The sequence below is a fragment of the Castor canadensis genome, chromosome 7 (assembly GCF_047511655.1).
Source record: "Castor canadensis chromosome 7, mCasCan1.hap1v2, whole genome shotgun sequence".
NCBI classification, from domain to species: domain Eukaryota; kingdom Metazoa; phylum Chordata; class Mammalia; order Rodentia; family Castoridae; genus Castor; species Castor canadensis.
In genome coordinates, this window is record NC_133392.1 from 25,848,159 (window position 1) to 25,951,227 (window position 103,069).

Here is a 103,069-nt window from a genome sequence, read left to right on the forward strand (position 1 = left end):
TTTTTATGCTTCCTCATAGTATCCAGGACTCTTTCCTTATAATAGTCATCACATTCTTTGTGTGTGTGTGTGTGTGTGTGTGTGTGTGTGTGTGAGAGAGAGAGAGAGAGAGAGAGAGAGAGAGAGAGAGAGAGAGACTGGGGTTTGAACTCAGTGCTTTGCTTGCAAAAGCAGGTGCTCTACCACTTGAGGCATGCCTCCAGTCCTTTTGCACTGGTTATTTTGGAGATGGGGATCTCAAGAACTATTTGCTAAACTGGCCTCAAGCCACTATCCTCCCAATCTCAGCCACCCAAAGTAGCTAGGATTATAGGCATGAGCCATCATTTTAGTCAACAGATTCTTAATTATATAGTTTTATAGACTGAATTATGTCCTCTAAAATTCATATGTGAAACCCTAATCCCCAGTAACTCAGAATCTGACTGTATTTGGAGATAAGGCCTTCAAAGAAGTAATTAAGCTAAATAGGGCAATTAAGGTGGGCCATAATCCAACCCGATCAATGATTTTACAAGAAAAGGAGATTAGGACATACAGACACCAGGGATTCATGTATACAAAGGCCATATGAAGACACAACAAGCAGGTAGCCATCTACAAGTCAAGACAAGGATCCTTGAGAGAAATCAAACCTGATGAAACCTTGGTCTTAGACTTCCAGCTTCCAGGACTGTGAGAAAATAAATTTCTGTTCTTTAAACCACTTGGACCATGGGTTTTGTCATGGCAGCCCAAGGTGGCCAATACATATTTAAGTCCTATCTCCCACCACTAGACTGGGAACTCCATAAGAATGGGGAATGTGCCTATATTTCACCACTGAACTTTCCACGTATAACTGAATATTTGGCTCCAACTAGGATGAAATAACATCTTGTTTAATTCATAAACTCAAGAACACATTAATGAAAGATGTAGGGTTTGTCAGTTTATGCCAAAAGCTCTCTATCGTCTGGGTTCTCCTATGAGAGTGATAGCAGACATGTTGAGTATTTATTGGAGGAAGGCAAGAACATTCCAGAAAGCAAGTGTCAAATCCTACCTTGCCACAAGGGTTCTGAAATGTGTGATGACAATGCAGAACACGAACAGTTTGGGCACAGAGCTCTGCAGGAGGTTCTCAGTAGTCTGCAGCCCTTCCATGGGGTGTGAGTGCCCATGACAGAGTAAAGACACACATCTGTGTGAGAACTCAAGCCTGATGCTGGGTCCCAGGTATACGCGATGCCCACCAATAAAACCATCTAATTTCCAGGTTCAGACTCCCCATATTACCACGCCAAGAGTCTTAGGATAAGTCTTTGGGAGTCCTGGAATGCCAAATGCTATCTACAGAATTATGACTCCAACCTCATGACTGATGCACACTGGCCCTCTGGAGAAGTCTAAAGGCCCTGTGGGATGTACTTGGAATTATGAGCATCTGGGAGCCCACACACATCCTTAGGCATATGGAGACACGAAGGTCCTTACCCCTCCCCAACAATATCTTGCTCCATTATTCAGTGGCTAAATGCCTATCACCAACATGTCACTCTTCTAGGTCAGCATCACATATCTGATTACCTCTTTCAAAAAATAAACCCTTCCCCTACCAATTGCTCAACATTTTCAGTCATGAGTATCTCTTATAGTTAATTCACTCTTTCCTCCAGATGGACTTGACCTGGCTTGCATCAGAGTGTGGGAAAGAGGATAAAGGTATTGGTTATAAATTCTTCATGGTTTTTCTAGGACTCCAAGCCCTCGAACCACAGGCCCTCCACATTTCGTGATTCTTGTACACCAGGACTTGGGTACCCATGGCACTGAGGAAGAGGAATGCCAAGTTGTGGCAATTCTCCAGTTACACAAAGTAAGGAGAAGCCCTACAGGGTGTTTCCTGTGTGCTGGCCCTTTGTTCTCTTTCTCCTATAAATGGTCTGTAAATGGTTAATCTACCTTAGCTGTTCGGAGAAGATTTCTATAAAGTTTGGTTCCTGGAGGCAGATTTTTTTTTTAAATCCAGCAAGTGTCAGATAATTGGAAGGGTGGAGTAAGGCTGTAAACCACGACACACCTTTGTCAGGACTTGCTTGGAAGCAAAGCGCTGAAAGAAACAAGGGGGAGGGAAGAAGTGAACATTTTTCAAAGATCACTCAGCTTTAACACACCTTGGCTGGGTCTGGATAAAAAAAAACTGGGCACTGAAAATTTCTAGAAGAAAGCATCAGGAAAAGAAAGAGAGAGGGGGACTTACTCAAAGTTGTTTCAGATTCCTCCAAAATTGCAAGTCTGGTGAGTAGCAAGATGACCTTTCTCCCTTTCTCTGAGACTTTGATTTAAAGTTTGCAACTTAGAAGTTAAATGTTTATTGGAGAAAATAAGTAAAATGAAGTTCTTCAGTGCCTAGAGTTCTGGTTGAAGCGGTTAGTTGGTCATAAATGATGACTATGGTGTATATGTTCTGTTTAAGGCAGGTCTTTTAAAGGAATAACAAGAAAGATCCATGACAGAGAAAGAGGAAGCCAATTAAAAGATACTCAGCTCCTGGTGGCATGATTTTTCTGTATTATTGTCAGTATTGTAAAGTGACTTGTCTTATTTAGGATATAAGAGCATGCAATTCCTTTTCTCTCTCCACCTCAATTTCCTCTCTCGCTGTCTGGCGCTCCCCCTCCCTCTGTCTCCCTTTCCACTAGACAGTGGAGAATAGCTCAGAAGTGAAGTTCAAAGGCAGGCAAGTGGGGGCCTCCTAAGAGCAGTCCCTGTGCTGCCAGGGCTCCTGTTGCCAGTAGGTTCACATTAAGCTCTAGGGGCTGTTTAGCATATTTAAAATCATGGTGGCCCCTAATCTAAAGTAAAGTGAAATCTTTGAATGGTCTAATTGATCCAGGAATTTCCTAGAGTCAAACTTGGAAGAAGGAAGAAAGAAAGGAAGGAAGGATGGAAAGGAGGGAGGGAAGGAGGGAGGGAGGGAGGAAGGAGAGGAGAGGAAAGAAAGAAAGAAAAAAAGAAGAAAGAAAGAAAGAAAAGAAGGAAAGAAAGAAAGAACATTTTTCTGTGTATATACTCTTACTGGCCAGTTTGGCCTTCCTTCCCCTTCCCCACCCCTCCAAAAAACCACCTTCAATGAGTATTGCCAGTTTAGGTATCTAACTGTACCGCAGTAACTGGGACTAGCAGTTTACCACTTCTGGTTTTCAAGTGGTGGCAAATGTCTGGCACTTCGCTTTTCTTGAGAAGCAGTTAATTCGTAGTCTAAGAATTGGATTTGCTGTGTCCTTAAAGTGTGGTAAGATTCTTACACGGTATTTGTTCAAAAAGCCTTGTCACTTCTGTATGTTCTCTTTTGGAGCTAAGGCACAGATCTGAATCAGAACTAAACTATGACACATGTTCTGCCGCTGGTGGTGCCTTCGGTGGTTGGTGGGGGGAAGGGTCCTGCTTTGCTCTGGGGTCTTGCATCCCCCACACATGGATCTGATCAGAGTACACATGGGTCAGTTACAGCGAACAACCCCACTTCAAACTTGCATAGAAACGCCACTATTTTGGTGAAACTGACCAGACCTGAGAACTAACCACAGGTTTAGATTAGGACTAACTGAAAGAAACCTGTGTTGGCATTGTTTGGCTCATTTGCTGCCATTATCACAGCAGCCCCAACAGTAAACAAGCTGGCATAATTCCAAAGTTGGTTTCCTATCTTACCTGCCCATGGTCATGAAAATCCAGGGTGACCACATGTAGTAAGTGGTGAACTCATCTCTGGGTGTTGTGGAGATGAAGACTGAGCTCTCAACCCCAGGGCACAGGTTTTCCAGGCTGTCAACCTGTTTAGCTCTTACGTGTTTTCAGATCGATAGACAGTGGATGGTTTTCTCAGACTTTGGCAGTTTTATTTTAAAATTTAAAAAATACAGAGATTGAAATAATAGACACTATAAAAATACCCGTGATTCCTTAGCAGAGTATAGGAATACTTGTTCCTAAAATTAAAAGATAGAAGGAAAAACACTTAGCTTTTTTATTCTCTTCTTTGTATCAAGAACAAAGTGCTCCACGTGTCATTAGAACATACGGTAAAGGTGACAGCTTGCTATCACCAACACTGGTTAGCTTGTGTGTGTGTGTTAGGCTGCATCATTGCCTCATGTCAGTGAGAAATATTAGGTGGATGTGACATCACTTAAACAAAGTGGAAAGGAAAAAAACTAATAAAAGTAGAAAGCAGATTTCAAATGTGTCTTCTTGCATAAGAAAATGACATGGAGTCAGTTTTAGATTTTCAAAAGGACAATTAGCTATGAAATAACACAAAGCAGCCTCTTAGAACCAGGTGTGGACATGTTTTCACTCAGATCTGGAAGCTAAAAATAAAGTTGATCTCATAGAAATAGAGAGAACAGTGATTATTAGAGACTAGAAAACACAGGGGGCAGGAAAGAGAGAAGGAGGTTGGAAAAGGGGTACCAAAATACCGTTAGATGGGGGGACAAGTTCTAGTGTTCTATAGCACAGTGGGGTGACTAGAGTTTACAACTTACTATGTATTTTATAAAAAACTAGAAGAGAAGAATTCATAGACTCCAAACACCAAAAAAATGATAAATGTTTAAAGAGATGAAAATGTTACTTACCCTGATTGGACCATTACATGTGTATATGTATCAAATTACCACACTGGATCCCATCAATGTGCACAATTATTATGTGTCTATTACAAATAAATTGTATAAAGAATTATGGATAGAAATTACTATGATTTTGTGGAATTGAGAACTTGAACAATGCGCTCATCTTTAGTGCGAGAGAAGTGACCCAAACATCCAGGAAGTTTAAAATTATGCTATTTGACAGAGCTTCCATTAAGTAGTGCTTTTGGAAGATGAGTGCATAGGTGAGGGCTGCCAGGAAGGGCAGGCTGGGGCACGAACCCAGGCGAACTTCCCTTTCCCTGATGTTACACTTCAAAAAACTACCAGCACTTCCAATGTTTCAAACAGAAGCTCCACAGGTCTCATGGGATAATCCTGTGATCCTAGCCCAGATTTGTGTCTCTACCCATCATTCTCCATTAAATAACTCTCCGGAAGTCTCCTTTCACATTTGACTTAAAGGAATCCATCTCCCAACACATCTCTGCTACCTCCAACTGTCAGCCTCATGAGAATTCTGCATGCAGTGGGACACAGAGCCATTTCAGTGGCTTCAGGCTAGAGCGAGGCTTGCACCTGGATCCACATCAGATAGGTTCTACCCAGACCCTGAATAAGGGCATCTGATTTCTTTGCAGACCACCTCTTTGTGCATTCTGAAAGTTAGGGAACCCTTGGCTTTTGCTATAGAAATTGAAGTTTTGTTGTTGCAATTTAGGGAACAGATGAAGGGCCTGTTATTTTTCTGGATGCAGAAAGAACAAGCAGAATTTGCCAGGTTAGCTGTCTGGAGACTGGACTCTTACCAACTAGAGCTATTTTCCATCTTCCTTACTAACTACAAGTGGAATAAACCTAGCCAATCCCAGCTGTAAATTTCATTGAAGGATTAAAAAATTAGCAATATCTTGTGGGTAGTAAAAGTTGCTGTAGATTGTTACAAACAGTCCCTTTCAGGTAATATTTTCCATCAATTCAGGTGCCATCTTAGACAGCTAGGACTCTCCCTATCGGCAGCTAGGTGTATTTAAATGTCTGTCTCCCCGTGTATCTCCTGGTCCTTAGCTAATGACTAATTATGAGGCAGGGAAAGGCAGAGAGGGGTTTCAGAGATCCTGGAAGCAATTCATGCTAAAACTAAGAGTTTCAAAGAGGGTGCTCATCTGCACAGAGATTTGCATGCTGTGGTCTTGCAAGTTATAGCTAGATGGCAGACATAGTCAGAGGCCAGGTTTGGCCTCTAATGAGGCTAGACTCCCTAGTAAGGTGCTAATGGGCCCCCTCCTTTTAGCTCCAGGAAACATGCCTGTAAAGACACTCTGTGGCATCTCAGCTCAGCGAGAATTTTTTCCAGAATGCCTCATTCCTTGCCTCGAGCTATGTTTAGGAAACACCGATGATGAGCAAGAAGCTGGCACATCCGAGCAGGCCTGAAGCTCACCGTGCCAGTCTTCATTAATTCCACCAGGGAGTTGACCAGCTACTCTCATGTGATCCTCGGATTCCAGCAGAGACCTCACCCAGGGCCATATTAAGATTTTCACGAACCCTAGACACTTTTGCCTTTGTGAGCAACTTCCTCCACTAAAATAAAAGAAAACAACTCCTAAAAAGTGTATTTTACAACTGCATTGGCATAAAGGCAAATATAATCCAGGTTAGATTCTGTTTATTTTCCTTCTGATTTTAAAAGAAAATATTTGTGGACCCCCAAACGTGGAAGGCCTAGGCACTGTGTCGGTGGTATCTAAGGGATAAATCAATCCCAAAGTCATTAGGCAGGTGAAGAGAGCAAGGTAAGAGTTCAGGCAAGGGGCAAGTATGCAGAGAGGGCTTGCCTCAAATCTAGAACCCAGTCTGAACTGGAACCAAAAGGTAAACCAAGAGGAAGAAAAGGGGATGGGATGGGGTATCACAAGGAAAGCCATGTTCAAGTCCTTCTGGAACATGACATCAGGTGTCATAGCAAAAAGAGCCCAGCTGGGCTGGGGACCTTCCCTGTGGTTAAGCCTTAAGTCCCCAGACCACCACCACCCCTCGCTAGCAGCCCTGCCTCGTGCCATCCGCGCTTAGAGACACAGCAGCCAAGACCTTCTTTCCTTCTAAGAGTGAAGAGGGCACACATGCATTCCCAGGCATCTCTATAGTTTCTACACATATTCTCTTCACCTATTTTCCCACTTATGTTGAAAGGAAGACTCTGAGAGTCTGTTTGTAAGGAAGAGAAAGTTCCTTATTTTGCAAAGTTCCATTCACGTCTGACAAAGTCATTTAAAAGTCATTTAAAGTCATCCTGATCAAATCCACCAAGCACCATTCTCACATCCAAACCCTAACACAGAACACTGTGGGACACATCAGAATGAACTAGTCAGTTACACCTTGACAGAGAGCCTTTGGGTATTTGGTACCTTGACAAAGAATAGAGGTTTAATAGTCACACAAAAGTCAGGGCACCATGGCTGCTGGGTGCTCAGCAGAGGGCAGGCTAGTGTGTAAGATTCTGAAAAATAAGATCCCAGTACAAAGAAGTAGACTCCAAGTGGAACTATTAACTTCTGTCCTTTACAACTGACGGCAGGAAATAGGAATAGCTCTTACACCAAATATACACTAGAAAAAAATTATGCTTTGAGTTCTAGGGACCAGGGATTTGTTCTCAGCTTGAGTAGCAGGGGGTCTGTCCTTGCTAAAAGCAATGGGAAGAGACATGGTCCTTCATGGTTTCTGGTTTTTCCTGCAGGTGGCTATGGGATGGATGTGACCAAGAAAAACAAGCGGGATGGCACTGAAGTCACTGAAAGAAGTAACACTTGATTTTTTTAATTAATAATTGTTTTGTTTTGAAAGAATTTTTAAATTTTGGCAATAGAATAAACAAGTCATTCATTCATAATCCCACGACAATCATGGTACCATTATAAAGTGTGTTTCTAAATGGATTTTATTCCTTTCCATGACACTTGTTGACTTTTCTTTTTTTTTTTTTGGAGGTACAGAGTTTGAATTTAGGGCCTTGCATTTGCTAGGCAGGTGCTCTACCACTTGAGCCATAATCCACCTGTTGTCTTTCCTTTTAACACTCTTGTAATCAGAAATATGTCTTGCATTTTTTTCCAGGGTGAAAACTGCCCTTTCTGGGGCTGGAGGTGTAGCTCAGTGGTAGAGAACTTGTCTAGTATACATTAGGCCCAAGTTCAATCCCAGCCCGAGAGAAAGACAGAACACTACCATTTCCACGTGTAGTTTTCATAACCAGAATTTTTAATGACTATACAATATTCTGTTGAATAAATTCTCTATAGTTTATTTAACCATTTCCCTATTTATGGATATAGGGCAACAGAAATCTACAAGTATAATATCTAAGTTATAGCAGTGACGAAGGTGAAATAATACTGGTGTCATAGTCAAAGTCTACACTAAAAATTGAAAGCAGGGACATTTATTTTGTGAAACTGCACAAATCATGAATTCAGAGACATTTAAACTGTTCCCCTTAGCAACTCTAAATTAGGGAAATTTTTCACTTATTCTGTGACCTTCAACATATTTCCAATAAAAAATTTCTGGCTTCACAGACATGAAACTTTCGGTTGGAAAATAATTTATTTTTGTATGTCAGAGAATCCCAAAGGTCTATGCCATGAGAGGGTCAGTGGAAGCTGAAGGACTATTATTCAAGTGAAGCTGCTGCTTCCCCCAAAACCATTCCCTATTATGCATTGGATTCTGTTTCTGCTATGCTTGTAACCCCATTGCTCCTGGCAGGATAACTGAATTGGAAAAATGCAGTGTGAAGGATGGGGGAATCAAATGTTGCAGCTGGAGCAGGGTCCAATGGCCCAGCTTCAAGTGGCACAAAATGACTCTGTAGCTTCTCCTTCCACACTTTTCAGCTTGCACACCCTCCATCTACATGTGTGTATGCATGAGTGCTGTATGTACACACATGTATATGCCTGTATATGTATATGCACACACACACACACATACACAGAGGAAGTTTGCTTTTAAAGACTGTAGACCCCAGCTAGGTAGGTGCAATATTACGCCCAACATGGAGGAAGGGAGTGGTGATGGCCACAGTCAGACACAAAATTGGCCCTGCTGTGGTTTGGGGAATCTACTCCCTCCTCACATGGCTGCAGAGGAGAGAGAGACTTGGGAGGCAGGAGGTCTTGCTTCTAATGGCATCTCCTAAAACACCTGAAGTTCTTACTGACTCTATATCCTTCATATCCTCTCCATGCTCATTGCTAAGATCTAGAAAAACTCAATTTGTGGGGGGGGGGGGAGCAAAAGGATTGGTTCCTCAAGTCTATCTTTGAGTTGATTTTAACAACTTCCAAAAATTACTTACTCAGACCCCCTTCCTTCCCACACCATCCCCACTCAGAGCTGGCCTTGACAATCCCACAATGAATTGTGACACTCCTGAAACACCTCAAGTCCATTAGGAAGTCCACGGTGAAATCAGCCAGGGCATGGGCCCTGCTGACTAGGGGTCTTTGGGAAGGAATAGGGCAGAGAGACAGTATGATTTAGACAAAGGGCCTGGCCCTCTTTCAAAGTCAAACTCAGGCTTGATCCGCAGCTGACAGTGAGGCATGTTGATGTTAAGACAACACATTTTTCCATCCGTGGGTAACTTCCTTTGGTTCCAAAGAGAAAGAAACTTCCTTTCCAAGTACCTTGAGCCCCAGTGTTACTGCTCATATTTTCATGTGCAGTTGGCAGGTCCCTTACCTTAAGACACAGGTATGCAAATGTCCTTGTTGAACCTAGCTTAGCTTTGACAGGTGTCAGGCCTTGCCGATCAGAGTTGTTGGAACATTCATAAGATGTCCTCTTTCCTTTGTCTTTTCTAGTCATTACTGAGACAGTGACGACACGACTCACTTCCTTACCACCAAGTAAGTGGATTACCTCTTTGTAGGTCACATGCGAGGGCCCTACACAGTGACCTTGAATAGGGGAGCTCACTCTTCCACTGAGCGAAACATCTGATTTGGTTTTTTTGCTAACAGCTATCTTGACATTAATTTATATACCACAAAATCTACCCATTTCAAGGGTGGGCTCCCTGGTTGTGCAGCCACTGTTACAATCTAATTTGACATTTCCATCATCCCCTACAGAAAACCTCATAACCATTAGAAGTCACTCCCCATTCTCCCTCTCCTCTCTGCAGCCCCCAGAAACCACACATCTACTTTTGATCTCTACGAATTTATCTACTCTAGACACTAAAATACTGGCAATCCTGTCACCCTGAGTGTGGAGTAGCTTGCTGCATGTCAAACTTCTGTTTCACTCCACTGTTTTCCAGGGCTCCATAGGTTTAGTGATTCCGTAATAGAGACTGAGCCCCAAAGCTATTCTGGGATGGAGAATACCACCCAGCCAACGGCAAGGCTGGAGTAGTGATGGCTGATGCAATCTAGAGCTGCCACTTGTCCACCAAAACTTCCAATGGCTGCCATGTCTGGGCCCTGACCAGGCATTTGTAAAAGCAAACCCAATTCGGGTCTGGGCTCAAGGAACTTGACCTCTCTCAGCTGCCTTGTCTAATACTTATATTTTCCTAGTGAGTAGCTGGCTGTGCTCAGAAGGTCAAGTATAATATTCACTCTAGGCCTTTGTAGCAAACATAACCTAGAACATGACAGCTCGCACCTGATGGTGTACTGAGGGAGAGCATGGGAGAGGGGGGCCCAAGCAGGAGGGTCCTGGTGAGAACTGAGAAAATGAGAAAAGGCTTCCAGGGGGCAGGGGATGAAGGGACTCTCTCACCTGACTCCATCCTGAAATTGTCACCTGCTTCTCCATTCTGGCAGAAGGGGGGACCAGCAATGGCTATGCTAAAACAGGCTCACTGGGTGGAGGGAGCCGGCTGGAGAAACAAAGCCTGACCCACGGCAGCAGCGGCTACATCAACTCAAGTGAGTGGTTGACAGTGTGGGAGCCTGGGGTAGGACAGAAGCACGGGGAGGGAGCTGCTGAAAAAGTCCCCGTGTCTGAGGATAAGACAGGGCAGCTCTTCCTGAGTCAATGCAACTGCCTGTTATCCATTCCAAATGCCCCGCAGGTATCTAAAGGACACATGGCCCAGGGAGGGTGTGAATCAGCATTGGAAGCCTACTTACAACGGAATGAATTTTCATTAAGTCCTCAAAAGAAATAACTCATTAATTCACAGGGAGGGACTGTGTTCCACCAAGTCACTCTTTAGGAAAGGGTGTGGACGTGGTTTACAATGTGAATTACAAAACCCGTAGCTGAAGACAGACTGGGTTACTGTGCTAAGGGAATCCCATGCCATGTAATTCCACCCTGCAGTGTCCCACAGGACAAGCACAGAGCATGGCGATTCTTTCCCCTTGAAACTTTCACATGGAAACAATTAATTAGCTACTTCATTAAGGTGCTACTGGGTTTTGACCTTGGCCTTGGCTTGCTAGGCAAGCCCTCTACCACTTGAGCCACACCCTCAGCTCTTTTTGCCTTAGTTGTTTACAGATAGTGTCCGTCCGTCCGTCCGTTCGTCCCCCCCCACCCCCCCCACCCCCCCCACCCCCCCACCCCCCTCCCCCCGGTCATCCTTGAACCACGATCCTCCTACCTAAGTCTGCTCTGTAGCTGAGATTACAGAAATGAACCACCATGCTTGTCCCTTGCCCTTACTTATTGAGGGTGGCTCCACAGTGGATTATTTTCTAGTCCACCCATCAGGACTCCACCACTCAACATCAGGTCCTCAAGAGATTGTTGCCATTTCTGTGCACCGTAACTGTGCAGAAGGGACCTCCCTTCCTTGCAGGCCGGTTCAAGAAGGGCAATGGCAGCAATCCTGCCCTTTCAATTCTAAGCAGCCACCTTTCACCTGGGCTCCTCTTCTGTCAGCCCCTGGCCCTTCTACATGGCCTTCCCTTAGCTGTGAGCAGCCTGGGTGCTCTTGGTTAATACAACTGGATTCCAACACCATGTGACTTACCTCTGCAAAAGTGCTACAAGGATCGACACTTTCCCCACTTGCAGGTGGAAGCTTACGAGGCAATGCCTCCACCTCCAGTTACAGGAGGGCTCATTCACCTGCTTCCACTGTGCCCAACTCGCCAGGATCAACCTTTGAAAGGAAAACTCACATTACCCGCCATGGAACGTACGAAGGTATCAGTCCCACACACTGGGAGAGAAACACCCTCTTCCCCACGTAACCTCACCCGCGCTCTGCAAATTCACACATTGGCCACTTGGCTTCACGGGGTCAGTATCCCACCCTGTTCTCCTCACTCCTCCTTCAGTCCTTTTTATGGACACAAATGTTTGAAAGATTTCATTCATTCATTCCTGTACATGCTTAGTCATTTTTTTAACTTGCATTTTATCATGTGTGGAACGCCTTGATGGTTGCAAATGAAACTGAATCAAATAAGGATCTTGTCTTCAAGGACACTGTAGTCTCAGAGATAAATTGAGATAAAAAGCTATAATGCGGAAGGAAAGCTGAGGAAATCAGGGAAGACTCCAAGGAGGAGGAGGCATTTGAGCTGGGTGGTCCTGATGTGTGAGATTTTGACACCCAGGGATGCAGAGATGGGGAAGTCCAGGCTGGGGAAGTAGGAGCACATGTAAAGACAAGCAGGAGAATCCAGGGCTTGCAGTGGTTGGGGACCCAGGTTCAGTGCTAGGAGGAGATGTGTAGACTTTATGGTGTGCACAGTGGGAAACCACAGAAGATTTTGAGCCATTCAGTCAGTCATAATTGAGGTCCAGAACTGGAACGCTGCAAGCCGTGAGTGGGTGGCAAGAGGAAATCCTCAACAGTCCAGAGGGGGAGATCTGGGCTGGTTACCGGGGGAGTGGGAGGAGTGGGAGGTGAGAGGGACGAGAGGTGGAGTTGATAGGTTTGGAAACCGGTTACACATAAAGTGAAACAGGAACTGGTCATTCCATAGAGGTTTCAAACCCAGGCTAGGCTCATGGTGGTACAAACAATTGAGACAGGTAAGCCCCAGAAGGGGCTCCCACTGGGACACTCTGCTAAGAGCGCAGTGCATTCCCTCCTAAACACCTTCCACTGTTGGGGCTCCAAAAGACGAGGTCAGCACCCCCCCACACACACTGGGAAGCCCTGTGGGCGTAGGCGTCCATTTGTACTGTGTCTCCTCCTCTCTTCAGGGAGTTCCAGTGGCAACTCTTCTCCAGAGTACCCGCGAAAGGAATTCGGTATGTCCCCTCCTTATTTTCTACTAAAATGCTCAAATAGGACACTACGAAAATGCTGGAGGGTGGCGGGGTGGACAGGGGACTTCAGGAGCTACATGGGATTCTTCTAGAGGACTTGAATTTTGCTGACCTGTTTTTTCCTTGTTCTTCATTCTGACACATCTTAGGGGGACTGTCAGTCCCATTAACTTGCTGTCATAGCATTTGCTCACGACACTGTTACAATGGCGAGCTGTTTGTTTGAGGTTCATGCTTAGACAGATACACCCCTCAGGCTAAGCAGTAATTGTAGTGTTTCTTGCTTCCATGAAGTGCACAGACACCTGCCAGCAAGGAGAGCAGCAGTCCCAACACACAAATGCTCACCATCCCAGCTCACCCCATAGGCCACGTCATATCCCTTAGTGACACCCTGGGCTGTGACCTTTAGTCTTTGGCCTGTGTTCTTGGAATCTTGCAGTGCACATGAATTGAGGATATGACTGGTGATTATGTAGTGATTATAATTTATTTGCTTACAGTTGGAAAACCAAGGCAGGCTCTGCTAAACAAATTAAAGGGAAGATTTGACAGTGTTGTCAGCCAGTCCAAATGATCATGCTCCATGGATTACCTCAGCTAACAATACTCCAAGTGTCAGCTAACTTAACATTCATTTAGCTGATTTCACACCCGAACTGCTCTAGGATATCACAAAAACATTCTCTTCCCTTTAGCGTCTGGTCATTATTTTTCAGCACCTGCTATACAGAAAAGCCCCTATCTGAATTTAGACACTGTGAAAATAAAACATGTCTACCTCCATGTCAAGAACAGTCAATATGCCACTTCTTATATGTGCCTACGAGTACATTTTTGTTTTTCAGCATCTTCTGCAACCAGAGGACGGAGCCAAACGCGAGGTGAGCACTATTTCTGGGTTCAGCTCAGTTCAATCAACTAGCATTTTCTGAGCAGCAAACATGGGCCCGTCTTAAGCCAGGAAGCCGAGGAGTACAGTAGAATAAATGAGGTGTGGTTTCTGTCCTGGAGGAGCAGGGAGTCCCCTGGAAGTCTTTTGTTGACTCTATCAGGGTGGGAAGGGGGCTGCTGCTAATGATGTAACAAATGTTAGGGGCAGGAATCAAAACACATGGTGACAATGTGGGGAATGGTTCCTCTGCTCTGGATGGTCTGAAGATGTGTTGCCACATCTGGTTTCACAGCTGATCTCCTAGTTGACTCTAATAAGGTGTGCTTTGATAGCCTTATGTGTGAGAGACACAAAAAAGCCCTTCTTTTTCAGATTATTCCAGGGGATAGTTTTATCATCTCCTCATGTGGACAGGGATGGAGGAGAGAAATGGCCTAGGAAAAGTTGCCTTGGGGAGCTGGGGTGGGGGCTGGGGAAGAAATATATCAAGGTCTCACTGTATAGCCCAGGCAAGCCTCAAACTTGTGATCATTCTGCCTCAGCCTCCTGAGTGCTGGGACTACAGGCTTGTGCCACCACTCCTGGACACTGGAAGTTTTGGTGTTCTCTTGTCCACACCTAAGCCACACGGAGACAGGAGAAATGCCTGTTTCTAGCAACTTAAAGAGGACGATGGGAAAGGGAGTGGCCACTGCTGAGTATAATGGAGCCTCCTTGCTCAGTCAGGGACCTTGGTTGGTAGGTGCAGTGGTGACGGGGTGTCCCTTATTTAGCAGTACTTTTCTTGGGACACCTAGGTGTCCTGGTCTCAGGACTCAGAAATCTCAGAGTAACCCAAAGCTTTACCTGATGCTCAGAGCTCAGTTCTAGAGACTGTGGTCCAGGCTCCTTCACTCACAGCCTTTCCATCTGTTCTCTTGTACAGAGAGCGAAATTCGAGTTCGACTGCAGAGTGCCTCACCATCTACCAGATGTAAGTGGTCACTGTCTTGGTACAACATAAGGATCCAGGAAGCCTTGACGTTGAATCATGTATGAATGCAGCTTAACATTTAGGAGTTAATGGCTAATGGTGTGTGTGTGTGTGTGTGTCTGTTCAGTCATCAAACACACTCTGTGCACTTGCCCCTGGGTTAAGTGCTGGGGTTAAGTTACTGGGTAAGTCATGGTCCCTGCTGCTTAGTAGTCTAAAGACTTGTGGAGAGACTAAACCAGCAGCTACCACAGCTCATGTGGTGACAGAGCATAGAAAAGTGACTCTACGTCACCCCAGGAAGAAGGAGAAAGGCACATGAGGCCAGAGAAGCCTTCCTGGGTTAGATGGCAGTTGAAGGAAGACTGAAGGGTGGATCAGAGTTAGGCTCAGAGGATGGAGCCAGCTGGTGACATTCAAGGACTGTGGGGGAACAATTAGAGAGTTCAGATTAGAGTTCAGTGGTAGAGTATAAGAATTTGAACTTCATCTCCAAAGTCAGTTTCTGGACATTGCGTGCATTAGACCTATTGCCCGTGATAGAGGCGATTTGGCCACATTTTGAAATGAGCCCACCATCTAGAGCAGGAACAAAATACAAGGATTGGGAGAAGGAAGAGCTGGGTCAGTGGCTCGGGACATGTAGATAGAGGCTTGCTCACCTGGGTGTGGGAATCTGACTCCAGACCTGACGCTTTCTCAGCAGAGTCCTTCTAGGCTTAAGGTGTTGAGTTCAAATGATGGGGTTTTTTGGGGTAGGAGAGGGAGACTGGGAGCCCCCCAGTCTGAGTTGTCTGTAAATCTGTTCATCCCTTCCTGTGCACTACCCTTACACGCTGCCTTTCTCCTTCCTTTCTTCCCTTTGGGAGGAGGTACAGGAGCTTGTTCTACTATTCACCTTGCTATAGGTAATATCAGCCAGATGGACTTGAAATGAAATTACATATGAATGCAGTATAATGTTTAAGAATTATAGGCCGCAAATCCTTTTGGCACTCCCAGGCACACAAGATTAGAACCTGACATCTGTGGCACCCTGTACTGGGGATGAGACTACAGTTAAACTATTTGTTTCAAAGGACCTGGCTCTCTAATTGCCTGGTCCCAGATAACTACGTCTTCCTGTCACAGAATCATCCCTGTGGTGTCTAATGAGGTCTAGTTAGAAAATATCTGCAAGGACTTGGAGCAACTTGTGGGAGGCACAGTTTATTGGGTTTTAACATTACACAAAGCCAGGCTCTTAAGTACTATAAACTGGCAAAACGTAGAAATTATAAACTAACCAAACATACCCTGATATGTGAAGCAGATGTTCCTCCCCCTGGGATCTAAATACCATCAATTCCTTGCTCTGCACTTGGGCTCAGGGAAGAGCCCTGGGTCTGATGGAAAAGTCTGGGGGGTTCTTCTATAGGGACAGAATTGGATGATGTCAAGCGTTTGCTCAAGGGGAGCCGATCAGCAAGTGCCAGTCCTACACGGAACACCTCCAACACACTCCCCATCCCCAAGAAGGGCACCGTGGAGACCAAAATGGTGACAGCAAGCTCCCAGTCAGGTAAGCCTGACAGCCCCAGGCTGCCATGGAGGCATGGGAACCAGTTGGCATATTTACACTGGCTAGAAAATTCTATAGTGACCTTTTACACTTTGCCAGAGGCTTTGCAAAGCACTGAGCATCACTCTTCTCACAGTGTGAACATGTGGACTTCTCACCTGCCGGGTCATCCATCCCATGAGGATGTGGAGCCTGGCCTTAAATCCTAGAGATTCTCCTTCCTCAGTTTCCCTAAATGAAGAGTGATGGGGAAAGGTGTGGTGTTTTCATTCATTCTTTGATGAGTATTATATACCTCCTTCATGCTAAGCATCAGGCATTGAGGAAAAGCACTGGACAAGAGAGATGCAGTCACTGGCCTCCTATAGAGGAAGGTCTCTAAGGAAAGTCAAACAAAAAACCAAGAGGTCCCAGTCATATAGGAGGAGAAGAGTTCAGCACCCATACGTCAAGTGCTTACAGAGTGAGAGGGAGCTTCTGCAGGTGGCAGGAAGACAAATTAGCAGAGCCTTGGAGGGAGCCAAGTCTGCTGTTACATGAAGCTTTCCTCTTTTTCACTCCTGGAAAGAAACCTATAAACCATGACTTTCCTGAGTTTTTTCTCCTTATAAAACCAAGCCCCAGGGCACATTAATTACCTGTGTTGGCAGCTCCCACTTATAGAATGATTAGACAGAACTGGTACCAGATTTTAAGAGGCATGAAAAGCTCTCTCCAGGACAGAGTGCCCCTTGGGTCTTATTAACGCATCAGGATATTTAAAGAGGGTTTGATCAGAGAAGGCTACTATCGTGCAGTGTGCAGCCTCTTACCTGGGTGTACCCCTGTCAGGCACACACCCTACATCTGCCATGGTGCTTGGAAGCCTTCTGTAAGAGTCCCATTTATTGCTCCTTGGCATCTTTCAAGATGGAGGAACCAGCAAAGGGTTGAGGAGGAAGATTATTGGTGGGAACAGCCCACTTGGATGTGGGAAGAAGGGTTTAGAAGGAGAAATGAGTGGACCCCAAGGCAAAATTAATCTACTTCATCAAGAGTTGGCAAGGAATTCTGATCCAAGAGATCAGTGTTGATCTCAGTCAAAAGCGGGATGACTCACTGCCCCAGGCTGCTCTGAACTGAGAAGTTCCTGGGACATAGGCCCTTCAGTGCTAAAACTAGGAAAGTCCCAGGAAACACAGCCAAACTAAGTTCCCATAGCAGAGAAGTGTTGATTGGTCTCTCACTGGGATATGTGTGTGTTTCTGTTTGCAGTGTCGGGTACCTATGATACAACAATCCTGGACACCAACCTTCCCTCTCACATGTGGTCCTCTACCTTGCCCGCGGGGTCCTCCATGGGGACCTATCACAACAACATGACAACCCAGAGCTCCTCCCTTCTCAACACCAATGCCTATTCAGCAGGATCAGGTAGGTGGTGGGCTGCACACCCCTCCTCTTACCACAAAATGGAAATTACCACATCTCTACCCTATTGCTGAGAGTCCTTGGGCATTGGCCAACCCCAAGGCTTCCTAGAGACATTTTCTATAGCGCAGTGTTTCAAGGGTTTCCCACTGGATCTTTAATTCAATTCAGTGTAGGAGATGTTTTTTTCGTGGGTCCACTATAGAAAGGAACACTCACGTGAAATGACTGTGGGAACTTGATCAAGTCAATTAACTTCTCTGAGCCTCAGGGACCTTCTCTGTAAAATGAGGTCACTGACAAGAAAGATCTTTGGCTGGACTCACTGTCCACTCCAGGTCTAACCAACTCAAGATCACCTGTTGGCTAGGACCTAAGGTACACCACAGGCTGATGTTCAGTTCTCTGCTGCCTGGCAAGAGAACTGAACATTAAGCTTCTCCTAAAAACAAAAATGTAACAAAATGGGGGTGGGGGGGTGTGGTTCAAGTGGTATAGTGCCTGCCTAGCAAGCATGCAGCCCTGAGTTCACTTCCAGTGCTGCCAAAATAAATATAGCAAAAAATAACCCAATCCTGGCATTTCTTCTGGTACATCTATGGTATCTAGGTCTCTGCCCCTGCTCTAGGCTGGACAGCCCTCTCATCCACCTTTCCCCATCCTCCCTGCAGTCTTTGGAGTTCCAAATAACATGGCATCCTGCTCTCCCACCCTACACCCTGGACTCAGCACTTGCTCCTCAGGTCAGTGTTGCCATATTGAGTGACCTGTTCCAGGCTGGCTGCTTGAAAATATAAGAATGCTCTTCCCTTATAAGGAAAGTAGATTGGTTTCTAGAGAAGACATCCTTTTTCCCAGAACTTTCCTTTCGTGAAGGACTTACCACCATGTACTCTGCATCCAGAGCCAAGAGGCCACAGCTGCGTGTAGAGGCACAGCACCTGCAGCTGATCACAGATAGGACTTGGGATCCCAAGGGGAAGGTCTAAGGAGAGAGGGCTCTGAGCTCACATGGACAAGCTTATTCTGGTCTTATATTCTGGGAGAGTTAAAAAAAAATGGAAGTAAATGGATCTCGCTTAGGACATTCTCAGGGTGAAAAAGCATTGCTAATTTAGAAGGATCTTATAAATATAACATCCTTAGAAGGATTTTAAAAATATAATGAATCACTGGGTAACCATCCTGGGTAAATAATATTATTGCTTAGTTTCCAATACAAACATATGGCCATTAAAAAGAAATCTTTATTCACTATTTCCACATACATTGTGTTAGCCACATCTGTGTGAGCTACTGCTATTAAGTTGAGTGGACTCACTTACTTGAGTTCAGTAATGGAACTGTTAGTGAAGTTTGGCCAAGGGTGGGGAGATGGGGGATTAAAAGAAATCACTGTGTCACTAAAAGTATGGGAACCAAGAAAGTTGGTTATCTGCAGAGGCATTCGTCATGAAAGTAGTTTGAGGGCTCTAGGAGGCTGCCTACAGCCGGGCTTCGTCATGCACCCCCTTCTCACCTGTTCTCAATCCTCTCACAGTGTTTGGCATGCAGAACAATCTCGCCCCCAGCTCATCTGCCCTGTCGCATGGTACAACCACCACTTCCACAGGTTGGTAGCCTAGGTTTGGCACTTAGGGACTGATAAGTGACAACTCTTTAAGGCTACAATTTATGCTTTCCCTTTGCAACGACTGAATTAGTAAGACCAGAAGGACAAACAGGCCTTGGAAAAGCAACTGAACTTTCCCATCTGTGAAACACCCACTCCTTCCCCAACTGAGAGACGCCAATCTTAACAACTTGCTGATTCAGACATGGATTAACACTACACGGTTGTCCACAGCATCTCCATCCTGTGATGTGTCACCTGTACTATACATCCCTGTGTATCTCACAGTCCAGCTGATCAAGTTGGTGGTCTCTATAGCCTGATGTCATTTCAGATGAATCAGCTGGTTGATTTTATGGTGCACCACCCAGGCCACTGCCCCTGTGAAAACCTAGGGGTTGAAGTACTAATGGAAGAGTTGCAAGCTTTAGCCTTGCCTTCAACGTGCATACTTACTGTTTAGTTGGAGTAGAAGGTCACACACAAAATGATGAGGGAATCCTATGAGACAACAGGAAATAAGTGATACATTGTGTAGAGTAGGAATGCAGAAGCAAAGGAGCGTCTAAGAGAACTTCCTGGAGAGGATGGCCCTTAGGATAGCCCTAGATAGGACTCAAGAATGCTCTGTCTAAATACTCATTGCTGCCCTGTGGCTGGAGACAGTTGATTTCAACTGTTGCTTCTCCTCTGCTGGGGAGACCACCTCCTGGCCAGGCTGCTTCTAAGCCACAGGAGCCAACCTTCCACGCTGGCCCAGCTCATCAGTAGTTCCTCTCTTGTAGCATATGGTGTGAAGAAAAACATGCCCCAGAGCCCAGCTGTCGTGAGCACTGGTGTGTCCACATCTGCTGGTGAGTACTGTCGGTGAGAGGTTGGGCTGGCACACAGGGAAAATTGCCATGCTGTGACACATGGTACACCGAAGGAGGGATAGAACCCATGGGTGGGTCCATGGGTCCCCAAACACAACTTACCCAAGGTGAAACAGCCTCTTGAATGTTTCTGTGAGTGCACAGGGATGAGCATCCCATGAACTTGTTTGACCTTCTTCCCACAGGAGCAGGAAGCTCTGCCCTCCACTCTTGTCTGGAATCTGGCACTTAAACACTAGCCACTGCCCTTGTCTAGAAGGGCCTCCACCTCTTAGGTATAACCCATTAAGAGTCAGGGAGCCCCTCAGAAGTTGCCAGCACCCTCCCTACTGTTCATTCAATCTTTGTCACACCATGTGGCAAGCTATTTCTTCCATTGGTCTGATCCTGGTATGTTTCCTTCCACTCAGTAATTCACTCATTTTTTTTTAAATTACTGAGCACTAATTTTGTATCAGAGAGATACTATTCCAAGTGTTGGACAAGACAAGATAGATTTCTGCCCTCACCAAACTGACAATGCCAATGGAGCAGGCAGATAACAAACACAAAGGCAAAGTATACAAGACAGCTGCAGAAAATGCCACAGCTCTTAAGGAAACAGTGAGTGATGTGATAGAGACGGGAGCATGTGTATGGGGTGCAGTGCAGGAAAAGCCTCGCTGGGAAGGTAAAAACAAATTGACCATATTAGTTGAAGAAGGACTTGCCTAACAAAGGGGACTTTATCATCCTAATAAAGATTCTGTGTCTCCAGGTGGGGAGGCAGCCCCATAGATCAGCCACTCAGCACTTTAACCATTAACCTGACCTCCTGATGGCCAGGCCCAGCTGGGCAGGGAGGGATGTCCTTGGTCCACAAGATGCTTCATAGCACCACTATCAGCATGAACAGAAGACCCTTGTACACATCCGCTAATCTCTCTTTTCCTTCTTCCTAATCTGGTCGTGTCCTTCTCTCCCTTCTCCTGGCATCTGTTCCTCCTCTCACCCTCTTCTTTCTCCCCAGCCTGCACCACCAGTGTCCAGAATGATGACCACTTGCACAAGGACTGTAAATTCCTGATCCTGGAGAAAGACAATGTGCCAGCCAAGAAGGAGATGGAATTGCTGATCATGACCAAGGACAGTGGGAAGGTGTTCACTGCCTCTCCTGCCAGCATTGCTGCAAGTATGTTAGGGCCCCTGTGACTCAGGCTTCAGAAGAGAGGCAAATGGTGTAGGAGACTGACCGTCCTAGCAAGGGTAGCTTGAGTTGACTTAATCATGAAACCACAGCGATCCCATTTTAATGGAAAACACCTCCCCTCCTAAAACATTGCAGGGTCTGCATTGAAGGGAGATGAGCCAGGAAAACTTAGGCAAAGAGCTCCCAGAAAGGTCTTTGGGCAATATACGTTTAGCCACAAGCATACATAGGGAAGATTAACCCCAGAAAAACTGGGCTGTTTCATATACCAGGCTAATCTTAGTCTCCCCAAGTAGCAAGGGAATATGGGCAAGTCGGGAGGGTGGAGAGAAAAATACCAGATTATCATGGGTTCTGTGCACAGCTTCTTTTTCAGAAGACACTCTGAAGAAAGAAAAACAGGCTGCCTACATGGCTGACACCTGTCTGAAGGCAGAAACTAATGGTAAGAACATTACCATTTCCTTGTCCACCTTCACTTCAGCCAAGCCACACATCATTTCTTTGTCTTGTGAGACCTTGCTACTCAAAGTAGGGCCTTTGGACCTGCAGCACTGCCAACACCTAAGAGCATGTTAGAAATGCAAAACCAGACCTGCTCAGTAGGAAGCTACATTTTAACAAGCTCCCCAGGTGATTCAGGGGTGCACAGAATTGAATCAAAAGCCTTCCTCTCACCTGTCTACAGTGGTATTTCCTCACCCTATTAGTTCTCCAGTAACTCTCAAAACTAATAGAAAACTGTTTTGCAAAGTATTTGTTGGCTTCATTTTTTTTCTACCTAAATATCTGGATCCTTTCTTGGGAAACCACAGGTCTTCCCGAGGCCTTATAAAATTTCAGGAAGGCCAGGAAAGAAAGGGAAGCCTGGCAAATAGATTGGAACTTGACTCTAAATCATCATATTTTAGATCCAGGCTGTGGAGTCAAAAGGCCCTTTTCAGAATCTGATGAAAGCTATAAACAAATTCCCAGAAAATTCCACACATGCCTACAAATGCTCAATTTTCAAATAGCATCAGGGTCTCACAAACAGTCCTCCTCCAAGTTATCCTAGCCAAAGTTCCCAGGTTCCTCAGCCCCACGTTAGCAACCTCCGTTCAAAGTTCATTAGTCAAGAGATCAGAATCAGGGTTGGGTAGTTTAGTGGTACACTTAGCATGCAGTAGACCCAGGTTTCAAACCCAGCACCAAAAGAAAAAGGAATCAGAGACATTTCACGTAAGCACATTTAAGTGCAAATGTCAACAGAAGTGTATTAGTTGACAACCTTAAAGGTTTAAGGTTACAAGAGAATTAAAAAACATCCTTTCTTCCACCATTAACTGCTGGCCAAGCCATGTCCTCATCAATGAAATTGCTGCAAATATCAGGTTCCTGACTGAGTTACTGGGCGTCCCTGCACGTTGTTGTTTGGCAAGGTGCTTGGAGACAAATTTATGGGAGGACTTACCCAGAATCAGAGTGAGGGGCAGGCTGTGGGCTCTTCCAGTCCAAAAGCCCTAGTCCAAACTCGTGTTTGTCCTTTCAGGAGACATGAAGACCGTGTCTGCAAAGGGCAAGGTGGCCTCCGCAGGTGGGTAAGAGCAGGGTGTGCAGCAGTGACAGGATCCAAGGGCCTGGTCACACTTGGTGGAACAGATGGTGGCCCCTTGCCTGGAGCCACTGCCCATAGGAGCCACACAGCTCTGGCTTCCTAAATGCTCAGTAGGTAGGGGACCAGAGGGCTAGAGGTGGCTGCAGAAGGAGCTTAGCCTAGGCCCCACCGTCCTTAATTTACAGCCACTCTAGGGCAGGAGCAACACGACAGGGCTTCTCTGAGTCTCTACAGAACCTTCACATGGCCCAAGACAACACTGAACCATGTGCCCCTTCCATGTGCACTTTCTTCACCTCCTCCCTGCCTTGTGATAGAAACACAGCAAGTTTTGCCACCTCATTTTAGAGCACTGCAAAGCCTTTTCTTTTAAAATCCTGTTTTAGATTTACAGAGTATACCTCAGTGCTGAGTGTAATTCTAGGCACTGTGGGAACCACAAAGGGTGAGCTGCATTAAGTGAGACATGGCGATGGGAGAGCTTTAGGTATGGGCCCCCACAGAAGCAGGACACTGTGGCGGACCAGTGGCAGACTCACACTAACCAAGATTTCTAACCCTCACGCTATGTGCCCTGTACTCTGCTGATTGCTTTACAAGGCTTGTCTCATTTCCTTCAGCAACCATTGGATGAAGTAGGTCATCTTTTAACCCCATTTAGGTGACTTTGTCAGGGTCACACAGCTGAAGCCCAGGGCTGTCAGACTCCTGCTCCTCACCAGCCACGGCCATGTACTCATAAGTTGCTACACAGAACTTGAAAGCCCCTGCACCCGTCATTCGGGCCTACAGGAAGTCACCAAAAGTCAGGAAATTTGGAGGGAAAAAGGCAGGAGATACCTGAATTTGCCTCACCTTCCCTGTTTCTTCCACAGAAATCCACAGCTATGACCATGGTGGTGGTGGCAGCAGAGGTGGAGGAGGTGGTGGTGGGGGAGCATGGGGGGCCGCGCCCGCCTGGTGCCCCTGTGGCTCCTGCTGCAGCTGGTGGAAATGGCTGTTAGGCCTGCTGCTCACCTGGCTGCTGCTCCTGGGGCTTCTCTTCGGCCTCATTGCTCTGGGTAGGTGCAAAGGCCACCAGGCTGCAGGAGGCCCCTGACCCCCTGTCTGCCTCTTCAGAGGAACAGACATCAGAGAGGAGTCCGAGTATCAGGGTGAAGGGGCCTGAGTGCATGGGTACAAACCCCATGCTCCTGCAGACCAGGAAGCTGAGTCCCAGACTCCCCTTGCCAAGGTCAGGTGGCAATGAGTGGGGGGCACTGGGACATTAAGGCAGTTCCAGATGCCACACCACCATCCTTCCTGCAGCCATGGCAGCCTGCTGTGTGCCTTTGACTGTGTTTAACCATAAGACCATAGCTTTTTATCACCTTTCCCAAGCACTTGTACCTCTTTCCTGGTCATCTCTCACTTGAGGGGGAAGGAGGACTAGCTTGTCACCCAGCTCAGGTGATGAGCTCAAGCCAGGTTTCTTTAAGACGTGGGGAGGATGTTGGGCTAATCCTGCTGGTGGCCACAATGGATGCCTTTGTGGAATACTCCACATGAGTATTCCAGCAAGATGCGCCCAGGGCATGAAGACCCCAGACCCAGTGCTCCATGGAAGGCCTCCCAGGAGGCTGTAAGGTGCCAGCTCTGCCTTTGCTGATAGCCTGTGTCTGTCTGTTGCAGCGGAGGAGGTGAGGAAGCTGAAAGCCCGCGTGGATGAGCTGGAGAAGATCAAGGACAGGTACTATGAAGACAAGATGGAGAGGAGCAGCAAGGACCGCCTCCAGGGTGTGGCACCTGGAGCAGGAACAGGCGAGGGCAAAGCCGGGCTGGATGGCCCAGGCCAAGAGGCGCTCTGGCTATTCGTCAGGAACAAGCTGATGATGGAACAGGAAAATGGTGAGAGTACGTGGGTGCAAGGCCAGCTCACCTAGAGACACCTGCTGCTCTGTGTCTGGATGACATGTGTATGTGTGCTGGGAACACTCAACCTCTCTCCTCCTCCAATCCTCTCTCTCCATCACCCTAAGAGGCAGATGGGACCAGAACTGGGATCCCATTTCACTGCTGGGAAAACTGAGTCCTGGAGAGGAGAATTATCCAAGACTACTACAGCAGCCCAATGTGGAATCTGATGCCTCTTGTTAGCCTCCGTCTCTTCCCACTGCCCTTTTGTGCATGCAAAAGTGACACAAAAGATGTGATACTGACTGGAGATTTACTTTCTCTTATAGGAAATCTCCGAGGAAACCCTGGCCCTAAAGGTATAGTGGTGGACGGAACCCTTCCCCTACTCATTCCTGCAGCTGGAGGCAGGGGTCCTGGGTGGATAGGAAAATTTTGTCTCTTTTTTCCAAATGGAAGGGTGAGAGGCTTGAATGACATTATCAGATCTGTTGGGAAGCTGAGAATTGGCTTTAGAGTCAGAAGATCTTAGCAGGAAAAGGGATCTAGAAGAGGCCCAAGGGCCACAGATGGGAACAGATGGACACACACTGTCAGGACCTCACTCTGACATATGGTTCACATGTTATCAAATGGCTGTGAAACACTAGGGAGAGAACAGCCATTGGGTTCTTACTCATCTCAGTTTTTCTGTCTTTCTGGTTTTAGGTGACATGGGAAGTCAAGGCCCTAAAGGTAAATATTCCATAGATATTTTACCTTAAATATTGGTGAGGGTTGATAGCTTAAAGCAAGCAACGAGAGTCAAAAAATGCATCTCATGCTGAGCAAAGCAGTTTGACAATCCACGACGCAGTGCACAGGGAGTAGAGGAGGTTTTTCACCCCAGCGATCCTCACTGGACACAGAGCAGCTTCCTTTGATGTGTCTAACTGGGATTGACAAACGCCAGTGTGTGTAAGAATTACTGGAAGATTCTGCGTCCCACTCCAGAGCCTCTGACTCAGCGGGTGTGGATGGGGCCAGGTGATTCTGTGGCCAGTGTTACATGGTCCATACTGAGAGCCACCATTCCAAATATCAGGGTCACTTCTATCCCCAGCTCCACCTCGCTTCCCAAGAGACCCCACTTTAGGAATCAGGTTTCTCCATTTGGTGGTCCTCCACTTCTCTTCATTCCCTTCATGATTCCTTATCTACCCTTCTCTTTCCCCACAGCACAAACTGGGTGACAGCCCAGGCCCTCTTCCCCAAGGCTCCAGCCTGTAGCCCACTGACCCTGTCCAGGATGGGGACTGATGGTTCTAGAGCCCTAGAACCTGTGATTGTCAAGTAAAATAGAAGATTCCCAGTTATATTGGAATTATAGATAAATTAATTTTTCACTCTAAGTATGAATTTTATAGGACATGCTTATGCTAAAACTGTATTTGTTATTTATCTGCAATTCAAACATAACTGGCCATCTATGGCTTTATTTGCTCACTTTGGCAATGCTACCTGAATCCCTTAGGGAATGTAGCCAGATCCTCTGGCTGACATCTTTCTCCTTTGTTCCCTGCAGGAGACCGAGGGCTCCCTGGGACACCAGGTATGTAAAGACCCCTGGTACTGCTGGTTTGGGGCTGTTCGGTCCTAAACAGGGGCTAAGGTCTTCTTGTGTATTCACAGGTGTCCCTGGACTCTTGGGCCACCCTGGTCCAGAAGGACCAAAGGGACAAAAAGGCAGCGTGGGTAAGAGCCACTTTTCCCATTCTTTTATTCCCCCCCATTTATTCATTCAATAAACATTTATTAAGGGCTTGCCATGTGCCCAGTACCACTTTAGGAGACAGCAGTGAACACGACAGAGAAACAGCAGGGGTATGAACTCCTGCTGCTGTTGTGGAGCTCACATTTTTTGGGTTGAGGAGAAAGACAGTAAGCATAATAAATAAAAGAAGTATGCAGCAGGGTGGAGGGGTGGTGCATGAGATGGGAAAGACTGGGAGGACATTGAGAGTCAGAGCTGTGGAGGAGGGGATTAAATAGGAAAGTCCGGGAGAAAGGACTTAAAGAGAGGGAACCAGGCACGTGACCTGGGGAAACATTCTAAGCAGAAGGAGCAGCCAGGGCCAAGGCCCCAAGGGCAAGTTAAAAGAGCATTAGGAAGAGGAGGTTGGAAGCTGGAGAGGCTGAGGGGAGGAGGCCCCACATGCACCCCCAAGACCAGTGCAAGGAGCACTTACTCTGAGTGAGCTAAGAAGCCATTGCAGGTTTGGGGCAAAGGTGACACAGGATCCATCCACCTTCTCTAAGGGTTACCCTGGCTTCTTGGCTGAGCTGAGATTCCGGGGGCCAAGGAAAGAGCAGGCAGGGAAGAGGCTCCAGGTCAGTGTTCTGCCTGTGGCAAGAGGCTGCCTGTGGAGCCCTTGGCTGTGGCAGGGGACCCTAAACATGAGGTTGGTCGTTCCTGTCTTTAGGAGATCCTGGCATGGAAGGACCCATGGGCCAGAGAGGGCGAGAAGGCCCCATGGGACCTCGTGGTGAACCAGGGCCTCCTGGATTTGGAGAGAAAGGGGACAGAGGTAAGAGGTGATTCCTTCACCAAGAGGGTTAGCTACATCTGTCCTTCTTCTACCAGTTGCCCTCTTTCCTTCAGTAGCATTAGTTGATCCCTCACCTTGAGCCAGGATTTGTGCTAGGCCCTGTGGGGACAGTGACTAACAATGGGACTTGGGTCCAGGCCAAGGGACAAGAAACAGGCTGTGATGCTTGGGACCCAGAGAAAGAGGTCTCAGGGAAATGGCCTCCCAGAGTGTGGTGGTGAGTGGAGCAAGGCCAAGGTGGAGAGCAGAGGGTTGTCAGGGCTGGTGGGATGGCGTGGTGGGGTAAGACTTTCTAGGACTCTCTCCAAATTCTTCTCCCTCCATTTCTCCTCAGGAGCTGCTGGTCCTCAGGGTCCTCCCGGCGTCCCAGGTTCTGTGGGTCCCAAAGGTATGTCAAGTGCCCAGGATCCAAGCTCACCAAGGAGGGGCTACGTCCAGGATGAATCACAGGGAAGCAGGCCCTATGGTCGCAGACAGCACTGGCCCACTGCCCGAGGTCTATGTGGGACATAGAGTGCCCCCCACGGAGTGTCTCCCCACAAAGGAAACCTCAGGGTGAAGACTGGGGCTATAGTTTTGGTGTCATAGTGTGGGTTGGGGCCACATTTCCATCTCTATTCGGTGGCTATGCTTTGTGGTCCCTAAGCAGGTAGATGCATCCTGTGGGAAATCAGAAGTCAGACAATCTCCTTTGCTCACTGGGGCCTAGCTACCCACATAGAAAGCCTCAGGCCTGGAACACAGGGAGAATGGGCCCCTCTCGTGGTGTGATGCCCATCTGGCTATCACCCCTCCTGACCTCTGCCCCAGCCCAAATGTCTTCTCCTGACCAGAAAGGAGCAAGTATCTCCTGACCCCATCCAGCTGCAGCCTCCTGCCTATGGAGGACATTGCATTGGGGTTACTGCTAGACCCTCTGATGTGGAATCCTGCCAAGTCTCCACACCACATGGGCAACATGAACCTACATAGCCCTCACCTGGAAGTGGGCTCCCTCCACTCCCACCTGCCCTTCACCCTGGGCTTCGATGCCCCTGGCCTGGACCTGCCCTCTACTGATTGTCTCATCCTCCCCAGGTTCCAGTGGTTCTCCTGGCCCCCACGGTCCCCCAGGTCAGTATGTTGCTTCTTATAAATCAATACTGCTTAGGGGTGCAAAGAAAGGTGTTAAAAGGAGAACCAGCCAGGCATGGGGCGCATGCCTATAATTCCAGATACTTGGGAGGCAGAGATGAGGAGGATTGCAGTCCAAGGCTGGCCTCAGGCAAAAATGCAAGATAACTAAAACAAAAAGGACTGGAGCCATGATTCAAGTGGTACAGCACTTGCCTAACAAACACAAGGTCCTGAGTTCAAACCTCAGTACCACTAAAAAAAGAAAAAAGAAACACTTTTAAAGCAAAAAGAGCAATTACAGAAAGAGCCTCCTGGAGACACAAAATTCCATTCCATGCTGTGCCCCCTGCATCTGAGCTCAGCACCCTGATGGGTACTGTCCTGGTCTGTTCTGACCTGACACAGGGCCGAGACCTCCAGCAGCTTCAGCAATAGGATGTTCCCAAGCAAGTGCTGCCTCTGTCTTGTCCACTGTGGGTCAAGGAGCTCATCCTGCTGTCCTCAAAATGTTGAGGTGCAGCTGTTGTCTCTGCCAGGGTCCTATGAGATGTTCTAATGCCAGGTCACCAGCAGGGGCAAGGAGCCCGGACTAGGATGTTTTCGTGTGGGGAGGAGTCCTGAAAAGCAGCCCTTGACTTTTACTCCAGGGTGTGTGTGCCTGGGTGATGTATGTGTGTCTGAGTGGTGTGTATGCATCTGTGTGTGCACCTGTGTGGTTGTCTGTATCTGTGTGTACATGCCTGAGTGAGGTGTGTGTGTGTGTGTGCACCTGTGTGGTGTGTGTACATGTGTGTGTGCCATGTGTGCTTCTGTGTGTATATACCTGAGTGGGGTGTGTGTGTGTGTGTGTGTGTGTGTGTGTGTGTGTGCATGAATGTTTGTCTGTCCCTTCTATGGTGGACATTCATCCACCTATATTTCTTCCTCTGCTGGGCAGGCTCTATGGGTCTCCAAGGGCTCCGAGGTGAAGTGGGACTTCCTGGTGTCAAAGGTGAGCTGTGGAGGGACTGGGAGAAGGGGATGTCACCCTGTGAGTGCCTCTCAAGAAGGAAGTCTTGGGGGACAGAGAGGGTCTGATGGACACGACCCACAACCCATGAAGCTAACAAGTGCAAGAAGGGGAGGTGAGGGCTGGGGACATAGCTCAGTGGTTTAGTGTTTGCCTCACATTCATGAGGCCCTGAGTTCAATCCCTGGTACCACAAAAAAAAAAAAAGAAGAGCTGTCTTCAGAGACAGACATTGACCCTATTTGGTCATTCCCTGCAGGACTCTTTATACTAGGTGTCTACTTCCTTTTCAGGTGACAAAGGACCTATGGGACCACCAGGACCCAAAGGTATACTGTTCTCACCAATGCTCATTCATCACCATGGTCCGCTGCACTCCTGGGTACCCAGATGCCATCCCTAGCTCAGGGTCCAAGGGCACACATGACTCTGGCTCCTGGAACCTAGGACTGAGAAGGAGCCAAGAGCCTCATTCTTCTCCAGTCTCTCAGATAGGAAACTGAGGCACAAAGGGGGAAACAATGTGCCAACGTCACATAACCACTGCTGAGTGGACCTTGGGGCAGTGAGGATGTACATTCTGAGGTGTCTGTCCTCTGGTCTGGTCCTACTTGAGCCCAGGGTACCCACATGTGCCACAGCAAGGACGGGGGTCAGTTTATGGGTGGGACCTGCCCCTGCATGAGATGAAATGTGCTCCTCTGGTTTCTCCAGCTTCATCAATGCTATGTCTTGCCAGCATCCTCCTGCCAGGAGTTCATAAATCCATGCCAGCCATCCTGCAGCCTGGCTGGAGGCGGGGGGGTTGAAGGGGTAGTCTCTGTTATTGGGGGAGATTGTTTTCCTTGCTCTCAACTGATAGTTGTTCCCTCCCCCATTTTTGTTTTAGGTGACCATGGTGAGAAAGGACCCAGAGGCCTCACAGGTCAGTCCTACACAGGAATCTAATCCATTCATGACCTTTTTTTTTTTTTTTAAGTGTATCAGTTCCTAGAAGTGGGAAAAGTACAGAAGGATAGACAGAATCTCTGTCTTAAAACCTTCAAGAAACTTGTGGTCTAGAAAAGGCACAGCAAAGATAAAATAAAGCTATGAATGGAAGCTAATCAAGCATCAAAATACACAATCCAAACAGTATCTGAGAGGCACAGAAAGGAGAGTTTATAGCTGCCTCTTATTCCTTCAGGAAATCCACTTGGGAAAATTAAAAGCGATTTCCAAAGTAGCAGAAAGTACACAGCACTGCTCCCCCCAGCCATGCACCATTGGGTACATGTAGCTTGTCAGTCTCTAATCAGTTCTTCCTTCATCTTTGCAGGCGAGCCTGGCATGAGAGGTTTGCCTGGGGCCGTGGGTGAGCCTGGAGCCAAAGGAGCAATGGGTAAGTGGCCCAAAGGAGCAGATACAGTGGGTCTGCCCATTCAAATGGGTTGCCTCTCCTGCTGTTTGTCTCCCATGCCCAACCCTGGGCAAGTCTCCCTTTACAGGTTAGTCTGGGCTGGGCATCTCTCCTGACTCTCGAGCCGAAGCTCTCTAGGGGTTCTGGGATTAGCTGGGCAGAGCATGGCCAGCCACGCTGGCTCCTGTCTGCCAGCCAAGGACAGATAAGAGTTGAGGTCCTATGGGATCCCCAGTGTTCTACCTCCTGAGATAGCTTCACAGCCAAATCCAGGCTGCTAGCCTTTGACCAACTCTTACTGAGATGCCTGTCGGTCAGGCCTGGGCACCAACTCCCAGAGGGACTTACATCCCTCCAGTGGGGATACAGCATCTTCTCTCTCACTCAGTTAACCAACCATTAGTAAGCACCGACTATATGTAGGATGAGTAAGATATTGAGCAAGTAAGACTGTTTACCTCCTGAAGGGGAGACAGAGCTTGCAAGAGGGGACAGGGGCCATGAAGGGTACAAAGTACTATGAGGATATAGTTGAGGGTCAGATTTCTTTCAACCAGAAGGATGGAGGAGGTGGCATTTCAGATGGTTGTAAAAACTTAGAAAGATTTTCATCATGACCAGTTTGTAAAACTGGCCACATAGAAATGACGATGTGAGTAAGACAAAGAGATGAGAAGAGCAAGACACAGTGCCAAAAGGACACTACCCCAGATGGAGGTTAGGATGATGCCTAGAGCAGAGGGACAAGAGACAAGTGGGCCTTGAATTCCAGGACCTCAAGTAAATGAGGCAAATGCTTACGAGTATCAAGGTTCTTGTGATGATAAGGAGTCCCGAACCATTTCGAGCAGCCAAATAAAACCTTGCTGGCTTAGAAAAAGGGACAAGGAGAAGGCTGTGTCCAGAGGTGTCACCATGACAGGGCTTCTCCTGCAGTTGATGACCACAAGAAGGGCAGCATGGGCTCTCCACCTGAGAGACCGCATGCTCTGTGGCTACTGGAGAGGAAGAGTCACAGGAACATCTCCAAGAGTAATTGACCTTGCTTTTCTGCTCTTCCAGGCCCTGCCGGCCCCGATGGACAGCAAGGCGCAAGAGGTTGGTCACACTGCTCTGCTGCCTTCACTCTCACCACCTGCCCCTGCCTTCTTCTCCCTGCCCTACTCACATTCCTGCATGCACCTCCACGCCCTTCATGATAATGCCAAAAGGGCATGTGGCATGTGGAGACATTCCCTTCCTTGGCCTACCCGCCAGCCAGTCCTTGGCCCTGCGGGGCTGGCAGGTCCTCTGTCCTAAGGGAAAGGCATTCTCATTGGTTGTGCTCTCTCCAGGTGAACAAGGCCTAACAGGGATGCCTGGGACCCGTGGCCCACCAGGACCTGCTGGAGATCCAGGAAAGCCAGGTAACTAGGCAGGAAGAGGGAGATGTAACCCTGCTTAGCGTGTATGCGTGCCTGTGAGTGTGCAGGATGGGTGTGCTCAGGTGTGTGGGGACCTGCTGGGCAGATGCTCTGTGTGTGTGTGCGTGTGTGTGTGTGTGTGTGTGCACACGCATGTGCCTTATCCCATTTTCCTCCAGAAACTCAGCAGGGAACTCTCCTTACCATGTTGTGCTGGGTCGAACAGCTACTGGCCCAGGCAACACGGAGTCTCCAAGTTTGGCAATTTGGAAGAGAGGGATTAAAAGATGAAAGCAAGGAGTTTCAGAAAGGGACAAGGGTACTCTTAAAATTGCAGACTTGAACACCAGCTCAACGTCTTACTCCTTTGAGCCAGTACCTTCTGTTCTCCCCTCCTAAGGTTCTTCCTGGACTCTCTCCAACACTTAGTAAAGAGAGAAGCCCTGGTTAGAATCTCCACTAGGGGTCACACGAAAGCGGGATTCGCAGGACTAGTGGAAGAACAAATCAAAACCAGCCAGGAAGCTGTGAGGTCACAGCAGGTAACCCCTCATCAGGGGTTGCTGAGGACATGGGAGCCCCCAAATCCTTGGCTGGCATGCAGGGGGAGCACTAAGAGAAAGAGCCTAGGTCAGCACTAGGTGTCCTTGGGTGTCTTCTGGGTTCCTGGCTCTCCTCAGATTGCAGAAGCATCTACAAGCCCAAAGAACCTCAGAACCATCACCTGATGGAGCAGTGGGTTACTTCACTGCAAAATTTAAAGAATTGCTCTCAACCAAGTTCTGGGAGGACCCTGGCTTTCCCCAGTGTGAGGCTTGTCGAGTGCCCATCTGCTCCTGTAGGCGAGGGTGTGGCTCCTCAGGTATGGCCCATCCTTCTGCTCTTAACCCTTGTACCCTTGTGCCTTACTTTTGGCAGGTCTTACAGGACCCCAGGGACCTCAAGGTAAGTTATCAAATCACTCCCACCTGCCACCTCCCACCTTGGACCAGTACTTGGTCAGTACTTTTCCTCCAGTCACCTGAGAGTGTCCTCTCCTCCCCCACTTCCCAACAAACACTGGGCTCTGGTCCTGTCACTGTGAGCCCTCAAGCACCGTAGGGAGGAAGACATGCACAGAACAATCTAGAACACCATTGTGGTAGCAGTGAGGTCAGATCATGGTGCTGATTCTGTCTGCCTTACTCTGTTCCTCTCTGGTGCAGGAATGCCTGGGAGGAGACCCAAGCCCATGGGGGCCACTGCTGTTAGCCACAGCTAACAGGAGTCCTGTTAGCTGATAGAGGCATGGAAAATGTGGTGCTCCCCTTATTCTGAGGACTCCTTCTCTCTAGGCCAGACTCCATGTTAAAAACCCATCCTGTGATACCCATTTGGGTTTAGGAAACCATTACCCCAACCAGCCCCTCATTTCCTAAAGGAAATTAGCAAGGATTTAAAAATGGACCAAGCAGCAGTCTCCCCAAAAGCTGACATCCTTCAAATGCTCCCCGGTGAAAAGTTCAGTAGTATAGCAAGAAGATGCTGCTACTCTGGACACCACTCCCAGTCTAAGGGGACAGGGGAACAGTGGCAGCCTTTCAAGCACCAGGATCTCACAACCCAGAGGGCCCAGAGGTGCTCCCACCTCATCCTGAGCTGAGCCCATGGCCTCTTCCTGCCCCATTTCCCAGAGAAGGACAAGGTTCAGGAAGATCCCCACCAGCAGGGAAGCTAAAGGCTGATTGGGTCTCAGGGTTATGCTGAGTACAGAGCTCTGGTTACTGCTGGAGGGGAAGAGTTGCTGGGCCTTAATTATCCTGACTAACTTGTGTTTGATCACATCAGGACTTCCTGGCACCCCTGGCCGACCAGGGACTAGAGGTAAGTGATTTTCCAAATAAAGTGTTCTTTCTTTCCACTCATCGTGTTTGCAAGAGGGAGGGGTTGGCAAGCCCTTCTCTGGCCAGAGCCTGGACCAACAGCGGCATCTAGTGGCTCGGGGAGAAGGCTGAGAGGTAGAAGACCAGGGATCTGTGCTGAGCAACCGGGCCCTGGGTTCTCAGGTCCCTGTCCCCACCCCCTTACTGCTCCACCCCCAAGCCTGAGCCTCACTTTCATATCTCCAGGCCTTTTGCGCAAGAAGACGGGAAAGAGTGCCCACCGCCCCAAAGCTTCCCATCCCCTGATTTGCCTCTAAAATGCTCCCCTCACTTAGTCTTCCCTGGTGACAGGAGCTACCCTTGGTCCTATCCTCCCCATGGACCTCAGTATGCCAGGTTCATCAGCTCCTCCTGTGGCTCCACACAGGCAGAGAGGAGGTTACCACCCTGCAGACGGCAAGGTCAAAGGAGTAAGGGGAAATAATTCACAGAGGTCTAGCTCAGACAGCATGGTGGCATTCTATTCCAGTTCTGCTCATGAGACCCCAGCCCTGAGCAAGCCCAGGGATACACAGTGTTCAAGAATAGTCTTTCTCCTTCTTTCTCTGTGATCCCAGGCTCCTGCACCCTGGTTCTCTGGAGTTGTGCTCTGTCATGAGCACTCACTGTCACCCTCCCTGGGACACTAGAAATAAACTTCTCAGAAACTATTTCCAGTGACCAATTGGACCAAGGAGTTCTTTCAGGATAAACAAGCATAACCCTAAAACAATGACCACTGAGTTCATACTTCCCAGGCAGATAAATCTCTGGCCCAATAAGTCTGTTAGTGGATAGATGATACCCTTCAGTAAAGCCTCATGGGTTTGGATATTCTGAGGATACAAGAAACTCTATTCTTCTGTGACTTCCTGTCCAAGAGGACTTCAGACCTTCCCTGGACAAGGTCCAAAGAGGTGACAGCTTACCAACTGTTGGACTGTGTTCCAACAAAACAAACTCAAGTGCCCTCTCCTGTCTTAGCCCTTCCTTCCTTCTGGAGGAAAGTGAACAAAAGCTAACCCTTTGCTTTCCCTAAGGGAAAACCAATATCATCCTCTCATTGTGTAATTTAATTGTTCATAGATCTTCAGCAGGGAAAAAAGTGTCGCCTACAGTATCCGCAGTGGAGGGGTTCTGAGGGTAGGCATAGGTCCTGAGGATTAAACCAGAGCCTCCTGCATGGAAAGCAAGCAGTCTCCCACTGAGCTATACCCCCAGCCCGAGGGGCTTTTCCAGGCCCTACTCCACTCCTTTGGTTCACCCAAGCCTGACTACAGACTGTCAGCTGAGCAATACATCTGGTGGTAGATATGTCTGGGGACATATGCATCCCATATCCTCTTCTTGGAAGTTCTTACACATTTGCATATTCAACACTGGAGACACATGCCAGGAAATTGATGTGGACCTTCATGTAAATCAGGATTTCTCAAACTTTCCAGCCACCCAGCCCCCTTCCATTCTGCACAACCCTTCCTACCATCCCAAGAAACTAAGTTCTGAGCAGTACGCTGGGACCCCCCACTCTGCCTCATGGACTTACAGTCTCTGTTCTTGACCTTTGGGTGATTTTCTCCCACCTGAGAGAGAAGACAGGGTGTGGGCATGAGAAGTGCCCACAAATCAGTCATTTCAGCCTCACTGAAGGGCAGTTTCACACACTCTCCAAAGGAGCCCCTTCTCTGAGAGAAGATGGAAGCCTGGGCCTGAGAGACTGCTCAGTGCGCCCTGTAGGCCCCCTTCTGTTCATTAAAATGCTTCAGCCTGAGGGTGAGAGGCCCACAAGTACCTCAGACATAATCAGAAACCTCAACACTGACCACTCTCCTCCTTGTCTTCTCCCAGGTGAACCTGGTGCTCCAGGCAGAGTCATGACTTCAGGTAGGCAGGGCTGGGAGGGCCCTGCCTTGTGTGGTCTGTGTGGAGCACCTACCTTGACATACTCCAAAAGTGCCTTTTGGGCAGATGGGTGTATGACTGAGATGTGTCAGTGAGCACTTTGGGTCAAGAGCCAGAGAAGGAAGGACGTTCAGAGGCAAGGAAAGGCAGAATTACCTGCCTGCGTGGCTTGTAGCCTGCAGCATGCTGGAGATGTCGGTGCCTCAGGTGGTAGGAATGGGGCTCAGTGTTCCATGTGCTTTCTATTTCCAGGAGGGTCATCGACGGTCACTGTGCCCGGACCCCCTGGACCTCCTGGTGCTATGGGACCCCCAGGACCTCCAGGGACCCCAGGTCAGTCCATTTCTTTGCTTTTCCTCAATCAATAGTAGGCTGTGATTGTGTTGGATTCTTGCCATGTTTGCTCAGATCCTGAAACCAAGCGCAGGAACCAAGAAAGAGAGTAAGGAGGGCCTGAGAAAGCCAAACCCTTGTGCTCTGGGCCAAGGAGTTGTGTCAGTCCTCCTACCTCACAGCAGAGGAGGCCAGTGCTGCTCTCAGTGCTTACAGATAGGGAAGCTGAGGCTCAGAGTGGGTCAGACAGTCAATAAACAGCAGGGCAAGGATTCCATCAAGATCATTCTGCCTCCGGAGTTGTGACCCTCAGCACAAAGGGGCCTTGAATGAACCCTTTGTTTCTTCTTGGAAAACAATTTCATACTATCCATCTAAGGCAAACAAATGCTGGTGATCTATTAGGGCAAATATCCCCAAGTCATCCAGCAGCATGGAATGGTTACAAAAATATGAAGACTTTTGAGAAAAACTTCGAGGATATGATAGTATTATATAAGAGAGCAAGACCCCTGATGATGTGTGCTCTGGGGCTGCAACTATATTCTTATACGATGCAAAAAAAAACATGCAGGTAAGAGAGAAGATGCTCAGAAGTTAAAGAATTATGAATTTTTTTCTATTTTTCCGAAACATCTATAATTTTGTTATATATTTTTAATTTATTTAAAATATTTATCTTCAAATGCAAGTATATACCAGCCTTTACAAGCTCCAATGAGAGGAAGAATGTGGGAGCACACAGAGGTTCCTTAACCAGTCAAGTACAGTGTCAGAGAGGATAGGCCTGCCCACCTCGGGGATCCCAGTACCTGTCCTAGTACCAGGGCTGGTCTCAAATTGCTTATTGCTCTCAAGATAAGCAAGCTGACCCTCTAGGCCACTGGTCCATTCCTTGGGAGAAGTTAAGTGCATCTCCAGGCAACTGCCATTTCTTCAATGCTTCCTGTGACTCTGGAGGCATAATTTTGCCTTTTCTTCCCCACTCCTACTTCCAGGTCCTGCTGGCCCTGCTGGTCTCCCTGGACAGCAAGGTATGTCCTGTGCACTGAAAGTAAGTACACAGGCTTGGGCTTAGTCAGGGGGATTTCTTCCCAGATGGGACTTGGACTGCTGTGGAGGTGTGTTTGGGAAAGGGAGAGGAAGGGTCACCAGTTCTCTTCATTGAGAGCCTTGTGAGGCCTTAGCTGTGAGGGCAGCCACCTGCTGTTATCCCTTCCATGTTTCTGAGAGGGTTGGGAACCTCAGGACAGGTGAACTGAGGCTCTATCCCCAGTCAAGATCGAGCTCAGTCGTTTTCATAGCTTCAGGCCTTTTATGACCAGACCTGACAATCATGCCACTGTCCAGTAATTTATCCAAATATCAAAAAAAAAAAAGCAAAAAGCAGTCAGTCCTCTAGCTACAGATAGGAGTGTCCACAGTGGAGGGCCTGGCACTGCACACCTCCACTTGGGCCCTTCCGCCCTCCACTAGGACACGCCCTCCCTCAGCTGTAGGGTGGGGGCCTTCCTTAGCGCACCCACCTCTGCTCCTGGCCCCTGTGGCCCACTGTGGAGGGAAAGCAGGAACCCTTTGGTGCAGGCAGTGCCCGCCTTAAATCTGTGTCCACCCCACAGGTCCTCGAGGTGAGCCAGGACTTGCAGGTGAATCGTTCCTGAACAGTGGCAGCTCCCTCTCCGAGGTCCTCTCCACCCGTGAGTGCCGCCATTCTCCAGGGCAGGTGATGCTGGGGCGGGAGTGGGGAGATGGCAGCTGTGCCAGTGAGTCATCGCCAGGGCCGAATGTGAGGGTGACCACTTCCTGTGCACTGCAGTGCGAGCTGAGAACAGCAGGACCTGTTGTGCTTGGGAGGTTCAGTCATGGGGATGGGACAGCTGTCAGAGAGGATCTGTGATTGCAAGAGGGTCAGGGTCAGGACAGGCCTTAGAAGTGAGTATGACTGGCAGGAGTGGTGCATCCCCCCGTCAAAGCCAGCAATGGCAAGGGTCCGGGGTCTCTCAGCTACAGGCCCAGGCCAGGAGGGCTGACTCCTGTCTCTAAAGCCCTTTGGAGAGCTCAGCTGGATTTGCAGCTGGGCCTCCCACCTGGACATCTAGAATGCCAGACAGCAAAGATGGCAGCCAACCCTGGCCAGGTCTTCACTTTGTGCTTGCATTGTTAGGGACTCAGCATTAGGTGGTGTCTTACTGGGTCCTCACAGCATCCCTGTGGTATACATCTCACTGACCCTGGTTTACAGAGGAGAAAATGGAGGCCAAGAGAGGTTAAGAAGTTGCCCCAAGTCACCAACTAGATGTGCAGAAAGAGGGATTTGAACTCAGGTTGTTGGACATGAAAGCCCAGGTTCCTACCCATCACTCCATATATGGGCTGCCAGGGAGTTTGCAGGCCTGCCTCCCACAGGGAGGAGAAGTACCTTAGCAGATGAAGTCCTGTGCCATGACCCAGAGCCTGGTCCCTGGAGTGTCAGTGTAGTCCAGAGTACCTAAGACTGGCAATCCTGGTGAGAGGTTAGAAGCATGGCAGAAAACAGCCTCACCATAACTTTCTCTTGTTTCTGTTTTCTTCTCTCTACAGAAGGTCTTGATTTACGAGGTCCCCCAGGTCCACCTGGACCACGTGGGCCACCAGGTGAGCATCTCAGGGATGTTTGGTGGATAGGGACTCTTGAAGGTCAGAGGTCTTGAGGTACTGAGGAAAGTAGACCAGATTCTGCTCTCAGGGTGAACTCATTCCTCTCCCTCATTCCCTCTGCAGGACCTTCCATCCCAGGCCCACCAGGACCCCGAGGCCCACCAGGTGAGAGCCGAACTCCCTGCTGGGAGGGAAGTGGGAGGCAAGGGGACCCAGACCCTCTGGTATGGCTCTTAGGAAAAAGCTTCCTGCCTCCTCCTCCTGGGCAGAGGGCTTCTGGACCACCTCCTGCCACTAATGAGTCTTGTGGCTTTTCCTTCTAGGAGAAGGCTTGCCAGGCCCACCAGGTCCACCAGGATCTTTCCTGGCTGACTCAGGTAATGTGTCATCAAATTACACCTGTTTCCCACCTCAGCGCCAACTGTGGCCCAGGCTTCCACCTTCTAGCTTTCCACTAGGGGTGTGTTTGCATAATCTTCCTACCACCTGCTGCATGTGAGGAAAATAAACCATGCCAACCAAACCACCTGATAGCCTGGACTGAGGGGGAAGCTACCTTTGGGGAGCTTTTGGGGTGACTAGGGTCAACCTGTCTTCAGAAAGCCCACATCTGATAAAGTAGACAGGACAGGTAAGATATGTGTTAACAGTATAACATAGAAACTTATGGAAATAACTTGACAGCCAGTGTTAGCACTGATCTTTTCCTTCGTGGAAGATCCATCCATCCATCCATCTTTTCATTCACTCACCCACTCATTTGTATATCCAACTTCTCAACCATGCAAGCTTCCAACCATTCATTCAAACTTCTACCCTTACAGTCAGCCAGCCAAGTGTTGGTTGAGCATCTGCAATGAGACAGGCTCTATGCTAGATGCTCAGAAACATCACCGTGTCTGCATTCAAACTATTTCTCTCCTCTGCAGAAACCTTCTTCTCTGGTCCCCCAGGCCCACCTGGACCCCCAGGTCCCAAGGGAGACCAAGGTGAGAACAATGTCTCAGGGATCCCAGGAGCCAATTTGTGTCCCTGCTTACCTTCCTAGTGGCCAGGGGAGTTTGGATGAGTCTGGATGAGCAGGGACATTTCTTTATCCTCTTGCCATGTCCCACTAGCAGCTCAACAGCCTGCAGCATGGGACAGGAGTAGGGAAGGCAGGGTGACTAGAAACTCTGCAAAGAGTTCCCACCCCATGTTGACCTGGTGGAAGGAGACGCATGAGGAGCGCTGGGTTCTGTGTCAGCTCCAGCACTGGAGCACCCTTCCCCTTTTCCATGGACCCAGCTAAAGCTTCAATACCTTGTTGGTAGGTATCTCACCACTCTCTGCCTCCTTTCCTCAGGTCCCCCAGGTCCCCGAGGACACCAAGGTATAGTAGAGCTGACATCAAACACAACCTGGGGTGGGGGTGTGTGGAAAGAGCTGACCCGCAAGACCTTTGAGATTGGAAGTGCATTTGGTCCACATGAGCAAAAGTAGATGCGTGTCTGGGAATGGCTTAGAATTTATGCATGTTGTACATGCAGTGTGCATACAGTGCAGGTGTGTGCAGAACAGGTATGTGTACAATGTTTGTGTGTGAGGTGCAGTGTGTGTGTGAGTGCAGATGTGTGAGGTACAGGTGTGTGTGAGTGTGTGATAGGTACTGCCCAAAGGGGGTGGGTGCCAGTCCAACAGTCAGAGATCTTTGGGAGCCCCAGGAAGGGAGGAGGGTGGGACAGGGAGAAAAGTGAGACTAACTGTTGCCTCTTGGTTTGTTCCTCAGGCGAGCAAGGCCTCCCAGGGCTCTTAACTGCTGGTAAGTGTGGAGTCCTCACCCCATCACTGCTCTGGTCAGAGCCTTTCCTGGCCCTGGCTGACTGCACTGTGTGTGTTGTTGGCTTCCAGATTCCGGCTCTCTTGGATTCAACCTGCAGGGACCCCCAGGCCCACCTGGCCCGCAGGGACCCAAAGGTGACAAAGGTCAGTGAAGAAATGCTAAGGAGATGAGAAGCAGGGGCAAGCCTGACCCCCAAAACCCAGCCCTGAATGGAAGGCCCTGAGTACTTATTGGTGCTCAAGGCTTGGGAGGAAGGACAGGTTGGAGGGAGATATGGAGAGACAATTTCTACCCAAAGGGAGCTCATGATATCATTGCAGAAACGAGACTAACAGACATGGGACAATTGCTGAGTACACAAAAGTGTGTTGGGCTTAACCAGGGAAAGCTTCCTGGAAAAGGGGATGTAAACAGAGCTTCTTGGTTTGGATTGCAGGTGATCCTGGTGTTCCAGGGACTCCTGGCTTCCCTGGTGGTCCCTCTCGAGGTAAGCACCAAAGGTGACCTAAGTTCCCCCTCCCCTTGAGTGAGTCTGCTCATTCCAATGAGGATGTTGACCTACCCGTTTATTCTCTTGTCCATGACTCCATATTGATTCTGTCTTCCTCCATGGGCTGGGGCCCATGAGCTACCTACAAGGAGGTTACAGGCTCCTTGTTTATAACCCATGCACTGCTAAACATAACTAACCATGCCAGGGCGCTGAGGAGAACAGACCAGGCCCCCTGGAGCTATGCATGATCAGAGAGGAGGAAAACTGTGAGGTGATGAGCAGGTTGCTGAAGGAAAGATGGGCTTGGCCTGAGGCAATTCCTATCCCTGTGCCCCTCTAGACATGGTCTTTCTCTTTGCCACTGTCCTACTTCTTCTATGGAAAAAGCCTCTCTTCCTGAGAGTAGGGGTGCAGTGCCTGGCTCTGACCCTAGAGTGGGGAAGCCAAGACAAGATGTTTTCTCTTCTTTGCAGAGGGGTCCTCAAGCACCAGATACATGCAGGGGCCCCCTGGCCCACCAGGGCCCCCTGGGCCTCCAGGCTCCCTCAGCAGCTCTGGCCAGGAGATTCAGCACTACATCTCAGAGTACATGCAGAGTGAGTAGTGGCCACCTCCAGCCTTGGGGCTGAGATACAGCAGAGGGCAAGTGGGAGGGAAGGTGGGGAGGACTGTATGGGTGTGTATTAGGGGAGCCCTCTGTGCAGCCAGGCCTAGGTCTTCTACCCATGGGGCCTGGCCTGCAAGTCAGTGAGCCACACCTGTCCACACACAGCCTCATCATCAGCCCACTGGAGGTCCACATGCATACATGCATGCACATGTGTGCACCTCTCCCCCATTCCTGTGTGTGATTTGTCAAATGGGAGTCTACACCCTCATGGACCATCTGGCCCAGCACATACCTCTGCCTCAGTTTCTCCATCAGTAACAAGGAGTCTAGATGGGGTGGGGTAGGCTTTTCATCACGTGCTTCAGGTCACCTCCATGACCATGGCCCTCTTGGGGACAGACTTAACTGCTTCATTCCTTTGTTGGCAGGTGACAGCATTAGGTCTTATCTGTCTGGAGTTCAAGGTCCTCCGGGACCACCTGGTCCCCCAGGGCCTGTCACCACCATCTCAGGCGAGACATTCGACTACTCACAGCTGGCAAGCAACGTTGTCAGATACTTGCGAAGTAAGCCTGTCCCACGACCTGTGCACTGCCACCCTCCTCCTAAGGGGCCACTCTTGTTCCAGAGCCTCAGCAATTAGTGTGCTGTGTGTTGTTTGCCTCATCCTTCTAATTGTGGCCTTTAGTTCTGCATTCAGCAGAAGCTCAGCTTTAGCAAGGGCTGGTTCAAGTGGAGAACCAAGGCCACGCTGGAGGCCATGCTGAGTGAACAGCTGACAACAGGTGTGTCAGGAGGTAACCTGAGGTCTTCTTTCCACAGCTTCAGGCTTCAGCTTTACCTCGGCCTCCATCTCCTCAGAAGACATCCTGGCCGTGCTGCAGCGTGAGTCACCTGCAGTGGGCTGAGGGTGGGACCTCCTTGTTCTTTCCTGACTCGCTTGTCAGGCACACCTTGTCCCCAGCCCAGCCTTATCCGGGCTGTCCCCAGAGGAAAGTCCTTTGGGACAAAGAGCTACATACTCATTGCTCCAACCTGCCTGCCAAGTCACAGACAGACTGGAAAGGGGACAGTAATGCTCCTCTCTCCCCTGTGGCAGGTGACCTAGCAGGTACTGGAAGCTTGCTAATTTCCCCTGTCCAGTATGGGCCTGAGAGCCCAGAACTTGCAGTTGTCACTTAGGAGCCAGGCTGTGTAGGGGGACCAGGCTGTGGTTGGGTGGGGTGTGGCACCCCTGTGGCCAGGTGGATCCATACTAGTGCATCCTCCTTCCCAGGGGATGACGTGCTTCAGTACCTGCGTCAGTACCTGACAGGCCCTCAGGGTCCCCCAGGGCCACCAGGAGCCAGTGGAGATGGGTCCCTCCAGTCCTTGGACTATGCAGAGCTGAGCAACCGCATTCTCAGCTACATGTCGAGTAAGTGTCTGCCCTCCTGGATTGACCTTGGCAGCAGGGAGGTCAGGAAGGGCCTGAGATGAGGACCAGGGGGTGAACTTCGCCAAGATGGCTCCACTGACCTTCTCCTGCCCAACTGCACCAAACTTAGCGGTAGGGGTGGCCTTCAGAGCTGTTCAAACCTGTGCGCTCAGAGTAGATCAAGGAGCATGGCAACAGAGGCCAAAATGAGTGGCCTGGGTATACTGTCCTGTGCAGGAATTTGCACACGGTACACGTGTACATGTGCACACAGGAGGTACAAACATAGGAGGACGCATATGGGCAGCGTTGACCAGCCTCCTCAGTACCCATCTCCCTTGGTGTCATTGCCAGGACAGCATCTCCGCCTCACTCTTCTCTGCCTCCCTTCCTACCACCCCTTTCCCTTTCTCAGACCCCCTTCTGCCCAGATCGCAGTGTCTGACTTCCTCTCTGACAGAGCATTTGCACCTGCCCTTCCCTGCCTGACACCAGTCCGTCACAACTTGAGACTTTGTTCCCCAGGTTCTGGGATCAGCATTGGGCGTCCTGGCCCACCAGGCCCCCCTGGCCTGCCGGGAACAACCTATGAGGAGCTCCTCTCCTTGCTCCGAGGTAAGGCCAAGTGGTTTGGAATGAAGCAGAGCTCTCAGCTTAGGCTGTGACTGACTCCTTGCTCTCTGTTGGTGTCTTAGGGTCTGAATACAGAGGCATCATTGGACCCCCAGGTCCCCCAGGGCCACCTGGGATTCCAGGCAATGCATGGTCCAGCATCAGTGTGGAGGACCTCTCATCTTACTTGCACAGTAGGCATTGGGGAGTGGAATGGGGAGGGCACAGGACTGCGGCCTGGCCTTGAGGGCATGCCTGGATTTTAGCAAGGGTAGCCATGGGGAGCTGAATCAATTTACCAGTCACAGGGCAGTCCCAGAGCAAGTGCAGGGCTAGGCCCTGGGGCTCTGGATAGACACACACTTGCTGTGAGGTGCTCTCAGCTTTGGCAGGGGGACAGCTGGGAGAGCCCCCAGCTGCAGCCCTTGGAGAACTGTTGAGCCAGATGTAATCAGGCTCATGGGGCACCAGTGCCCAGTGGTGAAGGGCTGGGAGGAAGGGACAGGATCTGGGTTGAAGGAGGCTCAGAGTTGGAGTGGGAGCGTTTGGGAGAAGCTATTCCCAGATGATTCCAGGAAAGGGGCTGCCCTGTTCCCCCTCCCCACATCCAAGGAGACTAGCACATCCCCCTCTGTCCAGGAGGGGCTCAGGGTGGCCCGAGACCAGGGTGAGAATTTGGCTTTTCCACATAACCCCAACCCTTTTCTTTCCCTTCCCTCCTGTCCAGCTGCTGGCTTGTCATTCATCCCAGGCCCTGCAGGCCCTCCTGGGCCCCCCGGTCCTCGAGGGCCCCCAGGTGTCTCAGGAGCTCTGGCTACCTATGCAGCTGAAAACAGCGACAACTTCCGCAGTGAGCTGATTAGCTACCTCACAAGTAGGTGCCCTGAGGTTGGTGCTCCTCATCCCCTCCCCCCAGACCTTGCTTGTCCCCATAAGTGTGGCAACCCTCACTTGAAGAAACCTGAGAGGCAAACACTTGAGGGCCAGTACTAGTCAGGTAAGCCCAGTTCCTCCTTACCAGTGTTCTCTCGCTTCCTGTGCAAGGACCCTGAAGTTCACTTCTGTCACTGAGAAGGGACCTTGGAGAGACCCTCTAACTCCCAAGTCTTCCTGCCCACCAAGATCTGGGCTCCTGTTCATGCAGCTTCCTACCCCACAGGTCCTGATGTGCGCAGCTTTATCGTTGGCCCCCCAGGCCCTCCTGGGCCACAGGGTCCACCTGGAGACAGCCGCCTAGCATCACAAGAGAACGCCTACAGTTGGGGTAGCAGCTCTTCCAGACGGGGTGCCTCCTACAGCTCTTCCATGGGTGTAGGGGGAGCCAATGGAGGCTCCCTGGGTGGAGATGGAGCCTTTGGTGCAAGAGATGGGGGTCCATATGGCACTGATGTTGGAGGTTATGGGGCAGCAGCAGACGGCGGTGGCATGTATGGTGGCCGTGGCGAGTCACTCCAGGCTGGCTTCACTAGGGACCTGGACTACAATGAGCTGGCTGTGCGGGTGTCGGAGAGCTTGCAGCGTAAGTAGGGCCACGTAGGCCTCAATGAGGGGAGCATGTGGGCATTGAGGCATCTAAGCACCAGAGACCAGCCCTCATTTTTGGAGTACCCAGGCTGTAAAGATAGCCATTGTGGAATCAGCTGGGCAGGGACTAAACAGAGGAGGTCCAGCTGAGCGAAAAGGCCCCAGGACTAAAACCTAAGCTATGGAGACAGGGCCCAGTGGGGTCTTGGTACTTTGTTTCCTGAATGCCTAACTTGTTCTGGGTCTCAGAAGAGTCATTGTGACCATGACAACTTTCTGGCGAGGCTTGGCTTGTAGCCAAGAGGTCCCATAGCTGATAGCACAATCGTGTATCCAAAGTCCTTTGAAGAAGTGCACAGCTGGCCTGTGCCAGTCACCTAGGGAAATACGAGGACATCTGCAGGGCCTCTCCCTTGGGCCAGCTTTGGCACTGAGACACCCCTCCCTTCTGTACCCACACTCTGGTGTTTTGCAGGTCAGGGCCTGCTGCAAGGGATGGCCTATACTGTCCAGGGCCCGCCAGGTCAGCCTGGGCCCCAGGGCCCCCCTGGCATCAGCAAGGTCTTCTCTGCCCACAGCAATGTGACGGAGGACCTCATGGACTTCTTCCGAAGTAAGCACACCCCCTCCTTTACCTCCCCAGCACCCATCCTGCCTCACACGGGGCCTGCCCCAGTCACTGGCTCATGAAAAACGTCGAAATCCACACTTGACTTGCTGAAAATCAGATCAAGCCCATACTTTGTTTCCTCTTACAAACCCAAATTCCATCACTATCTGTGTTCCTTTGAACAAATCACCCGACCTCCCAAGCTGCAGGTAATCTCTAGTTAAGGCCAGTCTTTTCTCTCCTTGCAGCTTATGGAACCATTCCAGGACCACCTGGACAGAAGGGAGAGGTGGGCAACCCAGGACCCAAAGGTAAGTGGTGGCAGAGAAATAGCCACCAGGATCCTGTGTAATGACAACCTCTTGCTCAGAAGCAGCCCCCTTGTTTGGTACCACACTGGAGACTTGTGCTCACCTCATCTGTCTTTTTAGGTGACAGAGGTCCTGCTGGACCACGAGGTCTTCCTGGGCCACCTGGCTCTCAAGGGCAGAAGGGAGAGAAAGGAGACAAAGGTAGGTGCTGTGCTGTGGGTCCTGGAGCCCTGGGAGGCTGTACTCAATAGAGAGATGATATGTTGGGGCAAGTCTGAGAAACCCAGGCAGATGCCAAGGCAGAGGCTGCCAAGGACATAATTTGTATAACAATCATATTGCTAGCTAGGGAGGAAGGAGGTTGCCAGTGCAGAAAGGAAAAGGAGAGCCAATCTGGAAATGAAATAGGGTAATCAATTTAAATAAATTGATAGTTTTGCAAGATTTAATCTTTAAGCCATTTTTGTAGTCATTAAAGTCCCCAGAGGCCACAGGATATTTTTCAACTTCCTACTTATCTTCAACTTCCAGGTGACCAAGTCTATGCTGGGCGGAGGAAGAGAAGTACTGCCACCAAGCCATGAGCTAGCCTTAGCAGTGCAGCCCCTGGACCAGTTCTTGCAACACACATGGGCGCGTGTGTCAGATTCTCTCCAGAGTGAAAGCTGGAGTCTGTCCAGGTGCTGCTGAGGCGAATGGTCGTCAAGCAACACTTGTTTTAGTCAGAATGAAATCCACAGAGCAAAGTCAGTCAGACACAGCACCTGATGCAGCTTCACTGGGTGGACGTGAGTAGTCACAGCTCTTTAGGATGAGACCTACTTCTCCGCTGTTTAGATCTGAGCTCCTTGGCTTCTTAGCACTTGGTGCGGCCCCGGACCTCAGAAAGACAACCACATAAAAGTTGGCTTAGGAGTCTTGGAGCATTGCCTAAAAAATGAGCCCAAAAGATAGAAGACGGGGCTGGGGTGCCTTCCGGGAGATGACACCTGATGGGGGTATGTTCTGGTTACTGTTGCAAGGCTGTGCTGTCAGCTACTTCCCCGTTCACTCTGCATTCTCTAGCCACAGAAAATAGTTGGCTGAGAAGTTACTCTTGCAACTGGATAAATTCAGAAATTCACTTCCCAGTAGGAGTACCAAGGTTTCTAAGTTATCACATCGTATGTGCAGACCATCTCCCACTTGCTTAGAATGTTTGATTGTGGCTGTGCTCTGTACCCATAGGTCCATGCTAGAGCTTATGTAGATAGATAGGTTAGACTGACTAGAATGCAGCAAATAGACAAGGGGCGACGGGCTTGAAGGCAGAGGGGAGAGGGGAAGTGAACTGTGATGCCGGGGGACGGTGGCTTCTGCTGTTATCACCCTCTGTTCCGCACTTGGGAAATGGCATGGGGCTGGGGGCAGTTGATTTTCAAGCACTTTTCACTGTCTGAGAACATTTGTATGTGGTCTATAATATGAAAAGTCCTCTCAATTGTAAAATTTCCAATTAAAGTTTTTCTTTTTTAATATCATGTTTAATGTGAACTATCTGAACAAAGAAAGTTAAGAAAATATTCTGGGTTAACTGGTCCTGTCTCTTAACATTGTTTATTACAAACACAAGAAAAGCAAGCTGGTTTTATTTTGGGACACAGCGTCGTCCAGCATTTTTCTTAATCACTCAGGCAGACCTTTATCTGTAACTATTAACTCCATCTGGACATATCACCCAGTATCTGAGGGCTTTCTGTAAGGGTAAATGATGTGAAATACGCAACAAGTGAGCAACAAGTTTAATTAACCTAGTGATTTTACCTTGGACAAAGAAATCATGACTACAAACCAAATGATCATCAAAATACCTATAAGGGAAAATGTACGAATACTAAATGACCCCAAAGAAATGCATGGTAAAAATTGGACACTCAAATTCCAGAGAAGCTGTATTTAGACAACTTGTTAAATTTGTTACAATCTGTAACTCTCAACTGCTGGATAATTAAATATGGGGTTAAATTAAATTTACTGCTACACCTTAACTCTTCTGAAAGACTGGATTATTTTCTGTGCTCTCTTCTGAGTATGTCATATATCATCCTGGAGGAAACAAGTAAATTTAGTTCTGCTGTATGAAACAGCTGCTTGCAGCAGCAACCACTCAAGACCCAGACCCATCACATGGTGTTGGGTCCCATTGTTATATCCTGATAGCCACCTGCTAGGAGTCAATATGGGAGCTCATATGTCTTCAGAATTTGAAGCAACTTGTTTTACTGCCTAAACAATAGGTAACTATTGTGTGTACAGTGAATGAAAGCAATGTGCCTTTCTAACTTTTTAAAAGGAATTCAGCAGGGTACGGGTGGCTCATGCCTTAATCCTAGCTACTCAGAAGGCGGAGAGCAGGAGGATGGAGATTCAAAGCCAGCCCTGGCTTTGAAAAACGGCTGGTGGAATGGCTCAAGGTACAAACCCTGAGTTCAAATCCCAGTAATGCAAAAAAAAAAAAAATCATCAGTTTCAGGCTGGGAATGGTGGTTCATGTCTATAATCCCAGCACCTGGAAGGCTGAGGCAGAAGGATCATGAGTTTGAGCACAGCCTGGGCTACATAGTAAAATGCTGTCTCAAAGGAAAAAAAAAATCATCAGTTACATCCAAAAACTGTATCTGATTTTACATTTTAACAACTTTTGGGGCTCAAGCATTATATCCCTTTAATAATGATTCTTGAGTAATCAGACCCAGGAATTTTTCCCATTATTAGATTTATTGCTAAAATGTCCAAGTCTTCATAGAGCTCCATGCCCAAGTGAAATAGGGTAACGGTTCAACCTTTCTACCTTCTCTGAACAAAATCCCGAAGAGACATGAGAGAGTTCCTCAGCTGGATAGCAGTGGATCTGAGCCTCTTTTGTTTTATTACAAAAAAAAAAAAAAAGCCAAGAATGAGCTCACTAGTACATAATGCTCCTAGATTAGAAAATGACACTGATGTCTCCCTCCAGACAAACTGAACTGTGCCAATGATGCTGCCTGGTGACTACTGAATTGTGTATGAAGTATCAGTGACAAATGACAAAAGAAATTTTAACAGAAATGAGGTCATATAATTTGAAACACCTGAGAAAAATACTCTTTCCCAAGGGGATAAAAATAAACATGTATACATCCACTTTGATGAAAACATTTTAAGCACCTCCCAAAGGAAGAGAGTGCATGCTGAAAGATGGTCACCACCAAGTTACCAGTTAAAAATCACATTTGTGTGGGGGTGTGTGTACCACAGATGGCTAGAAACACGAGTGAGACTGGAAAGTCAAAGGGCCTAGGGGATGGAAAGTTTGAAAATACATGACTAGAATGAAAAGAAAAAAAGCTACAAAGTATTCTCATGCAGAACAATCTAGTTGCAAAGATTCTCAATAAAAAAAAAAACTGCTTCCCAAAATAGATTAAGAAATAACTTTATTTTTCATTCGTCAATGCTATGACTGAAAAGACAGACTGATCCCAAATAGACAAGTGGCATAACCAAAACAAGTTTCTTTCTGAAAATTCAGCACGTGAACTCATTTTACTACAAAAGATCACATTTTAAACTGCAGCCAATATTTAAAATTGATAAAACACTATTGAAGCTTCGAAGCAGAAATTTGAAAGCATTATCAAAACCAATCAGCCATGGGAGAGCAACAGTAGCAGCCTTCTATGTAAGAAAAGCATTAAAATATCACCTCATTTCCTACAAAAGATAATTTCCCAGAAGAGCATGATTTACTTACTCAGAAGACTATTAGAACTGGAACTCTCTTCTTCCACTCCAGTTCTGTTTCTTTTAATTGACAATATTTCTAGTTAATAATCTGTCTTCTCAGGAAAGTCTTTGTCATGGGAAAAAAGTATATAGTTACAAGGGAACTGGAACAGTACAAAAAACAGCCACTTCTGAAACTTGCTGATGCTCAAGAAATCAGAGGCACTCCATTAAAGAGGGTCTCATATGCCTGAGAGCTTTGTGCTTAAGGAAACACTACTTAGAGGTAGCTCTGGTTCTGGTTATATTTAATTATAATTTACTGAGTCCTGTCATAGGAAGGTGCCAAACTTTTCAGCAAAGTAAAAGCACTCTGAATGTCCTTTTAACCAACTTGTAGGTTCCCCATAGAAAAGGGTAAGAAAAAGCTTCATGTGACTCCATCTAGAACAGCAGCTAATTCAGCAATCCATACCCTGGACTGACAGGACTAGGAAAGGCAGCCTGCTGCCCGAACTCTAGGAGCCAGACCTGCAGAAGTGTGGAGGTCTGGTGTGTCCACAACATGCATGGAAAAGAGAAAAGGGGACTATTTAGGGTGCACATAGGAAAATTCCTTTTATACACTACATGGTTCATTCTGCCAACAGCAAACAAACCTACTCGGGAACAGGTTTGACTGTACTCTAGATTTGAAAGAAGTCTGTGCCCCTCACTCACTCCTCACCTCTTCTTCATGCAAGAAAGATCACTTTCATCTATTTGATTATAAGGCCGTACCAGAAGCAGGAAGTGTGGGTACAAACAGCATATTCTATCACAAAACCCTTTTTGAACTGACTTCTATATCTGAAGTATTAAGAGATGGATGTTCCCCTCTACATATGTATCATTGCATAGTCCTGCACACATATGAATACGGTAACGTCTGAAAGAAAACTCAGGCTGAACAGTGAATCTGAAAGGCAGGTTTAAGGGAGATGCAAGACTGAGTGTCAGCAGCCTCGCTCAGGCCTCTTTCCTGGATTCAATACTCCGAAATAGAAAGGAGCAGGAAGAACCAACTATTCCAACCACATTAGGTCTGAAATTATTTAAGTGATACTGAAAAAATGTCCACTGACAGAAGTATTCATTTTTGAAAAGCCAACAAACTGAAAATCTCAAATAAAGTGGTGTAAGAGCCTTCTCCCCTCCCTCTTCAAACAAATCATTAAATACACGGGGCAACACTATGCTGTCATTTTTATCATAATAATATAAACAATTTCCATCATCATCCTGAATATTACTTTATAAAGATATATATTTTAAAGGCTTTCAAAACAGTTTAACCCAGCATTTAAGAATAAAGCATTAAGAGTTTTGTATACAATAACACATTCATGTGGTAAGTGTATGAATTTACAACCATACATAATGTGTGTGTGTGTGTGTGTATATATATATATATATATGTATATATATTTATATAAAAAACAAGCTTGGCCAAAAGTTAAGGCTACCTACAAAGTTGTCCAAGCAAATTCTGCCTAGGGAAACAATTACAAAATTAAAATTACACATGCATTTTTAAATCATTTAATTCACTGATAAAATAAAGCTCAGCATCCAAAGTTTTCAAATTAACTGCAAGAAAGTACTACAGACATTTACATTTTCTTAATATGAATCAATGTTCCCACAACAATACATCTAAATCTTCACCAGCCCCAAAAGTAATGTAACTAGAAATTGAAACGTTTACAATTTGGTACCTAGCACTCTTCAGAGAGAATAGGTTGCAAACAGAAGGCAGTGAGTGTCATTTACAAATGTGCAGCCTCACACACCACAGTTCAGTTTATAATACTGTTTGACCTGACACACAGTTGAAATTCTAAGCCTCAGAGGGACTAGGAGTGAACATTTCATTAATAATTTCACATGTCAGAAACCAGATGATAAAAGTTTCAAGCTTTTCCCACTCAAAGTAAATAATTTAATCATGGAACAAAATAAAAACAAAATGTACTTAAGTAACCTCATCTCAAAACAACAAAAAAGACATTTTTGATGTGTGGCTATTTAATTTAAATCCTTTTAAAAAAAGCATTCTGAACAAATGCTTCTTTTAAGATTAATTGTAGTTATAAATATAACTCAGAGCCTACAGATCTCTAAGAGTTTTAAATGAATAGATTGTTAAGATGGAGAAAGTCATTTAACCAGCTCATGTATTATTTTGGGAAATAAAATAGGACAGCTAAATCTATACTACTTTTAACATGATGAATTTTACATTTCCAGTTTGCACATTTACAAGCTAGGTTTCTTCATCTTTCCAAACTTTGTATAACATGTTTTAGGATGAAATTTTCCATGAAGTACTAATAAAAGCAGTAATTTTATAATGCTAAGGGTGTTGATCAAAGAGAAAAATCCTATTTCAGATGTAACTGAAATGTAGTGTTTTAGGCACTATCTTAATAAAACTAGCACCTCAATTATTAGCTCCTGCCTAAGTAGGCAAATGTTTGACAAATTACTGAAATAATTTTTCTCTTTTAAAAGTTTGTTCCTATTTAATGATAAAATATATTTATTTATTGAATCAATAGCCTATTTTGAGCAACACATAGCTTTTTTATGAGAGCTGATTCACCAAAAGAAAATTTTTCCAACTCTATGGCAGAGGTCCAACTATAGAATTTAAGCATCATTGAGAAATTAGAACCAGTAAAAAGATATTTATTAATACTTAATGATGTAACAGGTTTTTTTTTTAATAACTTTAAACAATATTTCTCTAACAGTTTTTCGGTAACAGTGTCCAAAGAATACAATATTTAAGGTTAATATACAAAATCACCTTAGGGAATTACTGCAAAATGCTACTCTGCCAACATGGCCTAGTATCTGTCTTAATTCATTTTCCCTTCATCTTTGTTTTAAAAAACAAAAACAAAAACACCTAGAAGGCAAAGCAGGTGATTGTCTTCGTGAGTGATACAGACTGTGATGAAGATGAAGAGAACAGAATGACATATTTAAAAAGCCAAACTGGACCCAGAATGCTTCCCATTGTTATGATCCAGTAGAATGCAAGCTAGGAATAGGATAGAATTTGGAAATCCGGCTCTGTGTGGATGGGTTAAGGCATTCCGATTCCCCAGTCATTTTAAAGAACACTTCCTGTTCCTGCAGCTTCCTGGCAAACTCTTCTTCCAGTGTCTTAAAAAGGAACAGACAAAGAAACTGTTATGCACTGGTATTATACTGTACAGAATTTACTCTGCAGCTACGATAAAACTACTGGCCCATAAACTTTCTCTATATACCATCTGAAGGAAGACATGACTGCTCAACAGTTAAGATCACAAGCTTTTCACAGCCCCAGGTGTAAGACGCAGCTCAGTCACATGAATGGGTAACTTGGGCCAGTGACTTAACTTCTTTATATTACTGAATCATTTGATTCCTCTGCTGTAACGGGCAATACCACTCACCTAGCTGATATGCCACATGAAGATTAAATGTGATAATGATGTACTTGACACATACTCTGCCCTCCAATGACACCTATTATTAACCGTTATATATCTCACCCACGTGGCACTTACCACTTCTTACTTTTGTCTTAGTTACTAATGTGCATGTTCTTCTTCCACACTGGACTATAAGCTGTGTAAAGTAAGATCTAAAGCAGATTCATCTTTACCTACTTCTTAACACAGAGAAAAAATAATGTGTTTGATAAATATCTGAATTCACTGAAGCCTAGTACTGGATGTGATGGTATTAGAGGGTGGAGACCTCTGAACGGGATTATGTCCCCTTATAAGAGGGTGGAGAGTTCTTTCCCCTCAATTGAGTGAGGACACAATGACAAGTCAGCAATCTGCAATCCAGAAGAGGGCCCTGATCTTGGACTTATAGCCTCCAGTTTATGATATTTTGTTACAGTGGCCTGGATGGACTAAGACAGGTATCAATGACCGTGAACAAGTTATTTAGGAAAAAGTGCTATTGTTGAAGTTCAAATAAAGTATAGTAAAGATGGCAGAATACAAGAACTCAGAAGAGGAAAAACATGAGCTTTACTCATAAAAGATGGAAAGAATTTGATAGGCAGGATGGGGAAGGCATGCCAGACAGGGGAAGCTGAAACAATGGCACAAAGGCAGGAAACCGTAGAGATGGTAAGAATGAATGGTTATTCTATCTAGGTAGGAGCATGCACTGGGGAGCAAAGTAGGTGGTGGAAGAAGAAGCCAAAAAGGTTGACTGTGGCCCAGTGTGGCACTATGAAGGTTTCAGAGTCAAAGTGCAGCATTTATATTATACTCTGATAGAACTGAAAATTTATCAGCACAATTACAACAGCATCAGAGATGCTCTTGAGGATAAATACTCTGGTGATGGTGGGCAAGTAGGAAGAAAGAAAAGAGAATTACAGGCAGAAGGCCCATGAGGACATTAATGAACAATCTTAGCAAGTAGTAACTTAACAATAAGAAAGAGAAGAAGAAATATGAAAGGAGACAAAACTGGTACCTGATTGAATGTGGAGTGTCACAGAATTAAATCACCCAGTCTCTTAATCAGAAGTCAATTAAAAGAAGGGAATGAAAGGAAGAATGTCTAATGGTGAGTGGGACTGCAGGGAGAGAAAGGGGAGATGGATGCTAAGTTTGGTTTACTCTCTGCTGAGTTGCAGCAGGTATTAATGATCACTTACAAAGTGCCAGAAACTGTTCTATTAGCTGGGTACATATCAGTGAATGAAAAGAATGTTCCTGCTTTTAAGGAGCATATATTCTCATGGAAGAAGACAATAGACAAATGCATATGGCGGTGATGAAGAAAAACAAAAAAAGAAGAGGGGATGCAGAATGTTTGAGATGTGTGAAGCGATCAAAAAAGGACCCAACTATCATTTCATCAAAATGATACTTGAGTAGAAATAGGAGTGTAAAGCTCAAACTGATAAATGCCAATAAATAACAATCATAAAACTAAAGGACAATTACAGTGATAGTAATCATTCACTGACTCAAGTACTGAAGTAGTTATATATGCATGACTTCTTTTAACTTCTGAGTAACAGTAGTAGGTAACAGTATCATCTTCACTTTACAAATGAGGAAATAGTGACATAATTAATTAGTAAATGTCAGCACTGAGATTTGAACCCACATCTCTATGCCTTCAAGATTTTTGTGTGCTCAATTAATATACACTAATAAAAAGTTTTTAAAATATTTTGTGTTCTGTACAATGCTACTATTTTAGTTGTGGAATTATCCTTAAATGTACAACAACTGAGGCCATGACACACAGTATCATGAGGGTAAAGAACAACACAGGGTCTAAAACTGGGAATGGTCCACATTTCAGAAGACTAGAAAATGAAAGAGAGATAAGAGAGAGCACAAAGAATGAATAGAATTGCCACAAAACCCAGGCGAGTACAGAACTTTTTAAATGATATTCTTTACAAGAACAATTAGGATGCAATTACAAGATTAGTTATTAGCAACCAAGCTTGACTACTGTCAACAAGTTCAAATAGGGGCTTGAGGTAAAAACCAGACTGCAAAGTGTGAAACTGGAGAAAGGGACTTGTCACTGTTTATTCTTTTCAATCTTTAGAATTCTGAACCACAGTAATGTATTACCTATTTAAAAATGTAACGATAAATAAAATTTAAACTCAAAATCTAATGAACTTTTTTATTTCACTTCCCTTACAAAGCTTTGGCACATAGTAGGAGCTAAATACATATTTCCTTGATTGGTGGAAAGAAAGAGAGAGAGAGTAGATGCATGAGATGTACAGGTATCCCATGAGAAGATAAAGGTTTAGGTCTGAGGGTTAGCAAAAGGATAGGAATCATAGTTGAAAAGGTCAGCCAATAAGGCCAGGCCAGCAGGAGTCAAGTTACAAACAAGAGAAGAGGAAGGAAGGAAGCCATTCCTATTTTAAATGCACAAAGCATTCAAGGGCCTACTATGATGTGGCTCCAGCCAGCCTGTCCAGACTCAGTTGTCATCATTTTTCTTCCTTTTCTCCTCCCTAACGCCCACATACGACTGCACACATGTGCTCCAGTGACAGGAAACTAGCTGCAATTCTCTACACACATTTTTTGTCCATTCTCTTTTCTCTACTTAAACTGTCCCATTCCACTTCAATCTGCCCATCTGCCTAACAAACACTCTTACTTGTCCTTCACACCTCACCTGGCTTAAAAGCACCCTCCTCTCTTCAGTCTTCCCTGATTTCTCCAGGCAGTCTTCAGCACCCCTCCTTCTTTCCACATGCATTCTGCTCCTTTCCTCTCTCTCTTGTACTCACCTCCTTCACAACAGTGAAGCCAATTTATAATTGCTCTCCACTAGATTCTTTACCTTTTGGGGATAAGGATTTTATCTTTTCATCTCTATCTCTTGTCCCTGACACTGTAATACACAGTAGGCAAAGAGCCAATAGTTAGGTGACAGAGGAGTACAAACATAACTTCCTTTTCCTTTTTTGGCAGTACTAGAGTTTGAACTCAGGGCCTCATGCTTGCTAGCCAGGTGCTCTACCACTTAACCCATACCTCCAACCCCCAAACATATCATTGTAAGTAAAGCTTTTAAAATTACCTTTTTCCTAGGTCTCAGTTTCTCTCTCCACTCCTTTAATTCTTGGCTGTGTTCCTCATCTAACTCCTTGAGTTTCTGAGTCTCATGCTCAACCAACAGGTGGCACTTTTCATTCTGAAAATAAAGTTTGGATTAAAAAAAATTTCAGATCAACTAAGCAATTTACAAGAAAATAACAAATTATTCTTCAAACATCAAGCTATTACTGAAAAACCAAGGACTGAGACTTATGAAATAAGTAATTTCATTTTTGTAAGTTTAGAAGCTGGATTTGTTAATATAGCATTTAAAAAGAACATAAATAGAATTTGTTTTGGCCTTTCTTTTCCTTTTTACCAGTTAGTACCAGAATGCGGAATCAGCAAGTATTCTACCCAAATAAATTAAGCAAATGTACAGTGTCTGTTTTGTCTTTACTACTCTGAAATTTTAAACATTTTGCATTATACATTAGACAGGCTGCACACTCCAAGTCAGGTCCAAAAACAGCACTTTCTAAAGTAACCTCTAGATTTCTTAGGAGAAAAAAAAAACTTCTATGTATTTATCATTTTCTTCAAAAACCCAGAAGAAAATCATCTGTCCCTCTGAAAGGAAAAGAAATTTTAAATTCCAAATCTGAAAATACTGCCTTCATCATTTTGAAAACTTTCCTGCAAAATATACTAAAAATCAATACTGCTACTGAAAGACTCCACTTTTTGTTAGGTTATAATTTAGTTTCATGTATACTTTAATCACTATTATGTAAAATATAAACAAGTGCCAATGACACTAAACTGATCTTCGTTTGGGTCTATACAGGAAACACAGCTTTAATCCCAGCATTTTTGTAAGTAACATGCAGTTTACTTTGGTTAGTTATGCATGATCTTCTCCACACCAGCCACCTGAGCTGCCCATCTACGGCAGCTCTTGTTGTCACGCTTCTGCGTCTAACCTGCAGCTGATGCAGCTCTCGGACATTGGCTTCACACTGCAACTGAAGATCCCGCATTTGGTTTTCATGTTTTTGATGCTGAGCCAGTCTCTCATTTTTCTGTCTCTTTTCTTCTTGTGCAGCAAACTATAAACAAGACAAACAAAAGATAAATTATGGTTAACAGCAATATAATTCTACATATTCTAAAGGTGTAATTAAGGAATTTAACAGAACTGAAAATACAATACGCTAAAGCTGCAAGTAATAACATGCTGTGACTCATAGCTGAATTTTACACCATGAGTTGGATAAGGAGGAAGAAAGCAGGAATAATTCTGATTAAAAATCTTGATCCTCCTGACTTCTTAGTGATCTCAGTTCATTTGTATGAGGTTTGTGACTGCTAAAGTATCATGGAAAGGACATAGTTTGACTTAAAAAGCAATCCAAGTCATTTCATTCCTAAGGCCCAAGATTTGTGGGCTTGGGAGAGTGGGCTTTGCACTCTGTGGGCACGACCCTGGTAAGATTAATTGATATATGCCATGTGCCTAGCCTAGATATATGCCTAGATACGTACCTTAGAGTTATAAAGTGAACAGAAGTAATCCCGAGGTTGCACTAAATGTTTACAACCCAATTATGTGGCACTTCTAAAGGTCATTTGACATTTTAAAACTTAAAAAAGAAGAGAGTAATTTGCTTATTTACCTGTTTGATTTTGTCACGGTCCTGATCTGGTGTGGCAGTTGAGTTAATTCTCAAACTTTTCTTAAACATGGCCATTCGAGTCTTAGCTTCACTGCGCTGAATCTTGGGCAGTCTTGCTCTTTCTTGAGTTTGCCTATTTTTCAATTCCTCAATAAGTCGTTGATTGTAACGCTGCATTTGCTCTGTTTCCTAAGATAGTATTAAACAGAATCCAACAGTGTAGATATAATTACTCAGAACCTATACACATGTTCAAAGATGTCATTTGTTATTTCTCTGAGATACTCTCTCCTTGTTGCACAGTGACCAGCAAAATGGTAAGCCCCCCACCTTTACAAGTTATTTGTAGTAACAATCTTATAATGAAACTCTTTTACTAGATAGAGGGAATCTACACAACTGGAGCCCCTAGCTACTTTTGATACACAAGATGAACTTCCAACAGATGAGGTCTTTAAACACTGTAACTGCTTTCCTCATAATTCATAGAAAAGTTTATGATCATAAGATACAATTAATTACTCCAAACTTCATCAAACAAATTTTAGGATGAAAGATACAAAGGAAACCAAAAATTTATTCTCTTAAAAAACTTAAACTGCAATGTTGAATAGCTTTATAAACTTTAAAATGAACCAAAAAAAGTGAAGAAATTTTCCTTTTCACTAACCTTCTCATGGCGCTTAAGTAACTGATGTCTTTGCATGAAATACTGATCTTTAAGTTGCTGCTTAAGCAGCTGGTGTTTTTCTTGTAAGTGCCGTTCTTCAAGTTCCCAAATTGCAGCTTCTCGAGCTACAAGAAAATTTTCAAAATGTCACTTGGCTTTTTACTAATGCACATTGCTTTTCATTTTAACATTTACCCTTACTTATGCACATAAACAGACACATATACAGACATTCTGAACAATAAATAAAATGTTACTAATATAAAACAATATCTATTACCACTTTCCGTTTTTAGCATCCTATAAACTAGAATATTCGTTCTCTAGGATCACCAAAATTCCATTTAATTATCTTAAAAAAAAAAAATCTAAGCTATTTTGTTAAGGGGGATAAGTACTCAAAATTCCATTCCATCATGTAGCCATTAAGTATACCAATAATTAAAAGTATATAAAATGTGCACATAAAATTATTTAGATACATTTTTAGCATTATCTGGATAGAAACATGTTTTAATACTGTCTTGTTTTGCAGTTTTGGGGAGTGAACCAAGGGTCCATGCATGCTAAGCATGCGTTCTACCAATTAACTACATCCCTAGCCCGTTTTAAGTATGTTTATTATTAATTTCTATTGTCATAAAGGAATTTATATCCTGTAGTATTTCTTAATTTTTAAAAAGTCTTTTTCTCTTATCTACCACAAGCTTCTTGAGCTTTCTCTTTATCACCCAAGCAAAGAAAAAGCATTCAAACACTTCCCAGGATGCATCTCAGCAATGTTCTGATGAACCATTTTATGCATACACACATGCAGTGAGAGTTCACATACCTCTCATGAGCTGCTGTTTGTTATTCAGGCACTCTCTCTCAATATTGGCCAATTCTGCCTTCTGCTGTTGGATGATCTTTTTCAGAGAGCCATCTAATTCTTGTTGTTGCTTCTGTACAAATTCTTGTTCCTATTGGACACAGTTAACCATCAGTTAAAAAGTATCTTCTGAATTAAATATCTGTTTATCTATGACTGTATATTAGTGATTTAACAAGATTCTGGGTTTTTGTTTTTTATTTTGTAGTGCTGGAAATTGAACCCAGGACCTTGCACATGCTAGTCAAGCACACTACCACTGAGTGGTTGCTCAGTGGTTAGCAAGATTTCTGAACCAAGTTTGTAACATTAGCTGGATTTGAAAATCACCAAAATTATAAAGTACTATATAGTGCAAATGTTTTGGTAATCTAATCCAATTTAGAATGCATAATATTCCAAAATCACTATTAAGAATAATACACACAAAAATGTGTATTGGAGTCATAAATATTGCTATTTCATCTGCATCATTAGTTGTATTTTAGCATAAATACAAATATACAGTACCAGAACAAAAAGACCAGTGAATTAATTGCTTCTAAAAAATACAATACTACAGTGATCTATGTAACTTCATTACAGCCAAAAGTTTCAATGAAAAATATCTAAATTCAACTATTCAGAATATGCTGTTTTTGAGTTTTATTAAAGAGATGAAAAATCTCCATGCCTATCTTTTAAACAATTATAATAAACTGTTTAAGTTTCTTTTTTCTATAGTAAATATTTGTAGTAAAAACTGTTTCTCTAACTTTAATTGTAAAATTTCTATATGCAAACTTCTCTAATAAACTTACAACCTAAAGATATATTAACGGGCTTCTTTTGTTCAACATTTTTATCATTGGTTTGCATAAAAATTTATCTGCATGTACAAAAACAGTGGGTTGAACTTAATTAACTAGAATATATATAATTCCTACATTTAGACTCAAAGAAATCAAATGCAAAAGTATAAAATGGAGTCAATAAATAAATGAAAATAAAAAAGGTTAAGTATACTCCATGCTACTAAAGTATACTTTTTCATCTATGCAAGTTCTGGTCATACTACTATAATATATTTACATCTAGACTACACAGGATAAGAATTCAGTTCAAAGAAACCCTTTTATGGTCACTCATTAAATACTGGGCACTATGCTGGGTAAGAGTTACTTTGCCTTTAGGAAGCTTCCATGCTATTGCTCCCAAGTACCAATAATCTGGAGCTGCAAGTCCTTTCCCTTAGTATCTCACTTTTAAAGGTTCACAGAAAACTCGAAGCTAGGGATAAGGAGCCTAGAAACCATGCTTCACAATGAGTGACTAACAGGCCTACAGAAATGTGCCCTGAGGCTAAGTTGGCTACACAGAAGCAGGTAGAACTAGTATTGTGCTGCACCAGAAGGTAAAACAAGGATGAACAAATAAAAAGTCAAGGTAGGCAGTACAAACCCAATGTGTATGGAAGTGGTTCCTAGCAAGCAGGGTTAGAAAGAACCCTGCTCATAGTTGAATAAGCAGGGTATAAAGAAGAACACTGTCAAGGATACCACACAAAGATTATTTTATATTAAAGCTAAAAATTACCTGAAAGGGACCCTTATATACAAATTGATGTATTTCATTACCTCAAAAGAAATGAAATTTTAATATAACTGAGCATTAATTAAAATTTTTAATTTCAAAATTCAAGGGCAACAAATACATTCATGATTGAACTTATAATTAGAAATTACTCTTAGGAGCTAAAAGAAATTTTATATTCCAAAAAGACTACATAAACTACATTTTACATTAAAAAAAAAACAGATGGGTTTTATCACTAGACATAACAACAGAAGAAACAACAAAGGAACCCAAACTATTAAGGACAAAAGTCATTTTAAAAATAGGTACATAAATGGTAAAATGAGTATCTGATAAGGAATTCTTATCATATTAAATAACTATAAAGCATTAAAACTACAACTTTGGGTGCTGAAAAACCACAAGAAAGGGTTACAGTTACTGGACTATTTATACAGTTTGATCATCTTAATTCAAAAGACTTATTCAAAAATGGTAATGATCAGAAAAGTGATCGGGAATCATTTCTCCCTCTCATTAAAAAAAGTTTTGCTTACTCTTTTAGAAGATAGCAAAAAAGCCAAATATCTGCCAATAATAACTTTAAAAAGTCTAATTTGAGGAGAGGCTGAAATCAAGCTGTATTCTATCTACTCCAGTTGTATTTATCAAACATCACAAACAAAAATTACAGTGTTAAATGAGCTAGTCTTCCCTACGCAACTGTGAGAAAGAATACAGCCTGGAATTCTGACTTAATTTAGAACTACAGGAACAAGAATACACTCATTACTGACAATTTGAGTAAGTAGAAACTAGAGCTAAATGGAACCAAAATCACTATTTTTACCATGGCTTTTCTGACCATATCCATAATTTTTAAAAAACATCTACATAAACTTATATGCAATCAAATTGTCACTTCACACAAAGATAAAAACCTAATCACAGCATTCAACCTCTCACATGTGCAAAGCTTACAAAATACTAAATTGGGGAGATATTTTACTTTTTTAAAAAAACATGAAAATCTCCAATTAAGATATGTAGTAGGGTAGATAGAAAAAAGAACACTGTATTTTAAGTGTTCTAGTTCCAGCTCTACCACTAATGTCTTATGTGACTTTAGGCAAATCACTTCGCCTTCTGTGCCTCAATTCTTCATCTGTAAAATACTCCATCCCTGTATTGGGATGATGGCAATGATAATCAGATATGAAAACTCTTTGAAGAACACTGTAGTTCATGTCAGACTATTATTGTCATTACTGAACTGTCATCTATCAATTTTCTAGATTTTAGCAAATAAAGAGAACAATGAGAAGGCACATGTGAGTCAAAGAAAGAACAGGTAAAAAAGAAGGCACCCTCCCATAAGCAGGCGGGACTTACGTCCTGCATTTGGGCGTTGAAGACTGCACAAGATGACAACTGAAAAGACTGAATCATGACCTGAGCAACACCCTGTGGGTCAGAATACAATGCACCTCCCAGGTGAGAACATATCTGAATGACTTTTGGTAAACGGAAAGAATAATTAACACAAATGTTGAGTTTCTTGAGGCCTGGGCTAAGTCAGTTAACACAGGGTCTCTTTCTTGCCTGTAGAATTAAGGATTTGAACTAGATCAGCAGCTTCCAAACTCTAGTGTGTTGCTGTTGCCTTTTTTTTTTTTTTTTACCAGAAGAACCCCTCTTTTAAAAACTCATCAAAAAATTTTGTTTATAAAAAAAAAAAACAAAAAAAGTGGTGATCTTTTGCTGACATAGAAACAGGGACCACAGTTTCACAGTCCTTGCCTTTTGAAGAAGAACTCCTGGGAGAACAGTGTCAAATGTGTTCTAGTTCCATGACAAATAGCTATGATTTAGAATTCTCAAAGTTTAAAATAGACTGAAGTTGTCAACTATTAGCAAATTCATCAAAGGGACAAATACTCTTGAAAGTTTTTAGATTCTAAATTCTTCATTAAATTTACAGAAAGAAATTTACTACTACTTTCATCTATAGTTGGAAAATATAGGCTAGTCCCAAAATTATATGACAAGTCACCAACAAAAGCTCATTAAAGCACAGGAGCAACTAATTCATCCAATACTATATTCTCAATTATAACTCTAAAATTTGATATAAAAACTTCACATTCCTTTAAAAAGCAAAACTATATTTTTATTATCTGGTTTGAAATCCAAATTAGCGAAGTAGGTATATGGCCAATAAGGACTTCCTTTTCACTTTGTTCACAGAAAATAGCCAATAACCACTGGGTAAAGAATGTTCAGATGAAAGCTTAGATGAGGCACAGAGTTGGGTAGCCTAAATATGAGAGCCAGTATGGTATGGTGTGTATGGTGTACTCCAGTGCATGAAATGTGGAGCTAAACTTGTCTTGATGAAGGATCCTGGCTTTACCACAAACCAGATACATGACTTTGGGAGAATCACGTGACCTTTCTGTGCTTGGTTCCATCAGGTCTAAAATGGGGACAATGTTGTAAGACTGAGTTTAAACATGAAAAGCATTTGGTATGTGTCAAGCATATGTTCTATGTTTTCAATTATCACTTTAAACTAGTAATCCACACACCAAACCAAGACAAAGTGTTTCACTGGCTCATGGTAAGCAAACATTTTTTTTTAAAGAGAAGAAAAAGAAAACTAATTTTACTCAAATAAGCTAGCTTTATTAAATTTTAAACTTTAAGATTATATTTTCCTTATTTTTCATAGTATTAGAAATTCTCTCTTTTGAAATAGCAACAAGTATGTTACAGTTTTTAAAATATCCTTACTTGGCAAAAAAAAAATTTTTAATAGCAACCTATGTCATGGTCCCTAGTGCTTTCTGTTGTTTCTGGGTTTTTTTATGGTTCTGTAAAATACCAAAAAACATTTGGGAACCACTGTTTAAAAACCACATAAAACTATATCAAAAGGATAATTCAAAGCAACAATTAGCACATAAAGCATGTTTCTTCTTCCTTTATTGACATGTAACTAAAAATTAGGCTTATTTCTCTATCTGCTTCCAGGCTCAATGCAAACTTAATTAGGAGATCCACCTTTCTTAGTATACAAGGGCACAGAATTATATGAAATAACTCTAGAAAACTCTGATAAAAATTCTAATCTATCTAGTTTCATAAAGAATTTTAATTCTAATCTATCTAGTTTCATATTCATCTTATGATAAAGTCTTATAATAGCCCAGAATTAAGTTTCTTTATTTAACTCAATGTAGGTAAAAAAAACAATCTACTCACTGAGCTGCTAGATTCTGAATCAAAAAGAAAAGCAACATACTTAACATTTAAAATCTGGTTTTACAGTTGCTTATATTGTTGAGCTTAAAAGTCATAAATGTTTGATCTGTCATTTAACATTTTTCTTCTAGCTTTGAACTTTATAGACATAATGGCCTTCTAATGGGTATTCTTTTCCTAACCACAAGATGTATATACTCACCCTCTAATTTTCTGTCCTAAGTCTTCTATCAAACATTGTCATTACTACTTAAAAATATAAGCTTTCATCAAGTCAACTTTCTAAACATTCTAGTTACTTTCACATTAGCAACTTAAATGTCACCACAGTGTAAAGTAGCACTATAAAAAGAAGGTCCTGGAAATCCATAGATGGGAAGTTCAACATCATATAATAATTATAATTAAAATCTGCTCTTTCAACCATGATTTATTGAGCTGTGAGAAAACGCTGCTTTTCTGGTTTTAGTAGCATTAAGCTGCTGCTGTTACCTGAGCATGCTGGCTTTGTGCAAACTCCTCTTTCCTGCGTTTCATGAGCTCTTTTCTCAGCTCTTTGGGTGCTTTCTCCACTTCATTTAAAACCTACAGTGTACAAGCATGCAGGAGGTGGGGAAATAATACTTTCTCCACAGCAAGTGCATTTATGTGAGCAGACAAGCTATAAGTCAGATACTAGAGTTGTTAAAAAGTTCCTTTCAACATGCATTAGCGTAAATGTTAGTTTGGTGAAAAAGAATGAAAGGACAGAACATGCTTAATCTTAGTGCAGAAAGGGTCATTACAACATACAAAGGTTAGTTGCTTAGTTATCCCTATATACCATTTCTCTCAGAGCTCCAAAGATAATCAGTACAGGATTACCTGCAGCATTAAGACTGAAGAAAGCAAAAATGATGGTAAACTCAACTGACCTTCTTGAAAGATCATAAAATTAAAAATGTATCTATTGACATTGATTGACCATAAAAAAGCTAATGCCATTTATAAAAGTACAAACTTTTATAACTGACTTGATAATACTAAAGAAATAATTCTAAATGAAATCCAGGAAAAATAAAAAAGAAAGCTAATTTTAGAATACACAAAGGAGAAACAAATAGACAATTTTTTTTCAGAAAACACACCATTTTATACATGGTGTGACATTTTGTAGAACTAGAATACATTCTCCTTTGCTGACAATTTAAACCAAGTTTGTCAACTTTAAAATCAGTAATATAAGCACTCTTAAAGTTTATTAAACTATAACTTATTATACCAATAAAGCATATTATAAAATGAAGTATAAAATTCCTTCTTTTAATCATTGCAAAATCCTAAATGAATTCCATTTACATATCTACATTACAATCTGTAATCCAGCTATGAAAAACAATCACATGTTTGTAAGTGGAGGCACCAAGAGAACCAGATTCCAAATCACCACATGCCATTGATGGTCCAAGAAAGAGGCTCATTTTGATTCAATATAGTGTATTTAAAATGTCCCATCAGCAATCCCTCATGAAACCAAATCACCAATAAAGGAAGAGACTCCCCAAATGCAAGAAGTTTAGCAATAAGGAAAAAATGCATAATAAAATTATTTAAGATATGTGTATCATGATCTCAAACACGTTACTAGCTAAAACTCTACTTCAAAACATTCACTGAAGACTTACTTGTTTCGGATTAAGTCATATTTAACTGTAAAAATATTTTAATTTAATGTGATACGAAGAATAACCTCTCAATAAAAACTATCCACAGTTTTAAGAAAATTAACAAATATCCCCATCATGGTATATGGAGCAATTCTATATAAAACATGATAAACAGTAAAATAAAACCTTATTTTGAGAAATGGTAGCTACATCAAATAAAATTACACACCTTTACATTCATCTTTGCCTAAAGAAATCACTGAACATATTCTATTAACATTCAACTTTATCCAATTTAAAGCACATCCTTAAGATTCAACAGTATAACATCCAATTCTCTTCATAATTTCAATGAAGCTAAGGAATCTCTGGCTATGTAAAATATGTTATAAAAATGAAAATGAATTTACTAGTTTGGTTGAGACTTTTTTTTCCAATTCTAATAGAACTAATTATAATTATTTTCCCTGGGGTCTTTATATCATGAAAAAGTTAATCCTCCTCCTACACTGAAGATGCAAAATAAACCATAAACCATATCTCTGAAAATTATTTATTTATATGTAACGTTCTTGCAGTTTTATTTTAATTTGGGGACAAAAAGATGCAATAAAATGTGGAAATCCTCCTTATGAATCAATGGCAATCTTTTATAGTAAATAATATAGCAAAAAATAAGTAAATTTTATAGTAAATAATAATATTGAAATGAAACCATTTCAAGAAAGATAAAAACTCATTCTAATTAATATTTTCCCACTTTTGCTTCTTCAAATCACCTTTCAATTTGATGGGCTTATAGATATTATTTTGAATTCCAAGTTATTCAGGTTTTGTTTGGTACAATGTCTAAGAAAATCAATAAAGCTAGTCAAGAAAAATTTCCTATAAGTATGAACCAAAGATGGTAATTAATAAATAATAAAATGATTATTGCTGCCATTGGCAAATATCAATGAAGTAAGTTTTCTTGAAAAAACATTTCTATATAAGGCCTCAAATGTTGCATTAATAAAAGAGGAAGGGTAGATTAGAACACAGATTAGATTTAGTTTAAAGACTTGGCTGAAGGTTGCTAGACATTTAGTGAGTTTATGAACCTGATCAGGCCACTAAAACCTCTTTTACTTATCTGTCTTGGCAGTAAAATGGGGATAATACCTGACCTTACTACTGCCAACTCATCACTGTTGGGAAGACAGGACAAAGGAAGGACTGAGAATGAATAGCCTTAAATTTACATTTTTAAAAATACCGTAGTAATTACAAACAGTAGTTACACTTACCTCCTTCTTCCGGTTCTTTAGTATATTCTGAAATTTGGAAAGCTCTTTTTCTTGTTCCCCTTTAATGCGTTTGGCTTCATCTCGCAAGCGATTTGTGTGTTCTTGTTCTAGTCGTTCAATAGTCTGTTTCTGTTGCTTTTCTAGATTCTCAATTTCCTGGTCATATTGTCGCTTTTTACTCTATAAAACAATGTAGCATATCAGCCATACTAAGTCATTATAGTGAAGACGTTTACTAAGAACATGTAAGTAGTATTTAAATTTAGTGATGTGATATAATCTTTGCAATACTGAAATCAAATGCAATAAAATGTTATGAGATTCTTCAAAATGATGGATAGCACTTATCTTCTACCATTTTTACTTCCGTTATACAATAGAATGTTAAAAAACTTGACATCCAGAATTCCTAATTGCTGTGAATTACTAAAGTAAGAAAAATGTCAATATTCATTCAGTGAAATTTTTTGATAAGTCAAAGGGATCATCTGAAAACATTTAAAAATGTAGCAGTAGTTGTCATTTTCAGATTTTCTCTTCATCATTAAGATTCTTAAAATAAACATCTTATTCTATCTAGTGAAACAAATCTTCTGGAATTATAAATCTACTCTTTCAACAAATGACTCCACATACTCAAGTTACAAAACAATTTTGTTACTGATATAAATATTTGTAATAAGTATGCTTTCTTTTTTAAAAGAAATTGAAGCTGGGTATGGCAATGCAAGCCTATAATCCCAACACTTGGGAAGATGGAGGAGAAAGATCACAAGTTCAAGAGCAGCCCGAACTTCTTAGAGAGACCCTGTCTCAAGAAAAGCCAAAAGAATTAAAATAGAAGAAGCTGAAAAACTAAACAATTTGGTTTATACAGGCTATAAGTATTATGAAAATATTTAGTAAGAATAAGATCTCATTTTCTTAGGAATTTACTGATATGATACAATACATGTAATCAACCAATGCCACACTTCACGCAAAACAATACTTACCACTTACAATTACAAGACAGTGGAACTCTATTTAAACTTGAATACTAGTTCAAATGATCTTTTCTCTAAACTACATTAACCTAAATGTTAAGTTTAAGTTATCAAAATTTGTATCACATTACTCTCTTTCCAACTCCAGACACAAGTAAAAACTGAAGGACTAGAAACAATTACTCTTGACTAGTTATAACTGTTTTCTGTGGCAGCAATGAATAGGAAGATGAAGGCTTAACTACAAGAGCTAGAGAAGAAGGTGGATTTTGCAAAAGCCCCCATGGAGTTCTAATACTCAGCCAGTAGGAAAACAACTACTGTAGGCTGACTTAAAATATTAAGATTCTATACTGAACGATGGAATTGGAACACTGAAAAATTAACCAACAACATGCACATCTAAGAAATACTGGTTTCTAATAATCAGAAATTAAATTCTAAAACTCACTGTTTTGTTTTGTTTTTTAAGCACTAAATTTCATTATAAACAAAATGGTACAAAAACCTAAGACTGTACCATCATTTCTTGCTCAAAGCGCCGGAAAATCTGTTCTCGTTGCTGCTGCAGTTTGCTATTGAGCTGCTGTTGGGCTCTCTGCTCTTCTTTTTGAAGAAACCTTAATTCTCGAAGTTCTTGACGTCTGACAAAATGCATGAGTAAAGACAGAAAGCAACAAAAATTACACCTTAACACTTTAGGAAAAAAGTTTAAAAAATAATTTTTAATTTAGAAAACAATTTTTAAATACTCCAAAACTGACCAAGAATTTACCCTTAATTATTCTTCAGACTCTGCAGAAACACAAAACAGGATACAAACGGTTTGGTTGTGTGTGTGTGTGTGTGTGTGTGTGTGTGTGTGTACTCCAGGTGAACTGTGTGTGTGTGTGTGTGTGTGTGTGTGTGTGTGTGTGAACTCCAGGTGAACTGTGTGTGTGTGTGTGTGTGTGTGTGTTAGTGGGGTTTGAACTCCAGGCTTCACGTTTGCTAGGCAGGTGCTCTACCACTTGAGCTATTCCTCCAACCCACAAACTAGTTTTAATTACGTAGTTTCTCTACTCACCTGAGAAACCTCAATTCCTCGGTTTTGGAATCACTATCTGTAACTATCTTTGACGTCGTGACACTCACTTCTACACCATCAACAATAAATTTCCGTGTTTTCTTCAGTGTTTTCTTTTGTCTTCTTGTTTCCTGGATAAGATTTCATTTAAGTTAGGTTTTGTATAAGGAATTCAGAGGCAAAAAAAACAAGCAAACATTTTTCTAAAAAATAAAAATATCTGAACAGTCATGAAGACTATAAGTCTAAAGCAGTGAGACTCATCTGTGGAATCAGTTCTATTACATTATGCTTCATTTGATTTACATTTGATTTTATAGATGAAATCATTTCTTTAAAAGTAAAAGTAGACATTTTACTTTTAAGACACTACCATAATTAGGCATGAATGACAGTGAGCATTTCACATAAATGGCTAAACAGTGTAACTTTTACATGTCAACAATTTTTTCTTCATCTTTTCAGTCTTAGCTGAGATACCTCTGCTTTTTCACTCACAAAACACTTAAAATGAATTCTAAGAGGCTCATTTAAAAAAAAAAATCTAAAGCAACAGGACTGAGGGCAGCTACGAATCTATTTTCGCGACAACATTCTCAAAGTAAGTTTTTTTCTTTTTTTGTTTTTTTGTGGTACGGGGTTTGAACTCAGGGCCTTGAGCCATACCTCCAGCCCTCAGAAAAGGTTTGAACATTGCCAGGGCTGTAGCAATAGTAACAATGACATTTCTCCATCTAGGGCCAGAGCTGGTCATGTGACTTCTGAGTTCCCAGAAAGACAGTGCTTCTACTATATCCTAAAGTACCAGAGCTGCCTACTAGATATAGCCTAAAATTCCTTATTAAGAACAAGTGCTTTATTCCTCACTCTCTATTCCCCAATGGGGACTCCAAAGCTTTTAAATGCTAATAGAAATAACAGAAATATAACTCTACAAATACATTTTGGTGAACAATTAAGTGTGGAGATCAGATAATTACTTGGTTTAACTGTGGCGGAAGGAGTTTAGGAAGGAGCAGCCAGCACTCAGGGTTTGAGGCCAGACTGAGGTATACAGTAGAGGAAGAAGAAGAGGAAGAGGAAGAGGAGAAAGTAGGTGGAGGGGGAGTGGAGAGGAAAGGGGACGGGAGGGAAGGGGAAAGAATGAAGGATGGAAAGAGGACGGAAGGGAGGGAGAGGTGATGGAGGGAGGGGGGAAGCAAAAGTAGAAGGTAAAAATGTTAAACCTAAAATGCAATCGAATTTTAAAGTTGGCTTCTGGCATCTTTTGATCACCTTTCTGCAACTTCTTTCTGTTCCAATCTCCAGGTCCCAGGATCCTCGTGGCCCTTGACTATAGTAGCTTCTCCTGACTTCCTCAAAAATTTAACGTTGGCCTGCTCTAAACAAACCTACCTTCCTTAACCTCCAGACTTCACATTTCTTCAGCTGCTACTATGGTATCCACAATATATTCTTCACAGAAGTATTTGTATGTTTTAAAAGAAGCTATTATGTCAGTGAATGAATTTTGGATTAATGGAATTTCAATCACTGAAACAAAGTAAACTGAAAAAAAAGAAAATCCAAGCAACACATGAAATACGTTGGGGCAAATAGGCAGGCTGACCAGTCATATGTCTTAAAGTCCTGTGCCTAAGGTTAGTTCTCCTAAAGTGTTTTCAGCTTTTCAATTTTCTCTTCTGTTACTTATCCACCCAGAGTATCCAAAAAGTACTTTCCAAAAGGTAGTCCATGGCTCACCTGTATTGGATCTCTTGTTACAAATACTGATTCTCATAACCCTCCCCAGACTTCTACATAGCTCTCCCTGGTGACACCTAAGCACACGGAGACTTGAGAGTTATGCTCCTGTAGCTCCAAGTCTGATGATGAGTTGTAGGTTCGGGTTCTGTTTTCACAATGGTTTTTATGGCAATAGCAATGGCTATGCCTAAGGAAAGCAAGGGTGGTAGTCTGTAGGAGCCAGTAGTAAGTCAAGGATTGTTTATATCCTAAGCATGCTTAAAAACTAACAGTTCCTTCAGTTTCTCAGTTCTTTCACATATTAGTGACCCCTGCTAAAACTACATCTAGATATGGGCAATTTTAAAAACCTAAATCAAATTAATCAACTATACTGTACTGTTTGTATCAGATTTATAAAATTAAGATCTACTAAAAAATTTAAAGAAAATTACATTCAGAATCTCCTTGGTTCTTTTTTAACTAATTACCTTAATAGTTCAAAAGAATTCACAGGGTTAGTATTACACAGGTATGTTTTCAAGACAGGAATAAACTCTAAATTGCCATAATGACAAGGAGAAACACAAACAAGGACCCATGTGCACTTACTTGTAAAGATATTGATCCACTGTCTTTAGTTTTGCTTAGGAAGCTAGAGATGGATAAATTCAAGTCAATGCTGCTATTATCAGCAGTAGAACCAGTACCTGAATCAGTATCATTTTCCTTTTGATTCTCAGGTTCTGGTTGCAGAATTGTTTCTGTTTTTGAGAAAGCACCTATTTCTCCTTTATTTTCTGTATCTTCAGAGTTGATATTAATACTGGGTATTGGGACAGGCTGAGGTTCACTAGGCTGTGAAGCTGCAGGAACTTGAGGTTCTGTTTGAATTGGCACTTCGTGTGGAATTTCTTTTTTCTCTGTATCTATCTGAGCAGTAGCTTCATGAACAACCTGAATTTCACTTTCAAGAGCCTTTTCATCAGTATCAATCACTGTCCTTTTGACTTCTATTTCTTCAGTGCTATTTGACTCAGGAACTTCCTCAACTTCATGTGCCACTGGTTCTTCATTGGCCTCCGATATGTTCTCCAAACTGTTGATTAACTGCTCCTCAGTTTTACTTTCTACAGCTGTTTGATCTATCTCCTTAGGCTCAACTATTTCTTCAACAGGAGGTACTTCCTCTGTACCACCAGTCATAGGACCCTCCGTAGGCTTATTTATTAATTTCTGGGCTTCTTCAACCCCTTTTTTCCCATTCTTACTCTGAGCATCTTCAGTATTATTTTCAACTGCCTTCTGAGCAACATCGATTGCTTCATCAGTTCCTACCACACTGCTTGTATTGCTGATCACATCTGTTTGAGTTTTATCATCTTTTCCTAAGTTCTCTTGGGTATCTTCCTTTGTAAGCTTAACTTCATTATCAATTGCCTGGATATCTGCTTCTGTTTCTCCAGCCTCTTGAGACACTAAATCCATCAAAGTATCTTTAATTTCTTCAGATTCTGTAAGTTTATTTTCAAATACCTGTTGCTTTTCTTGATCTCTTTCTTCCTCAGGTTTCAGATTATGTTTAATATTTGTTTCTAAAGTTGTTATATTATTCTCTCTTCCTTCACTGACTGATTTAATATCCACAGTTTCTTGGTCTTTGTCAGGTAAATTTTCAAGCTTGGGTCTCTTCTTCTCCCTTCCATTCTCCTGAATTTCTGTTGTTTTATCATGGAGTTCAAGCATAGCTTCTAAATTAGCATCATTTACATATTCATTAGTACTCTCCACAGCCTTTTCTGGTTCATCAGTGGTGGGTTTTTCATTAAGAATTTTGTTGCTAAATTTATCTTCAGAAGCACTGTGTTCTGTTTTTTCTGAGACGGATTCCAAAATACAAGCATTTTGTGAAAGTTTATCTTCCTCAGAGCTGGCAATACTGAGATCAGAGGAGGCACGCTTACTTGCAGGTATTGGCTAAAAAAGATTTTATAAATTTTTAGTGTTAAAACATGAACTGAAGATGGTGATCAACACTGTTTATACATATAATGATTTTCAATATCTGTTCAGTAGAATTTGCTGACATTATATAAAGAACTGACAACTCTCCAATAATAAATATGATGAAAATGGGTAGCAAGCGGCAACCCTGCCATCAACTTCACTTCTAAAGTCAAGGGTTTTATACAGCCACCAACCAGTTATCCCTTAGATACACTTGCAACAAATCACAACCTAACTCTAAAAGTTAACTAAATGAAATTTCCTTTCTAGATACTGACCAGAGAATTTTCTGCTTCCTCATCATCATCTTCCTCCTTGCCATCTTCAACTTCTTCTGTTACTTCAGCCTTTGCCTCTGCAATCAGTTCTCGAATGGGTTTGTTGGAATCAACAGTAACAAAGGGATGCTGTTGATCATTAAAAAAAGCATATTCAAAAACAACTGAAATGCCTACTTATAAAGTAAATTTCAAACACATAAAGCACACATCCTTATGTGAAAAAAACCAGAAATTATGGGTAGGAAAAAAACAAACAAGTTCAGAAAATGTAACACCAGGAAAGAAAAAGAAGTAGAGGGGAATGAGCAAAAGTAAGGGCTGCCTGAAACTGGATCTTTTTTGTTGTTGTTGGGTTTTTGTTTGCTTGTTTATTTTTTAAGAATGTTAAAGAAATTCATTAAAAGTTATAAGACCTGTTACATCAACATAGTAGGTACATGTAGTTTTCTGTATGCTTGAAAATTAAGCATAAATTTTTAAAACTAAATTTTAGGCTGGTGGAGTGGCTCAAGTGGTAGAGCGCCTGCCTAGCAAAAGTGAAGCCTGAGTTCAAACTCCAGTCCCATATAATAATAATAATAATAATAATTTTAAAATTCCACTTTAAAACAGGTTTCAAGTCAGTACATTATTCTTAAAAAGTAACAACTATCTATATAAATCCTACCAAAGCCTCAGTAACATCACAAAAAGCTTCAGATTTCTGTTAATAGTACCTAAAAGTACCTGTTTTACTCTGTTCTGAAGAGTAAGGACATTTTATTCTTCTCTGTATTCTTAATACATAACAATATCTGTCATTGACTTCAAATGCCAGAGTAGGGGCTAGAGGTGTAGCTCAAGCACTAGAGTGCCTGCCTTGCAACCATGAAGCCCTAAGCTCAAACTCAGTACTAGCCAAAAAAAAAAAAAGAAGAGAAAAAATGCAGTAGTAGTAGGTAATGGGTAGTAGTGGATAATAATTCAACATATTTGTTGCATAAAGCAAAGCAATTTTTAACTGCTTCCCCACTCTCCAGATAAACAACCCAGACTAAAACACTACAACACAGCAGGTACACACAATTTATCCTAATAGCAATGTCCCAGGATTTGTTATTCTATTTGTCTACCTATAATATTATTTGACAAATTTTTATTTCAAATATTCCAAACAGGTCCTGTTTTAAACCAAACTTAAATTTATCCAATCATTTTAACATCATGTTTTAAAAGTCAACAATATTTACTGAATACTTACGCTCACTGTAAGAGATATAAAAAAAATTAATTAGTTCATGGCCACTGCCCACAAGGTGCTTTCTTTCAGTAATTAGAGAGGCATTACAAAAACAACTAACAAAAATGAAAAGAACATAACTAAACTGAATCAAAAAAGCACAAGAGTAATGACTTATAAACTCACTGCCTGCTAATTATGGCATCACATGTCTATAAACAAAATGTTAAGTACTACACCATGTATTTTAGCTTTCTACAAAGAATCCCAAATGGAAAGAGCACAGTGAATGAATCTGAGATTGTATTACTTTAAAGACGCATTAAAGTGGTATGACTTGCTGTTATCAAACTACCCCTATTTTACCTGCAGTAGTTGAGATGTAGTCCACCTGGCATCCACATTCTTTTCCAAGCATTTCTTTAGAAAGTCCTTAAAATTTGAAGACCTTGAAAATAAAATTTTAACAGGAACATTTTATATGTATGTAAGGAAGTACTGACTTAGTCATATATTCACAAGTATGTCAAAATCATAAAAATTCTATTATACTAAATTCCACAAATGCACATCAACCACACACAGGCCTCACTTTCTACAGTTCAGCAAACACCTTTTTCTTATAGATCTCAACTCACTCATATTTTCAAATCACAGGAAAAATTAGTTATCTATACAGTCCTTATAGCTTGAAAATAGTGTATTTTCTCATTCATGTAGTCTTTTACATACCAACTTAATTTTAAGTACCCTTAGAAAATTAGAAAAACAAAGCATCAAGTTTTGCTTCTTAAAGAGCTTTGTTTAGAATAGTTTACCATCTTGATGGCTGTGCTAATGTTGGGGGCTCAGATTTTGCTATTTTTAGCAGCACTCGCATTGGATTTAACTCATGATGAGGTGGTTCTATCTCAGCCATTTCTATTAAAGTGATACCCAGGGACCAAACATCAGCTTTGTAGTCATAGGGCCTGTCCTTCGATGTCTCACACATGACTACTTCAGGAGCCATCCTATGAAGACAGAGAATTGAAAGTTAAGATGTTTAACTTAAGAACTATTAAAACCATACTTAGTATAATAAATTTATGTAGACAAAATTAGTAATAATTGCTAACATGACTAGCACTGTAAATTCGTAAAAATAAAAACCTACCAATATGGTGTGCCAATAAAGGAATCCCTTCTTTGAATTGTCCTTGTGTTTTTAGCTGATACTCCAAAATCCGCTTGAAATAAATAATAATACAATAACATTAACGCAGTTTTTAAGCACAGTTAATCTATTCAATGAGGCAAGAGAGGGGAGCATTTCGAGTCTTTAATAAGGCCACTCTTATTAAAGTGTAAGCAAAATAGAAAGAGAAACAATTTCTCTGCCATTCTAATCTTAACCACCCTCTTCCTGCCACCTTCCAAAAACACTGCCAAAAACTTCCACCACGAATACACTTAATACTACCATGTTTACACGTCTTCAGATGACAAATTCTTTAGAATTGAAAACAAAAATAGAACGTTTTATCCACTTTAAAACAAACACCAACTAGTGCTACAAGTTGCAATTAAATCAACATTTTTTTCTATAGTGTGAAAATAGAAATTATACCAAAGTAGCCTTTTTTGGGTGGGGGAGGGGGGGAGGGGGGAGAAATGACCCAAACAAGGTACGCACATGTAACTAAATGAATTAAAAAAAAAAAAAAAAACCCAAAGTAGCCTTTTTTGACAGCCTTAAGTCTTGCCAACTTCCTTATAAAATATGTCACAAAGAAACCAAGTATGGTGGTGGGCACCTATAATCCCAGCACCCAGAAGGATCTCAAGTTGGAGGCCTACCTGGTCTATATAGTGAGTTCAAGGCCAGCCTCAGCTATAAAGCAAGACCCTGTCTCAAAAAGCCAACATAAAAATAATTATATTACGAAGAAAAAAATTAGAAACCTTATGTTTTCTGATTTAACTTACAAAGAACAGCAACATTATAGTTTCCTCATTTGGTTACCCTCCTTTTCCAGCTTAGGGCTCAGAACCAATTCATTACCTTAAAAGCTAAATAAAAGCAATAAAGCCTTTTTCCTGTCTTTTCTAAATGAGCTATGGTCCTAAATAACCAAGGAGTTAAACAGAAGTAACTTTTTATAAAGTTATACTCAATTTATAATAACACATAAAAAGTATGAAATTAATTATATCAAAATAATTACCAAAAACAACAAATGAAAAATGATAGAATTCATTTTTCAACCCCAATCAAAGAAGGAATCTAGGTATTAAACATCAATAGCTGCTAATATCAAAAAAAAATTAGCAAAAAGCAGAAGTGTGTGCCTCTTGATGAAAGAATGAAAATCACCTATAGTCTTATCAAGCCTTTGGCTTCATCTGCCAATTTGTGGGAACTACAAAGAAAGTTTATTAAATCGTCATGATTGTGACTATGCAATAAGCAAAATGCAAAATGCAGTTGGAGGGAAAACTACAGGTCAAACAGCCCAGGTCCCATGGATCAGTGTTTTTCAACTTTCTTTCATTACTAACTCCCTTTAAGGAAATGCTTTTAGATAATTTTTCCTAATCCTCCCTGTCCCCATGAAATTTTAATGCCACAGATACACAGATATACTATATATCTGTTCGTGCACTGTGTGCCTTTGGCCACGGGGTGAGGGGTCCACAACCCATTGTTTTATCTAATATTTTTGCTCCAAAGGAATGAATTATTGCTCCCTTGAGGGTAATATTGCCTCTATGAAAATGCACACCATCATGCAAAGAAAGGGATAGCGAGGGGATCTGTAAATTAAAGGAGACTTAAAAAAAAAAATCAAAATTTATATATAGGCAAGTTTAAACTGTAATGTCTAGAGATGAACACAGGGTGACTGGGCCATAAAGAAAGCAAGGAAGTGATAACAAGAAAATTCAGGACAAAGAGTGAGAAGGGAGGTGTGGTGGTTGAGATGGGCACATGGAAGAACTACTGGGGTGCCTGGTAACATTTGATTTCCTGACCTAAGTGGTGATTTCAAAGCTCTTATCCTGAAAGCTACATAGTTTTTCCTACGGTTTTCTATATCTATGATTATGTCACAATAAAAAGGATAAAATTTAGTATATCCCCATTTAGATGTCATAACAAAGTAAAGTAAAATGGCTACAATCACTAGTATCAAGGTGGCTGTGAATATATTTTTCCCTCTTAATACCATTCCAAAATACACAGATTTACACCTCATCAGATTTTTTTAAACACCCTATCTTGGATGTATTTAAAGAAAGCCATATCTTCCATTTGTATGTGTATATACCAAATTATTTAACTTCCGATCTAAAACCTACATCTACTTCTTGTGGAGTTAATCATTTATTCCTTCGGTGTAAAAGAAATTAAAATACTAGTCCTTATACTTATTTTAGGTATCACTTTCAAACTTAAGGTTATTTTGCTGGTTTGCCCATATTTATAAAAGCATCCTATATATAAAATAGAATATAAAACTAAATATGGGAAAAAAATCTACAAAACATAAATTTCAAGAATGAAGATAAAATTGAGTTAGTATTACTATACTATATTATACTCTAAATGCAAAATATTTATAAGTGTTATGTCTATATACAAAAAATTACAGGAAAAAAATTTTAGCCAGACTTTTAAGTTTGTCCTTTTGAAAGTAAAAACCATCCTTTCTTTTTAAAGTGTCTTTATTTTAGGTGCATATATACTTAGGAATTCTGAGAGTTAATGAATATTTATCCAAGGAATTTTTTTTTTAACTACAAGGAAGTAATTCTCCATGTTTCAAATATTTGAGTGGTAACGAAACAATATCAAGTCACATACATACAGGGCTAAATCTCAGAGCACAAATTCAAAGGTTTTACTGACTTGAATAACTTACCCAATTTAATATCTCCATCTAAGGTAAAAAGAATGTTGCCAGCTTTTAGATCTCTGTGGATGATTTTATTATCATGTAAGTAATTCAATGCCTCTAAAGTCTGCTTGCAAACTACTTGTATTTGTGACTCAGTTAATGGTCTCTCAAGTTCTATAAAGAGAAAGTTAAAATTAAAAAAATCTTCATTTTTATACAATGAAAGCATAGTGGACTAATTATCTTTCAGTATATACCATATCTCTGTGATCTTGTCAAAGATCATATACAGTAAACTTATTTTAAAATTAAATATTTACAAAAATTAATTTCCTGATATAGTAGACTCAACATTTCATTTTAGATTATATTATAATTACCCAAGAATATAAAGTTGATTTCTTAATTTATTGAACTTCACTCTCTAATTATATATATATGTATATATAAATGTTTGAAATTCTTTTAAATATAGTTTAAGACACAAACAAAAAATAAAAATGTATTTACCAAGCATCACAGCATCTACTGCTCCACCTGCACAAAATTCAATGAGGATCTGCATGCAAATAAAAAAGTACGTGTCTAAAACTACATTGAGTTTCAGAAATTTTTCAACTTAGCAAAAAATATAAAGGAATCATTATCAAATAATCTGCATTATCGAAACATTTGAGAAGTACAAGGCGAACACATTGTAAAAGCCTTTCCTTGTTCCTTTGTTTTTGTTCGTTTTTTGAGATAGGCCTTGCTGTGTAACCCAGGCTGGCCTTAAAACTTACAACTGTCCTGCCTCTACCTCCCAAGTACTGGGAGTACAGACATGCACCACCATACCCAGCCATTCCCATTTTTGTTAATGACCATTTTTAGTATCCTTGGTTCACTAAAATTATCAGGTATAGATTTATTTTATTCAGTACAGTGTTATATATTTATTTTGTCACCTCTGTAAAATGCTGTTCTCATTTTTAAGGTAACTATTATGATTTAAGTAATCAAATATATTGTTTAACTATCAATGAAAAGAAATCCTTAAAAATATATAGACTTCGTTTATGTATACATAAACATACATTCACAAAGCTTCAGATTCTAACTCAATTATCACTTGCTAATGGGTACTTTCCTTGACCTCCGTAGTAAAATATAACACCATGTACTCTTCCATCTTAACCCTTAACACAGTGTGATTCTTTTATTAATATCTATGCCTTCCATTAACTGTCCCTGATTATACTCCAAATGTTTATTTTGCAACAGTCTCTAGTAAAGACCTAACTTATTAAATTATCTGGGAGTTAGTTTCCATTATAATCTTTGGAAATATTCTGCTAGAGCCTGATAATATATAAGATAAATATTTGACATTTCTAAGAAGTATTTTATAGGTTGTTATATAATGCATGTAAACTTTAGGGTTAAAAGTTATTAAACAATTTACAGGAAAACAAAGAACCCTTAAAAATTTTTAAATAACTACTTAAATTTAAATTACAAATGAGGGCATCTAATTTCCTATTTGCGGAAATTTAATATTTCTGACTGTTTTTCCACCAGGATCCAATGTCAAACAATTATGAAACTGGTATGATCTGAAACCTAAATCTGAACATCTGTTGAAGCTGAGGATAATTATATGGTTAATTACTCTCACTGGAAGATCAACTTTCTTTCAAGTAACATAAGTAACTAAATAAAAGAGGTAATATATAAATTAAGTTTCCATAACCTCTTTAGGACAATCAATTCATTTTGGAATCTAGTGATCTGCACAGATCACTAGAAAATACTTACCCAAAGATTGTTTTCATAATAGAAGGCATCTAGAAGCTTGACTATGTTTGGGTGATCACAAGATGCTAATATATCAATCTCAACCATATAATCTTCTAGTTCTTCTTCAGATTTGGTGTCAATCACCTTTGCAGCAGCTAAAACATTTGTCTCTTTATTCTGGGCCTAAAAATAAAAGTACCAGAGGTGTCATACTTACAATGCATACTTTTAAATTTTTAATTTTATTTTCAACTGAAATTTAGGTTTATAGCAAAACTGAGCAGAAAGTAGAACTCCTTTATATCCCCTGCTCCCACACATGCAAACCCTCCCCCACTATCAATAGTACCCAACATTCTACAAATGATGAACACATCATTATCATTCCAAGTACATAGTTTACATCATGATTCACTCCTGATTCTGCATACTCTACGGGTTTCAACAAATGTATAACGTGATGTATCCACCAGACAGTATCATACAAGATAGTTTTACTATTCTAAAAATCCTCTGTGCTCTGTTTTACTTATTCTACCTCTTCCTAACTGCTGGCAACCTCTGATCTTTTCACTGCCTCCTTGACTTGGCCTTTACCAGAACGTCATATAGTTGGGATCATACAGTGTGGAGACTTTTCAGATTGTCTTTTACTTTGTAATTTGAGATTAACGTTCCTCTGGTCTTTTCGTGGCTTGACAGATCATTTCTTTTTAGTGTTGAATAATATTCCACTGTCTGGATGTACCATAGTTTATTTATCCACTCACCCATGACATGTTGATTGTTCCCAAATTTGAGCAGTTACGAATAAAGCTGCTATAAACATGCATGTGCAGGTTTCAGCATAGACATATGTTTTCAATTCATTTGGGTAAATAACAAATGGTGTAACTGCAGGATTATATGGTATGTTTCATAAGAAACTGCCAAACTGTTTTCCATTTTGTATACCTACTAGCAGTGAGTAAGAGTTGCTGCTCCACAACCTCAACAGACTTTGGTGTTTTCAGTGTAGATTTTCACCAGTCTAATAGGTATGAGGGTATCTTGTTTCAATATGCAATTCCCTAATGGTATATGATGTGGAACATCTTTTCATGTTTATTTGCCATCTGTGTATCTCTGGTGAGTTATCAGTTCAAATTGTTTGCCCATTTTTAAAATTGGGTTGTTCATTTTCTTTCTAATTGTTGAGGTTTAAGAGTTCTTTGTATAATTTAGGTAACATTCCTTCATCTAATGTGTTTTGCAAATATTTTCTCACAGTCTAAGGCTTGTTTTCTCATGCTATTAATACAGTATTTTTTAAAAAGGTAACCTAAACATAAATATTAACTACTACTTGCTATGTACAGGGTTAAACTTTTATATGCACAGAGGACAGTGTTTCAAATCACCGACTCCAGTGGGTCAGACTGTTCAGAGGTCTAATTCTGCTTTTGCTACTTATTAGCTGTGTTGCTTGGTGCAACTTACAAAATCCCTCTCTAGTTTAGTTTCCTCATCAGTGGAATTTACCTATAATTCACAAGTTTATGATAATTAAGGTAATACAAATTTACCAAGTGAAAAAATACACATAAATATTTAATATACTGTCTGGTACATAAAGTAAGAATTCCAAAGTATTAGCTATAATTACTACTATTATTATTTAATCCTCACAACAAATAACTCATGTTATTTTATTATCTCTTCTTCAAAAGAGGATACCTGGGGGTAAAAAGGCTTCCGCGGGTTATGGAAGATAGTAAGAGGCAGAATCAGGATTTAAATACAGGTCTGTTTCCAAAGCCCTTTTTTTTTTTAAACCTGAATCATTACTCTTAAAGGGAACCCCAAATATGCCACCTTGATATAAGGATTACTTTGAGGTAATGGCTTAGAAAAAGTGATGCAAGAAGGGCGTTCTCATTTTACCCTTTTTTTCTGAAAACAGGAAATTTAAAAATCTCCCATGAAAGATGTCTTCTGAAAAATAAGAGAAAAGGAACATTCTTAGATGGGAGTCATAGTCCAGAGACCTCTGTACAAATAGACCTTGTTAAAGCAATTCTAATCTTTTTACCCCACATAATTTCCCTACTTTTCTACAACTGGCTTTCTTTGTTTAACCTAATACCAAAACATGTAGGTTTTTGGCACTTCTTTGGGTTTGCATTCCCTTATGAGGACTTCTGTGACACATAAAACTGGTATTAAATTTGTATACTTTTCCCCCCAATAATCTAATGTCAATTTGATTTTCAGGCCCAGACAGGACCCTAAGAGGGTGGAGGTAAAGTTTTGCCTCCCCTCCATCCTTTCCAGTCTTGCTGTGTTTCCATCAGTTTGGTCATTTTTCCTTGCTCTTAGTAGTTTGACTTTTCCATTCCTTTCTGTCATTAATAACCTCTCATCTCCACTTATTACAAATGAAAGGTTTCAAATACACAGGAGGACCCAAGACCACCTTTTTAAAGTTAAAAATTTCATTTTAAAATACCAATTAGGTTGTTTTCATAAGACATTTCAAAACTATATGCTATCACATCAATAACACTGCACTGTTACCTTTAAAAAACAAAAAATAATAAAACTTTTTTGGTGGTACAGGGATTTGAACTCAGGGCCTCACACTTGTTAGGTAGGCACTCTACTACTTAAGCCACCCTGCCAGCCCCTCTTTGTGTTAGGTATTTTTGAAATAGGGTCTCCTGAACTATTTGCCTAGACTGACTTTGAAGTGCTATCCTCCTGATCTCTGCCTGCTGAGTAGCTGAGATTACAGGCATGCAGCCAATAATAAACTTTTTAAAAGCAAGTAACAAGTATTTCAATAAATAATTATCCAAATCCCATTTTTAATAACATGCATACATAAAAATAAACATCGAACCACTATTTGCAATAGTGCTAGAAAAACTGTATCAACCTAAATGTCCACTAACAAGAACCTCTTTAAATTATGCAGTACAGTTCTACAATGGGAAATTACAGTCATTAAAATTGACTCATCAATTAATATTTCTTAAAATGGAATGGCAGCCACAACACATCACTGAATAAGAAAAGGCAGCATGAAAGATATGTAATTTTGTAAAAATCACACATTTTCATAAATAGATGGCTAACTAAACATCTGCAGACATGACATCAGAAGGATGGTATAGTTTCAGTACTGTTGGCTTTCTGTATCTTTCATACTATTTGATTTTTTTCAATTGACATGTATTCTTTTACAAGAGGAAGAAACTACTAAAAACAAAATCCATATATGGGAGTTTTCTGAGGGATCCATTATCTAATCTTAGAGATGAAAAGAATAAACAAAGCTTGCATATGGGAATTTCCTAAGTAGATTACTGCTAAATTTTACTTCCTTTAGGAAAAAAAACAGAGGCAAAGAAGAATACTAAGGTTTAGAGTTTAGAGAATATATTTTGGATAAGACAACTTTATGTGGGTCACCTTTACCACATTTTATCAAGTCTAAGATGCTTTTTAAGATGTGCTTTTATTTTCCAGTCCATTAAGATAAAACATATAAATTATGCCACATGCAGAATTTTTGTTTTATTTTTTTAAAGGATCCTTTGGGACATATTTAAACATAAATTGCTATTGTATATCTATTATCCCTATGAACGTATGAAAAATTAAATACTTCATATTTAAGCTTGACTTTTTTTTTTTTCTTTTTTGGTGGTCTGAACTCAGAGTCTTATGCTTGCTCAGCAGGCACGCTACCACTTGACCCAAGCCCCCAGCCCTTAAGTGGATTCTGTAGAAATCACTTTTTGATGCAATTACCTAATGTCTGTACTTTTCCACATAATATCGTCTTCTGACCATTAAGTTTTGGTGGTAGACTGGAGGTGTGACTCAGGTGGTAGAGCACCTGCAATGCAAGCACATAGCCCTGAGTTCAAACCCCAGTACCTACCCTACCCAAAGAAAAAAAGCTTTGGTGGTGAAGCATTTTCTTTTGTTTTTGGAGACAGGGTCTCACTATGTAGCCTGTGCTGGCTGAACTCATGATCACCCTGCCTCAGTCTGAGTGCCAGGATTGCAGGCATGTGCCACCACACCTAGCCTAGTTCCAACCTTTCCTACAAGAGCACTCTGCTACTGTCTCCCAGATTATCTTAGAAGACACTGACTCCCATTTTGTAAATTATAATGGGGATACTTTCTTGATTTTACAACCATATGATACAGGGATGAGTATAAGTTCATGAAGCACAGAGACAACAGCAATATCATGACCACTACTTGGCCAACAATTATTCAATGGCATCAACCGAAAAAACACATCTGCCACTTTCTCAATTTCAGAGATGGAAGGATGGAAAGATGGAATGAAAGGAAAGAAGAGAGAGACGGAGGAAGGCAGGAAGGAAGGAAGGAAGGAAAAGTTCTGTTGTGAACTGAGAATGTGGCTCAAGCGGTAGAGTACCTGCACAGCAAATGTGTGATGCCCTGAGTTCGAACTCCAGTACTGCCAGAAAGGTAATAGAATTGAGCTAATAATTAGAACTCATCCTCCTCCCAGGCAGAGGAAATAAACCAGTGAGAGATCAGCACTTCTCCCACCATTTCAGTGTAACACTCTGGGAAGAAAGAGACCAGAGGGAACTTGTCCTTGGAGAAGAACACTGTAAACTATGAGCCCTGGTGAATGGAATAGGATGAATGAAGAAAATTAACTAATACAATGTAATCTCTAAAGTTCTTTATCAATTCTGTTATTCCACTGTCCTGGATATACTGATTAAACCAACAATATCATTTTGTTTAATATAAGTAATAAATAAAAATTACATCAGAAAGCACAATACTTCTAGGGGCTGAGGGTGTAACTCAGTGGCAGAGTACATACTAAGCCATAGATTCAATCTCCACCTCAAAAGGAATGAGAGAAGGAAAAGGTGAACAAAGGAAGAAAGGAAGGAGGAGGAAGGGAGGCATGGAGAGATGGAAAAAAGAAGAAAAAGAAAACACAGTGCCTCCTAAGTTACTGCCTAAAAATGATTTGATTACTCAGCAAAATCAGATTCAAAAGAATTCTAAAACATCATAAGTGTAATAGGCACTGCTAAGTGTGACCCAATTCATTAAACAAATAACAAGGATATAAAGTGGTTTTTCAGAAGTCTCATCCATGTAATATCTAAAAGTATGAAAATTCTTCATAAACAGATATTAATTTTTTAGCCAGGCACTTGTGGCTCATGCCCATAATCCTAGCTACTTAGGAGAATGAGATCAGGAGTATCATTGTTGGAGGCCAGCCGGGGCAGAAAGTTCATGAGACCTCATCTCAACCAACAGCTGGTGTGCCAGTCATCCAAACTACTTGGGAGGCTGAGAAAAAGGTGGGTGTTATGGTGTGTCATCCCAACTAAGGTGGGCCGCCTAAAATAGGAGGACTGAGGTCCAAGCTGGCCTGCCAAAAGTAAGACTCTATTTCAAAAATAACCAGAGGAAAAAGGTTTGGAGGGGTGAATCAAGTGACAGAGTACCTGCCTAGCATGAATGAAACCCTGAATTCAAACCTCAATATCACCAAATGAAAAAAAAAGATGTACCTTTTTTTTGTTTCTTTTGTTTTTAATATGGGGTTAGAGATCCATCCCAAGGCCTTGTGCGTACTAAGCACATATTCTACCACTGAGTTACACCCCTATTCCCATATACTTCATGAAATAACTAACCAAATGTTAATAAAAGCAAGAATAGAATAACAAACATCAGATATTAGTTTAAAAACATAACTTCTGCTGATAAAATGTTTTCAGAGATCAACCATGAACACGTAAAGTCACTATGTTTTTATTTTCATGAGTAATCAATACAGCTTGGCCACTTTATATAAACAAGTAACTTGTCTGGATGAATTTTCTATACTGATTTTATGCCCTAAAAAAAAGAAGGGTGAAAATTACACTCTCTTATACAACTGTTGTTTTTAACAGTGATTATTTCCTATGTGGTAATTTTTAAATTCTAATTTAGTTTCTTGCTATAGTTTTAAATTTTCTAGGACTATATAAAATTTTTATAATGAAAAATATATCTTAATAAAATTCTCAGCTGGAAATTGAAAAATCAGCAAAGAAAACAGAAATGATACCAGTTCCAAAGAGGTATAAATCAATCAAAAGGCTAGGCAAAAAAACATATAAAAAGGGCTGGGGATGTAGCTGAGTGGCAGGAGCTTACCCAGCATGCACAAGGCCCCATGTTCAATCTCCAGCATTCTGAAAATATACATATGTAAGTACCCGTAATAAGTACAAAAGGAATCTGAACAAAAACAATGAAAAAGACAGATTAATTCAATCATTTCAACAATCAGTGGGATTGGTTCTGTTAATTTAGATGTTCTGATCTCAAGGTTGAAAACTAAAAGGTATTTCCCCTCCATCCCAAGACAAGGGGTTAAGACCCAACTGTCCAATGTATAAGGACATTCAACCACAGCAAATACAAAAACTAAATAAACCAAATCACAGTTCACAAACATTAACTACAACCAAGGCTGAGAAAAGCAAAAAGACAAACACCACCCTAGTGAAACCTGTTTTAGAAAAGAAATGAATATAAAAATCTACTGAAGTATCATTAAGAGTTGTACTAAAACCAACTCATTCTTTCAACAAGGATTAAGTGCTTTCTATACATCAGGCACTATTCCAGATGCTGACAAAACATCTCTATAGTCATGGCACTTGTAATTGTGGGAATTGAACAATCAATACGCAAATAAATAGATAATACATAGTGATTAGTATTATGGAGAAAAAAATAACATGATGAGAAAAATGAGGAAATGGGGGGATGGGAGCACACAGGAAAGATAGTTCACTGTAAATATGGAAGTTAGACCTAAATGAGGTGATATTTGAGCATATTAATATCAATAAATTCAATGATTAGCTTAATTTCTTTTTTTGTTGTTTTTTTTTGGGGGGGTGGGACAGAGGTTTAAACTCAGGGCTTTGTACTTGCAAAGCAGGTACTCTATTGCTTGAGCCACACCTCCAGTCCATTTTGCTCTGGTTATTTTAGAGATGGGGGGGTCTCGTGAACTTTTTGCCAGGACTGGCCTCAAACCTTGATCCTCCTATCTCAGCCTCCCAAAAGGCTAGGATTACAGACATGAGCCATCGGTGCCCCATGCTTAATGTTTCTTGAGCTAGGTAGTTAAATTGAAATTTTTAGTATTTTGTAAAAAATAGGGCAAAAAAATCTCAAATTATTTTAAATATAAAGTCCTGTCTGCCTCCTCCTCCTTGCAGCATCTTTCTAGTGCCCTCTACTTGTGAAATTTAAAAAGCAGATGGAGTCACTGACGATCTGAAGTTAAAGACCAGACTAGGCAAAGTTAGTGAGACCCCCACCTCAAAAACAAAATACAAACAGAAGGGCTGGAGCATAGTTTAAGTAGTAGAGCACCTCTCTAGCTTTGCACAAGACTCTGAGTTCAATCCCCAGTATAGGGAGGAGGGGGCCAGAAATGTGATTTGCAGTTTTAAAATCAGCATCACAAATCAGAGGACAGGAGGGTGTTTGGGGCTGATTGACAATAGATTAATAACTGACATAATCTTCAAAACCCCATGAGGACTACAGACAGGAGAATTAAGGCACAGATAGTAAAAAATATTTGGGTAATAAATTTTCAAAGTGTCAAAGAGCTGTTAAGTGACAAGAGAGGTAACAGTGCTGAAGGAATCATATTTTTTAACACTGCTGACACTATTGTTATTTATTTTAAATTATATGCTAATTCTGACGATCTTTCTGCGTTCTGATATGATTTTGGTAAGAACAAGTATCAATAAGGGTAGAACTATGGACTGGGGTTGTGGCTCAAGTGGCAGAGCACATGCCTAGCAAGTGTGAGGCCCCGAATTCAACTTCCAGTACCACCACAAAAAAGGTAAATTATTCATCATCACTCGGTAAAGACATACAGTCAATCATTTGTGGCATTTATGTTCTACAGAGTTGCTATAAACACTGAATTAGCAAATACTAAATCACTGCTCACAGGGGAAATACATGCACATGTGCGACTGGGTATGTACAGCGGGGGTATATACATCTCACATAGATTACGGCCTACCTAAAAATGATTCATCCAAGTACAGTTCATTTTCTTTATTTTACAAAAAAGAAGTGAATTTGAGACAATGACTTGCCTGAGACCACCCCAACAATGGATGCCAGAGCTGGGATTCAAACCTTGTCCAACTGGCTCCAGAGCCAGAGGCTCTTGCACTACACTATACTGTCCTCTGCTATGCCCATCCTCTGAAATAACAAGGCAGAGCACTGCCTTGCTTAGCTCTAGCTCGGAATGTGCTAGGGGAGAGTGAGGGGTACTATGGTTTGAGTGTCCCTTCCAAAACTCATATTCAAGTGAACTACCATTGTAACAGCATTAAGAGGTAGAACCTTTAAGAGACAATTAGGCCATGAGAGCTCCATCCTAATGGGTGGGATTGGTGCCCGGTATAAAAAAGTGATTTCATCCCCTCTTAATGTCTTGCCCTTCCACCTTCTGCCATGGGATGGCAATGCAAGTAGGCCTTCATCAGATGCCAGCCCCTTGATCTTAGACTTGTCAGCCTCCAGTTACTGATATTCTGTTATAACAGCATAAAATGGACTAAGACAAGGGACATAAATTATTCACAGCTCTTTGCACATTCAGAAATGACCATATAAGCAACCAAGCATAGAAATTAGAAAATTTGCACATATAGAATTTGTGAATAATGAGGCTCAACTGTACCCTCTCCATAATTTCACAAAAAAAATCACAAAAAATATTTTTTCTAAAAAGTATTTTCATGTTATTTCCTGAGTTCTACAAAATAGAAACAAATACACTTGTTTCTTTACAGTCTCAAATACTACTTTTATTTATGATGTTCTGGTTGTTAATCCAAAATTTAGATTATTGACTTGCTTTTTTTTTTGGCGGTACTAGGGTTTGAACTCAGGGCTTCACTCTTGTTATGCAGGCACTCTATACTTAAGCCACTCTACCAGCCTCAAAGCTTAAGTTACTGGTCAGTTAAGACAAATCAACAACAAAGTGACATCAGTAATAATTTAATTTTAGTTTCCAAAATAGTTTACCAATTCTCAGGTCATATAATTTTTCCACTTATTTCAAGGATGTGCTGACTCTGAGCAGCATCAATGTGGTGGAAGAAACACAACTGAGTGAAAAAAAGCTAATATAATTAGAAATAGATTGACCAGTTGAAAAGATGGAAAACTGAGAAAACAAAAAGACAAAAGAATTTTAAAAACTGTATTTAAAAATAAGGCAAAGGTACACTACTTCTGGAAATTAGTTTAAGCAGAATGAAGCAATTTTTAAGTGGCAAGAAAATCAATTCCATTTACAATAGCATCAAAAAGAATAAAGCCTATCTGAATTAACTTAATCAAGGAAGTGAAAAACTTGTACAATGAAAACAACAAAACACTGCTGAAAGAAATAAAAGACATAAAAAATGGAAACATGTCCCATGTTCATGAATTTAACATTGTTAAAATGTCAATACTACCCAAAGGAATATCTAGATTAAATGCAAACTCTATCAAAATTCCAATGGTGTTTTTGTAAAAATCGATAAGGCCACCCTAAAATTCATACCAAATTTCAAGTAACCCCAAACAGTCCAAATAATCTTGAAAAACAAAACAGCTCAAGGATTCACACATTCTAGCTTCAAATGTTACCAGTTACAGTAATTAATATAATACAGCACTGGCACAAAGACAACACATAGCCCAATGGAACAGAACAGAGAACCCAGACAGAAACCCTGTCATATTATTTCACATAATTTTTGACAAGTGTGTCAAGACCATTCAATGGGGAAAAGACAATCTTTTCAACAAATCATGCTGGGAAAACTGGCATCACATGGAAAATAATGAAGGTGAACCTTAATCCAATACCATATACAAAAATCAATTCAAAATAGGGCAAAAATCTAAATGTAAAGCCTAAAATTATAAAAGTCTTATAAGAATACATAGGCAAAAGCTTCAGATTTGGAAATGATTTTTTTGGAGTATGACACCAATAACACAGACAACAACAATAAAAAATAGACAAAGTGGACTTCACAAAAAATTTTAAATTTTTATACATTAAAAGATATTTTTTAAAAAAGGCAGTATCAATGCTGAGTGTGGTACCACATGCTGTAATATCAACACTCAGGAGGCTGGGGCAAAATGATCACAAATTTGAGGCCATCCGGGCTACACAGCAAGTTCAAGGATAACCCAGAATACAAAATGAGATACTGTTTCAAAAAAAAAAAAAAGACAGTATCAACAATCTAAAAAGGAAAGTAACTTACCGAATGAGTGAAGTATTTGCAAATCAGGTATCTGATAAGTATGACTATCCAGAAATACAGAGAACTTCTCAAACTCAAAAAAAAAACCACACACACACACACACACACACACACACACACACATCTCAAAAATGAGCAAAGGACTTGAATGGCTATTTCTCCAAAAAAGACATACAAATGGCCAATAAGCACATGAAAAGATGCTAAATATTACTAATCATTAGAAAAATGCGAGCCAAAACTACACTCATCAGGATGGCAACTATCAAAAAAATAAATAAATAAAAACAGAAAATAACAAGCATTGGCAATGATATGGGGAAATTGGAACCACTGTACAGCTGGTGTAAACGTAAAATGGTATAACAACTACATAAGACAGTAGTTGTTTTATGTAGTTCCTTGAAAATTTAAAATAGATTAATATATAACCCAACAACTCCACTTCTGAGTATATATCCTAAAAGAATAGAAAAGAGGAGCTCATGGAGATATGTGTTCATTAACATTCGTTCGCAGCAGCTAAATGTGGAAAGAACCCAAGTGTCATCAACAGATTAATGGCTAGGCAAAATGGATTAATGAAGTATTATTTGGCCTTAAAAAGAAATAAATTATGGCATATGTTGTAAGATGGATGAACCTGAAGGACATTATGCCATTTGAAACAAGCGAGTCAGAAAATGATTATTGTATGATTCCACTTATGTGAGGTAATTAGAGATAACAAAATCATAAAAAGAAAAATAGAACGTTGGTTGCCAAGGGCTGGGAGGAAGGAGAAATGGGAAGTTACTGTTTAATGGGTAAAGAGTTTCAGTTTTTTAAGATGAAAAGAGTTGCAGAGACTGATGGTTGGACAACTTTTTTACTATATTTAATACCACTAAACTACATATTTAAAAATAGTCAAGATGGTAATGTTTCTGGGCTCAATCTCCAATACCAAAAAGAAAAGGTCACAAATATTGTATGTATTTTGCCACAATTTAAAAAAATAGAAAAAAAGATGGACATACTGTATACACCTGTAATCCCAGCCCCAGCACTTAGGAAATGGAAGCAGGAATTCATAGTTCTTGCTATGAGCTACATAGCAAGACCCTGACAAAAAAAAAAAAAAAAAGACTTGAAAAAGTAAATAAATTTTCACAACCTTCCTAGAATAATTTTCCAGTAAGTTTAATAATTAATCATTTGCCCCAATAATTCATCCTAAAGAAATAAAAAATGTCGTGAAGTCACAGATATCTACCACAGGCAATTGCCACCGAATACATGATGAAGGCCATGCACAGCAATAAGGAAAGGATAGTCTTCACAGAAAATGGTGTAGGCACAAGTGGGTATCTACACAGAAAGAATTAAATTGGAACCCTAACTTACACTATAAAACTTTAAGAAGGTCTTACAGGAGAACATCATTACTTCCTCAGGTAGGGAAGTAATTCTCAAGACAAAAAAAAGCATTAATCAGATAAGAAAAAGTTAATAAATTATACTAAATTAAAATTTTAAATGTCTATGCAAAAAAAAAAGACCTAATACAGAGAGTAAAAGGACAAACTGCAAAGTTAAAGAATCTGTGCTAACAAAGCATTCATATCCAGAATATATAAAGACTTCCATAAGTCAATGAGAAAAAGAAAAAGAACTAAAAAGACTTTAATAAACACTTCAGACAAGAGGAAATCCAAATGGCCAATAAACAGAAAAGGAGCTTACCCATTAGTAATCAGAGAAGACAGTACTATCACAGACTAGGAAAAAGCAGCCAGTGCTGACGGGAGTGGCTCAAGTGGTAAGAATGCCTGCCTAGTAAGTGTGAAGCCCTGAGTTCAAAATCCAATGCTGCAAAAAAAAAAAAAAAAATCCTTTGGAGCCAGGTATTGGTGGCTCACACCTGCAATCCTAGCTACTCAGGAGGCAGAGATCAGGAGGATCACAGTTTGAAGACAGCCCAGGCAAACAGTTCGAGAGACCCTATCACAAAAAAAGGGCTGGTGGAGCAGCTCAAGGTGCAGGCCCTGAGTTCAAACCTTAGGACTGAAAAAAAAAAAAAAGGTGCCCAGCAAATCTAAAGGTTCTATCAAGATGATTTAAAGATTCAAATTAGATACGGTATTATTAGCTCCTTGCCATTCTTTATGAAATTTTGGCAGTATATCCTGAAACAAATTACACAACATCACTTTGTCATTGAATGCTAGTAAGCCACACACAGACCTTTAAATTTTTAAGTGAGTGTTAACAACATACAATATACCAACAGAAAATAAAGTATTTACTTTGCAAGTTAAAAAAAGCTACCCTGATTTCTAGTGTATTTCTTCAAAACTGAGATTCTAAAGAGACAACACACAAAGGGAAATGAAATTTATTAACTTTTCTCACACTTTTCAAGTCATGATATAACAAGAAAAGAAGGGAGGGAGGGAGGATTGATTCAAATACTTTTTCAAAAAAAATCGTATTAACTAATATTCCAACACTAATAGGAAAAAGTGTAAGATAATAAACTGGTAAGCTGGAAGTGATGATCATCTTACAAAATAGACGAAACAAACAAGAAACAACTAAATATTCTGTTTTCACTCTCTACATGTACATTCAGTGGTTATATACTTACAGATAAAAAACAAAAGGTTAATAGGAAACACAGAAACATAAAACAACTATCCTGGTTTTAACATTTTTTTCCCATAACTTTGAGATAAAATTATCTACTTATTTTTAGCTACTGCTAAAAATGATTCATCTTTCTTTTTTTAAGAAAATAAAATTCAGATTTGTTCTTCAAAAAAACCCATCACAAAATAAGGACTAGTGGAGTAGCTCAAAGTGTAGGCCCTGAGTTCGAGCGCTAGTACATCAGAAAAAAAAAATCACCATGAAAGTTCTCTGTTTTCCAATATATTCATTTTCCATTTTTATAAGCCTCTAACAATGGGGGAGGAAGAATTAAATGAAAAGCAAGCTACACTGCAGACAACGGACTCATATCTGACAAATCATTAAGGAAAAGATAACAATTTTTAATGGGCAAAGAAATAACCCAGATGAATTCCACAAACACTGAGTTCAACGAGTGGTTCAATCAGTAGTTCTTAACTAAGGGGGAGTTTGCCTTCCAGGAGACATCTGGCAGTCTCTCTGTGGGTTGTCACATGGGGAGAGGGTGATACTGGAATCTAGTGGGTAGAGACCAAGGATGCGGCTAAACATCCCATGACACAGAGGAGAGCCCTCCACAAAAAAATCATCTGGTCCAAAATGTCCATCATGCCAACATTTTGAAACCCTGTGCTAAATGAAAAAAGTCACACAAATAAGAATACATAAAATGTCTAGAAAAGGCAAACTGTAGAGACAGAAAGCAAATGAGGGCTGACTGGTTGGGCTGCGTGTGGGAACAGGGATTAACTGCAAAATGTGCACAAGGGAACTTCTTGGGTATGACAAAATGGTTTGAAACTTGATTGTGGTTATGGTTGCAAAACTATATAAATTTACTAAAACTCATAAAATTAAACACTTATAGTGGGTGAATTTTGTGGCATATAAATTATGCTTCAATAAAGCTATTTTTAAATGACTTAACAAGGAATTTCACAAAGGTCACCCAAAGATCAAGTAAGTATGTACATAAAAAGGCACTCAATTTCATTAGTCATTAGGAAACGTAAATAAAACAACCCACGGTGAACAGAATAGCTAGCAAATACCAGTGTCAGTGAGGATACAGGACAACTGGGAAAAGTTCCTGCTGTGGTCTGAGTGTGTCCCCCACACTTCGTGTGCTGGAAACTTAACCCCAAATTCATGTTAATGGTATGTGAAGGTGGGACTTTTGGGAGGTACCTAGGTCATAAAGGCTCTGCTCTCATGGATTAATGGATTCATAGGTTATCAAGGGAGTGGTTTTATTCTAAAAAGCCAACACTGCCTGACACCCTAGCTCTGTCTCCATGAGATATTCCTTGCCATGTTATGAAGTAACATGAAGGCTCTTACCAGCGTTGAGCAGATATTGGTGTTCTGCGATGTCCCTGCCTCCAAGACCATCAGCAAAAAAACCAAATTGGTAAGTCTGTGGTAATCAGTCATAGCAATAGAAAATGGACTAAAACACTCCTAATACCCTAGTATAGGAGTGTAAACTGGTATAAACACTTTGGAAGACTGGCAGTATCTTCTAAAGCTAAAAAAAAATGTACGTCCTATGAGCTACAAAACCCATTCTCAGGTACATAGTCAACAGAAATGAACAAAGATGTGCACCAAAACAAAAGTACAAAAATACTGATGAGTCTTACTATTAATGTACAAGAAGATATAATTCGAATGTCTACCAACAAAAGAATGGATAAACTATAGCATTCCAAACAATAAAATAAAAAATAAGGAAAAAGATCAAATGACTATTAACTACATGCAACAACATGGATGACTCTCACTCACATGATACAAAAAACAGCCTTACTCAAAAGATTACATTCATGATTACTTATATCAAGCCCCCAAAAACACCACACACTTAACAGACAAGAAGAAGATACCAAAAGAAAAATGAACAATGGAACAAACACAAAATTCAAATGACCAATAGACATACAAAAAGAATTTCTTATTAATAATCAGAGAAAGATAAAGATAACATACCATCAGATTGCCAAAAATTCTGGTAATATGAAACCTTGGCAATAGTGCAGAACAAGGACATTCTCCTATACAGCCAATGGCAACACAAATTGTTTCATTTGGTCTCATCTAGTAAAATTAAAGTTATACTACTCTATAACCCAGCAATTCCACTTCAAGGTTAAGTCTCTGTAAAACTCATACATATGTGCACCAGCATTGTGTGTAACAACTGATATGTCCATTAATAGCACAGTGGTAAATAACTGGTGATATAATCATAGAATGGAATACAATTCAACAACGAAAATGAACCAACTGTAGTTCTAGATGATAACAAAGACAATGTAACAAACATAATTCTGATTGTGAAAGAGAAGACACAATAAAATACACTTTCCATTTTTATAAATTAAATTCATAGGATTTAGGGATACACATTTAGATAGTAAACTAAAAAAAAGCAAAGATAGGATAGTAGGATTCCTTTAGGGGAAAAGAGGGGTCAGATTCAAAAAGGAGGTAGGAAGGAGGCAGGGGCTAGCAGAATTCCTTAACCCTGATGTTGTTAATATAAATTTACTTCATTACCTGCTAAATGTACATATATTCTTCTGTACTTTTCAATGTAAAAGTTAAATTTTTCACTACTTTTTAAAAGGCACACATCTATGAGCTATCATAAAAAGAATCACTTTCATCTAGCACACAGCCAGTTCAGCTTCAACTGTTTTTAACAGATAAAACAGCTTTCTAGACATGCAATAATTTTTGACACCCCTTTTTTTCTGTTAAACATAACAGAAACCCAAAGATAAAATATTGTGAAGAATATTACACATCTTCATTTATATGACAAAATAATACAACATTAAAAAGAAAATAAATTTAAAATAATGAAGTTTTTCATATTAGGAAGTAACTCTGTTAAGAGTTAAGTGGAAGGAATACAACAATATGATGGAAACGTGATTCAAATCAACTAAATATACATGATTTCCTAGTTACAATTTAATCTTTGTAGCCATTAACAATTTCCATGAGTAAATGATAGCTAGAATGGAGTTTACAAATAGTTTTCCATTGTATTACTACCACATTCAATATTAAGGTTTGGCAGTTTTGTGACCTATATAAAAAATTTACTTGTTTGCAAGGTCCTGTGTTCAATCCCAAGTACCACCAAGAAAACAGAAAGGAAAAAAGAAGTTGCAATTTCCCTCATTTAAATTTATAATTAAAGAATTTTAAAAATAAGCACTTTTAGTGAAAAGAGGTCAAAATGTCAGATAAGTTTAAATTTTAAATTTTCTTTTTAAAAAAAAATCTCATACCTGGCTCCTCAGAAGCACAAGTACTGAAATATATTTACACACATATATAAAAGACACAAAGAACCCATGCACAATAAAACACAATCATCGAGCCCACAAAAATTATCCTAGGCACAATTTTAGAGTGTTGAAGTGCATGGAGTAAGCCGCCCATTTTTCATAAAATTTTCAATTGATGTGTCACTGTACACTTTGCAGAAAGAGTTAATACAAAGGAAAACCACAGTCTGCCTATGCCATGGGAAACACAAAAATGGTTTGTAATCTTCTTAGTCCCTTTTTTTTTGCCCCATCCCATATTTTGCTTCCATGAGTTCTAGATATAGTAATAGTAATTTCTACTATTTGTTGAACCCTTTCCAAGTGTTTTTTTTTTTTTTTTTTTTTTTTTTGGTGGGACTGGGGTTTGAACTCAGGGCTTGCTTTGTGCTTGCAAAGCAGTCCATCTTGCTCTGGTTAGTTTGGAGATTGGGGTCTCTCGAACTACTTGCCTGGGCTGGCCTGTAACCTCCATCCTCCTGATTTCAGTCTCCCTAATATCTAGGATTACAAGCATAAGCCACCAGCACCATGCTTCTCTGTTAATTTTTCACAAATCTAGGAGCAGGCCTTACTGAAGAGGAAAGTCAGGCACAGAACAAAGAAGTAACTTGCCCAAAGTCACAGAATGCTATTGAGTGAGGGAGCCCGAATTATTCTAACTCCAAAGTCTGTGCTCTAAATACTATGCTGTTATTCACACCATGAAAACTGCCCATAACCACCTACCACCTTCTTTCTCACTACAAGATCCAGGATCTCAAGATCCTTGAGAATTTATTTTTGCCTTTCCTAACTAACCAAAAACTCACAGAATGTTAAGAGGTAAAGGAATCTAAACAAACTTTTAGGGAAATCTATGATTTTACAATTAAGACAATGGAGGTCCAGAGAAGTTAAGTGGTTTGTCCAAGACTACAAAGCTGGTTTGTGACAGCCAACTCTTGACTCCCAGTGACCTTCCATTCCTACTTGCATCTTATACCACAAGCTCTTGCTGAAATCACATTTTAACCTCCACACACTTAAGTTTGCTTTGCCAACCTTCAATAGCATTCATATGTAGGTAACATACACTCTTTCATTTCAACAACTACATAGAGAGATGCATGTGCTCAGGCAACAGATGGACCCAAATGTATAACTCTGTCCCCAATTTTATTATGGAAACATGAACATATCAGCTATAGTACGTGACAAGTGCTATAGCAGCCATGTGAATGTATTTTGAAAGCACATAACTGGGGTTTTAACAAGATACACTGAAGGGAAAGGCAGAAGTGTAATGGTGCTTAGAAAGTAGGAAAAACGCTATCATTTTATAGTGACCCTATACTACATATGGGGTTAGAAGACTTGAGTTCAAGTTGTGACTGTGACTTGTGTGACTATGAACGGTTTCTCAGTCCTGAAATGTTGATACTGACCTGCCTACTTCCCAGGATTTTTATGAGAATTAAATTATGCAAAAGTGCTTCAAAACTGAGAAGTCCTGTATTTATGTTTTCACTTCTAGGCAACCCTGTGGGTCCTTCCCCTAAACCGTGCCTCATAAAAACCTCACCCTTTAGGATGAAAATACTCCAATGACATCACTCATATGCTCCTTAAAAGTGTAAACAGTTAAGATTAATGCCTTCAGGTTGAAACACCAAACCTCCTTCTACTGAAATAAATATGGATGAATCTGTATTCTTTGCAAATTTCTCAAGCACTAGTATTGTGCTAAGTATTGTAATAAGCCAATGCTTATTACAATTATATGTAGAAACTAGGACCACATGTAGCTTTTCCTCTGGAAATTTTTGATCAGAAATTCCACTGCCACTTTATAGCGGCCAAGCAACCAACTGAGAATAGACTCCAAGTGGCACTCACCTTACTCTGATCCCAAGAATGCTTACGCATTAACTGTAGATGCTAACAAACACAAATCCTGCTCTCCAAAAAGACTGTTTTAGTACAAACACGCCGGCAAATGCACTTGGGACACAAACACAAATACACTGAAAAGTGGAATGAGCTTCCGATTTTCAAATACTTGGCCACACGCAGACCCCTGCCATCAATTAAAAACATCACTCGTTCCTCCTGAAGTTGGGGAGCAGTAGTCTGTTCCCAGTTTAAACTCCATCCAGGCCACAGAGTGTTCAGCCCTAAATTCTACGCCCTGAGCCACTCCTTGGATGATAAGCTAAATAAAGTTCCACCGTGCAAAGTCAAAAGACCGGGCAAGCGACAGGAAAAGGGACTGGGGAGCGAACAGTCCCCGTGCCATTCCGGGCCAGCGCAACTTCCCGTTTTCTCCCTCTTACCTTATACACTTTCCCAAAGGCTCCGTCGCCCAGTTCTCCTATAATTTCCCAAAACTCCTCGGGGTTGAGGTCCCTCTTCACGTGTTCGTACTGCTTCTTCTTCTTCTCGCTCCCCAACTTGAAGATCTTACGGAAATTGAAGAAGGACATTTTTCCTCCCAACGGTGGGTTCCCCGCACTTAAGGGCTAGAGACAACAATGAAAGGCAAAGTTTCTCCGCCCTCCTCTGCCGCGCGAGCCCGGGCGCGGGGTCCCGGCTGCTCCCGCCGGGCGGGCGGGCGATCGGTCCCCGGAGAAGGCGGGGCGGCGACTCGGCTCCGGCCCGCGGCGGGGGACGCGCGGGCGGCCGCTCCGAGCCCTGCCCGCAAGCTGCGCGGGGGGCGGGGGGCGCCTCGCCCCGCCGGCCCTCTGAGGGCTGCACCTGCCCGGACTCGTCCCCACCCGCCCCGGCCCGACGGGTCGGAACAGCCCGGATGATCGCGGCCGCAGCGCCTTAGGCCCGCGTCACGGTGAAGTCTCCAGGGGCTGCAGCTAGTCCGGGCGGGGAAAGTGACCGGCGCCTCTGAGGCGCGCAAGGGAGAGGCTGAGCTCTCCTGCCTCGGCCTTGAGTCTTCTCAGCCACCGCCGTCTGCTCCTGCCTCGCGAGGCCCGCGCGTCCCCTCGGCTCTGGGGCGCCGCCACCGCCTCGCTCCCTCCCCAGCCCACACAGCCGCGGCCTGGAGCGCGCGCCGACGCCGACGCCGTCGCCGCTCCGCCGCGCGCCCGCGCTCCCCGGCCGCGCACTGCGCTCGCCGCGTGCTCGCGAGGGCGTGCCCTCTGGCCCCGCGCACGCGCGCTGGGTCCCGCCAGCTGGGCGGCCCCAGGCGCCTGGTACGGGTCGCGTGGTGGATGCTCCGGCTCGTTCGTCCGTGACTAACGTTGCGCGTTTGCCCTCCAAGACCCACATCCTTGTCAGTTCACGGCTTTAACGAGCGATGGACACGACCCTTTTGACTGTGCTGGCGGATGTGGTGGCCTCCATTCTGGATCTGAAAAAAAAAGCGGCAAAGCGTGAAAGCTGAGCTGTCCGTGTTGGGGCCAGAAAGTGGACTTTTTCAAGCCGGGAGGACGGGTGGTGGCCGTGAGCTTGGGCTTTGGAGCCACAGTTCTGTGGCCTTGAGTGGGTAACTTCTCCCAACCTCAGTTTTCTCGTGAAATGAAAATCCTCATAGTCCCTGCCTGCAGGTTGTGGCGAGGATCAAGAGAAAAACGAAGGACTGGCGGAGTGGTTCAAATGGTAGCGCATGTCTAGCCAGAGTGAGGCCCCGAGTTCAAACCCCAGTGCCGACAAAAGAGACCCAGAGAAAGAGAAATGGATGTAAGCCCTTAGCACGGTGCCTGCACCAGCAAACGCTCAGTTAAGTGTGCAGGGAAGATAGACATAATGGATAAAAATTGTTTAAGCGCATTTCTGGGATGATGACCACGACACTCCCTTGAGGGTAACTTAACCTCCTGGCCTCCTCCACAGCCATGGACTGGTACCGTCCTTAGTGACTCCACCTGATCTGAGCTCTGCTCTTCCTAATCCGCTGGGGCTGTGTGGGCGTAGTCTGTCAGCTGGTGACCTTTCCCCTCCTCTTCCAGGGCAGAGGTGTGTTGTTCATCACGGGTTCCCCATGCCTGGTAACATTCCTGATGTGGACTAGAAAGGCAGACCTGGTGCATGAATGAGCAGAGATACTTGGAGCAAGGCGATGCTATTTAATAATGCCTGCCCCCCCCAACTACTTTGCCCTCCAGCCCTAAAATGTAACAAAACCCCTCAGCTTGCAGTGATTTGGTTTCTCAAGATCCTCCTAGGTTTGTTGTTTTGGGGGTTTTTTTTAAACAGTTTTATTGAAGTATAATTGATGTACAATGAACTGTACAAATTTAAAGTGTGCAGTTTTATGTTTTGACAAATGTATACACCCATGAAAACAGTACTATCATTAGTCTGTTTTTAATTATAGTCATTTATGGAGAAAATGAAGAAATGCACAAGGAATAAAATAAGTATTAGAATTCCACTAGTCCAGCATAACCATTGGTAAGTTATATTTTATTTCCAAACAGGACGTTTTGGGCAATGTATTAACTTTTTCTCGCATGGATGAGATTGTACTACACATAAAATTTGTATTCAGCACTTTTCAGGTTCTAGTACAACTAGTAATTGTTCTCTTCCATCATGAGATCTTCACGTAATTAACAAATTTTCTGTTCTAAATAAAACATTGATAAATATCTTTATATACAAACCTGTTCCCACACATTTGGTTATTTCCTTAGTATAAATCACCAGAAGTAGATTTGGGTCAAAGGGTATATGTCTGTTTCCTTCCCCACCTCCTTTGGTGTTTTTCTCTTCAAAATAGCAAAGCCTTTACTGTTTTCTCAGATTAAAAGATGATGTGTATATCCTTGTTAAAATAATTCAGATACAGGAATTGTAATGCAGGAATCTGCCTGTAATTCTCCCCTCCTGGCTTCTCCCCATTCAGATTCACTCCTGGTGTAACCACTGTTAGAAGGTAAAGTTGTGGTGATCGGCACATTCATGGCATAAACTCTGGGTATATGTGGATGTATATTTCTCTCCAAGTTCATCAAGTTGAAAGCATTAAATATGAGCAGCTTTGTGTCTGTCAATCATACTTCAATAAAGTGTTTTTTAAAATCACTAGCAAAGCAGAGACAAAGTCCAGACACCTTTAAAACATACAAATTTTCTCATATATTACGGAAAAAAGAATGAACCTCTTATGAAAGCTTTTTATTTTAGCATAAAAATAAACATGGCCAAAAAAATAAGATTATGAAAATAAGCAACTTTGAGAGTTAATAAAAAAAAGTTCTAGGGGCTAGGAGTGACTCAAGTGATAGAGTACCAGCCTAGCAAGTGTGAGGCCCTGAGTTCAAAGTCCAGTACAACAAAAAAACAATCTAAATTGGGAAGCTGGGTGGTAAAGCACAGCTCTCAGAAGACTGAGGCTCAGGTGCTAGAATCAGGAGTTCAAGACCAGCCTGGACTAAATAGGGAAATCCTGCCTCAAAAAATAAATAAATAAATAACTGAATTGTGGTTGCACGACTATATATATTCTCTAAAAATCATTAGATCATATACTTACGAAGGAGGAATTTTATGGTCTCCCTAAAGCTGTTTTTAAACAGTTAAGAATACGCATTTTTGTATACATACTCTTTTTATATTTTTAAATGGTATCATTCTCTATAGAGCATGGACATCTCTCCATGCTGGCACAGATCCATCTGTCTGACCCTTTTCAGTAGGTGCGTAGAGTTCCAGTGTCTGGTTATATCATAATTTATTTAAGTATGGGCATTTAGGTGGTTCTCAGGTTTTTATCATCATAAACACCAACACAATAAACATGCATGTACGAGCACCTTTGTGTGTTTGTCTGATTATATTTTCTTAAGATACAATTCAAGAAGTGGTATTAATGAGTCAAAAACTATGAAATTTTTACATATATTGCC

At 41.9% G+C, this 103,069-nt stretch overlaps 2 protein-coding genes across 3 annotated transcripts; one reads left to right on the forward strand and one right to left on the reverse strand.

Moving 5' to 3' along the window:
* The first annotated feature begins 2,048 nt into the window (after window positions 1-2,048).
* Col17a1 (collagen type XVII alpha 1 chain) lies at window positions 2,049-48,612 on the forward strand. Its single transcript, XM_074078368.1, has 57 exons — window positions 2,049-2,280; window positions 7,387-7,449; window positions 9,515-9,559; window positions 10,484-10,588; window positions 11,685-11,816; window positions 12,828-12,875; window positions 13,742-13,777; window positions 14,714-14,761; window positions 16,179-16,322; window positions 17,577-17,735; window positions 18,404-18,475; window positions 19,273-19,344; window positions 20,130-20,198; window positions 21,229-21,390; window positions 21,773-21,853; window positions 22,940-22,984; window positions 23,881-24,066; window positions 24,677-24,892; window positions 25,228-25,257; window positions 25,607-25,633; window positions 26,463-26,489; window positions 26,570-26,632; window positions 27,361-27,465; window positions 27,821-27,874; window positions 28,564-28,599; window positions 29,540-29,593; window positions 29,905-29,940; window positions 30,501-30,536; window positions 30,930-30,992; window positions 32,073-32,108; window positions 32,345-32,416; window positions 33,332-33,358; window positions 34,241-34,276; window positions 36,163-36,198; window positions 36,469-36,549; window positions 37,548-37,583; window positions 38,169-38,246; window positions 39,130-39,183; window positions 39,310-39,351; window positions 39,510-39,563; window positions 40,116-40,175; window positions 40,532-40,558; window positions 40,955-40,987; window positions 41,077-41,151; window positions 41,445-41,495; window positions 41,975-42,097; window positions 42,540-42,677; window positions 42,934-42,996; window positions 43,388-43,528; window positions 44,054-44,143; window positions 44,224-44,334; window positions 44,868-45,014; window positions 45,300-45,659; window positions 46,140-46,277; window positions 46,523-46,585; window positions 46,706-46,786; window positions 47,117-48,612. Exons 2-57 carry the CDS (start codon window positions 7,398-7,400, stop codon window positions 47,167-47,169), a joined length of 4,509 nt encoding a protein of 1,502 aa, XP_073934469.1. The 5' UTR covers window positions 2,049-2,280; window positions 7,387-7,397; the 3' UTR covers window positions 47,170-48,612.
* Window positions 48,613-50,023: 1,411 nt separating this feature from the next.
* On the reverse strand, window positions 50,024-99,850 carry Slk (STE20 like kinase). Of its 2 annotated transcripts, XM_020161807.2 has the most exons (19): window positions 99,542-99,850; window positions 80,849-81,013; window positions 79,562-79,610; window positions 79,076-79,225; window positions 76,327-76,399; window positions 75,989-76,183; window positions 75,537-75,618; window positions 73,949-74,077; window positions 72,276-73,640; window positions 69,939-70,069; window positions 69,393-69,516; window positions 67,887-68,066; window positions 65,447-65,539; window positions 60,098-60,227; window positions 59,266-59,390; window positions 58,596-58,784; window positions 57,903-58,028; window positions 56,963-57,076; window positions 50,024-53,542 (listed from the first exon to the last, which is right to left on the reverse strand). In XM_020161807.2, exons 1-19 carry the CDS (start codon window positions 99,689-99,691, stop codon window positions 53,396-53,398), a joined length of 3,717 nt encoding a protein of 1,238 aa, XP_020017396.1. In that variant the 5' UTR covers window positions 99,692-99,850; the 3' UTR covers window positions 50,024-53,395. The 2 variants fall into 2 exon arrangements, with proteins under 2 accessions (XP_020017396.1, XP_020017395.1); XM_020161806.2 differs by lacking the exon at window positions 65,447-65,539 and having other exon boundaries at window positions 99,542-99,849.
* Window positions 99,851-103,069: the final 3,219 nt, after the last annotated feature.

Bases quoted from the DNA above. Each gene is read 5' to 3' on its own strand.
- Col17a1 (XM_074078368.1), top strand. From the start codon at position 7,398: ATGGATGTGACCAAGAAAAACAAGCGGGATGGCACTGAAGTCACTGAA. The intron at 39,352-39,509 runs GTGAGAGCCGAA...TTTTCCTTCTAG, and splicing joins AGGACCCCGAGGCCCACCAG to GAGAAGGCTTGCCAGGCCCA. The intron at 41,496-41,974 runs GTAAGCACCAAA...TCTTCTTTGCAG, and splicing joins CCCTGGTGGTCCCTCTCGAG to AGGGGTCCTCAAGCACCAGA.
- Slk (XM_020161807.2), bottom strand. From the start codon at position 99,691: ATGTCCTTCTTCAATTTCCGTAAGATCTTCAAGTTGGGGAGCGAGAAG. The intron at 73,641-73,948 runs GTCAGTATCTAG...AATCTTTTTTAG, and splicing joins AGGAAGCAGAAAATTCTCTG to CCAATACCTGCAAGTAAGCG. The intron at 65,540-67,886 runs GTAAGTGTAACT...TGTACACTGTAG, and splicing joins TAAAGAACCGGAAGAAGGAG to GTTTTAAATGAAGTGGAGAA.